The sequence below is a fragment of the Physella acuta genome, unplaced genomic scaffold (genome assembly GCF_028476545.2).
Source record: "Physella acuta isolate Inbredline_101_S28 unplaced genomic scaffold, ASM2847654v3 ptg000972l, whole genome shotgun sequence".
In the NCBI taxonomy this organism is placed as follows: domain Eukaryota; kingdom Metazoa; phylum Mollusca; class Gastropoda; family Physidae; genus Physella; species Physella acuta.
Window position 1 is genome coordinate 55,698 of NW_026732489.1, and position 144,179 is coordinate 199,876.

The window sequence follows — 144,179 nt, forward strand, 5'->3', positions numbered from 1 at the left end:
TTTTAAAAAAATCTTTGTTGGAGGCAGTAGCGTAGGCAGGGTTGTTAGTGGGGGTGGGGGAGTCATAACCCCCCCCCCCCCCCCCCCGCTAGACTCCTCGGTATATATATAAAGTTAAAAATCGAAAAGTTTGAGAGGGGGGGGGGGGTGCAAATCGAAAGTTTGAGGGGGGTGCAAATCGAAAGTGTGAGGAGGGGGGGTGCAAATCGAAAGTTTGTCCACGGGTTATATACTGCTGGAAAATAATTTGAACCCCCCCCCCCCCCCCCCCACGAGACGATCCTGGCTACGCTACTGGTTAGAGGGGTTATCTGTTTTGCGGGACGTATCTTGACAAGATCCACAAACTCCATTGTTGTTATTTTAGTTTTAGAGTTAGCAAGGATACGACTAATTATTTTTTAAAAAGTTTTTATAAGCATATTCACAACATTATTCACAACATCAACTAAACACGTCACCAATCATACGTAGGGCTAACGATATCATAGAAAAATTGTGCGAGTTTACGACCACTAAGTTATTTAAGTAGGCCACCAACTAGATCTAGTCTAGTAGTTGAACCTCTGATAGCGGCGCGCGCTGGTCACAATGAGGCTCGTGACGCGGAACTGCTGTGTAGGACGCCGCCATCTTGCCTTTCACCTTGCACACGAGTCTAGCCGTTGCACACGACACGACAGCGGTTTTCATCAAATCAACGTTCGTCCGTTAATTAGCGCTCAATAATATTTTTTTTTAAAACAACCGAAAGCTTTATTCGTAAACAATAAAATAATTGAACGTGATAAAATGTTTAAAAACAATTTAATTTTGGATTTAATGATTTTTGGATTATTGAATGTAGGCCATTCAAGTGATACGGTCTTAAAATTTAAAAATTACCGTTTGAATGTTTTTGATGCTGTTTTGGAAAATGAAGATTCAACAAATAGGACGCATCTTTCAGTGAAAGGGTTTGAAAAGTTTTTTTCGTCTTTGGTGAAACGACTTGTGTGCAAAGATAACGTGTCAGCCATTGTAACTTGCAATGGGCCTTTGGTAAGTTTTTTAAAATAATTTTTTAAAATAATACTTTTTAAGCTGCAGACTTAAAAAAAATTGCAACTATCCATTTTTGGTCTAAACATGTTTTAGTAAGAGAGGCGGAGTTATAAAACCGCAACAGCTAAGACATAACTAATTATTAAGCCCCTAAAATATTATAAGACTTTGTAGTGTAGTGACTTGACGCTTCTACTACGTGACAGTTTGTGTCAGAAATGGCATGCGCAGAAGGTCTGCTGACGCCAGCCATGGCAGTGGACGGGGTACAACTGGGCATATCTGATATGGGGGTGGGGGTGGGCCTCTCTGTTAATGGCTGAAGGGGTGGTACCATAAAGAAACATATATATATATATATATATATATATATATATATATATATATATATATATATATATATATATATATATATATATATATATATATATATATACCGTTTTAGGAAAGTGGTATACACTTTGAGATTTAGCAACAGGTGTTATAAAGAAAAACACCGCCATTTAAAATTCGCGTTTTAAAATTATCAATCTTACTTAACTTTCTTAATCAAATGGGAGCACTTTGATGGTTTCTGTTTAGTTTTATTTACCTGTAAATTGTTTACCAACGCCCCCCCCCCCCCCCTTACTCCACTGACCCAGAGCTCTATGTACTACAAGAAAAGTGTGAATATTTTTACCTTTGTTAGCACCACTAACTGTCACGTGATCATAATGTCACGTGATCACCTGCAGACAGTTCACGGTTGGTATGTTAGTAGCACATCATAACCCGAAATTTAGCGAGAACAAAAACCAAATCTCACATTTAGAGAATGTGAAAGTCAGCAACTTCTTTAGGTATCAATTTGACAAAGTGGGCGGGTGGTTAGAGAGGGTTGGGGGGGGGGGGTTAAGTATGGCTACTTTGAACACACAAATAAACATATTTTCAAGACTTTTTGGTGATAACTTAACATATTGCAAAATTACAGACCGTGAGGTCAAGGTCACATCTAACTGAAGGTCGTCCTGGGTTAAATCTCCGCCATCAGTTGACATGTCAAAAATCTGGCTCTAGTGAAAGCCTACCTGCATTTTTAAATTGTTTGTGTTTTCAAATATTGACGCGCTTCACGGTCTGGCTGTGACAGTTGGACACGCCACAGCCAGCGATAACATCAGTTGACTGTTATCTGTGGAACATATACCTGCATTATACCTGCCAGTTACCTGTGGCATATCTGTAGCACATATACCTGAATTATACCTGCCAGTTACCTGTGGCATATCTCTAGCACATAATTATACCTGCCAGTAACCTGTGGCATATCTGTAGCACATATACCTGAATTATACCTGCCAGTTACCTATGGCATATCTGTAGCACATAATTATACCTGCCAGTTACCTGTGGCATATCTGTAGCACATATACCTGCATTATACCTGCCAGTTACCTGTGGCATTTCTGTAGCACATATACCTGCATTATACCCGCCAGTTACCTGTGGCATATCTGTAGCACATATACCTGCATTATACCTGCCAGTTACCTGTGGCATATCTCTAGCACATAATTATACCTGCCAGTTACCTGTGGCATAAATGTAGCACATATACCTGAATTATACCCGCCAGTTACCTGTGGCATATCTGTAGCACATATACCTGCATTATACCCGCCAGTTACCTGTGGCATATCTGTAGCACATAATTATACCTGCCAGTTACCTGTAGCATATCTGTAGCACATATACCTGCCAGTTACCTGTGGCATATCTGTAGCACATAATTATACCTGCCAGTTACCTGTGGCATATCTGTAGCACATATACCTGCATTATACCTGCGTCTACTGTGTCACTCAAGTGTCCAGTCTACTTGTTGTTTAAAATGTCCAGTCACCATTCATGCCCCTCTGTGGAACTTATCACTCAAAAGTTTACCCCGCCCCCCCCCCCTTCCACACACATACAACGCGGTATGTCACACCACCTACTGATTTGTATTTTTTATATTTTAACTCGCCACAGGTGTGTTGTTTAACATCTCTACTCCACAAAAAGTTGTATGATCATTGTTGAGACTTTTACTCGATAAAATTTTTTGTAACGTGACAACTCAGAGCAGAGGCGTAGCGACCTATTACTGGGGGGGGGGGGGGGGGGGGGGTTCGTTGACGAATTGTCTATCGAGCGTACGCTACTTCTGGAGCAGAAAGGAATTAAAAAAAATAGAAAATCAGAAGTTTATAAGATAGTTTCCAGAAGTATCACATTAATTTGGTCCATTTTCGTTACGTCTTTTGAACAATCTCAAAAATAGACTATTACAATTTCTGATGATCTATAGCAGACGAAGATCAAAACAGTAGAAGTGTTGTAACGCCTTAGGGGTCGTCCATAAATGACGTCACACTCGTAGGGGGGAGGGGAGGTCCGTAATTTTGTTTAGCCGTAATTTTTCGTTTTAGAAAACGGTTTTAATAAATTGTAATAGGAATTGATCAAAATACTCTATGTTGACAGAGTTCTGACAAGCTTTTGGGAAAATATCTATGTTTTAAGAAAAATTCAACTGCAATTTTGAGGGGGGGGGGGGGGGGGTTGAAGGCTGAGGTGTGACGTCATTTTAAGGGGGGGGGGGGTCTGGCTTTTTGTGACGTGTGACGGAAGGGAGGGGGAGGTAAAAATCGTCAAAAAAGCGTGACGTCATTTATGGATGACCCCTTAAGTGTACCTTAAGTGAATGAGAATGATATGAGTTAAATGGTGATATAAACAATCAAACCTATTCAGTACAATTTACTTTTTATAGTACAAAAACATTTCTATCGATAATTTCAGATAAAGAAATTCTGGTCAAAATGTTCGTACATTTTTACAATTTCGACCCAACTGTATCATCGTTCACCCATCCAAACCTACGCCATTTGATTGGTCAGGTTGCCACATATGATTATGTGGCATTTATTTTCCTTATATTTATCCAGGCAAGATGTATTGCAATCAAGTAAAAGTCTCTGATCTCTCTTGTTGAAGTTGACAGAAACGTCAAATGTAACTAGAAAGGCTAGTCGCGTAAGAGGCGTAGCGACGGGGGGGGGGGGGTACATATGTCCCCGGGCGCCGACCCCAGGGGCTCATTTTAGTAGTATATTAGGTCCCTTTTGGAGCGAATGGGTGAGGGGGATGCGGATGCGGATGCGGATGCGGAACAAAGGCTATATAGGAAAATACTCCCCCAGCCTGGTACAATGACATATAGCAAAATACTCACCCACCTGGGTAAGTGGGTGAGCAGCCTGGTACAACGAGATATAGTAAAATACTCCCTGGGGGAGGTGGAGGTACATCCTCATATAGTAAAATACTCACCCAACTGGGTGAGGGTGGGTGAGGGTGGGTGAGCAGCCTGGTACAATGAGATATAGTAAAATACTCACCCACCTGGGTGAGGGTGGGTGAGGGTGGGTGAACAGCCTGGTACAACGAGATATAGTAAAATACTCACCCACCCTAGGGTGGGGGATGCGGAGTAGGTCAGTAGGTCACCACCGGTGACCTTGTGACGTAATCAGTGACCTTGTGACGTAATCATTGACCTAGTTACGTAATCAGTGACCTAGTTACGTAATTTTAAAATGTTTATTGAGTAGTTACGTGATTGGATTTTAATTTTTTAAATTTTTAAATTTTTTTAAAATTTTTAAATTTTGTAATTTTAATTATTTTAATTAGTTTAATTATTATTAACTTATTTTAATTAGTTTAATTATTATTAACGAGTTACGTAATTGGAGTTTAATTTTTTTTTTTTTTAATTTTTAAATTTTTTAAATTATTATTTTTTAATTTTAAATTTTATATTTGTTTATTTGTTTACTTGTTGTTTAATTTAATTACTTTGTTTATTTTGTTTTGTAATTTTTATTGACGAGTTACGTAATTGGATTATTTGTTTGATTTTTAATTAATTTGATTTTAATTACTTTGTTTGTGTTTTGTCTGTTTATTTTTAATAAGTTTAATTAATTTGATTTTTATTTAAATTTTTAATTTTTTAAAATTTTATTTTATAATTAGTAATTATTTTAATTTGATTATTAGTTTGAAATTCATTTTATTTCTTTGATTTCAATTACTTTGTTTAATTTATTTATTTGATATATTTCTTTTCTTTGTTGTTTAATTTGTTGGTTTGTTTATTTTGTTGTATGTATGTTTTAAATTCTCCCCTACAACGACCGTGTACAAAAAACAGGTTAAATTCTCCACCACAACGAACGTTACAAACATAGAACATTCATTAAAGATAACGATTAACAACACCTGTTACTCGCTAATGGCACCCGGCACGTATCGATTCACCAGCGATCCTTTGTTCTTATCAAGCACCGTACAAGGGTCAAGTTCATATCGATCGCACCCACTGACCATCAGACCTAATTAATTTGGTCACGCCTCGTGGGTTTATGTGTTGTTCACTAAAGCGAACACAGCAGGGGGTATGGTAATTAACGCGAAGCCAGCGTTAAGTGTGGGAACACCTGTTACCACGTTAATGGGTTTTACCACTCGGGTTGACGGCTCATAATGATTAACGACGTACATTAAGTGGCTTTCCGCGAAGTACGTAGGTCATTATGCAACAGCTGTTGTGCGACAGCTGTTGCTGTAATTAGGCTGAGCAAACGTATAAATGACTGCGAAAATTGTGTTCTAAACACTTCAACTTCGGACTTCAAACCAATCATCACCGCGACTTATCCTGCCTGCGACCTCCGTTGACTCCAGAGACTAACCCACGCCAGCTTAGGACTCAACCAATACGTCCACCTAACCCTCCACGGGCCACATCTTTTGTGCGTGTTTATTCGATTAAAGGTAAGCTTAATAGTACGTATTGTTTTATGGGAGCTAACCATATTAAAATACCCTTTAATTATTTTCTAAATAAGTAGTCACATGTATTAACTTTAATTTTGTATCGTACACCTGGGTAAGTTTAATATTACGTTGTTTTAAGGGAACTAACCCCATTAAAATATCCTTTAAATAAATATGTATCTAAATAAGTCGTCAACTGTATTCCTTTTTAGTGTACAACCGACCCTACGAGACAGACTAGCCATCCATTGACCCTATTGAGCTACCTACCCATCCCCGAGGCATCCACTGAACCAAACGTTCCATCCACATCCAACTACACCACTTCGGATCCGGCTTAGACGTTCAAACCCATAGGTAAGTTTCATTTTCAATCTAGTTTTAAGTATGTTTTTTATTTTATGTATTTTATTTCATGTAATTACTTTAATTTTTATTTATTTTATTCTACAGCCACCAACCTATCCAGTCATCCAACTACTAGACACTTCGTCAATAATGGAAGCCGCCCAACCTACCAGCCACCCAGCCATGACTCGCTTCACATGCGAGATCTGCGACCGAGTATTCAGCCGTAATCAACTTTTCATACGACATCAAGAGACGGCACATGGTCGAGGAAGACATCCCTGCACAACATGCGGGAAAGTATTTACAAGAAAATATAATTTAACGAACCACTATAAGACAGCACACAACAACCAAACATCACCGACCGACACCCCATCAGCAACCAACAGACAAACACACCAACCCACATTAGTGACCGACACACATACTGTCCAACTCCCATCAGCGAGTCAAACAGACCACACTGCGACCAACACTAGCCCCTTAAAACGACATACGACGTATGACGACATAGCAAACAACAAACGCGTAAAGACTAACAATGACAGTAACATTAATTCACACACCACTATTTATCCTGTAGACGACCTTAGGGGAGATGCAGTAGACTTACACCCGACCACAGACAAAGCTTCACCCACATGCCTTTTTACAGACATTCCTGACTTTATTAAACATAATCACGCCATTAATATGTTACTACAGGATTCACAGTCAAAACCCTACACAGACAATTTCTCCTTTTTTAGATGTTTAGCCAGACATTTAGGGTCACCCACAAGAGATCTTAGAATTCCAACATTACATCTCGCGAAACAGTGGCAAGCACACCAAGGTCTCGGGACCTTGGCTAATTTTAGTGGGGTTAGGTTGGTCGAAATTCCCCTCTTAGAGTCCTGTTTTAGTGTAAATATTGAGATTTTTGAATTTGACGAAAACCAGATCCTTTTTCCGAAACTTAGAAGTAATGATAGGTTTAGGGAGACCATGTATCTTTTAGTTTTTCAAAATCAGTTTATGTACATTAATAATATAGGTGGGGCGGGTCACTCTTTCGCGTGTTCTGTGTGTAACAAATTATGGCCCACCGTTAAACAATTAAACAGACACGTGAAAGGGTGTAATGGGGGGAAACCCGTTGATAGGTATAAGGGAGGGGTTTATCAGACACACCAAACAATCTGGGAGTTTTTAGCGTCCTATGGGGTAGTTGTAAATAGTAACTTTGTTTATCCCTTCCGAGCAACTTACGATTTCGAATGCTATTTCGACCATACCGAGTTACCCCCGTTAGGTAGAGTTACAAAAAGCGTAGCCAAACACGTGCCTTTGTCTTGCTCTGTCGCCTCAAACGTAGATGGGTTCGTCGAACCCATCTGTTTTATTTCGACTGGTGACCCTCAAGAATTAGTGACTAGAGTTATTGACAGACTCCACATAATCGCCGAGGCAGCTTATGGCATTTTGAAAAAACAGTTCGAGCCTGTTTTTAAGCAAATCAGGAAGTTATTTCCACCTAAAGCTAGGGGTAGTGATAATAAGTCGAACGACAAAGGGTTTGATAGCTTTCTTAGCGGTAGATTAGACGAGTATTTGCGACAAATGCCGGTTATAGGGTTTAATTCAGGAAAATATGATATAAATCTCGTTAAGCCGTATTTTATTCAGTACTTTTTAGCTTATTCAAACACAGAAGAGGGGTTAGAGGAGGAACCTAGAGCTAGTTGTAACGATGACGAAGACGACGTAGAAGATAAACAAACACCTTTTAAAATATGTAGTTAAAAGAAATAATAATTTTATGTGTATATCAACAAATAAATTAAAGTTCTTAGATATAGTTAATTATCTAGCACCAGGGTTTAGCTATAGTAAATACCTCGCCGCATATAATGTTAAAGAGACCAAGGGATTTTTTCCGTACGAATATGTCAAAAATTTAGCCGTCTTAGATGAAACGTCTTTACCTCCGCATTCGGCCTTTTTTTTCATCATTAAAAAATTGTAACATTTCAGACGAGGAGTACGCGACGTGTAGCCAAATTTGGGTAGAGAAGGGGATGCAAACGTTTAAAGATTATCTTATTTGGTATAACAATATCGATGTAAAACCGTTTATCGAAGCGCTCGAGCAGCAAACTAATTTTTACAAAAATTTAGGGGTTGATATTTTTAAAGACGCGATTTCTGTCCCGGGGGTAACCTTAAAATACTTATTCAAAACACTTCCCGAAAACGTTTCTTTTTCTTTGTGTTCCGAGCGCGAATCAGAGTTACATAAAACAATCCGAAATAATATCGTAGGGGGCCCCTCCATTATTTTTCATAGACATCACGAAAAGGGTGAAACGTTCATTAGGGGGAATAGTAAAAAGGTGGTACAGGCAATTAAGGGGTACGATGCGAACGCGCTTTATTTATGGTCTTTAATGCAAAAAATGCCGACGGGATTTCCGATTATTAGAAATAGTGAGGAGGGGTTTAGACCGCGTAAAACGAATCATTACGGGGAACAGGCTTTTCAGTGGTTATCGTGGGTTTCAAAAACAAAGGGGGTAACTTTAAAAACCGCGTTTAACGGGGGCGAAGTTAGCTTAGGATCTCGCCATATAAGAGTAGACGGGTGGGACGCGAACACTCGAACCGTTTATCAGTTCCATGGCTGCCTCTTTCATGGACACCCTGACTGCCCTTTAACTAAAGACAGAACAGTAAACCCCATTAGTAACAGACCCTTGACTGAGTTATTTAAAAAGACAAACGAAATTACGAAGTACCTTACCGAGACTGTTGACGTTAAAGTCGTAGAAATGTGGGAATGTGAGTGGGGGAACCAGAAAAAAATGAACCCAACTATTAAAGACTATTTAAACTCTATTGACAAATCACAAAAGACACCGACACCGACCTATGGTAAGAAATGGCCCCTGACTGAAAAACAGATCATCGATTCTGTTTTAGACGACTCGTGTTTTGGACTGATAGAATGCGACATTAAAGTACCGGATAGTTTAAGAGCACATTTTAGTGAGATGACACCTATTTTTAAAAATACGGACGTTACGCGCGATGACATCGGACCTTTTATGAGACAATACGCGATCGATAACAACTTATTAACTAGCGGTAGACGGACTTTAATCGGTAGCTTTACAGGGGAGAAAATTTTATTAGCGACCCCCCTTTTAAAGTGGTATTTAAATCATGGGTTGGTAGTCAGTAAAATTTATCAAGTTGTTGAATATAATCCAATTGCATGTTTTAAGACATTTGGGGATACAGTTTCAGACGCGCGAAGAAAGGGGGACATAGACGACAAATACGCGATAACTAGTGAAACAATGAAATTGTTAGGAAACGCGGCATACGGTAAAACTTTGACGGATAAAACACGAGATGCGGACATGACCTACTGTAGGGCTAGGGATATAGAGGATTGTATTAATAATCCGCGATTTAAAAAAATGACAAAACTTACCGACGATGTTTACGAAGTAGAAACGTTAAAAAAGAAGATAGTTTGGGATCTCCCTCTTCAGATAGGCTTTTTCGTTTATCAGTACGCGAAACTTAGGATGTTAGAATTTTATTATGACTTTATAGACAAATATATAGATAGAACCGACTTTCAGCTATGTGAGATGGACACTGACAGTTTATACTTAGCCTTAAGTACCGATGACTTGTTAAAAGCCGTAAGACCGGGACTAGAACACGAGTTTTTTGACATTTACGACAAATGGTTCCCCTCAGAAGTATGCGACTCACATAGACCACAATTTATAAGCGGCAAAGGCACGGTAGATAGTCATTGTCTAGAGTGTAGGGCTAGGAAAATTTATGAAAAGAGAACACCGGGGTTGTTTAAATTAGAATATGAAGGGGATGGGATGGTATCTTTATGTAGCAAGACGTACCACTGTTTTGGCGAGTATAATAAAACATCAACCAAGGGATTATCTAAAAATCACAACACACTAGGCAAAGAATCTTTCATGCAGGTCCTCACAACAAAGGAACCAAGTGGTGGGACAAACACAGGGTTCAGAGCATACAACACGGGGATATATACTTACACCCAACACAGAAACTCACTTTCTTACTTTTACATTAAAAGACGAGTAGACGCAGACAATGTGACAACATCTCCCCTAGACATATAACTCCTTTTAGTTTACCAACCGTGACTTTAACGAGACTTTACTGTAAATATGTAAATAAGACAGAACCATGACGGTATGCTGATGGGGTTGTATTTATTCAATAAAAACTTATGATATAAACGGTCTTTTTTTAATTTTTGATGTGAATTATTGTTTTGTTACTTGTCCCTGAAAGTTAGGTAACTCGGTATCCTGTATAAGATGTATGACTGGAATCAAAATGAACCATTTAAAATACTGGATCCGAGTTGGAAATATCCCTTTACCGCTCTGATCGGTGCCCCAACCATTATCACAATTCGCCCTTCCCCTTCCCTTTGTCAGCAACCCCTTCCCCCTTCTCCCATCCCTAAGCTCAATACCAACCGATAGATAAACAGATCGTACCACTACCCACACTATTCCTTGGACAGACAAAGGATGTAGGACAATCTTACAGACAAGTGTTTATTCAATTAATGTCACAACCCCCTAGAAACCACTCCAACAGACTGGGATACATAACTTGTAGACACCACTCCCCAATGAATATCCCCTTCCTAAACACATTGACATTTACTCTCAAAAGTGACAATGTTCCCATCCAAATTTTTAAATCTTTCCATATACAAATAAAAACATCCACATCCAACTTTGAAATCTACCTCGGTGAAAACTTCACCGACCCTAGTATGAACACGGCCCCTTAATCAATAAAAAAAAAAAAAATTATTGATTTGTACTTTAGAATGATTAGATTGAATGATATGTATGCTAACGTTATATCATATTTAGTTTATACATCATTATTTTGGTGAAATTTAAATGTAGACATTTTAAACGGTGTGTCATTTGACACGACGTACTATAACGTTGTTGATTTTTAAAACTTGAAGTTTATAATCTTAAGCAAATTTACCACCACCTTACCACCACCTTACCACTACTACCTTACCACCACCTTACCACCACCACCACCACCACCACCACCACCACCACCACCACCACCACCTTACCACCACCTTACACACACACGTACACACACACACACACACACACACTCAAACACACACACACACACAAAGCGAACTTGTAAAGACAAATAATATTGCATCGTTGAAAACTTCACCGACTCTAGTATAAAAACCATCCACCAACCCCTTCCAAAACATACATGTAACAACTTTGAAACCTACCTAGATGAAAACCTCACCGACCCTAATATAAACTCGGCTGCCAACAATTCCAAGAACATGTATGTACCAACATGTCTCGGTGTTATCAAAACTCCCCCGACCCTAGTATGAACTCTGCCCCCTAACAATTCCTAAACATACATGTAGCAACTTTGAAACACGCCTCGGTGAAAACTTCACCGACCGTAGTATAGACTCTACACCAACCCCTTCCAAAACATCCGTGTACCAACATCACTCGGTGAAAACAAAATCCTTCCCACTCTAGTATGGATTCGGCCCCTAACACTTCCAAAACATGCCTGTATCAACTTTGTAACCTGCCTCGGTGAAAACTTCACCGACGCTAGTTTGAAACCTACCAACTCCAAAGCATACATGTAACAACTTTGAACCAATCCATGGTGAAACCAAAACCACACCACCCTAGTATAAACTCTACACCTAGCAATTCCTAAACATGCATGGTTCGAGTTCAAAACCAACCTCGGTGAAAACTTCACCGACCCTCGTATAAACTCTACACCAACCAACAACAAAACATTGCCTAGGTGAAAACAAAAAAACCTATGATACTGTCCGTATAACTGTTAGTGAAAAGCACGGGACCCAACCGGGGGAAAAATCGATTAACGTGGTAACAGGTGTTCCCACACTTAACGCTGGCTTCGCGTTAATTACCATACCCCCTGCTGTGTTCGCTTTAGTGAACAACACATAAACCCACGAGGCGTGACCAAATTAATTAGGTCTGATGGTCAGTGGGTGCGATCGATATGAACTTGACCCTTGTACGGTGCTTGATAAGAACAAAGGATCGCTGGTGAATCGATACGTGCCGGGTGCCATTAGCGAGTAACAGGTGTTGTTAATCGTTATCTTTAATGAATGTTCTATGTTTGTAACGTTCGTTGTGGTGGAGAATTTAACCTGTTTTTTGTACACGGTCGTTGTAGGGGAGAATTTAAAACATACATACAACAAAATAAACAAACCAACAAATTAAACAACAAAGAAAAGAAATATATCAAATAAATAAATTAAACAAAGTAATTGAAATCAAAGAAATAAAATGAATTTCAAACTAATAATCAAATTAAAATAATTACTAATTATAAAATAAAATTTTAAAAAATTAAAAATTTAAATAAAAATCAAATTAATTAAACTTATTAAAAATAAACAGACAAAACACAAACAAAGTAATTAAAATCAAATTAATTAAAAATCAAACAAATAATCCAATAACGTAACTCGTCAATAAAAATTACAAAACAAAATAAACAAAGTAATTAAATTAAACAACAAGTAAACAAATAAACAAATATAAAATTTAAAATTAAAAAATAATAATTTAAAAAATTTAAAAATTTAAAAAAAAAAAAATTAAACTCCAATTACGTAACTCGTTAATAATAATTAAACTAATTAAAATAAGTTAATAATAATTAAACTAATTAAAATAATTAAAATTACAAAATTTAAAAATTTTAAAAAAATTTAAAAATTTAAAAAATTAAAATCCAATCACGTAACTACTCAATAAACATTTTAAAATTACACAATATAAACAAAGTAATTAAAATCAAATTAATTAAAAAACACATTAAAATTACGTAACTAGGTCAAAAATTAATTAAAATTTAAAAATTAAATTCAAACTAATTAAAAAAACTCATTAAAATTACGTAACTAGGTCACTGATTACGTAACTAGGTCAATGATTACGTCACAAGGTCACTGATTACGTCACAAGGTCACCGGTGGTGACCTACTGACCTACTCCGCATCCGCATCCCCCACCCTAGGGTGGGTGAGTATTTTACTATATCTCGTTGTACCAGGCTGTTCACCCACCCTCACCCACCCTCACCCAGGTGGGTGAGTATTTTACTATATCTCATTGTACCAGGCTGCTCACCCACCCTCACCCACCCTCACCCAGTTGGGTGAGTATTTTACTATATGAGGATGTACCTCCACCTCCCCCAGGGAGTATTTTACTATATCTCGTTGTACCAGGCTGCTCACCCACTTACCCAGGTGGGTGAGTATTTTGCTATATGTCATTGTACCAGGCTGGGGGAGTATTTTCCTATATAGCCTTTGTTCCGCATCCGCATCCGCATCCGCATCCCCCTCACCCATTCGCTCCAAAAGGGACCTAATATACTACTCATTTTAGCTGCAGTTTTGAATTATAAATTAAAAAAAATTATGGGGGGGGGGGGGGGGGGGCGCCAAATTGAAAGTTTGTTCCCGGGCGCCGGGCGGGGCCGCTACGCCTCTGAGTCGCGTACAATATTAGCTATAGAAATCGAATATTATTTGTTAATACGCTTGGTTTCTTTTCTAAGTGTTAAGTGATTTATCTACTCACCAATCTGGTGTAATTCTAAATGAGCGAAATAGCCCCCCACCCCCACCCATCCTCCACACCCAACCCAGGTGGTTAGCAGTTTTACCGATCATTGACCTTTATTGACCTTTAAGGGTTTTTGTTTTACTTTACACAATCAAGGAAGAAAACCGTAAAATCAGTGTGCAAAAGGTAGAAAACTGTAAAATCAGTGTGCAAAACCTTGTAGCCGTTTCTTTTCTGAACTTTGACTGTAGTATTCAATACTGCAGTTTAAAACGAACTTAGCATTTTTAGCGCAATTTCCATACGGACAATTGCGATTATTAACTCGTCATTTCTGGATGTATGAATAAATGGATGGATGTGTGTCCGCAGCTTTAAGTCGTATCTCCTCCTCAACGAAGCAATATCGAGGACTAGTTCCAAAAGCAAATATGTTAAGCAAGTTCCGAGGATGATTGTGGGCCAAAAAAATTCCCGGAATTCCTTCCTGGATTTTCCGGAAAAGCCAAAAAACCTCGAAAAAATGCAGTTTTTGGCCCATATGTCGGCAACCAGACCACTTAGCGACTTGAAACATTTACCAATCGATTCCTGCCATAATTTAGACCAATACTGCCGAAGAAAGTTTTCAAAAATATCCTTTCGTCGGTCACAAAAAAATAATTAAGAATTTTTAAACTGAGCATCGTGTAGACCTATAGGATGATATTTTTAATTTAAACTGAGCATCGTGTAGGTTTTTAGCGCAAAAAAAATCCTTTCGTTCGGTCACAAAAAAATTAAAAATTGTTATGGATAACATAAGGAAATTGCGCTTAAATTGTCATTAGACTTTTTATTTACTTGTTTTTCTACCCATTAGGTTGGCGCCCTAGGTTGGGGTGGGTGGAGGGTATGAACTTTAGGGTTGGAGGGTATGAACTTTAGGGGTGGGGGGTATGAACTTTAGGGGTGGAGGATATGAACTTTAGGGGTGGGGGTATGAACTTTAGGGGTGGGGGTATGAACTTTAGGGGTGGGGGTATGAACTTTAGGGGTGGAGGGTGTGAACTTTAGGGGTGGGGGTATGAACTTTAGGGGTGGGGGTATGAACTTTAGGGGTGGGGGTATGAACTTTAGGGGTGGGGGTATGAACTTTAGGGGTGGAGGGTATGAACTTTAGGGGTGGGGGTATGAACTTTAGGGGTGGGGGATATGAACTTTAAGAATCGAAGAATGTGTCCATTGGGTGGAGAGTAAGGGCGCTAACTCTAAAGTTAATTTGACTTGCTGTGTATGTAGGACACTGGTGTGTCACGTGCCGAGAGTATTAACTTAATCCTCCGACAGCTGATGGAAAGGGTAAGCGCTTTGGGAGGTAAATCCGCTGTTTCTCGTCAAATAGCCGCTAATACGCCGGCCTTTTGCCGGTCCAATTTTGCCGGCTGATCTGTTGGCGCAGACGGACAAATCCGTTTGCTGACGTCGTCTGCAGTTTGTCTCCGCTGGCCGCAGGTGAGACCTGGGTTGTGGCCCTTGTCAGCGGCCTCGGTCAACAGCTCGCTACAGACAGACGTGCTACAGACCAGCGGGGGAACAGCCCGGCGCCCTGTGCAAGTTTCAATTTTTAACCCTTCATATATATGTATATATATATATATATATATATATATATATATATATATATATATATATATATATATATATATATATATATATATATATATATATATATATATATATATATATATATAATGGGGGCCCGAAAAAAATTTGCGGGGGGAGGGGGGGGGGGGAAAGGGACGACGTATTAATAAGTCTATGGCGCTAAATAACCTGGCTTGAGCACTGCCCCTAGGGTCGGCGGCCACCCTACCCGCCCTCAACTAGCTACGCCTCTGGCAGTGACTGGGTCGTTGGGGAGCCAAAAGTGGCTGCTATTTATAGGGTGAACGGAAAAAAAGTCACAGGAAAAAAAAACACAGAAAAAAGTCACAGTTTTTGCTAGGAAAAAAAGTCACAGAAAAAAAGTCACAGTGGAAAAATTTTATCGAAAAAAGTCACAGAAAAAAAGTCACAAAAATCTTTTTAGAAATATTTTTATTAATTTGTTAAGAATTGTAAAATTTTGTAAGTTTATTGTTGTGGGTTGTATTTTTTTTATAGCATAAATTATTTATAGACGTTAAAAGCGTTATGATTTATAACAATTGTAAGTAAAAAATACTCTAAGATAATTTACACAGCAATCTCAACTTTTGTTACGTATTTAGTTAAATACGCGGTAGAAAAGTTAATTATAAAAGAAATTTAGGCAAATTTTGCCGTAGGCTATTCTCTTGTCGGCCTCTCCTCAGTAGGCATTGTCCGAACATATTTTGTGTTGTTGACGCTATGCGTCAATGACAGCCTTTGAACCTTGTCGGCTTTCTGTTTTGATCGTAAGTTTTGTTATGTAATGAGCGTGATAAATGTGGGCAGTAAAGGTGGTTGAACTAAACATAACTATTGTTGCCATGAGTTGAGGGCAGCAAGTCAGATGAACTTACCATTTCACGGTAATTTAATATTGGTATTTTTAAAAAAAAAAACACGATGAAAACCGTGGACTTTGCAGCATTCTATTAAATGCTTCTAATCTTAAGTTTAACATAATTACAATCTACATACTTAAATAATAAATATTTTTAGATGAATTATAAAAATTCCTATGCGTATACAGCCTACACACATCACATTACATTTAATTAATCCTAAGTTAATTTGCACTCTCTAAATATTTAATACATACAAGTATTAACAAATATCATGCAAATGTATATTTGTGACTTTTTTTCCTGTGACTTATTTTCCTGTGACTTTTTTTCCTGCGACTTTTTTCTGTGTTTTTTTTCCTGTGTTTTTTTTTCCTGTGACTTTTTTTCCTACAATCATTTATGGCTGGGTATAACAGCCTATACCTCGGTTAACGGACGTCCCGGCAAACGAACGATCCATTGAAAGAACTTTTGTTTGTGTCTCTACTTAGATGAAAATCTGTATAATTTTGTTTTGTCCGACACCCCTGTATTGCACTTATTTTTATCCTTGAAAAAAAAAAACATTTGAATGCACCTTCAATGAACTGTTACGTGTGGATCTATTTGAAGCACGGCCCGCGGCATGGTTTGAAAAGTTGTTGAGTTGTGTGCAACATTAACAGACACAGAACGGTGCTTGTATAGGGAAGAAAACATCGGATAGAGATTTAAACAACGATTACAAGTGATTTCAGATTTAGGCTGCTAACTCGAAAGTCTCACCTTCGAATTTGGGTTCCAGTTAGTACAACGTCCCTGAGTCTACTCAGCCTAGATGGGTACCTGACTCGTGTTAGGGTAAAGTAAAGTCGGCGGGGGATAGGCTAACAAGTTCGAATAGGGAACTACATTCAACACTGTATAATTCTTGCTAAAATTCCCCTTTGTTTACAATGTATGATTCTTGATAAAAAATTAACATGTTTGTTTACAATGTATGAATCTTGCTAACAAATGCACGTTTGTATACAATGTATGATTGTTGCTAAAGATTGTATGATTGTTACTAAAGATAACACATGTAGTTAAACTCCTTGTATTGTTTGCTGTTCCCAGTGTATGAACACAACTCAGCTCACTGATTTCTACAATGACACGCTGGAGAATGGTCTCGATAGGGAGCAGTTCTACACTACGTCATCACTCCTGCTGTACTACGTCACTCAACTTGAACACACCTGCCCCGCCCACATCGAGCTGTCTCGCGAGAAGCTAAAAACAGCACGTGCCTTCCTGCAGCCAATGAGGAACAACACTGAATCTTTATTCGCTTTACTTGAGGTTAGGGCTATTTTTAGCACTTTTGTTTGTCACGACATTGTGATACAACAGATTTAAAACTTTGAGATCATATCTAGATGTATTGTCACCCCCCCCCCCATTTTTTGGATCATATCTAGATATATTGTCCACCCCCCCCCCCCACCCCCCAATTTTTTAATCATATCTAGTTATGCTGTCACACACCCCACCCCTCCTAAATGTTTGTCCTAGATCTATTGAAAAATTAAATTTGAGGGTAAAAACACATTTTATTTTTTGAAGATCGACAACCGCATTCCCATCACAATCATTTCACAACACAATCATGTCACATCACAATCACTTCCCACCACAATCACTTCACACCACAATCACTTCACACCACAATCACTCGCCTACCATAGATATTGCAGGATTGTATTTTATCGTCTGATGTATGGCATACTTGCCATACATCGTCCTTTTATCGTCCCACCCCCACCCCCCCACCCTGTCAGACTTATGCCGTACCCCCATTCTCACCCCGTCAAACTTATACCATACCCCCACCACTATCCACACACCAGCAACATGACAGCAACAACATACTCCCCCTTAGCTAATGTAGGCCTGCTGTCACCTGTATCCCGCCCCAGCTTTTAAGCTTGGTCTAACCCCGCCACCATTCTCTTACCCAGACTTCCCTAGATTAAGCCTAACCCTCGCGTTAACCCTAACATAAAGCAAATGGTGAAACATGATAACCGACTCTAATCCTCTCCACGAGAACACAAGCCGTCTGTTCATGACGTCATCATGTGTTTCAGCCGAGTATTGCAAGCCAAGATCAGCCAGCCAATCAGATCATAGATGACCATTCCGCCCTGCCCAGCCTAGTCGTCAAACCAAAGGTATGCTCGCTGTAAATGTCAAGGTACCTGAGTTACAGTATAGGTACACTAACTACACTATAGGGTAACCTGCCCAATGGTTTAGACCAGAGTTAGTATTATGATATCCATATAGTGCAACTGGTAAAACACTGTCTCATAAAGTTTCCATATATAATGTTTGTACCTTAGTGAATGTTTGTACCTCAGTGTATGTTTGTACCTAAGTGAATGTACCTCAGTGAATGTACCTCAGTGAATGTTTGTACCTCAGTGAATGTTTGTACCTCAGTGAATGTTTGTACCTCAGTGAATGTTTGTACCTCAGTGAATGTTTGTACCTCAGTGAATGTACCTCAGTCAATGTTTGTACCTCAGTGTGTGTTTGTACCTCAGTGTATGTTTGTACCTCAGTGAATGTACCTCAGTGAATGTTTGTACCTCAGTGAATGTACCTCAGTGTATGTTTGTACCTCAGTGAATGTTTGTACCTCAGTGAATGTTTGTACCTCAGTGAATGTTTGTACCTCAGTGAATGTTTGTACCTCAGTGAATGTTTGTACCTCAGTGCATGTTTGTACCTCAGTAAATGTTTGTACCTCAGTGTATGTTTGTACCTCAGTGAATGTTTGTACCTCAGTGAATGTTTGTACCTCAGTGTATGTTTGTACCTCAGTGTATGAGCCCGGACGCTCTGGCCTACTACATGAGAGATGATGAGGATGCTGACCACTTGACCAGCGAGGATGTCGACCAACTATCCGCCATGATGCTCTACTTTATTTACGCAGGTAACCTAGCAACCGAGTCACGTACACACAATCAGAGCTAGATGAGACTATATTCTTGTCCCTCTGTCTTTGATGTCGCTCCCACAAGTTCTCCCTTGGGTGTCTTCGCGCCCACGCTGACCTACCCTGACCACATTGACCTATTCTGCCACGCATTGACATGTCCCGACCACACCCTGACCCACCCTACCTAGCCTCCCCACACCCTGACCTACCCTGTCTACACCCCGACTTACCCTGACCCCACCCTGACCTATCCTGTAACTGACCCTGACTTGTGATATATTCCCACAGTACAGAAACCCTCATCCTCGGTCATCCAGCGGCCAGTGAGTCCCGATTGATTTGATCCGTTCGATCTAGGGGCCGCACGCATACATCAATAGCCGTAACTTGTTAAACTCGGACCTCGGTTTGACGTTTATTTTTCTCACGTGGGTTGGATGGGTTCATGTTTAGACAGCTAGCGTTGTTCGAACCTGTGGGGGGGGGGGGGGGGCGTCTTGCTGCACCACCTGGGCCCCAGGATCTGCTAATTAAAGCACTAATTAAGCGACCACGAGCAGTGTGTTGTCCGGGGTGAATCCTTGATTAAGTCACCCTGTCATCTGATTTCTGTTTTCATGGCGTCCTAATCTGTCGACAGTGTGTTAGGATTACCTACAGAGATTAAAAGATAATATGCTATCCCCACCTACATCAAAGGGGAATATGCATCCTCCTCCCCCCCCCCCCCCCCCTCCACACTCACACTTCGACTCCTATTTTTGATTTATTGTACCATTTTTGTTGACGAAATGAAAAAAAAATTGTGATGAGTGGAGCTTTAATGAACCTTAGCCTTATGGTTTTGAAAAAATGGACAAAAAATTCAATAAAAACGTGAAGAAAACTGATCGTGTTTCCACGACCAGGATATTTTGAAATAATCAAATTTTTAGCTTCTTATTGGGATGTGCCCAAAATGTTTTAAAAGAAAGCTTTTGTTAAAGTTAGAAAAGGCGAGCATCTTCCCGTAGAAAATGGTCACCAGCAGTGGCGTCACAAGGCGAAAGCCGGTGTGGGGGGGGGGGGGGGGGGGTGGGGGGGGGGGGGTGCTGCCCAAACCGGATGACACCCGACCTTGTGACGCCACTGGTCAAGAGCTATGCTGAACCAGCGAGTGCTATTGTTTAACCAAATGTATATAATCAGTGAAGCTAGTCACGTTTATAGAAGTGTTATATATCCTCCCCTTCATGTATCTCACTGATGTTAATGGTGTACAATCGTCCACTTTATTTAATAAAATATTTCAAAATTATAAACCACCCCTACTCTATATAACACAACATAATTTTTAAAACCCCATAAAACTTCAATGCCGTCAAATTTATGTGTACACGATTATTTGTACAAGTTTCCTTTTAGAAAATCTCTCCTTGCTGTACCTGTCATTTTGTTTTCATGTTTAAATTAGGGTTTAAAAGAAAAATGTCGAATTCAATGTTTCCTTAAATTAGGTTTTAAAAAAGAAGAGAAATGTCGACTTCTACCGACCAAGTCGGCTTTTGTCAAGCACATAATGCAGCACTTCGGAGACGGGGAGAAGATAACAGATCTCGGTAAGTAGCCATTGTTTACATTGTCCAGATTCGCACTTGGTGCTTCTCGTTTGAGAGTTGAACTGGCCAGATTTTTCACGAATAAGTGGGTTATCTTCATATTAGCATCATGCTAAATCTACCTTCACGAAAAGCCTCTGTGTCTACAAACTTAAAAAATAAGGCTTGGAACTATCACGATTTCACCCCTCCCCCCTCCCATTATGCTAATGTTTAATTTTTAGTTTAACTTTTTTTTTTTACTTTGGCCGGAGATAAGAGCGTGATCGTCATCCAAAGAATTCAAATTGTTCTTGTGTCATCTACACCGCTGACATGCATAATATTTGAGATTTGTTTCCGATAGTGGAAAAATGGGACAAAGCTAGTATAACCCCTTTATTAAATGGATCAGTAGCACATGTAAGCAAGAGAGCAACAGCCTGCATTATTTTCTTTACGTAAGAAGTAACACAAGTAACATCTGAAATGGGGGGGGGGGGGGGGTCCATAGATAAAGTTTTTTCCCCCACGATTTTTAAACCCGCTACCCCAATAACAGTTATTCATTTTTTTTTCACCAAGAAATGTAATTCCCATGTGCTAATGACATTAAAAAATTATAAATTTAAAAAATTTTAGAATGCTATATAGTTGCAAAAATTCGTTTAAAAATTTTTCTGTGCTAATGCATGTATGAGACATTACATTTTTTAGCCATTCGTTCCTCTGGTCAAACACCCAAAAGTGCATCCCCTCCCTCCCCCTCCCCCAGGTATTGCTTTAAGTCACCCACATCACGTCGATTTCTTACTTTTTTTTGTAACAATTCAGGCAAATATTTGTGATGGTTGATATTTGTGGAGGTTGATATTTGTGGAGGTTGATATTTGTGGAGGTTGATATTTGTGGAGGTTGATATTTGTGTAGGTTGATATTTGTGGAGGTTGATATTTGAGGAGGTTGATATTTGTGGAGGTTGATATTTGTGGAGGTTAACATTTTGGAGGTTGATATTTGTGGAGGTTGATATTTGTGGAGGTTGATATTTGTGGAGGTTGATATTTGTGGAGGTTGATATTTGAGGAGGTTGATATTTGTGGAGGTTGATATTTGTGGAGGTTAACATTTTGGAGGTTGATATTTGTGGAGGTTGATATTTGTGGAGGTTGATATTTGTGGAGGTTGATATTTGTGGAGGTTGATATTTGTGGAGGTTGATATTTGTGGAGGTTAATGTTTGTGGAGGTTGATATTTGTGGAGGTTGATGTTTGTGGAGGTTGATGTTTGTGGAGGTTGATATTTGTGGAGGTTGATATTTGTGGAGGTTGATGTTTGTGGAGGTTGATGTTTGTGGAGGTTGATATTTGTGGAGGTTGACATTTGTGGAGGTTAATATTTGTGGAGGTTGCCGTTTATACTTTGAGCCGGAAATGACACGTATCCTTTAACCCCCAGGGCTCCAGTCTATGATGGAGCTACTCACCATCCTACCAGAAGTCACCACTGAGACTGCTCACACCGACCACAGAAGGCGGCGCCATGTGGCAGACGTGAGCCACGACCAAACGTCAGGACACACCAGGAGCAGACGACAAGCCACTGATGTGAGTTTCTAGCAGACGTGAATCATGTTTCATGCGGACACAAGGGCTTAATACTTTCACCAACATCCTAGTCTGCTTGCTACCAACACAATCTTGACAGCAAATGTTGGCTTTGAAGTAGAGACAGCTTTTTTTCAAATTACTGAGTACTTGTTGTGTAATCTTTTAGAGTGAGACTAAAATACCATGAATAATGTCTCTAAATTAGAGTGAAACTAAAATACCATGAATCATGTCTCTAAATTAGAGTGAGACTAAAATACCTTGAATCATGTCTCTAAATTAGAGTGAAACTAAAATACCATGAATCATGTCTCTAAATTAGAGTGAAACTAAAATACCATGAATCATGTCTCTAAATTAGAGTGAAACTAAAATACCATGAATCATGTCTCTAAATTAGAGTGAAACTAAAATACCATGAATCATGTCTCTAAATTAGAGTGAAACTAAAATACCATGAATCATGTCTCTAAATTAGAGTGAAACTAAAATACCATGAATCATGTCTCTAAATTAGAGTGAAACTAAAATACCATGAATCATGTCTCTAAATTAGAGTGAAACTAAAATACCATGAATCATGTCTCTAAATTAGAGTGAAACTAAAATACCATGAATCATGTCTCTAAATTAGAGTGAAGCTAAAATACCATGAATCATGTCTCTAAATTAGAGTGAAGCTAAAATACCATGAATCATGTCTCTAAATTAGAGTGAAACTAAAATACCATGAATCATGTCTCTAAATTAGAGTGAAACTAAAATACCATGAATCATGTCTCTAAATTAGAGTGAAACTAAAATACCATGAATCATGTCTCTAAATTAGAGTGAAACTAAAATACCATGAATCATGTCTCTAAATTAGAGTGAAACTAAAATACCATGAATCATGTCTCTAAATTAGAGTGAAACTAAAATACCATGAATCATGTCTCTAAATTAGAGTGAAACTAAAATACCATGAATCATGTCTCTAAATTAGAGTGAAACTAAAATACCATGAATCATGTCTCTAAATTAGAGTGAAACTAAAATACCATGAATCATGTCTCTAAATTAGAGTGAAACTAAAATACCATGAATCATGTCTCTAAATTAGAGTGAAGCTAAAATACCATGAATCATGTCTCTAAATTAGAGTGAAGCTAAAATACCATGAATCATGTCTCTAAATTAGAGTGAAACTAAAATACCATGAATCATGTCTCTAAATTAGAGTGAAACTAAAATACCATGAATCATGTCTCTAAATTAGAGTGAAACTAAAATACCATGAATCATGTCTCTAAATTAGAGTGAAACTAAAATACCATGAAACATGTCTCTAAATTAGAGTGAAACTAAAATACCATGAATCATGTCTCTAAATTAGAGTGAAACTAAAATACCATGAATCATGTCTCTAAATTAGAGTGAAACTAAAATACCATGAAACATGTCTCTAAATTAGAGTGAAACTAAAATACCATGAATCATGTCTCTAAATTAGAGTGAAACTAAAATACCATGAATCATGTCTCTAAATTAGAGTGAAACTAAAATACCATGAATCATGTCTCTAAATTAGAGTGAAACTAAAATACCATGAATCATGTCTCTAAATTAGAGTGAAACTAAAATACCATGAAACATGTCTCTAAATTAGAGTGAAACTAAAATACCATGAATCATGTCTCTAAATTAGAGTGAAACTAAAATACCATGAATCATGTCTCTAAATTAGAGTGAAACTAAAATACCATGAATCATGTCTCTAAATTAGAGTGAAACTAAAATACCATGAAACATGTCTCTAAATTAGAGTGAAACTAAAATACCATGAATCATGTCTCTAAATTAGAGTGAAACTAAAATACCATGAATCATGTCTCTAAATTAGAGTGAAACTAAAATACCATGAATCATGTCTCTAAATTAGAGTGAAACTAAAATACCATGAAACATGTCTCTAAATTAGAGTGAAACTAAAATACCATGAATCATGTCTCTAAATTAGAGTGAAACTAAAATACCATGAATCATGTCTCTAAATTAGAGTGAAACTAAAATACCATGAATCATGTCTCTAAATTAGAGTGAAACTAAAATACCATGAATCATGTCTCTAAATTAGAGTGAAACTAAAATACCATGAAACATGTCTCTAAATTAGAGTGAAACTAAAATACCATGAATCATGTCTCTAAATTAGAGTGAAACTAAAATACCATGAATCATGTCTCTAAATTAGAGTGAAACTAAAATACCATGAATCATGTCTCTAAATTAGAGTGAAACTAAAATACCATGAAACATGTCTCTAAATTAGAGTGAAACTAAAATACCATGAATCATGTCTCTAAATTAGAGTGAAACTAAAATACCATGAATCATGTCTCTAAATTAGAGTGAAACTAAAATACCATGAATCATGTCTCTAAATTAGAGTGAAACTAAAATACCATGAATCATGTCTCTAAATTAGAGTGAAACTAAAATACCATGAATCATGTCTGTACAATTTGGCAGGAAACGTCCGCCTGCTACTCCCCAGACCAGCTTCTGGCACTGTACGAGGCTGACCAGGGGGCGGACAAGACCAGCTTCCAGCAGCTGTGCCCAGCTCTGGTCAGCCAGAAGCTGTTTGGGTCATGTGCTCATCAAGATTCTTCCAGTCAAGTCACGGACGCTGAAAGTTAGTGCATGTGACCTTCTTGTTGTTGTGTCCTACTTGTTGTGTCTTACTTGTTGTGTCCTACTTGTTGTTGTTGTGTCCTACTTGTTGTTGTGTCCTACTTGTTGTTGTTGTGTCCTAGTTGTTGTTGTGTCCTACTTGTTGTTGTTGTGTCCTGCTGGTTGTTGTGTCTTACTTGTTTTTGTTGTGTCCTCCTTGTTGTGTCCTACTGTTGTGTCCTATCTATTGTTGTTGTGTCCTTCTTGTTGTTGTGTCCTACTTGTTGTTGTTGTGTCCTGCTGGTTGTTGTGTCTTACTTGTTTTTGTTGTGTCCTCCTTGTTGTGTCCTACTGTTGTGTCCTATCTATTGTTGTTGTGTCCTTCTTGTTGTTGTGTCCTAGTAGTTGTTGTATCCTAGTGTTCTCCAGATACTAAAGATGTTTCTTTGTATTTTTGCCACCTAGTTTTACATAGATTTAAAAAAAAGCCTCTACCATTAAAATTCCAGAGTTTGGCTACGGCACCCTGTCCATCACCGTCATCTGCCTGTGCTCCCTCCTGGGGCTGGTGTTTGTCCCCTGCACGTCCACCCGGGTCTACACCGTCGTCATGGCCCTGTTCCTGGGGCTGGCTGTGGGGACGCTGTTCGCAGACGCCATGTTGCATCTCATCCCCATGGTAACCACAAAACACTGCATTCAGTGTTGTATTTTATTGTGGCCATTAAACATATTTTTTGTAGTAATCTTTTCTTTTTGTAATGAACTGTAGTATTAAACGAGAAAAAAATAAAGTACTTTTTAAAAGCCTGATGGTCCGTGGAGCAGGTGAAGTAGAGTTTGTCTGTTAGCGTGAATAGATAGCAGCACTTTGCCTAGCATGAGTCAGGTAGCCACCAGAGCTGGGTGGGTACAGGAACATCCCACGTCAGTATTGACAGGAACATCCCATTGACAGGAACATCCCATTGACAGGAACATCCCACGGACTCAAGTCCACGCCAGTAGTGGCAGCTTGTGTCAAGCAAGTGAACTAGGCTTTAAATTTTGTTGTTTTAGGCTATGGGCATCCACGACCATGGGGGTGACGAGCATGAACATGAAGGTGGGGGCATCGTGGTGGAGAGCTATGTCCAGTATGGGCTGGCCATCATGGGAGGTGAGTGCTTGACAGGTGGGGGAGGTTTGGGAGGGGTGTGGTTGGGAGGTGTGAGGTTGACAAGTATGGGAGTATGTTGTAAAACTACAACATTAAGTGTAATGAATGCATTGTAAAACTACAATACTTAAACTTAGATTTGTGTTTCTCAGCTTAAACTGGAGTTTTGTATTTTTCAGGGTTGTATTTTTTCTACATCCTTGAGACAGCCATGACAAGACTTGGTGGTCATTCGGTGAGTTGGTCGATCAGGTGGTGTAGACATGTGGGTCAGTCAGGGTAGCTTGGGCTGGTGGTTTCACCATTAAAACATTGACGTCCTTAAACACTGACGTCCTTAAACACTGACGTCCTAAATTGTTGACGTCCTTAATCATTGGCGTCCTAAAAATTGATTTGATTTCAAAATTTTACAGCATGGACTAGATCATGGACACAGTCATACTCACAGCCATACTCACAGCCATAACCACGACCACAGCCATAACCACGACCACAGCCATAACCACGACCACAGCCATAACCACGACCACAGCCATGATGATCAACAAAAATCTGAAATCTCAACCACATCTCTCTCAACTGTAAGTTTTGTCAGCCTGGTCTATTAGTCAGGGTTTCTTCCAGACTTTTCTCGGGGGGGGGGGGGGGGGGGGACACTGTTGAAAATAAATATTTTCTATATAAATTCCATTTTGTTCTGGGGGGGGGGTAGACTTTCTTCAAGTGGGGTTCGAGCCCCCTGAAGAGATGCCTGGAAGAAACGCAGCTGGTAGCATGGAGATAAAATTAGGCAGTGTTGACTAACATTTTAAATAAGGCTAATAATTGTGTCTAGAATACATATTGGGGGGGGGTGCATTTTGTCTAAAAAAAAATAATTTAAGACCATGCCGGTGATTGCCTTGTTTATTTTCTAACAGCTCGATGACGAAGAGAAAAAGCTGAAAAAACCAAAACCAATTCAGGAGAAAAAAGGTAATCAAAATATCCCTGATAAATGTTCTTGTAAGAATTATCTAATAGGTCAGGGGTCGGCAACCTTTTGAAGTGGAAGAGCCAAAAGTTACAATTTTCAAAATTTCCCTGGTTTTAAAGAGCCACTAACTATTTTTTAATTTCAAATATTTTATTTTTTATTAAGATTATTAGTATTTGTTCAAGGAGCTGGAGAGCCGCATCTTGATATCAAAAGAGCCGCATGCGGCTCGCGAGCCGCAGGTTGCCGACCCCTGTAATAGGTAGTAAATTTTGGGTTTTTCTGAAATTATTCGTGTAAAATTGAATTTGTTTTAAAATGGAACAGGTTGTTCAACAATTGTTGAATGGAACTGATTCAACAGATGTTGAATAGAATTAGATTCCCCACCAATTAGCTGTTTACACACCTTCCCCTCCCCACCCTGAGAGTATGTCACTTCTGTTGATAACTCTTCTAACATGGTTCCCCACTAAATCATTGACACACACAAATGAATGAAACAAATTATTCCAGGTATTTCTCCTGTGGTCATGTTCCCCCACTAAATCATTGACCCACACAAATGAATGAAACAAATTATTCCAGGTATTTCTCCTGTGGTCATGTTTCCCCACTAAATCATTGACACACACAAATGAATGAAACAAATTATTCCAGGTATTTCTCCTGTGGTCATGTCCCCCCACTAAATCATTGACCCACACAAATGAATGAAACGAATTCTTCCAGGTATTTCTCCTGTGGTCATGTTACCCCACTAAATCATTGACACACACAAATGAATGAAACGAATTCTTCCAGGTATTTCTCCTGTGGTCATGTTCCCCCACTAAATCATTGACCCACACACATCAATCAAACAAATTATTCCAGGTATTTCTCCTGTGGTCATGTTTCCCCACTAAATCATTGACCCACACAAATGAATGAAACGAATTATTCCGGGTATTTCTCCTGTGGTCATGTTCCCCCACTAAATCATTGACCCACACACATCAATCAAACATTATTCCAGGTATTTCTCCTGTGGTCATGTTTCCCCACTAAATCATTGACCCACACAAATGAATGAAACGAATTATTCCAGGTATTTCTCCTGTGGTCATGTTCCCCCACTAAATCATTGACCCACACAAATGAACGAAACAAATTATTCCAGGTATTTCTCCTGTGGTCATGTTTCCCCACTAAATCATTGACCCACACAAATGAATGAAACGAATTATTCCAGGTATTTCTCCTGTGGTCATGTTCCCCCACTAAATCATTGACCCACACAAATGAACGAAACAAATTATTCCAGGTATTTCTCCTGTGGTCATGTTTCCCCACTAAATCATTGACCCACACAAATGAATGAAACGAATTATTCCAGGTATTTCTCCTGTGGTCATGTTTCCCCACTAAATCATTGACCCACACAAATGAATGAAACGAATTATTCCAGGTATTTCTCCTGTGGTCATGTTCCCCCACTAAATCATTGACCCACACAAATGAACGAAACAAATTATTCCAGGTATTTCTCCTGTGGTCATGTTTCCCCACTAAATCATTGACCCACACAAATGAATGAAACGAATTATTCCAGGTATTTCTCCTGTGGTCATGTTTCCCCACTAAATCATTGACCCACACAAATGAACGAAACAAATTATTCCAGGTATTTCTCCTGTGGTCATGTTCCCCCACTAAATCATTGACCCACACACATCAATCAAACAAATTATTCCAGGTATTTCTCCTGTGGTCATGTTCCCCCACTAAATCATTGACCCACACACATCAATCAAACAAATTATTCCAGGTATTTCTCCCGTGGCCGTCATGATTGTCCTGGGGGACGGGTTCCACAACTTCGCAGATGGCCTGGCCATTGGCGCCGCCTTTGCCAGTAGCACCTCCATAGGGGTCAGCACATCCATCGCAGTCCTGTGTCACGAGCTCCCACATGAGTTAGGTAGGGGCAGTCGTCTGTAAAGAGTAATTGTCTGTAGGGCAGTCCTTTGTAACAGACTTGCCATTTTCTTTTAACAGAACAGTTATTCATTTTAATTGCCATATGTAGGCCTAACTAAAAAAATCAGTTTCTGTCTATCACTGATCTGAAACAAACGCAACAAAATTTTTAAAATTCAGCTAAATTAAACCAAGTTTGTGACATTTTAAAAAATTCTGAGAGTTTTAAAAATTACATCTTTTAGTTTGAAGTTAAGTAGCAAAAATTAAATCTGCTCAAAACTCTTCACAGGGGACTTTGCAGTGCTCTTAAAGTCTGGCATGTCGTTTAAGAAGGCGCTAATTTTAAACTTCCTGTCTGCCTTCACGGCTTATGTTGGACTGTATGTGGGGATAGTGGCATCAACAAATGAAGTGGCTAAGGCCTGGATATTTTCTGTCACAGCCGGGATGTTTATGTACATATCATTGGTGGACTTGGTGAGGGGATTTTTATTTCACACACACGTCACACACAACATTACATACATGTCGCACAACACTACACACACGCCACACAACATTACACACACGCCACACAACATTACACACACACCACACAACATAACACACCTGCCACACATACACATGCCACACAACATTACATACACATCACACAACATTACATACATGCCACACATTACACACATCCAACAACATTACACACACATCACACATGTCACATAGCATTACACACACGCCACACATTACACACATCCAACAACATTACACACACATCACACAACATCACACACGGCACACAACATTACACACACCACTCACTTTTTGCACAACATCACACAACTTTATCTTTATTTTTCTACATACAACACGCTTTGTTTGATCAAGACAAAAGTAAAAATATTTCTTGAATGTTTTTAAAAAATTTGTTATTGAAAACTTTATCCTGACACCTCTACAGCTGCCTCTCCTGATTAACACCAAGAGCAGACTGGGGATTGTCCTCAACAACTTTGGGATTCTCCTGGGGTTCGCCATCATGCTGCTCATTGCTATTTTTGAAGAGTACATTAAAGTATGAGATTAAAAAATGTTCATACAGCACAAATTTGATGTCACAAAATTGTTGGAAAAATGTCATGCTAGGCTGCATAGAACTAGCGTTATGTTATGAAGAACAAAAGAATTTTTTAATGTTAATTGTTGATTTATACAACCATACAAAGAACTGTATACATCTTTGTGTCAATATTTTTATAATACTTATTAAAGATACCTGTCAATTTTTTTGGTTTGAACATGTAGGCCTAATTCCTCAAAAAAACTTTTTTCACAGCTGAATATTGTTAATATGTTTCCAATTTTTATAAAGTTTTTTAAGCTCAGGAATGTGAAGAAAGTTTAAAAATGATAAATATAACTTGAACAATTCTCTAACAACAACTGTGTCAAGGTGAGCATCATATTAAACTGACATGTCACCATGACCCACATTACTGTCAAAAAATTTATTGATTTCATCACTTATTGTAGCATCATCACAGTTCTCAATTACTGTAAAAAAAAAATTTTAAGCACTCCATATTTACAAGTACACACCTAACTACATGAAGCAATATGTTGGTACCCTCCTATCATTTTGATGCAAAATAAATTGTTTACAACTTTAAAAGTAAACTCTGGTGCATTTATTGAAATAGAGTATCCAGCCTTGACATTTTATTGTGGTCATTTTTGTGTGTGGGTTATCACTCAGCCAATCATAAACTTTTGTAATAAATGTAGTCAAGATTTAAAAAATTTAAAAATAGATCTAAACATAAACTTTTGTAATAAATGTAGTCAAGATTAAAAAATTTTAAAAATAGATCTAAATGAAACCCAATCATTAATTAGCTTACTTGTAAAGTGTGCAACTGTCTTCTTACACTTACAAACATTGTTAAATATTTATACAAAATGTAAATCTAATATTACTATGCTGACTCAAAATATTGCAATAATTTGTTTTTGATTGCATAATTTTTCATACTTTGAATAAAAATTTGAATGTATATATCTTTGATTCCTTTTGTAGTTTAATAATTCTGTAGACAATTTTTATCACAGGTTTCTTTTATCAAATTTGAACCTCCATATTATGGGTCAGTAGATATTTTTATGACAAAAGGACATCAGATAAAGTTCAGATATTTTGTTCAATCACCATTTAACTCAACACACCAACCATTTTAAGATTGAAGTTCTATCTTCTCAAAACAAAACAGAAAGTAATTAAACATCATTAAGATAATTGACTAATTAAGAGCTCAGCCAAAATTCGCTAAATGAGTTTGCTTATGAGGTTAGAGTAAAATGAAAACATCAGAAGTTTGAAACTAAACAGAAAGAGACAGATCAAAATATTATTATTAGGCTATAGGCCAATATAATAGAATGCTTACATTATTATTGTAATGCTGTAGTTTCAACTATTCTTATGTTTTTAGGAAAACGTGGTTAATAGGGTGGATTAATCCTAATTAAAAAAAATTCAGGTCCCAGATCTTTCATCTACACCTAAAATCCTAATCAACCATCCTCTACATATTAATTACTAATAATTCTGTAATAATAATGTAAATGTAATGTCAGGCAAATTCGGGATTAGCGCATATTTGAAATTTCAACTCCTTTTCTTGAGTATCATTTAATGCAGAAGTGCTCACATGTAACGTGCTTGTAAATGCTTGCTTTATCATTAACAACTGTCATTTTTCTTGTGTCCTTGATATTTTTCTCAAATAACAAGACACCATTCACGACATTTTTATTATTTTTTTTTGTTATGGTCAAAGTCATGGGGAGACAACAATGAAAATGTGTCATTTCTCAAGAACATTTTTTTACTTCCCCTAACTATATTTTGTTCTTTTAACGCCAAAATACATATTTTGATTTGCCATAAAGCTAAAACTAGTAAAACGTTTATTGAAAATTTATTTTTAAAATATACATTTCTATAGGAGGATTTTTATGGATATAGCTGTTTAAAAGAGAAGGATGATATGATCTCCCCTTTTTCCTATAACCTAATCCCTGACACCAAACAGGCAATTCAATAATTGCATTAAATAATTAAATAATAATAATTAAATAATTTCAAATTTCTGGTTTGATCAAATGTAAATTAACTACGTCACGCTATTTCATCAACGATTTTTACATCACTCTCTCCGTCATCACACATTGTCGCAAAAAGCTATAACCCCCCCCCCCCCCCCACACACACACCCCCTCTCAATCGACGTACCACCTCAGCTTATCACACCCATCAAAAACGTAAATATTGTTTTTCTAAAGCATTGATATATATATATATATATATATATATATATATATATATATATATATATATATATATAGGCCTTCAATTATAAATGAAAGTTTTTTGTGTTTATGCATTATTACACCTTTCAACCTATCGCTATGGTACTTTGGGGAGTTGATGATAATATTCCCGGGAAGTTTTTGCGAAAAAAACTAATTTAATTTCGGTCCCCAAGGGCTCTCAAGGGCCTCGTAGGACTCCATAATAAAATTTAAACCAGGAGTGATCTCCCCTAAACTTTCTCGAATATTCTAATATAACAATCCGGGGATGGCAACTCGGGACATAGACAATACTTTTAATCCATTTTTAATTACTTAAACTTTTTAATAATAGAGTAGAATCTCGTAAAAAAATAATTGCACACAAAGTGAATGCCAAATAAAATGTGCATAAAAGTGCGGGATATTATTAGTACTTTATAAATTCTCATGCGTTTTTTTTTTTTTTTGTTTTTTTTTTGAGAAATCAGAAATTACTCAAAATTTGATAGAAGGCAGAGGATTAGATTTTTTACTCACGTGTGAAATTTTATTTATCTATCAGAATTAATATAATACTTATATATGAATTTTCATCAACCTTGCTGTAACGGTTATCTTGTTTACACACATACACACACACACAGACATACGGACGAGATTGCAAAATTATGTTTTTCTGACTCAGGGAGCCCTAAAAAGTCGAGATTTGTTAAAATCTCGATTTTTTTTTTTTTTTTTTTTTTTTTTTTTTTTTTTTTTGCACGATTACAAGACTTTCTCTATAGTTCGTATATACGAGAAAGTAAAAAGGGAATTTTTTTTTAATTTTGAGTGATCAGAGGAGCTAATCATGCTTGAACTATTTTGCAAAAAATATTAACAAGGTTGTTTCCCTTTGTCCATAAAAAAATCTTCATCAAATTTAAAGCTATCAGGAAGGTTTCTGCGATTGAAAATCAATTTTGGAATATTTTTTTTTTAATTTTGAGTAATCAGAGGAGCTAATTATACTTGTTCCCCCAGAACACAATGACGCCTACATTCATTTAAAATAGCGCCATTCACAAGATGCACGGCGAGCTAACAAAATCATTAAGTGTAAAGTGTAACTACCGATAGCACCCCGCGTGGCCACTGGCACATAGATGGTCGCCGAGGAGTGTTCTATCTCATAAGGGTGATTAATGCATATCACTGTTTTCATGCAGCACACCCTGTGACGTATGGGCAGTAGAGTGGATATCCCCGCGCCAAAACTACCAGCCCTAAGATCCAAGAAATATAGCACGCCATGGCTTTGACAACATTTAAACAAAATGGTCACACGTCTAAAAATACGCGATTGGTAAAGTGTTGATGAAACCCTTAGGGGTCGTCCGTAAATGACGTCACACTCGAAGGAGGAGGGGGATCCGTACTTTTGTGACGGTGTGTAATGAGGAGGAGGCGGGGGGGGGGGGGGGGGTTAGATGGTGTGACGTCACACTTTTGCATTATAAAAAACAATGTTAGAAAATGAGTTTTAGCCTTTACTTCGCGTTTTAGAAAACGGTTGTAACAGGAATTGATCAAATACTCTATGTTGACAGAGTTCTGACAAGATTTTGGAAAAATAGCGATGTTTTATGAAAAATTCAACAGCAATTTTGAGGGGGGGGGGGTTGTAGGCTGAGATGTGACCTCATTTTAGGGGGGGGGTCTAACTTTTTGTGACGATGTGTAACGAAGGGGAGGGGGGGGGGAGGTAAAAATCGTCAAAAAAGCGTGACGTCATTTTTGCCACTCACGACGGGTACGTCGCTAGTCCTAACATAAACATTCTAAATCTATAAAACAGTTGACCTGGGTGTCGTTTGGCTTGTCATCTTAGTAGAAAACAAATAATCTTTATAAACGATATTAGATATTACATTTCCATTATAGATCTAGATCTACTCTACTAAGTAAGCGCATTAAAAATTTAAACCCAAGCATTTTTTTTATAGTTTTTTTTTTTTTTCAAATAGGGCCTAGATTCTCTAGATCTAGTCTAGATCTCTGGATCTGAAGTTTTGTTAGGTTTCGATATTTGGATTAACGTTGTTGGTAGGACTATTCAAGATGGCTGCCCACGAGCCTGGTGCTAAACAGATAGATGTTACAACGTTGCCGATTCCACATTTGAATCATTTATCTCAACAATTGGAACAGGTAATTCCCTTGTGGTTAATCCAGTACTTTTTATTTAGTTGAACCATTTTAAGTTAATGTTTTCAATATTGTTATTTTATATTCTTCCCAATCGCTGATCTACTAATCTACTCAGTCTGAGTCAGAGCTCAAAGTTTTTTACTTTTTTACTAGAATCTAGAATTCTAGATCTAATCTAGATTCTTAGAGTCTAGAGAGGAGTCCTTGAATACAGTGAATAGTCAGTACTCTCAGCACTGTAGTACAGTACTGTACTCAGTTGTTTGTATCCAATCACTAGAGCTACTTCTTCGCAAATTGACAACATTTTTTAAATCTAGATCTTAGGTTGAATTATGGATTTTTTAAAATAAAATATTCTGTTATTTCAAATACACCATTAAGTTCCTTACCCCTTAAGAGAACATTTGACACCACATTTAAATATCTAGCTTATTCGGTTGACGAGAAAAAAGAGAATTTGAAAATTTAGCTAGAATGGAAAATGAACGACAAAACAAGAATCTTGCTCCTGGACCGGCATAACATGACGCCGTGAACTTGTGTGCACGAGCTTTTAATTCCCGCCATGGTAATTGCGTCAGCTTAGGTCATTTACTCACCGGAAAATAACAAAAAGCAACTGGTTGATAATAAAACTTAGATCTAGTTATTTTATTATTTATTAAATTCTACTCTACATTTTATTCATACCATTTTAAGAAATAATGAACACCTACATAAATCAAACGACCATAATAAATATTTTTATTTCAAATTCTAATTTTAAATAATAAATATGCATAAAATAATATGATAGTAATAGTTAAGATAGTTTATAAATGCAAATACATTTTACACTCAATCACATTATATTGAGTCAACAGTGTGGCAGCTGAGGTTCATACATGGTATTAGTGTCTTTTTTTTTTTACATTACATTTTTTTCATCTTGAAAACATGACGTATGTGATTTTTTTTTTTCAAACATCGTCACTCGCGTGATTGCTTGCTTATGTTTACTATCCTGTGGATGAAAAATCCCACCACGGTCGCGGGGTCACCGTGACTTCAGCAGGCCTACAGTACACGTCATAGAATGAACACGCGTACACGAGATGGTCGGTGTCTTCACTTCTCTCCCCCCCCCCCCCCCCCTCCTCTTCTTCAAGCAAATTGAAAAAGAGACCTACTTCCCTACTTCTGGTCATTTTTTTTAGTTCGGTAATTTTTTTTTTTAAGTTCGGATATCAGGCATGCTAGACAGCCAGCTGTATAAAAAAAATATTTTTTAAACTAGATCTACGTCTAGCTTAAATAAAAAAAATAAATAAACGCTTAAAATGCCCGTAAACAGATTATTTAGCGCCAAAAAAAAGGCAGCTGAACGAGCATTTTTTACAATACGCAGCAATGAAAAAGGCTAACGGCCAATCAATTAAGTCTAAAAATCGCCCGTAATTAGGCCTAGCTCTGAAAAAGGCCACTGAACGAGCAACACTGATTATATAAACGAATAGGCCACGCGGCGTTGACGAGGTCAACCACCGGTCACGAATGCAGCAACGGTCGGCCCACAGTGAAGAAAAAATCAATATACTAATAAAATTACTAATACAATAATAATGTCTATAATTTTACTTTTTCCACACATGCTACAATTGATTTATAATTAAAATACTAGACTTAACAGTTCATTCCGTAAAAAACAAAAACTAGTTGTTTCAGTCTGGCAGCTAGCGTAACAATGACGTCATGATACTTAAAATAGCGGATAGAAATATCAGCGTGGGTACCTCATCCTCGAGGAAGATTTTAGAAAAAGTAATCAAAAATACTGTAAATATACATGATAAATATATCAATTATATATTAATGTACAGTTAGTCGAGCCGTTTTCCCCGTTAGTCGGTCGTTTTTGGCGGCGGTTCAGTTTTTACGGAGAGTGCTCCACTAGAAATCCTCTCATTATTTACAAACACGAATCTTGCGATTTTTTCTGGCATTCTAAGGCATATTATCCATTTTATTAGCAATTTGCATTAAAATAATGATGAGAATTTGCGATATAAACAGTTTTTTCATTTGTCGTGGATGGGACCCCTAAAATAAACGGAAAAACCGTCAGAAAACGATGCGTGACGTTTCAGGGTCAGAGGTCAATCCTGCCATCTAAGCAATGCGCCAGACTACTAGATCTCGATATCAATCTTAATTTAAATCCATCGAACGCTTAATAATTTGATGTTACAAGCTTTATTGGAGCTAAATTATTTTAATAATTTCATTAGGCCCTACTGTTGTTAGGAGAGACTAATCTATTTACTGTTGTTGATGGAATGTATGTTGACCATTTTTGATGTTATATGTTTAAACTACGGAAAGTATACAACACTAATGGTGTCACCTTCCAATTTTAGAATATGAAGAAATGAACTATTTAATTCAAATTAGATTTAGATCTACTTATCGTGAAGTTCGCTATACAATGTATATAATTTTCTCAGCCAAAACTAATAGTAATACACATTAGTTTAAAAAACAACATATATATTATTATATATGGCAGGAAACAGATTGGTACCGCAAAATGCATATTCGGTCTTCGCCGTTCATAAACTTTCTAACCAGACATCGTTCGGGGATTTTGTTTATACTGATAAATAGAGCAAGGTTTTTACAAGCTTCGTTAGCAACATTTTTGTGGAATTCGTCTTTATGACATTTTGTGCCGCGGCGAAGGATGCGAAGTATGCAAATCTAGACGGAATGGATCTACTTGGAAAGTACGTGTACTGCACTAATAAGGTAAGAAATAATATTTTGTAAAATAACTATTATTTTTTTATGGATTTGTCATTAGAAATGATTGCTGTAAATTATGAAAGTAAAAAAAAGTATATTTGAATGCGTTTTTTTCTTTAATTTGAACAAAATGACTGCCGAAAATTACGACACATCGGCGTCGCTGAAAGCGGGAATTTCAGTTAATTTTTTACAGATATAAAATTGTATTTTTTTACTCCGAAGCATGTATTTAAATAACAGTTAAGTTAAATCTATTTAATTCTGTAAAATATAATTATTATTTTGCCGTAGATACTTTTTAAAAATTTTTAATGATTTTCTGTCGCGGAAAATCGGTATTCGCACCATGCACGCACACGTAGTAAAACTAGACTTATCTTTAAAACACGAGAATCTTGAGTACACTGCGAATAACAAAGTTTTTAAATGTTAGTTTACTTTTGACTTTAAGCCATTTGTTTTAAATCGAAATTAATTGATAATGTAATTATTTCAAAGTAAAAACTTTCCGTCTCAAATTGGCTTCTAACCTTCGCCACTGAACCAGCCTACGCACGACATTCGCGCGAGTCTGTTTCTTCGCAATTAGTCTGTATAGTGTCGAGGGCTAATCCTAAAAAGAACCGAGTCCTCACTAATGTAATGTTTATTAAAATTAGGTACAATTGTTGGAACACATGAGAAAGAACAAATTTAAATGTCTTCAAATCTATAGCCAAAAGAAAGTAGAACTTTATAACTCTGTAAATTATGAATCGAGTGACGGCTGTCGTGAAAACGGGAGCCATTGTACTCTTTTTTTTTTTAGGGTGACCTACTTTTATTATATAAATTTAAAATTCGAAGATTTGATAAGCAGCTGAGTAGCTGAATACGCATGCGATATGGCTGGCACGTTTTGGGATAGGGATCGAGTACACCGTAGAAAATTTTTTTCTTAGAACTACGCGTATTTTTTTTTTAAATCAAAAGATACTTACATATTAGCTGTGGATTTCAATTTCATTACAGAACTAATCACTAACTTTAGTTTTTAAAAGTGATTTTGCTTCTAGATCTAGCGTATTTTCAAAATTACGTAGATTCTAGATCTAGATCGATTTTACTAACTATTTGACAAACGTGTCAGTAAAATGAGGTCACCGCTTCCAGATTCATTTTGTTCTATTATAAGTAGCATTAAAACTACTGCATCTATCATCAACATTGTTTTTATAGGCCAGTTCTAATGATACATTCTGTTCATTACCAATTCTAATGAAATCGTATCAGGCCCTAACTAACACCCTGTTCACTGACACCACACTATTTGAATGAGGCCACAGACAGTCGTAACTTTAAATTAATTTATAAAGTACTAAACAATTATAATTAGCCATGTAAATGCTGCAACTATAATAAAAATTGGCATATAGACATATTTTACTAATAATATTTTTTATATAGACCTTCTATATTTAACTCTGTTATTTTTTTCTTCCCCAGAGTGTTTTTAAAAGCCAGAATTTTGAACATTTTTTAAAGGGGATAGCGGTCGTTTTTTTTTTCAAGAATAATTATAGAAATAAGCTATAAACTGGTATATTTTGTAAAGTTTGACATAATTACAAATAAATTTATGCCTAAGTGACATTTCTGTGTAATTATATTGTTAATTTTGTGAATTTCGTGGATTTTAGACCTTACTACATTTAGATGTAAAAAAAAAATGTCATTTGGGTGAGTGTGGTTAATCTAAATTTTGAACGTGATGTAAATATCTAGTGCTATTAATTTTTATATTTTTGAATTCCTCGATTGTTAAGCAACAAAATTGATATATAATATGTCAATATTTGTTACTTTGAAAATTGGCGAAAATCGACCCTAAAATGTTTGAGAGTTGAATCTGTTTCCTGCCATATACCATTGAATTGCTGGGTTTTTAATGGAATCATTAGTCTCTTAACAGTGTGTGCATTTAATATGGTGTTGTGTTGACTATTAAGGTATATTTCAGTTTGGTTTAAATTTTTCTAATAGGTGTTAATATTATTTTAAATGTTTCAGATTTTTAGTTATTTCTTTGCTTTCTCACTAATATTGTTCAACATGTAGTAGTAAAGCACATATATTCATAAATATATTTTCCAAACAAGTAAAAAAAAATTAAAGTTTCCCTTTCAAACCTGACGGTCTATGGGACAAGGGAAGTAGAGTTCACTTGTTTCTGTGACCTCTGCATATGAAGAGATAATGTGGTCAGCACTATGCCCAGCCGCCTTTACTTTCCCTAATGTGAGTTAGGTACCCATCAGAGTTGGGTGGACTTAGGGATGGTCTACTGACTTGAACCCGGATTCAAACTCAAGACTTACGGTTTAGCAGTCCAGCTCTCTACCGCTAGACCACTCCGTCCCTAAACAAGTATAACATTAAAAAAATACATAAGTCTATAATTCACGTGAAGCGGATACCCATGGTTAATATACTATAAAGTCATTACCCAAAATTGTTTTTGAACCATACTTACATTATTTTTAAAAAATTATTTCTTTTTTAACAGGAAGTTGAGTTTCTGACAAATTCAATAAATCAGTTAAAAGTTGCCCAGGGAAAGTTTAATGAATCAGATGATGCAGTTTCACAACTTGGGGCATCTGGTGCTGACATACTAGTGCCACTTACAGCTTCTGTATCCTTTGAGATCAATGTTTGTTGTGTTACAGTCTTGCTTTAAATATTTGTACACTTGTGTATCAATGTTTGTGGTGTTACAGTCTTGCTTTAAATATTAGTACACTTGTGTATCAATGTTTGTTGTGTTACAGTCTTGCTTTAAATATTTGTACACTTGTGTATCAATGTTTGTTGTGTTACAGTATTGCTTTAAATATTAGTACACTTATGTATGGTCACAATGAGACTCTGATCAATGTTTGTTGTGTTACAATCTTGCTTTAAATATTAATACACTTGTGTATGCTCACATGCGTTTGATTTCTTGACCTAATTTTATAGATGTATGTACCTGGCAAACTTAGTGAAGATAATGATCTATTAATAGACATTGGAACTGGCTATTTTGTTTCTATGGTGGGTACTCATTTGTTTTAAAAAAAATTAATGTCTAAATAACTTTATTATTTATGGCACACTAAAATAAAACCCAATATTCTATTCTTACATTTGTTTTCACAGAGCAAAGTAAAGGCCCAAGATTTCTTCAAAAGGAAAATAGAATACTTAACGAAGAACATAGAGAAGGTCCAGCCCATTTTACAAGATAAATTTAGATCAAAGCAAGGTATGGTTTTATTTTTTGGTCAGTCTGAATACCCTCAGTTGTCCACTAATCATTTCTTAGAACTACTTATTTAATGTTGTATAGCTTTTTTATGAATGTTATTGATTTCAATTTCAGTTATCAATGAAGTTATGCAAGCAAAGATCCAAGCTCAGTTAGCTGCCATTCCTGCTGGAGCTAAAGCATAGAGTTTTCCACTCCAAGTTTTTTACTTGACCAGTATTGTTGGCTGCCATTTGAAACTATTTCTTTAAGGACTAGATTGTTTGAAAATATTTGCAGGGTTTAATTATTTCAAGCTTTATCATTTGGTCACCAGACAGATTTGTCTCATGATGGGTTGGCAAGCAACCAGTTAGCAAGTTCTGAAATTATCTAGTAAAGCTAATTACTGGTCTCATGATAGGTTGGCAAGCAACTAGTTAGCAAGTTCTAAAATTATCTAGTAAAGCTAATTACTTGTAAATAAACCTGATATATATTCCTAATGTGTGTGTGTGAGAGGTGCTTGGTCTATGTGTAGCTAATGCTGCTGCAAGTGGTTGTTTGACACTTTCCTCTGACTTAACTGACTTAACTTTTGTTTGTTGCAACAGTTTAGAACCTTGCTAACTAAATTAGGTACACTTACTGCCATTTTTCAAAATAAGCTCATTGATTACTGCCAATTTTTAAAATTTTAATTAAAAAAGTAACCAAAAGTTTTAATTAGAGGGAACAGAAATTTTAAAACCTGGTCAAGCAATGCATTGCTGGTTGTTTTCATGGGATGTTTTATATTTTAGAAGTTTTTCAAGATCAAATTTTTTTTCTTCCTTCCAATGCTTGCTGTCAGGACCTGTGACACAGTTTTCTACTTACACATATTGTGTATCTCTGACACGGTAAATAAAGAGGTGTATTAGGAGGAATTTGACTTTGTTTTCTTAATATGTCTGTGTCTTCTAATGTTGTAATCTAATATGTGCAGATAGTGCTAAACGGGGCGTCCATAAACAACTGACTTGCCTTGGGGTGGGGGTGTTCACTTGAGTGTGACATGGAGTGTCTAAACGGCAGCCAAATTAGAATGTTAGAAGTAGATTCTGGATTAGCCAACTCTCTGAGCTCAGCTGTTTGATGAGGCAACTTAATGAGATGATGAAACCAGTTTGATGTCAGTGCCAAATAGGTGAAGTAGAGTTCATGTTTCCAAAAACTCCAATACAACCAACACATTAAACTGCTATAGTAATAAGGTCTGGGTCTAACCTTTGTATGCTATATCAAAACAAACATGTCCTCTTTGCTGTGTAATCGATCCTGTTTTTGTACAGATGCTAATGGTATAGGACAGAGGATCTTTGGTTAGAGCTCCAGAAGGATAAAGGGCCCTTGAGATCTTTAATTAGTGGCAGCTGTTAAACCGCTCTATCATTCAACCCTGCGGTCCTAGGCAGCTTAATTCTTGTGGGCAGATTTTAACGCCGGTCAAATATTTGCATCTGTCTGAGGTTAGCAAACGATGTCAGCAAGATGACAGGACAATCTCACCTTGGCGTCACCACTGACGCAGTTCAGCACGCGCCCCACTGTGTCTGGGTTTAAACCCAGCTAACATTGTGTTTGAGCTTTGTCTAGATTTTCTTTTTTAAATTAAATTAAAACAAAAACCTTAACTCTAAGAGCCATAACACAAACAATTAAAAAATTAATTACATTTTTGTCAAGATTGAGTTTATTAATGAAACCATAATTGTAAGTAATGTAACACAATTTGTTTAACAACAAATATGAGGTCCGAATATGATCACGCCACTAACATGACGTCATTCTACAGCTTACATAGCCCACCCTTAATTGCATATATTGTTCTATTTTGGTAGGATACACTTATGGAAAAGTGTTTAAATTTGCAAAAAAATTTTAATTCCAAATTTTGTTTCGTGTTAAAAGTGTGACTTCACACTTTTGACCCTTATCACAGTATATTATGGCATAAAGTTTAAAATAAAAGTAGTACCAGAGGACCATTGCTGGTTACCAAACATATTAACGCTATAGAATGACCTTAAGTACAGGCCTACAAAAATGTAACAATTATATACAGATAGCAATGTATAAGAAATTATATTAAAAATGGAAATTAGTTATACATTTTAAAAAATGTCAATATATTTAAAGCAACCACTGTTGTTTGACTAAAAAAAAATCAATGTCATCGTCCTACTTGTATAAAAAGTCAATGATTGATGACAAATAAAATTACATCAAACAAAATGAATCAAATAAGCTTGTTTCTTACAAATAAATATTTATAAATCTAACCATTTGTTTAGATGGCACTTTTTTTACTTTATGTGACACATCATTTAACGTTCATACTCCCCCCCCCCCCCCCACATTTTTGTGTGTTAAAAAACAAGACTATCACCCCTACTTCTGTTAAAAAGTGACATTATATCACATGCGAACATCATGCAGACATTTATCCTCTGGCTTGTATTTTAGTTAAGAATTTATCTCACAACTTGTTTGTAATAAATATCAGATTTTGAATAAATCTCAGACAGTTTTTTTGACCTTGTTGTGGATGTCATATCCAACAAGGGAGAGAATTGGCCACACAGTAGCAGACAACATGAACAAAATACTGAGCACTGTCACAACAGAACTCTCTAGAACTATTGGTCCTGTCAGGCTACAGCAGACGTAGAGAGACAGGATGCAGCGCAGGAACTCCATTAGAGTGCTGAACTTTCTGGGGAGGAAAATAGAACAGCTATTTACCAAGTCAAACATTGGGGAGGAAAATAGAACAGCTACCTAGTTCAACAGTTTTTTTATGGGTAGAGAGGAGAGGAAAAGAAGGTACAAACAATAAATTTTTTAAATGATTTTAAAACTTCAACACAAAGGCCTACAAATACAAATGTGTTGTAAGTTACATTATATCTTAAAGTGATGTCTTAAATGATATGATAGAGACAAATAATTGACTTTCTACTGACCTGTGGTCATACATGGCTCCAAACACAGAGACAGAGAAAATAAAATAGGTCACGAATCCAACACTGGTTATGTACCCTAGTTTCTAAAAATAGTGACAAGATTTGGCATTAGTGTAAAAAAAAAATTTGAATCTTTAAAACTAAGATTTTGTTTCTATTGGTAAGAGATGTGAAATTATATTTAACTAACCAAAATATTTCAAATTAATAAGCTGACTTTATTTTTACATGATCAACTGTTAGAATAAGGAAAACAGAACTGACCTTCTTGTAGGAGGCTACAACGCTATAAAATGCTATGACTAGTGTGAAGTGTATCAAAACATATACATTGGCCCAGGTTGGGAGGTTGCTGTTGTATTTTCTAACAGGCTGCTCAACCTAGAAGAAGTAAATGTATAAAATAACATTTCAATAACCAGCTTTTAGGTAACAATGCACTAAAATGGAGAAATTAAATGATTTTCTTAAAATACATAGTAATGAACTACTACCTGAATAACTAAAATAAAAGCATGGGTTGCTTCTTAAATTCTAGTAACGGTATTCAATACATAATATAATATATAACGACCCATGCTTTTAGTTTAGTTATTTAAATAGTAGTTCATTATTATTTATTTACAGAAAATCATTCATATTCTCCTTTTTAGTGCATTGTTACATAAACGCTTGTTACTAAAAGATTTATGTATTTCTTAAAAAATCAACTAACCTGTGGGAGGTCCTCATACAGTCCCCTCCATGGTTTACCTGGCTCCCAGCCTGGTCCTTTAAAAACTGCCGATAGTTTGTTGGCCAGACCTTTGTGACTTCTCACAAGACCAAAGATGTACAAGTAGTGGTAGAACTGTCGACAAAAACTCATAGGTGTCACACTCTCTGGTAGGGGTGGGGGGGGGGGGGGTGTTATGTTATTAAAGAGGGTGAGGAGCGGGGTTAAGAATATATTTTGTGTCTTCACATTTTTGCTGATTTTAAAGTTGTTTTAAACTGAGTTTTGGTCATCATTTAGCATTCTTCAAAGATATATTTTACAGTGGCATAGCTAGGAGAGGGCGATGGGGTGGCTGACCCTAAGGGGGCGCCAGAACATCCTGTAATGTTACATGTTTCTTGGTAACTGTCTGCATCCATATGACAATAATGTTTCTTGACTTATGGGTGAGTGGGTGTAGAAATAAGTAGCAAAGGGACTTAATAGAGACATTTTTTCTTTATGATAGGGCCTACTTGTCCCCATGTGTATTCAAAGTTTAATAAAGTGATTAAAGATACAATAAAACATAAACTACATAAGAATAAAGTGTATTATAATACATTTTGAATGTTTTATGAAAATGTACTGCCATGTGTTGTATTGTATGGATAATTTTTCAATCAACGTTAAGTTGATGGGCGTCTCACCTGTCCGTAGACTGGGCTCCAGAAGGTGTTTGGGTGAACTAATCCGTAAACAACTTTCTCACCTTCAGCCTGGAATGTGTCTGGTGAAACAAAAGTTCACATACAAGAGTCTCACTAAGCTAACTAGGACAACAGTTGTAGGCACAACCCAGCTAACACAGTATGTAATACCAGGGTCGGCCCAACCTTGGCCCAATGTTGTAATCATGGCCAAACATTGGACAAGCTTACGCCAGGGTACAGCCAAGATTTGTACATGCTTGCATCCCTTGATACCTTGATATTTAACCGTTTTTACCTTGGCTGCCAAGATTACACTGATTTATGGATTCACTGCATAAATTTTAGTTAAATATGCTTGTTAAACTTAATATATGTTAACTAAAATTAATTTATCTTTTAATATCATGCTCTAATGTAAACATAGCATCAATAACAGACTACGTTGCATGTGTTAAACATTTTGTTAATCTTTTTAAAATTGTGTGCGCTACTGCCATGGCCCCCTGTCGCCCATTGTCCCTTTGTTCACATTCCTTCCTATTGTTCGCAAGCCAGCATCCCGGTCCTGCGCCATTTTTCTTAACAAAAGACTTTGTATCCAGTCACAGTAAAACAGGTAGGCCCACTGTAGCCATTTTAGTTCAACAGTGAGAAGTAGTATAACTGTATTTATGCAGAATCTGGAAAATTCGTATTTTTTTGTTGGAAACTTTAACTTTATGGGCCTAAGTCATCAAATAAAAGTTATAAAAGGTAGTTTATTTGAGGTAATAAAATGAGCCTAGATCTAGATCTAGTCTAGATCTATATATTAATAATACTAGAGTCTATATTCTGTTTATTTTGGCATTAGGCTATAATTACATTTTACAATAATCTCCTTTATGATAGATATAATAGATCTAGATTCTAATAATACTAAATAACTAAAAATCGTAATCAGAGGGCGGTTAATTTTGACAGCACTTTTTTTTGTATTGAAAAGTATGCAAGTACCAGAGGCGTAGCGACCCTTCCCGGCGCCCGGGGACATACTTTCAATTTGGCGCCCCCCTCGGGAGCAAATTTTCATTTGCACCCCCCCCCCTCGAACTTTTCATTTGCACCCCCCCCTCAAACTTTCGATTTGCACACCCCCTCGAACTTTTCATTTGCACCCCCCCCTCAAACTTTCGATTTGCACCCCCCCCCCCCTCGAACTTTTCATTTGCACCCCCCCCTCAAACTTTCAATTTGGCGCCCCCCCTAAGGTCGGCGCCCGGGGACATATGTCCCCCCCCCCGCCCCCCCTCGCTACGCCTCTGGCAAGTACGTTTGGGGTTATATTGATTATTGATAGATCGATGTATTTATTGGTTTTCAACTTTAGGTATAATTATCACGCACAGGGAAAGGGGGGAGGGGGCTTAAATGTTTATAAATTAATAAATAATCATTCACTTTAACTTTTTTAAAAACTTAATTTTATTGTTCTAGGCCTATTTGTGTAAGGATTTGAAACTGTCTTTATTAATTAATTCAGAGAGAGAGAGAGAGAGAGAGAGAGAGAGAGAGAGGAACAGTAGACACAATTATAGAACAAATTTCTACATGTTAAACAGTGTATTTTGATAGGTATTAATTTTGAAAAAAATTAGTCAACTAGAATTCTAAATTGATTCAAGATTGTCATTCAAATTTCTATTACTGTTACAGGTCCCTATGGGAGAATAAGATGTCATCATCATCACTCCTTTGTGGCCCCTGGGGAGCAAAGGGCTGCAACCACACATCTCCAGCGGACTTGGTTTTGGGCTGCTCCTCTAATCTGTGCCCATGAGAGCCCAGCTGTTTTCGCCTCCTCCTCAACCGTTCTCTTCCATGTTTTCCTTGGCCGGCCCACCCTCCTTTTTCCCTGGGGATTCCAGTCTAATGCATGTTTTGATGAATAAGATGTAAGTTGTGTAAATAGTAGTGTGGAGACCTCAGAGCAACACTTAATTTCATGACCAACAGCGATAAGATGGTACTATTAGTAAGCCATACTTAATGATCAACACTACTCATATTATCATATAGAGGACAGAGTAGGCAAATGGTTGAGGACACTATTGCTAAACATAAAGCCAAGTTAGTAGTACATTCATCAGTTCACCTAAGTCTGATATATACCCAATTTAAGACTATGAAATAAAAAAGGTGGCTAGATAATACTAGATATAGTGTTGACTACACAATCCTTTATATACAGAGATCAAATAAACAGAGATACTTAAAAATTAGTATCTAATCTGGCTATCATTTATTGTATCACTCACTCATTTTATTATTATATTTAATAACTAAGAATGCCATTTATTTTCAGGCCTTTCAGGTGTTGTGTATATCAATCAGCCCACTGGAGATATATCAATCTTTAATAAATTATAAGGTCCCCACTGCTTGATACTTCACCAAATACTGGCTACACCAGAAAATGACTAAATGTTCTTAACACTTAACAACTGTAAGTTTACATTGTTTCAAAGTGAATAATAATTTTCATTTAGTAATTTTTGCTTGCATGTATTGATCAGCATGTGTAGTTAATGCCTTTACTGATATTAGTAAAATAATTTCAGACCACAAGCATTACTTCTGGGTCACTCTGAAGGGTCTAATCGTTCAATTACTGAATTGATAAAGTTGATGAAATTGCTCAAAAATTGTCTGGCACCTTCTTAGCTCAGAGACATAGGGTAAGGGGTTTATAATATTTATATACATACTATTATTTTTTTTATTACCAGGTTTTTTTTTTCACTTTTGTTTATAAATATATATATATATATATATATATATATATATATATATATATATATATATATATATATATATATATATATATATATATATATAGATATATATATATATATATATGCAGTATAAGTGTTACCTGGGTAGCATGAACACCCCAGACCACCAGTCTTTATACCTATATAATATATCGTTACAAGGTAGCAAACATGATGTTAGGGGCTTCTTGTTGTATGTTCAGTGCAGTGCAAAATAAAATAAACATTATAAATTTAGTGCAAAATGAGCAGTGTATGGTTGTAATTATTTCATAAATGACTTTTAGTGTGTAACTTTTCTTTTTTAGAATGTGGATGGATTATGACATACCTTGCATAAATCAACAACCAGGGTTTTATTGGATTTGAATCCCAAAGGAAAGAGAAAGTTTGTTATCCAAAACAAACATGGAAAATATCAGAAACCAACAAAACACAAGCAGGCAGAGTGTTATGGACACAACTTTGGGGAATCTCCTAAAACCAAGTATAAAAATAGAGAGGTGTGGTTGTGTCTCTCAGCTCCACAAGGGTCCACAAGAATGAGGACAACATTGATTTTTGTAATAATTTTAGATCAGATTTAAAAAAAAAAATTTGATCAGATGGATCAGGTTAACAGTTTAATACATATTGCATTTAAGTGCTTAACGAAAAGAAAAGATGCTCTTACCAAAATAGTCTAAGAACAATGCTGATTTTAAATTAATAAATTGTTTCCTTTTGTAATAATATAATAATTTAAGTTGGCATTGTATGTATGTTTAGTGTAGATTTAATGCCCTAAATGAAATATACAATTGACATTTTTTTCTTTAAAGAATTAGTTGCAAATTCCTTTCATTATTTAGTTTCACTGTACAATCTGAAAAAAGCTTGCAACATTTGTATTGACAATACTTCTGCTGGTGATATTTATTTCTAATTAATGAAGTAAATTAATATATATTCAGTTTACTATAATTAAATACCTCATACTCGAGACAAAAAAACATTTATTAAATATCGCAGTGATATTCCTGTTCTACACAATGCGTATAAACCCTCGAACCATCTGTCTTTTGAAAGATTGCACATTTTGTATACACAATGGCATTCATTTCAACACTATTTAACCACAATTATAATCTAGAGATCCTGAACATATTTTCGTTCTGTTATTTATGGACAAGGCAGACTGGTCCAGCATTAAAATGTAAACCTTAATTAGAATACTTAAACGAGCTATGCAATTAAATGTTGTTAGACAAATATTTTATACTTTTTATTTTTAATGTTATGTTTACGTATCATAGTACAAGACAGCTTCTGTATTCTTGTACAGTAAATTAAGTTTTTACATTAGTTTAATTTAAACTGTAGGCCTGCTTAACATCTGTTACATTATATGAAAATGTTTTGTATATTTGTTTTAATTTGTTTGTATAAAAGTCAAAATGAAAGTTACTACACTATAATTTACTTATTCTTTTTCAATCAATACTTTATAGTATAGTTATAATTTTCTTACAATTGAATGGATGGTATAATACGGATTTTAATAGATGAGCAGTTCTTGTGTATGTATTGCTGCTTTACTACATTTTGATTAAAATTTCTTTCACATTTTGAAATTACCTTTGTAAATATTATGACTGATATGAGAATGGATCTTTTTGTATGCTAAAAATAAAAATTTGAGCCAAGATGTAGCCAGGATATAATACAGGCTGAGCCAAGGTATAGCCGAGATATAGCCATTATTGGGCCAAGATGTAGCCAGGATATAATACAGGATGAGCCAAGGTATAGCCAATATTGGGCCAAGATATAGCCATTATTGAGCCAAGATGTAGCCAATATTGGGCCAAGATGTAACCATGATATAGACAATATTGGGCCAAGATATAGCCAATATTGAGCCAAGATGTAGCCAATATTGGGCCAATATGTAGCCAGGATATAGCCAATGTTGGGCCAATATGTAGCCGGGATATAGCCAATATTTGGCCAAGATCTAGCCAATGTTGGGCCAATATGTAGCCGGGATATAGCCAATATTGTGCCAACATTGCGCCAACATCATGCCGAGTTTCACTACCAATGTTTCGCCAAGGTTAAGCCAATGTTGCACCAAGATGTAGCCAATATTGGTAACCAATGTTTAGCCAATATTGGGCCAATATATGTGTGCTGACTGGGAAGTTAGAAGATGATAGACCTACACCATATAGTGGAGGAACAACATATAGGCCTCCACCATATTTATAGTGGAGGAACAACATATACGCCTCCACCATATTTATAGTGGAGGAACAACATAAAGGCTTACACCATACAATAGAGGAACCACATAGATGATAAATGCAAATGTGTAGTCTACATATATAAGCCTAGTACCCTACAACATTTAAACACGAATATGTTAAAAATTATATGCAAGTTCTAGAATATATTCCAAATAAATTACAAAAGTCCAATAAAAAAATTTTTGGACTTGGAACGTCCAATACAAATTTTACAATACACATTTCACAGGTTTTATTTTTAAGTCTAAAACTTACTAAACATTCTATCCCATATGATAAGAGTTCCTGCATAATTTTTGTCAATGCAATAAGGATTTCTGCCATGGTGCACTCTGTGATGACTGGGAGTGTTTAGTATGTACTCCAGTGGTCCCAGGGTACTGACTACCTAAGGAAAGGACACAGTAACTTAGTATGTACTCCAGTGGTCCTAGGGTACTGACTACCTAAGGAAAGGACACAGTAACTTAGTATGTACTCCAGTGGACCTAGGGTACTGACTACCTAAGGAAAGGACACAGTAACTTAGTATGTACTCCAGTGGTCCCAGGGTACTGACTACCTAAGGAAAGGACACAGTAACTTAGTATGTACTCCAGTGGTCCTAGGGTGCTGACTACCTAAGGAAAGGACACAGTAACTTAGTATGTACTCCAGTGGTCCTAGGGTACTGACTACCTAAGGAAAGGACACAGTAACTTAGTATGTACTCCAGTGGTCCCAGGGTACTGACTACCTAAGGAAAGGACACAGTAACTTAGTATGTACTCCAGTGGTCCTAGGGTACTGACTACCTATGGAAAGGACACAGTAACTTAGTATGTACTCCAGTGGTCCTAGGGTACTGACTACCTAAGGAAAGGACACAGTAACTTAGTATGTACTCCAGTGGTCCTAGGGTGCTGACTACCTAAGGAAAGGACACAGTAACTTAGTATGTACTCCAATGGTCCTAGGGTACTGACTACCTAAGGAAAGGAAAAAGTAACTGAGAAGATTCATAACTTCGGAGACAAGGGGGGTAAGTATTGAAGTAACTAACAGAGTTGTCTGTAAAAATAGCTAAAGAAAATTAAGGACCATCACACACAAAATAATAAGGCCTAATTTTGTAAAATAAATAATTTTTAAAAATTGGAATAAAAAGCTTGTTAAAAATAAATGGAGGTTATTTTATTTTAAAATGTTTTGCAGAGAAGAAATTACCTACCTCTGTGTGTATCCAAAATTGATACAACAAATTAAATTGTTGGTGAACATAGAAGATGGATGGAGGGACGCAAAGCGCCATAGGTAGGTATAAAAACTGAGGATAATAACAATATTTTTAAGTTATTGAGGAAAGGTTCTTTATAGTAATGTTTTATATATATAACAAATGATGGGTGTATATAAATACATTATAAACCCACCATACTGTAGTATTTATCAACATCATCAAATTATCAACCCACTACAGTTCAATACAATGTAGTAAATGTAGTATTTATCAACTTGATCACATTATCAACCCACCATACTGTAGTATTAATCAACATCATCACATTAACAACCCACTACAATGTAGTATTTATCAACTTGATCACATTATCAACCCACCATACTGTAGTATTAATCAACATCATCACATTAACAACCCACTACAATGTAGTATTTATCAACATGATCACATTATCAACCCACTACAATGTAGTATTTATCAACATGATCACATTATCAACCCACTACAATGTAGTATTTATCAACATGATCACATTATCAACCCACTACACTGTAGTATTTATCAACATGATCACATTATCAACCCACTACAATGTAGTATTTATCAACATGATCACATTATCAACCCACTACACTGTAGTATTTATCAACATGATCACATTATCAACCCACTACAATGTAGTATTTATCAACATGATCACATTATCAACCCACTACACTGTAGTATTTATCAACATGATCACATTATCAACCCACTACAATGTAGTATTTATCAACATGATCACATTATCAACCCACTACAATGTAGTATTTATCAACATGATCACATTATCAACCCACTACACTGTAGTATTTATCAACATGATCACATTATCAACCCACTACAATGTAGTATTTATCAACATGATCACATTATCAACCCACTACAATGTAGTATTTATCAACATGATCACATTATCAACCCACTACACTGTAGTATTTATCAACATGATCACATTATCAACCCACTACAATGTAGTATTTATCAACATGATCACATTATCAACCCACTACAATGTAGTATTTATCAACATGATCACATTATCAACCCACTACAATGTAGTATTTATCAACATGATCACATTATCAACCTACCATACTGTAGTATTTCTGCATGAGAGATTGCCGTAATGCTGTTGTCAAATTATACTCTTCTGAGCTGTGGTGAACTTGGTGTGAAGCCCATACGATGTTACTCTCTGAAACATTCAAACAGTGAGTCATATATATGATGTTACTCTCTGAAATACTCAAACGGTGAGTCATATATATGATGTTACTCTCTGAAATACTCAAACGGTGAGTCATATATATGATGTTACTCTCTGAAATACTCAAATGGTGAGTCATACATACAATGTTACTCTCTGAAATACTCAAACGGTCAGTCATACATACAATGTTACTCTCTGAAATACTCAAACGGTGAGTCATATATATGATGTTACTCTCTGAAATACTCAAATGGTGAGTCATACATACAATGTTACTCTCTGAAATATTCAAACGGTCAGTCATACATACAATGTTACTCTCTGAAATATTCAAACGGTGAGTCATATATACAATGTTACTCTCTGAAATACTCAAACGGTCAGTCATACATACAATGTTACTCTCTGAAATACTCAAACGGTCAGTCATACATACAATGTTACTCTCTGAAATACTCAAATGGTCAGTCATACATACAATGTTACTCTCTGAAATACTCAAACGGTCATTCATATATATGATGTTACTCTCTGAAATATTCAAACGGTGAGTCATATATACAATGTTACTCTCTGAAATACTCAAACAGTCAGTCATACATACAATGTTACTCTCTGAAATACTCAAACAGTCAGTCATACATACAATGTTACTCTCTGAAATATTCAAACAGTCAGTCATACATACAATGTTACTCTCTGAAATACTCGAACGGTCAGTCATACATACAATGTTACTCTCTGAAATACTCAAACGGTCAGTCATACATACAATGTTACTCTCTGAAATATTCAAATGGTCAGTCATACATACAATGTTACTCTCTGAAATACTCAAATGGTCAGTCATACATACAATGTTACTCTCTGAAATACTCAAAAGGTCAGTCATACATACAATGTTACTCTCTGAAATACTCAAATGGTCAGTCATACATACAATGTTACTCTCTGAAATACTCAAATGGTCAGTCATACATACAATGTTACTCTCTGAAATATTCAAACAGTCAGTCATACATACAATGTTACTCTCTGAAATACTCAAACGGTCAGTCATACATACAATGTTACTCTCTGAAATACTCAAACGGTCAGTCATACATACAATGTTACTCTCTGAAATACTCAAATGGTCAGTCATACATACGATGTTACTCTCTGAAATATTCAAACGGTCAGTCATACATACAATGTTACTCTCTGAAATACTCAAATGGTCAGTCATACATACAATGTTACTCTCTGAAATACTCAAATGGTCAGTCATACATACAATGTTACTCTCTGAAATATTCAAACAGTCAGTCATACATACAATGTTACTCTCTGAAATACTCAAACAGTCAGTCATACATACAATGTTACTCTCTGAAATACTCAAACGGTCAGTCATACATACAATGTTACTCTCTGAAATACTCAAATGGTCAGTCATACATACAATGTTACTCTCTGAAATACTCAAATGGTCAGTCATACATACAATGTTACTCTCTGAAATATTCAAACAGTCAGTCATACATACAATGTTACTCTCTGAAATACTCAAACAGTCAGTCATACATACAATGTTACTCTCTGAAATACTCAAACGGTCAGTCATACATACAATGTTACTCTCTGAAATACTCAAACGGTCAGTCATACATACAATGTTACTCTCTGAAATACTCAAATGGTCAGTCATACATACGATGTTACTCTCTGAAATATTCAAACGGTCAGTCATACATACAATGTTACTCTCTGAAATACTCAAATGGTCAGTCATATATACGATGTTACTATATAAAACATTCAAACAGTCAGTCATACATACAATGTTACTCTCTGAAATATTCAAACAGTCAGTCATACATATAATGTTACTCTCTGAAATACTCAAACAGTCAGTCATACATACAATGTTACTCTCTGAAATATTCAAACAGTCAGTCATACATACAATGTTACTCTCTGAAATATTCAAACAGTCAGTCATACATACAATGTTACTCTCTGAAATACTCAAACAGTCAGTCATACATACGATGTTACTCTCTGAAATATTCAAACAGTCAGTCATACATACAATGTTACTCTCTGAAATACTCAAACAGTCAGTCATACATACAATGTTACTCTCTGAAATATTCAAACAGTCAGTCATACATACAATGTTACTCTCTGAAATACTCAAACAGTCAGTCATACATACAATGTTACTCTCTGAAATACTCAAAAGGTCAGTCATACATACAATGTTACTCTCTGAAATACTCAAACAGTCAGTCATACATACAATGTTACTCTCTGAAATACTCAAAAGGTCAGTCATACATACAATGTTACTCTCTGAAATACTCAAACAGTCAGTCATACATACAATGTTACTCTCTGAAATATTCAAACGGTCAGTCATACATACAATGTTACTCTCTGAAATACTCAAATGGTCAGTCATACATACAATGTTACTCTCTGAAATACTCAAAAGGTCAGTCATACATACAATGTTACTCTCTGAAATACTCAAACAGTCAGTCATACATACAATGTTACTCTCTGAAATATTCAAACAGTCAGTCATACATACAATGTTACTCTCTGAAATATTCAAACAGTCAGTTATATATACGATGTTACTCTCTGAAATATTCAAACAGTCAGTCATATATACGATGTTACTCTCTGAAATATTCAAACAGTCAGTCATATATACGATGTTACTCTCTGAAATATTCAAACAGTCAGTCATACATACAATGTTACTCTCTGAAATACTCAAATGGTCAGTCATACATACAATGTTACTCTCTGAAATACTCAAAAGGTCAGTCATACATACAATGTTACTCTCTGAAATACTCAAACAGTCAGTCATACATACAATGTTACTCTCTGAAATATTCAAACAGTCAGTCATACATACAATGTTACTCTCTGAAATACTCAAATGGTCAGTCATATATACGATGTTACTCTATAAAACATTCAAACAGTCAGTCATACATACAATGTTACTCTCTGAAATATTCAAACGGTCAGTCATATATACAATGTTACTCTCTGAAATACTCAAATGGTCAGTCATACATACAATGTTACTCTCTGAAATACTCAAATGGTCAGTCATACATACAATGTTACTCTCTGAAATATTCAAACAGTCAGTCATACATACAATGTTACTCTCTGAAATACTCAAACAGTCAGTCATACATACAATGTTACTCTCTGAAATACTCAAACGGTCAGTCATACATACAATGTTACTCTCTGAAATACTCAAACGGTCAGTCATACATACAATGTTACTCTCTGAAATACTCAAATGGTCAGTCATACATACGATGTTACTCTCTGAAATATTCAAACGGTCAGTCATACATACAATGTTACTCTCTGAAATACTCAAATGGTCAGTCATATATACGATGTTACTATATAAAACATTCAAACAGTCAGTCATACATACAATGTTACTCTCTGAAATATTCAAACAGTCAGTCATACATATAATGTTACTCTCTGAAATACTCAAACAGTCAGTCATACATACAATGTTACTCTCTGAAATATTCAAACAGTCAGTCATACATACAATGTTACTCTCTGAAATATTCAAACAGTCAGTCATACATACAATGTTACTCTCTGAAATACTCAAACAGTCAGTCATACATACGATGTTACTCTCTGAAATATTCAAACAGTCAGTCATACATACAATGTTACTCTCTGAAATACTCAAACAGTCAGTCATACATACAATGTTACTCTCTGAAATATTCAAACAGTCAGTCATACATACAATGTTACTCTCTGAAATACTCAAACAGTCAGTCATACATACAATGTTACTCTCTGAAATACTCAAAAGGTCAGTCATACATACAATGTTACTCTCTGAAATACTCAAACAGTCAGTCATACATACAATGTTACTCTCTGAAATACTCAAAAGGTCAGTCATACATACAATGTTACTCTCTGAAATACTCAAACAGTCAGTCATACATACAATGTTACTCTCTGAAATATTCAAACGGTCAGTCATACATACAATGTTACTCTCTGAAATACTCAAATGGTCAGTCATACATACAATGTTACTCTCTGAAATACTCAAAAGGTCAGTCATACATACAATGTTACTCTCTGAAATACTCAAACAGTCAGTCATACATACAATGTTACTCTCTGAAATATTCAAACAGTCAGTCATACATACAATGTTACTCTCTGAAATATTCAAACAGTCAGTTATATATACGATGTTACTCTCTGAAATATTCAAACAGTCAGTCATATATACGATGTTACTCTCTGAAATATTCAAACAGTCAGTCATATATACGATGTTACTCTCTGAAATATTCAAACAGTCAGTCATACATACAATGTTACTCTCTGAAATACTCAAATGGTCAGTCATACATACAATGTTACTCTCTGAAATACTCAAAAGGTCAGTCATACATACAATGTTACTCTCTGAAATACTCAAACAGTCAGTCATACATACAATGTTACTCTCTGAAATATTCAAACAGTCAGTCATACATACAATGTTACTCTCTGAAATACTCAAATGGTCAGTCATATATACGATGTTACTCTATAAAACATTCAAACAGTCAGTCATACATACAATGTTACTCTCTGAAATATTCAAACGGTCAGTCATATATACAATGTTACTCTCTGAAATACTCAAACGGTCAGTCATACATACAATGTTACTCTCTGAAATATTCAAACAGTCAGTCATATAACGATGTTACTCTCTGAAATATTCAAACAGTCAGTCATACATATGATGTTACTCTCTGAAATATTCAAACAGTCAGTCATACATACGATGTTACTCTCTGAAATATTCAAACGGTCAGTCATACATACAATGTTACTCTCTGAAATACTCAAATGGTCAGTCATACATACAATGTTACTCTCTGAAATACTCAAATGGTCAGTCATACATACAATGTTACTCTCTGAAATATTCAAACAGTCAGTCATACATACAATGTTACTCTCTGAAATATTCAAACGGTCAGTCATATATACAATGTTACTCTCTGAAATACTCAAACGGTCAGTCATACATACAATGTTACTCTCTGAAATATTCAAACAGTCAGTCATATAACGATGTTACTCTCTGAAATATTCAAACAGTCAGTCATACATATGATGTTACTCTCTGAAATATTCAAACAGTCAGTCATACATACGATGTTACTCTCTGAAATATTCAAACGGTCAGTCATACATACAATGTTACTCTCTGAAATACTCAAATGGTCAGTCATACATACAATGTTACTCTCTGAAATACTCAAATGGTCAGTCATACATACAATGTTACTCTCTGAAATATTCAAACAGTCAGTCATATATACAATGTTACTCTCTGAAATATTCAAACAGTCAGTCATACATACAATGTTACTCTCTGAAATACTCAAATGGTCAGTCATACATACAATGTTACTCTCTGAAATATTCAAACAGTCAGTCATATATACAATGTTACTCTCTGAAATATTCAAACAGTCAGTCAACTGATATTTTAGCACCAACAAAAAGCACAATGGGTTACATGACTTAGCTAGAGACATCAGTTTAGTCAACTTTCTCAAATTGTGTAGTTTAACAGCTACAAGAATGTGATATAATGTGTTTTGGATAGTTTACTTCAGCTTAAAACAAGAAAATTAGCTGTTGAGTCCACAGCAGGGACAATAGCTGTTCCAGGTAACTCAATCATGAACTGATAACTCAAGCATGAACTGAGGGGAGAGAAGTTTTTTCTCACCGTAACTCAAGCATCAACTGAAGGGAGAGAAGTTTTTTCTCACCGTGACTGAAGCGATGGAACCAGTAGTATAAGCAATCTGTAGCTAACATCCCCACGACCCATGTAAATGGACTGTTCCACGGGAGGTTGATAAAATGGAAGTTTTCGTAGATATAGATGTAGGTCACTAGTTCAATTGATCGGGAGATCAACCTATACGTCATCAAAATAAAACTGAGTTAAAGCGGGATTTGAATAATATTTGACATGCATTTGAAATATGTACGGATGTATCATAAGGTTTTCAGGACATATCTCAAGGTCGTCATGACATGTTAGTTATCAGGACTTTCTCAAGGTCGTCAGCATATTATCAAGGTCATCATGACAAGTCACAACATCATGACATGTCTCAATATCATTATGACATGTCTCAATATCATTATGACATGTCTCAAGAACATCATGTAACATCGTAAGGTCATTATGACATTTCTCAATAAAAATAGTTTGGTTTGGACGAGTTGATTAGTTTTTTCAAATCTAGCTACAAAATTAATTTAATCAGCATAATTTAGTAGTCAACCTAATTTAGCCCAGATTTAGCTTAGGTTTAGCCACCATGGCATTTAGTCCATATTTATCCTAGGTTTAGCCACAATTTTGCCAATATTTTGCCTAGGTTTAGCCACCATTTAGCCCATATTTTGCCTAGGTTTAGCCACAATCTAACCCATATTTTGCCTAGGTTTAGCCACCATTTGGCATAGGTTTAGCCACCATTTAGCCTAGAGTGATAAGTCGCTCACGCATGCATGGTAGAGAGCAGTCCATGCGTCATGCTGTTGACACCGTCGTTGATGCGCGGCAGATCCTTGCCTTGTACTTTCAGAATGACACACTCGAGTATGATCAGGATCGTGAAGTACGGCACAGCCTGGGGAAACAAAGACAATTTTTACAATCACGCGCTGCATCATGGGAAAAAATAGATAAACTGCTCCACAATGGTACTCCATTTTCCCACGTTTTCTTTAACTTGCCTTCGCGTCTGGTTTTCCAATCAAATATTGCGATCGAAATTTTGGGCCCTTCCCAGTTAGCTAGCGCGCTGAAATTTTCAGGGAAGCTTTGTTTCCGATGACAATGCAATATTCAATTGTTATTATTACTAAATTGATCCATGGAAACATTTTATTTATCATTTTAGACCCCTATATATTTGTACAAAAAAGGGACATAACCTAGTAATTGTAATTTGATATAAAACAAGGTTCGGTAATTTCCCTCTTGTGGCTTACTGAAGGAGAGCACGCAATTGGTTGAGTAGTGGTCACGCGGTGTTTGTGTACAAGCAACCAGAACGTAACAACTGGTGGCCAGTATGGGGGAGACGATATGGTCGAGTGGTTGGGCACACGATTGCTAACCCACTCGACACGGGTTCAAATCTATGTGTTCTAGTCAGTAACGTATTAACACAACAAAGCCATAACCCGCCCCTTATAAAAACAACGCTTCGTGTCTAACTTCCAACTTTTATTCCGTCTTAATTCTTTACACACAACAGACCAGCCCTCGTCCTAACCGCTATCAACTAACCCCTGACAATCATTCACTCCACCTTTTATACCGCATTCGACCTTGGGATAACAATACACAAACACACCGGGGTTACAACAGTACTTTCCCTCTTCTGGCTTACTGAAGGAGCAAGCACGCGATTGGCTGAGTAGTGGTCACGCGCAGAGTTTCTTCCAGGCATCTCTCCCCCCCGAAATTTTTTTACCGCCCCCCCCCCCCCCCGAACGAAATGAAATTTATATAATTTATATAGAAAATATATACTTTTAACAGTGTCCGCCCCCCCCCCCCCCGAAGAAAGTTTACCCCCCCCCCCCCCCGGATCGCTTGCATTATTGTGATGTATAGCATTTATTTTCTACTTTTTAGTTCAATCAGAAAACGTGGAGTTTTTTTTAACTTTTTTAATGATAATTATTTCATTTTCCTCCCGCAGTCATTTGGTTGTCAGGGCTGACATAAGATTTAGCAACAAAACGAGAACAAACCAGATTTATTGTGACGTACCTCACACAGATACTGACGTCATCAACAATGGTCTAACACTCATCTTAAAGAGAGGACGTAGGTTAATTGAAGGACGTACCTCGTGAATAATGGTCTCTAGTTGTGAGTTACAAATGGCCCTACCTCATCAAGTAGACCTTCCTCCTGATAGGGAGACCTACCTCATCAACGAGACCTACCTCATCAGAGAGACTTACCTTATCAACGAGACCTACCTCATCTACCTTATCAACGAGACCTACCTCATCTACCTCATCAACGAGACCTACCTCATCAACAAGACCTACCTCATCAACGAGACCTACTCCATCAACGAGACCTACTCCATCAACGGGACCTACCTCATCAACGTTACCTACCTCATCAACGGGACCTACTCCATCAACAAGACCTACCTCATCAACAAGACCTACCTCATCAAAGAGACCTACCTCATCAACGAGACCTACCCAATCAACGGGACCTACCTCATCAACGAGACCTACCTCATCAACGAGACCTACCTCACCAACGAGACCTACCTCATCAACGAGACCTACCTCATCTACCTCACCAACGAGACCTACCTCATCAACGAGACCTACCTCAACTACCTCATCAACGAGACCTACCTCATCTACCTCATCAACGAGACCTACCTCATCAACGAGACCTACGTCATCAACGAGACCTACCTCACCAACGAGACCTACCTCACCAACGAGACCTACCTCATCAACGAGACCTACCTCATCTACCTCATCAACGAGACCTACCTCATCAACGAGACCTACGTCATCAACGAGACCTACCTCACCAACGAGACCTACCTCATCAACGAGACCTACCTCATCTACCTCACCAACGAGACCTACCTCATCAACGAGACCTACCTCATCCACATAGTTCGGGACGTCATCAATGTCCTCAAATGACGTCTCGTTGGGCGTGACCAGGTAGAACATGGCCCTCAGGTTCTGGAGGTGTGGCCGTACGAACCGTGACGTCATGGTCACAGGTGTGCTACCCCAGCCAACCACTGAAAATACAGGCAACACGTGTGTCAGTCTTGTCCCTTTGCTCGTGCTAACACAAATCTTTGAACACCAGCCTAAGTTTGGGACTGAGCTCCCCTCTATAATTCACATCGGCACCGTGCTACAAAATACCGTGTAAAATATTGAGTGAAAAAAAACAACAACATCGATTTTGTTAGCCGTTAGTTAAACAACTAAAAACAAGATATTTCACGAAAACGTTTTTTTTAAATCCATAAATGTATCACACCTTGATTTTTTATGTGACAGATAATTTCACCAATAATTAGCGGCGGGCCCAAATGGACTTAAGTAATGTTTATCTGTCTGTATAAGCTATTTTGTTCTCAATTATTTTTTTTCTCATGAATCGATCGGATATTTTATCTATGTAATCGATCCTTTGTCCTGTTATCTGTCATATGCGATACTTTTCCTGATATTTGAAACTGTAACGTTACACATGTTATTGTGTGCACGTGCATCGTGTGCACGGCAACAGCTGTCAGCTGGTGGGTGTTTACATGCACGGCTACAGCTGGTGGGTGTTTACATGCACGGCTACAGCTGGTGGGTGTTTACATGCACGGCTACAGCTGGTGGGTGTCTACATGCACGGCTACAGCTGGTGGGTGTTTACATGCACGGCTACAGCTGGTGGGTGTCTACATGCACGGCTACAGCTGTTGGATGTCTCACAGCTACAGCTGGTGGGTGTCTACATGCACGGCTACAGCTGTTGGATGTCTCACAGCTACAGCTGGTGGGTGTCTACATGCACGGCTACAGCTGTTGAATGTCTCACAGCTACAGCTGGTGGGTGTCTACATGCACGGCTACAGCTGTTGAATGTCTCACAGCTACAGCTGGTGGGTGTCTACATGCACGGCTACAGCTGTTGGATGTCTCACAGCTACAGCTGGTGGGTGTCTACATGCACGGCTACTGCTGTTGAATGTCTCACAGCTACAGCTGGTGGGTGTCTCGCAGCTACAGCTGGTGGGTGTCCAATATTATCCGGAGAGAAAAACGATTTAGTCACCGAAGCAGTCTGGAATTTCATACTTTTTTTTTCTGGTTGGATGTTTCTTTTCAAATCGGAATACCATTCTAAGTTTAAAAATTACGCCCGTATGCCCCCTCACCCCCTTAAGGTGTGGTGTCATTCAGATAGCCACTATATGCATTGTCCCCCCCCCCCCCCGTCCTGGTTTCTTAATGAGATAAATGGTGGTAGATGCTGACAGTGACTATAATTGTTGACGTAGCGTTTAATTAAAATGACACAAATTATTGGTCAGCTACGCCGCCCTGAGTCTGACCAAGTTCAGGGGATGTGAATTTGATCGACAATCACTGCAGTGTGTTGTAACTGTCTAGCGCTAGGTGACACGCTCACGTGACCTTACACACTCGCGACACAGTGATTGTGAACACACCAGACTGTTAATAAAATGACGGTTGTGTACAATATCATTATGTAGGCCATGTGTTTGTGCGCATACAATGGATATGCATACGGATAGGTCTTTAGACTACACACACACATAATATATAAATATATATATATAGGCTATTGATTTTATTTGGCCTATATATATATATGTGTGTGTGTATATATATATATATATATATATATATATATATATATATATATATATATGCCTATATTGTAGGCTATACGTATGCAATAATTTTACCTTTATTTATTGATGAATGGAATCCAATCGAATTCTCCTGAACGTCGGCCGAATGTTTACCCTCCAAAGACAAGCCACATGTCACAAACTGGGCTACAGATCCACGCGGGATCAAGGTTCACCAAACAACCTATCGGCACCTGTTTTATGGACCAGGAACTACTTCACTGACCTTCCTAATGACAACACTGTCATCAGCTATTGCCACATTCTTTCCAGTGTCTTGCTGGATTTTATACCCATCCTAAGATTCTTTTCATACAAAAAAAAAAAAAGAATATTCCAGAACTTAACGTTTGAAATCTTCACGCAGCTTTATTAAGTGCGCTTTATTCATTGCGACACCTTTTATTGCTTTTAATAGGGAGTGGGGGTTAGCGTAATAGGGGTCGTCCACAAATGACGTCACACTCGTAGGGGGGAGGGGGTCCGTAATTTTGTGACAATTTGTGATGGGGGGGGGGGGGGGGGTTGGGGTTCAGATGATGTGATGTCACTTTTTTGCATTATATAAATGCAATGTTAGAAAACGAGTTTTAGCCGTTATTTCGCGTTTTAGAAAACGGTTTAAATAAATTGTAGGAATTGATCAAAATACTCTGTTAACAGAGTTCTGACAAATATCGATGTTTTAAGAAACATTCAAAAGCAATTTTGAGGGGGGGGGGGGTGTAGGCTGAGGTGTGACGTTTTAGGGGGGGGGGGTCTGGCTTTTTGTGACGTGTGACAATGGGGAGGTAAAAATCGCCAAAGAAAGCGTGACGTCATTTTTGGTTGAGCCCATAAAACTTTCACAACCAATTGTTTTTAATTAGAGTTTATTTATATTTGATTAAATCTTTTACTCTTGAAGTTTTTGTTAAATATAGGCTGGATAAAGACAATACATTTCCAATGAATACTTGATTTTTACTTTTGATTATTTTTATCTCACTATGGGCGACTTGATCACAAAATAGTTAGATCTGTGTGTTTTAAAGTGCTAGACTCGCGATATAGATCTAGGCTAGTTATTGGTCAAAGTCACAGACGAAATAATCAAATTATAGCCTGATAAGCGCTGTGATGGGTTCATCAACGTGTTATCTGATTGGCTCTGATCGGGGTTATCTGGGCCTACATCTTAAAACGTTTTAGCAAACAAATATTACGTGCTCAGATTGTCGGAAGCGGACACTTACACACAAAGACTAGACCTAAACCGCATCAACACAAGTAGGCCCTATAGCCCTATAGTACACAACATCAACACAAAATTTGAAAATGGGCCTACATACATCATCAACGCAATTGAATATAGATAGGCCTACACAACATCAATTCATGCTTTCACGACATCATCACAGGCAATCACAACATACATATTACTACATAGCCTAACATAACACAACAGACAAGCACACCATTCATATGTGTAACTGTAATTCATAAGTAACACGACTAACTAACAGTAACAGCAGATCAGAGACCTGAGGAGCGGTCTACTCTAGAGATTTAAATTTTTTAGCGCAATTTCCATTCTGGAGAATTGCGTTTATTAACGCGTCATTTCTGGATGGATGGATGGATGAATGTATGGATGAATGTGTGTCCGGGCTTTAAGTCGTATCTCCTCCTCAACGAAGCAATATCGATGACTAGTTCCAAAAGCAATTATGTTAAGCAAGTTACAAGAATGAGCATAGGCCATAAAAATTCCGGGTTTCTTTCATGTATTTCCCGGAAAAGCCAAAAAACCTCGAAAAAAAGCAGTTTTTGGCCCATATCTCGTCAACCAGACCACTTAGCGACTTGAAACATGTACCAATCGATTCCTGCCATAATTTAGAGCAATATTGCCGAAGAAAGTTTTCAAAAATATCCTCTCGTTTGGTCACAAATTTTAAAATTACAAAAACACCTACAAACCGATTGTTCTTCTAGCTTGAACGCATCCCAGCATTATACGTCAGAGCTATTTTTAGATAACATAAGGAAATTGCGCATAAATGTCACTAGACTTTTTTAATTAACTTGTTTTATTAAAAACCAAAGAAACATAATAATACTAGATCTAGTACTAGATTTAGCTTTAATTAGAAATGGAATGTAAATAAGTTATTTTTTTTTAATTCGCTAGGGCCTATAGGCCTACACTGTTCACATTGTGTGCTGCACAGCACTAGGTCTAACACGATCACTCGACAACACACTAGGCCTAGGCTACACACTCGTTTACTGTTTGGCTAAAACAGTTGTCTAGCCTAACGTATCCTCACAAGTTGAAGAGTTGGTAAGCTAAAAAAAAATATTAAACTTAAACATCTGATAATGAAAATCGACGCGTCTGCTGTGCCAATATTTCTTGGTTAAATGACGTAGATTCTATAAAAATATTACAAACATTAAATACAGAAATAATTAAGGTAAATTTATGTTAGATCTATTTTGATACGGTTCTGGGACAGAGGGCTGCCCTCAATGTCGACAATGTTCTTAACAGAGTTCAGTAGAGTAAAAACTAAAAAATAATACTAGATTCTAATAGACGTACCTGTTATCGATAGGCATATTTTAGCACTAACTAAAAAAAACCCGTCGTAACTAGAATCTAGTACTAGCTAGGAGTCTAGACTCCAGCTAGACTAATAGGCCTATAGATTTAGTATATTACTATTATGTAATGTACTTTTAACTTTATTGTAGTATAAATGTAGGACTGTCAAAACTACAAAAGTGACCAAAGTTTAGGGTAAAGGAGGGCGTTAAGAGCTGTGTGGTATTAAGCCCCAATCAACACCCCACCCCCACAAAACCCCCAATAACTCTGCTAATCTTCTTCTGAGGTAACAACAACTGCTGTTCTTTGATAACAGAGAAGCAGAGGATTCATTTTATGTAATTTATGACCCACTTGGTCCAATAGGGAGAGGATGAGACAGGATTTAATCCCACTGCTCTTTCCCTAAAATTTCTCATCTCCATAAAACCATTTTGTGAACTTTTTTTCCAAATAGACATAACTTGGGAAACTTCACTTTGTAATAAACCAAATGAGTTTTTCAAGCCCATTCTTTGTTCCTGTATTAGAGCATTGGTTGTTGTACATTTTAACACTATTTTTATAGCTATGGCTAGAATAGTTTTATTTTGGTGAATTTTTTTTGCACAGTGATTATTGGTGCCAAAACAAAATGGTCGACATTTGTCCCATTTTACCATGCTATAAAGTTTTTATCATTATCAGAGTAAAACTTGACTGATCATTACCATAATGGTTTTATTTGTTAGATAATAACTAAATCTACATGAGTACATTAATTTTGTCCACTAGCTTGCCTGTTCAGAAAAGTTATAACAGATACTGTTATGTGGCTCTTGAAACCCTATGTGCAAGTTTCTCATTTATTAGACCACTGAATATGACACTGGTATAGGAATAGTTAACACAAAATGTATAAATTGTTAAACAGACTTGTGTCTAAATGATAGAAATACAATTCTAACCTGATAAAAAGTAAAAATTCAGCCATCTTATGTTAGCCAGGTAATTTTTTAAATGGTACACATACTTATTACCCCTAAGGGGCAATACAGCCGACTCAGCCCCTACCTGTTTCTAACCAACCATAAAACTTCTAAACTCTTTGTAGGTAACAGGAATAAATGTTCTTAGGTCTCAGCCAATCTGGGGTGGTATGTTATGTAATTTATGACCCTCATGGTCCAGCAGGGAAGTAAACAGACCACTGCTTCCCCCCCCCCCCCCCCGTGTACAATTTCTTACCCCCATGATACCCAGCCCCCACCAGTTTCTGGCCCACCATAAAACTTCATCTCTTTGTAGGTAACATGGATTACAGTTACAGATCTCAGACAATCTGGGGTGGCATGATGTTATGTAATATATGACCTTCATGGTCTAGCAGGGTGGAGACCAAAGAGGAATCAGTACCACTGCTCTCCCCTCACAATTTCTCACCTCCATGATAGCCAGACCCCATCTGTATCTAACCCACCATAAAACTTCATCTTTTTGTAGGTAACATGGACTAAGTTCTTAGATCTCAGCCAATCAGAGATAGCATCTCCTTATGTAATTTATGGCCCTCAGGGTCCAGCAAGGAGAAAAAAGGGGAAACCAGTACCACTGCTCTCCCCTCACAATTTCTCACCCCCATGATACCCAGCCCCCACCTGTATCTAACCCACCATAAAACTTCATCTCTTTGTAGGTAGCATGGACTTAGTTCTTAGATCTCAGCCAACCAGAGATAGCATCTCCTTATGTAATTTATGGCCCTCAGGGTCCAGCAAGGAGAACAAAGGGGAAACCAGTACAACTGCTCTCCCCTCAACATTTCTCACCTCCATGTCATGTTATGTAATGTATAGCACACATGGCTTATCAGGGGAAAGCATTAAGGCAGATTAGTTAGTACCACCCCTTTTTACATACAAGAATGTTAAATCTGGACAGCTACACACTAGTATACTAGCTACACACTAGGCATACTAATGTGCCTACTGTAAACTACTAGACTGTAGGCCCTATGTAGTATGTACACCTGCAATTGTATCAATTGTAGACTGGGCCCATTGGGGCCTAGTGATAGCTAGTATCAGTTAAAGTGTGTGTACACAGCATTAACTATTTTGGGGTTAGAAATTAATTATTTTTAATGCGGAGTTAGTCTAAACTAGGAGATAATACTTATTGCCCCATTGCCCGGCTCCTTTCGCCCCAAATGCTGATTTTGGGGGTATGACAATAAATGTTCAATTAAACCCATTTAAAGTATATTTAATAGACTTTGTTATTATTTTTATATTATGTAAGATATGTTAGAATAATTTTGCCATATTTTCAATACTAAAAAATTCTTAGATTAGTAGAAATCTTTAAAAATGTACAGGTGCTAAAAAGTGTGGCTCTTAACGCCCTCCTTTACCCTAACAGTTTAACTAAGAGGCCTAAGCCTAACTAAACTAGTATGGTCATTAGTTACTATAGTTAGGCCCCTCCTAGTCATCATTAATAAGCCATTTTATTTTCACAATCATTCAAATTAAGCCCTAGCCAATTCTTTTCACTTTACACTGGATCTATCTACTATCTATCTATTAGGCCTATAATCTAAATTCTAAATCTTTCCATAGGCTCTCCCCCTACTGACCTACTAAATCTACTATTATTTAAGTATTATTTATAAGGCCTAGGCCTAACTAGATCTAATTATTTGACCTAGGCCTAATTATTTAAAGTAAAAATGTAGACCTATGTCCATTTACTTAAGATTACCTACTATAAATATTATATAGTATATAGGCATTTATTTAACTATATTCTTACTAATCTTGTTTAATAAAATGATGTGCTAATGTAGGTCTCACGGCCTGTGATTTGAAAAGCAATGAACCGTTCTGTGAAAACTCAAGGCATCAAAACAACCAAACTGCAAAGTCTTGCCAAGGAGGAGACATTTTGTAAGTACGCTCACAGAAGATGCATGCAGAATTGTGTGGATGGCTACGACTATTGTATTCGCCACATCCTGGAGGACAAGGCTGCACCATTTAAGCAGTGTACCTACATGACCAAATCAGGGAAGAGGTGTGGTACTGCTGCCCCCAAACATGAAAGAAAAGACGGGTAAGTTGGTTCATTCAGCTCTGTAGAGTAGAAAACAATTTTTCATTTATGTAGTCATGATAATTAATAATAGAAAACTCTTCTTGACTATCAATTAGGCTTTATAGGCCAGGATTTTATTTTATATTCCGAAAATTAACTCAAAATTTTCAAAATTAGCTACAAGTATAACTGGGGGAAGGGTGTGGTAGACAATAGAGCTTACGTCTGCTAAACTGAAAGTCTGTTAGGGAAGTGAAGGCGGCTGGGCATAGTGCTGACCACACTATCCCTAGAATGCCAAGTAAAAATCTAGAATTGTATTTAACTTGCTGTAAATTATTGTTTTAACTATAGTGATTTTTATTGTTGTATGACCTGTTAAAATATTAAAACATTATTTTATAGTTATTGCACAGAGCATGCTAAAAAGGCTTTTATTACACGACAACGGCTGTCTCGAAAGCGCAGACCAAAAGAAAGTACAGAGACATTACTGGACGAGCTGACTACAGTGAATTCAGGGACCACGGATGTGCACACTAATGAGAACAGAAGAAGCAAGGCACACAGTGACAGCATAGCCAGTAAAGCACTGGGTCAGTCCTGGGTTTTAAGACAGGCTGGAATTGTCTAAATGTTGAGATAAATTTAAAAATCTTTATTACAATAAGAGTACCATTATTGTGTAGCTATCATTTTAAAGAATTCTGTAGATTTGAATAAAACTGTAATACAACCCACATCTAACAGAGTATGCCAGCTCTAGTGACTCTGAAGCGGAGGCTCTGTTGGTTGAAAAAACCTGGCGAGATCCCGGAGACAGTGACGCTGAGAGTATTGACAGCGACCAGGAAGACATGCTCAAGTCAGTTGTTTGAGATTTTGGGGGTTCATTTCATAAGTCAGTTGTTTGAGATACTCAGTCATTTCATAAGTCAGTTGTTTGAGATACTCAGGTTTTGGGGGTTCATTTCATAAGTCAGTTGTTTGAGATACTCAGGCTATGGGGGTTCATTTCATAAGTCAGTTGTTTGAGATACTCAGGCTTTGGGGGTTCATTTCATAAGTCAGTTGTTTGAGATACTCAGGCTTTGGGGGTTCATTTCATAAGTCAGTTGTTTGAGATACTCAGGCTATGGGGGTTCATTTCATAAGTCAGTTGTTTGAGATACTCAGGCTTTGGGGGTTCATTTCATAAGTCAGTTGTTTGAGATACTCAGGCTATGGGGGTTCATTTCATAAGTCAGTTGTTTGAGATACTCAGGCTTTGGGGGTTTATTTCATAAGTCAGTTGTTTGAGATACTCAGGCTATGGGGGTTCATTTCATAAGTCAGTTGTTTGAGATACTCAGGCTATGGGGGTTCATTTCATAAGTCAGTTGTTTGAGATACTCAGGCTTTGGGGGTTTATTTCATAAGTCAGTTGTTTGAGTAATTTTTTTGGGTTCATTTCATAAGTCAGTTGTTTGAGTAATTTTTTTGGGTTCATTTCATAAGTCAGTTGTTTGAGATATTTAGACTGGTCATTGTGGGGGTATATTTTAAAAGGTGGGGGAACATTTCATGAACTGTTTAAATTGATATGAACTAAGATGTAACCTGATTCCTCAGATATGAGCTAAGATGTAAACTGATTCCTCAGATATGCAGGTATCTACACCACAGAGGAAGTGGCTCAAATACTGAGAGACAAACTGATACGCCTACAGACATTGTATATTGATCAGTTTAAACGACTGAAACATGTTCTGCTCAGTAAAAGGAGACAATATTTGCAAGCCTATAAAGTTGAGAAGGAAACATTAGGTACAAGATTTTTTAAATTTAAAAATTTGTTTGTGAAAAGATTAGATAGGTCTATAAAATTTAGAAAAATGTGTTTTCTTTCACCACCTGCTTTTTTTTTGTAAAAACTGAGTTATTTCTCCTATGGTATTCTCTTAGTTGTATACCTAGAGTATGTGTATCATTTAAACATCAGAATATGTTACATTTGCTTCCATTTTTATTTTGGATAACTTTCCAATAGGAAAGAGAAAAAATGTCATCAGCTTGTAGAAATGCATTAACCTTCATAAATCTTGGCAGTTCAATAACTGGAACATTGAGCATGCCAATATTTCAGACCACCCTGTTCTATTTGGATTTTTCAGAAGAAATTTCAAAAGGTTTTTCTATAGCTGATGCATTAGTTAAGTGTGAGGGGATGCTGATCACAGTAGTCGATCATCACATCAAGACAAAGGCTAACTCCTTTAATACATTTTGAAATGAGAAGAGAGGTTTAAAGGTCATGCTTTGTAAACAAGATAACATGAAGCCTAAAAAAAAATTCATAAAAAACGTTTTAATAACAAGCTTTTGTGTAATAATGCACTAAAAAGTAGAAAATAAATTATACACTATTATTTAAATTACTATAAAGAAAAGCGTGGGTCTCTTCTCAAATATTAGTAAAGGTATCCAATCGGTACTAAAGTGACCCACGCTTTTCTTTATAGTAATTTAAATAATAGTGTATAATTTATTTTCTACTTTTTAGTGCATTATTACATAAAAGCTTGTTATTAAAACGTTTTTTATGAATTTTTTCTCAGTACTTTACATGTTTTATTTACAATAGAGTTACATGACTAAAAACCATTGCGCGCCTACTGAACGTGATGGCGCAGCTATTGAACGTACCGTGATGGCGCAGCTATTGAACGTGATGACGCGTGTGGTGTGGTTGGCTAGACATGCCTAATAATTCGGTCCAAATTTTAATTAATAAAAAATAAATTAGGCATCCAATTAAGTCAAATTTAGTTTCAGATTGCATTGTCTTCATGTCTTGACCCACGTGCCAACTGTGAATCGTATCGGTCAAGTAGAACTGTCCGAATTTTCACTCCTGCGTTTCTATCTAGACTGACGACAGACAGAATGACGAGGAAGTGAGTTAAATAAAAGCTTGTAAAAAAATAGCAAACTTTAGCAGACAGTGATGTATGTGACACCCACCTAGTTTCACAGTTGTCACTGACACCACATAGTGTGACAGTTGTCACTGACACCACCTATTTTCACAGTTGTCACTGACACCACCTAACTACCATGTCTACCTACCATGTCTACAGGGAGCATCAAGTTGTATAAGAACGATCTCTTTATATTTCCTGTCTACAGGGAGCATCAAGTTGTATAAGAATGATCTCTTTATATTTCCTGTCTACAGGGAGCATCAAGTTGTATAAGAATGATCCCTTTACATTTCCTGTCTACAGGGAGCATTAAGTTGTATAAGAATGATCCCTTTATATTTCCTGTCTACAGGGAGCATCAAGTTGTATAAGAATGATCCCTTCCAGAAAGACAAGTATGACAAGTTGTGTGCTTTGAAACGCTATCACAAAAAATTTGGAAAAGTAAGTGCCTTTAGGTGTTTACATGCAAATGCTTTATGTATTAGGGTGTAAGTAGTACAAGATTCAATGCTGCATGTTTAAAATAAATAAAGTATCTGGATTCAGTACTAACAGAACTTTGGCTTTAAATTGCATTTAAATAATTAATCTGACGGATGCATTTTAAAAGTGTTTCCCCGTGACTTTTAAAATCTCATCGCTGTTACAAATTTACAGTGATCTGATGTTATCGTCATCTCACTGTTACAGTAATCTGATCATCATCTCTCCAGATATCATCTCACTGTTACAGTGATTTGATATTATCTCACCATTACAGTGATCTGATATCATTTCACTGTTCCAGTGATCTGATATGATCATCTCACTGTCCCAGTGATTTGATGTGATCATCTCACTATAAAAGTGATCTTATGTGATCATCATCTCACTGTTACAGTGATCTGATATGATTATCTCACTGTTCCAGTGATTTGATGCTACCATCCCACTTACATTGATCTGATGCTGTCAACTTGGTTAAAAAGTTTTCATCTAACCCACAGGAAGCCTTGTTACAAAAGCAGTCCACTGAGCGACGCATGCAGTCTACTGATGAGGCAAACTACACACCGCCACATTTTGTCAAATGTGTTTTTGTGGACGAAGGTTGGAGGTGTGGCAGTAGAGTTGTCCCTCTTAGTAAATTCTGTCAGAAGCGTATCCTTTGCAATACGGATTTTTTAGTTTATTTTAGCCCTTGTTATTTGACATAAGGCCAGTAAATTTAATTATTTTAAAGAAGTACAAAGCAGCTTGAAAGTTGTGAATTATGTTTGAAATTTATTCTATTGAGTAAAAGACTTAGGATATGATATTTTATTTATTCTTTAAAATACAATTAATTTTTTTTTTAATTGGAACTATATTACTTGCCTTAATGAGATTTAATAAGAGAAAATGTTTTGAGTGAGTGAGGTTTTTTATTCTCATGATTGAGCCAAAGATGATATTGATTTGTCACTTGTCCTGAACTATATCAAGATATACTTCACGACTCAGCCCAGGTGTTGTATCGTCCCTGTCCATTTGCTGACAGCCAGTGTGGGCGCCCGGTTCCCACCATCTTTAACACAGAATACTGCTCACTGCACCAGCCTGTCCCTCCCCTACAGGTAACCTTTGTTGATCAAGATGTCAGATTCAACATAAAAATAAATGTATCAAAATGAAGTTAAATATTTGTTTGATAACATTTTAGATAGTAGAATGATTGTCACCTGCTCTTGATGTGAGAAAAAAAATGTGAGGCATCAAATGACTACCTTTTGAAAAAATTAAGGCCTGTTAAGTGAGTTTAATTATTGAAATGTACATTTTATTAATAAGATAATGACTTGTGACATTTGTACTCAGGAGGTGGACCACCTTTCTGTTGAGGACAGCTCCTTGCAGACAGAAGATAAAAAAGATATTGACACCAGTAAATTGATGTCTGAAGAATGCAAGGAATCATTTCTTCACACTAGTGACAGTTCAAATAAATTAAGTACAGCCAATATAAAAACTGAGGTGGATCCAGACATTAAGACAGAAGTTCCTGAAGCGTCATCAAAGGTACCTGCAACAGACACAGGTGAGGAGGATCACAGGCCACGTGGAATTCTTTTCACTCTAGGTGAGGAGGTAGAAGAGGAAGATGATCAAGCTAGGTAGTGGGGTCTGTCTGGGTAGTGGGGTCTAGTCTAGGTAGTGGGGTCTAGTCTAGGTAGTGGGGTCTGTCTGGGGTCTAGGTAGTGGGGTCTGTCTGGGTAGTGGGGTCTAGTCTGGGTAGTGGGGTCTAGTCTGGGTAGTGGGGTCTAGTCTAGGTAGTGGGGTCTGTCTGGGTAGTGGGGTCTAGTCTGGGTAGTGGGGTCTAGTCTGGGTAGTGGGGTCTAGTCTAGGTAGTGGGGTCTGTCTGGGTAGTGGGGTCTAGTCTAGTTAGTGGGGTCTGTCTGGGTAGTGGGGTCTGTCTAGGTAGTGGGGTCTAGTCTGGGTAGTGGGGTCTGTCTGGGGTCTAGTCTAGGTAATGGGGTCTAGTCTAGGTAGTGGGGTCTAGTCTGGGTAGTGGGGTCTAGTCTAGGTAGTGGGGTCTAGTCTAGGTAGTGAGGTCAAGTCTAGGTAGTGAGGGTCAAGCAACTAGTGATGTAGGAGGAACTTCAAAAAAATAAAAAGTGCCTTGACATTTGTGATTGGCCTCTGTTTTCTTTGTAAAATGTCATTTTAATATGTCAGTCTTGAGCATAAATTAAAAGTATAAACCTTGTTATAGCACCAAGCTTTTAAATGCACTGAAAATAAAATTAAATTGTCTTTCATTAAAGCTTTGGTCGCTCATGAGATGTTTAACATATTTTAGTGGCAAAAGCTTTTATGAAAGAACAATTTAGTTTTATTTTCAGTGAATTTATAAGCTTGTTGCCATAAAAAGGGTTTTTTTACACTTGTTTTATTTTCCACTTTTTTAGTCTTCTTCTTCTTCTTCTTAATTTTTGAATATGGTGGAGGATTCAGACAACAAGTCCAACTTTGTGGACAAACCGGACTGTGGTTTCCAGTTTGTCAGGTGTCCCATATAATTTTTCCCAGAGTGGGGTGGGCTGGGGCCAGTGTCTGCCTCTTGCCTGGCTATACAGAGTACATTCTTGGAGTACGTGCTCTGTGTTTTCCGGGGCCTTGCCACAAGGGCACATTTCGCTACACCCAACCTTCAGTTTTTTGTGCATGTGTTGATTTAGTCTGTTGTGGCCTGTTCTGAGTCGAAAGATTATGTATTGTTGTTTTCGTGTTAAATTGTAATAGCCGTCGTCTTTAATGTAGTGAGGGTGTGTGACAGACCACATTTGCGTTTGTTTGTTTTTAATTATTCTTTTTATTTCTTTTGGGTGTAGCGAAATTTCCGGTTGTGGTTTCTTTCCCCCAATTTTTGCCAGCTGGTCTGCGATCTCGTTACCCTGGATCTGGCAGTGGCCCGGGATCCACTGCAGCACAATTCTGCTGCAGGTATTTTTTAGCCTCTCTAGTGCTGTCATAAGTGTTTGAATATAGGACTCCGGATTTTGTAGGGATTGCAGGACTGATTTGGCATCTGTAAGAAATACAATCTGACTATTCGGTGATTCAGGGTGTTCTGACAGGAGGTTTGCTGCATGCTCTATAGCATCTTTTTCTGCCCTAAAATTGTCGGATAGGCTGCCTGTGGCTATTGCCTTTTCCAGGCTTTCTCCGCTTGGCCATTCAATAAGGATGCCAGCCCCGCCGTTTTTTGTGGCATCTTCAGCTGAGCCATCTGTGAAAACTCTAATCCAGGTGTTGCTGGGGTACTGATCCTTAATGTGTTTATTTGTTATTTTCTTAAGTTCTTCTAGATCATAGTCAGATTTTTTTCCTATGGTGTCTATTGAGTCAATAATGGTTAAGTGACAGTGGGAGATCCAAGGCGGGGAGAGGTTTTGAGTTTTTATTGCTTCAGGAATGATATTTTCGATTTCATATTTCTTTTTCAGATTCTTTGCTTCTTTGATGAAACTTGTTCTTTGTAGTCTGGTTGATGGACTGGGTTTCTGGAGTTATTGTTTTAGGTTATGGTTTTCCAGTGCCTCTAGTTTTGTGTATTGAGTGAGGATTTTTGATTCTCTTCTTTCTTCTATTGAGCTAAGAGCGGCTATTTCCTCCATAGCTTTTATGGGTGTTGTTTTCATGGCTCCTGTCATTATTTTATGGACTTTATTCTACTAAAAATATTTTCTTTAAAACATCAGCTCACCATATCTGAAAGATGATTACCTGCCCCGTAAATGCAGTCTTCCTTGACCACAATTAACAGACATAGCAAGTTGATAAAGCTGTTACCTCCCCTTAGTGGTTGAAATAGTTTAAAAACTGCCCCCAATAGCCTTAATAATAGCCTTACTTAGATTTAACTGGCTCTATGATTTTAAATATCCTTGTGAACCACAGCTCACCAGACAGTTAAGGTGATTGAGTCTTGCCAGTGGTCTTCCCTTATTGAATATAGTAATCTATCGATTATAATTTTTATATAATTGTGTTAAACAGGTACAAAACTAAGGGGGAGATAACTAATCAAACATTAATTTTAATTAAAGTAAAAAATATAGACTTTGTATTGTCAAAGTGAAATGTATCTTAAAAGTTTTGAACGAACCCTGCATTAGAAGTGAATCAAAATTGAGTAATAAAATTTGCCACAAACAGACGTTGCGAACTAAATGAAAACCTTGTAAAAAAACCACAAGCATATAATACACAATAAAAATAATCCAGGATAAGGCATGAAGAGCTTTTCACATCCTTGTCACTCAGTAATCAGTCAAATAAAAACAAAAAACATCAACCAATTAAATACATCTATTTTTACATTCCAACCGATTAGATTACATGCGAAAAATCAAAGATAAATAAGGTACAAGTACAGATGCAAGTAAAAAATTTCATAATGACTTGAAAGATAAATATGGAATAGATTTAAAAAAAAATAATTTGACTATTTTGGCAACTAATGTAATATATTGAAACCTTTACCCGTCTAAACAAATAAAGCAGTATTCTATACACATGGCAACAGTTTACACAAAAAAAACACAGTTCAAAATGGCACACATAATAGAAATAGGTGGCTAATGCAAAGTAAATGCTTCACCTATAGCTTGTATAACAACATACTAAAATGCACCTTAATGTAACCCAAAAATGTTTGATCATAATGTGTGATGGTCAACCTGTAACAAAAAAACAGCCGCAACAGATAATGGAACAGTATTGCTATGCATGGTTGGACCAGCTGTCCACAAGAGCAAAAATCACATTTAATGGACTGGACAGTCACAGGAAGAAAGCCAGTCAAACATCACATTTCATGGACAGTCACAGGAAGAAAGCCAGTCAAACATCACATTTCATGGACAGTCACAGGAAGAAAGCCAGTCAAACATCACATTTAATGGACTGGACAGTCACAGGAAGAAAGCCAGTCAAACATCACATTTAATGGACTGGACAGTCACAGGAAGAAAGCCAGTCAAACATCACATTTCATGGACAGTCACAGGAAGAAAGCCAATCAAACATCACATTTCATGGACAGTCACAGGAAGAAAGCCAGTCAAACATCACATTTAATGGACTGGACAGTCACAGGAAGAAAGCCAGTCAAACATCACATTTAATGGACTGGACAGTCACAGGAAGAAAGCCAGTCAAACATCACATTTCATGGACAGTCACAGGAAGAAAGCCAGTCAAACATCACATTTAATGGACTGGACAGTCACAGGAAGAAAGCCAGTCAAACATCACATTTAATGGACTGGACAGTCACAGGAAGAAAGCCAGTCAAACATCACATTTAATGGAATGGACAGTCACAGGAAGAAAGCCAGTCAAACATCACATTTAATGGACTTGACAGTCACAGGAAGAAAGCCAGTCAAACATCACATTTAATGGACTTGACAGTCACAGGAAGAAAGCCAGTCACACATCACATTTAATGGACGACAGTCACAGGAAGAAAGCCAGTCAAACATCACATTTAATGGACTTGACAGTCACAGGAAGAAAGCCAGTCAAACATCACATTTAATGGACTTGACAGTCACAGGAAGAAAGCCAGTCAAACATCACATTTAATGGACTTGACAGTCACAGGAAGAAAGCCAGTCAAACATCACATTTATTGGACTTGACAGTCACAGGTAGAAAGCCAGTCAAACATCACATTTAATGGACTGGACAGTCACAGGAAGAAAGCCAGTCTCTAATCTGAGTTTTGTTCAGTGCACATTCTACTATAGTAATGGCATGATACAAAGTGAAATATTACAGCTTTCTTTCAGAGTTTCATCTCCTCAGTACAGCATAACATGACCAGAGGCAAAAAGTATTCCAGAACTACTACATGTGTAGCACCAGCGCGATACAAAGATTACAAAGCAATGATTGTCATAAAAAAAAAAGTTGCTCACTTGATTACTTTTATATGGTTTATAATAACACAAAACTCATCTAATCAAACACCTACAGTATATGTGGGCACATCATGTAACACTTGGTGTGGCAACCAATCACAAATTCTAGAGTTCAAAGGTTAATCTGATATGTAACTGGTGTGTATACAACACCATAACAAACCCTGCAGCTTTTGATGGAAAAAAATACTTCATGTTCTCATGGCAATATTTGATTGGTATCATTTGTAAAAATTAATAATCTCAGAAATATGAGTTATAATTTAATGATTGACAAAAAAAAATCTATGGAATAAAAACAATTATTTAGCGCTGGTCAGTAAAAAAATAATCTCCTAAGTAAGAAAATATCCATAAAATATCACAGGTGGTATCAATCTGGCAGGTAGAGGTGAGTACCATTTCAGGTGAGCTCTCTATACAAATAGTTTTAATTATATATTCATCAAAATAATAATATAAATATATATATTTCAGATTAAATTCTTCTATAACAATTCTCGAGTAAAATATAACATTTTTAGATCTTCTATAATTGGTGCAGGTTATATAATTCAAGCAGTTCAAATAACACTTAGCTACTTGATATAAGTAAGATTAGATAATACATTTGGTAGCATAAAAATGCAAGCCAAGATTCTGAACACAGCACAACGTTACATAGGGTAACAGCACCTTTAGTTGACTTCTTCACAGACATCTAGTACAGTTCTAACATGGTGTCTACTTTGGCAGAATCTTGTCCTAATCAACTGTACTAATTAATTCCCAGCCTTTTCTTTATGAATGCAATAACGAGCCTCTGTGTCCGACACTGCCACTCCTCCATGATGTTGTGGGGGGTGTTGATCTGGTCCCCTTTTAGTCTGTCCAACAGTGTGCAGCAGATCACAGCTCCTGAAACAACATAGAACTGTTGGTCACGACTGACAGTGCAGTAGGTCACAGCTGACAGAACATTAGGTCAGAGTTGACAGAACATTAGGTCAGAGTTGACAGAACATTAGGTCAGAGTTGACAGAACATTAGGTCAGAGTTGACAGAAGAGTAGGTCAGAGTTGACAGAAGAGTAGGTCACGGTTGTAACAGCTGATAAACAGGTGACATGTGATAGAAGAACAGGTGACATCTGCTGGGAGGAAACAGATTACCCCTGAGACCAGCCCTGTAGCAGTAGGCAGCAAAACACAGCGACTCCATCTCGATGTTGCGAACACCTCTGTTGTAAACACGCTTGAGGAAGGCAACTTTGTCCTCCTCATTGTATTCACAGAATGCTCCGTCTAGACGAGCTTGTCCTAGAGGAAAATACTTTCATTTTGGTGGGTTCATTTTACAAGGGACTAAAAAAAGTCACATCGTTCATTATAAGATTTTTATTTTTTTATTGTAATCAGAGACAAATCAAATAAATATATAGGCTTATACGTACAACATATATATATATATATATATATATATATATATATACATATATATATATATATATATATATATATATATATATATATATATATATATCAGTATTAACACATTTCCTTAAGGTATTTAAAGAGACAAAGATATAGATAAAGACTTCAGACAGTTGAGTGTAGATTGTCAGGAGATTGATAACAAAAACAAACTTGTTAAGAGACTGACCTTCATAGAAATCCAGCGTACACATTGTTTTTCCTATTGTTGTCATGTACCCGTCCCCCTCTGGATTAGACAAGGTCATCAACTCATCGGCTATGTCCTTGTCCAGCTTAGATGGGTGTTGAATGACCATGCCAAGGGTCGACTGTGTGAACAAATAATTTCTAAGATATTTTAAGTGCACATCATCTCCAGCATCAGCCACAGTAAGCAACTGATAAAATATGTGTTGGTAGTACATGTACCCCTCCAATATGGTGGTACCTTGACATACCAGTGGCCTAACATATGGTACCTATACACATGAGTGACCTAACCTGTGCTACCTCAACATATAAGTGACCTAACATATGGTACCTTGACATACGAGTGACCTAACATATGGTACCTATACACATGAATGACCTAACCTGTGCTAACTCAACATGAGTGACTTAACATATGGTACCTCGACATATGAGTGACCTAACCTGTGCTACCTCAACATATGAGTGACCTAACTTGTGGTACCTAGATATATGAGTGACCTAACATATGGTACCTCGACATATGAGTGACCTAACATACAGTGGTACCTCATTATGAGTACCCCAACATACAAATACAAGATTTTATATAGCAGATGTTAAACTGATCTAGGACAAATGGCTAAACGGACACCTGTTTGCCCAAAAAATGTTATAGATTACCAAGTAGCCATTCTAAATACATTTGAACTAAACATTGTGATAATTTTAAGCATAATTCTCACACTTGTTAGCAGAAAATTCCTGAATGGAATTTTAAAATTCTAAAGGTTATTTAAAACTTCTTTTTATATTTATGTTATTTTCTTTGAATATTTTCATAACTTACCAACTCCATATATGGTCGCAGTAATTCATCAACAGCTTCGTCTGTTATGACGACACTTCCTGGCTCTAAACCTAAACATTATAATTAAAGGGGTTTAAACTATGGCTCTAAACCTAAACATTTTAATTAAAGGGGTTTAAACTATAGCTCTAAACCTAAACATTTTAATTAAAGGGGTTTAAACTAAAGATACTATAATTAAACTTAATTAGTTTAAATTTTACTACACCAACAATTTTTGAATTAACATTTTCATTGAAATTATAATTACCTTATTGATTTTAAAAGTTATTTTAATAAACAAAAGATATTTTTCTTTAGAAAATGCAAAACTAAAATGATTTAAGCAACAGAACCAAAGTACCTAGGCCTCCACTAGTGCCTAGCCTAAAAAAGACAACATCACTGCATCCAGCGTGGTAGATGAGCTTGAGGATTTCATGGAATATTATGGACAGGGATGGGATGCCCATACCATGCTGTGAACATTAAGTTTTGGGTTAGGACTTTGGTTATATGCACAGGTGTAGACCAGAGGAGGGACCCAGTTTTTGGACTTTAAAATGTACAGGTGTTGACCAGAGGAGGGACCCAGTTTTTGGACTTTAAAATGTACAGGTGTTGACCAGAGGAGGGACCCAGTTTTTGGACTTTAAAATGTACAGGTGTTGACCAGAGGAGGGACCCAGTTTTTGGACTTTAAAATGTACAGGTGTTGACCAGAGGAGGGACCCAGTTTTTGGACTTTAAAATGTACAGGTGTTGACCAGAGGAGGGACCCAGTTTTTGGACTTTAAAATGTACAGGTGTAGACCAGAGGAGGGACCCAGTTTTTGGAATTTAAAATGTACAGGTGTAGACCAGAGGAGGGACCCAGTTTTTGGAATTTAAAATGTACAGGTGTAGACCAGAGGAGGGACCCAGTTTTTGGAATTTAAAATGTACAGGTGTAGACCAGAGGAGGGACCCAGTTTTTGGAATTTAAAATGTACAGGTGTAGACCAGAGGAGGGACCCAGTTTTTGGAATTTAAAATGTACAGGTGTAGACCAGAGGAGGGACCCAGTTTTTGGAATTTAAAATGTACAGGTGTAGACCAGAGGAGGGACCCAGTTTTTGGAATTTAAAATGTACAGGTGTAGACCAGAGGAGGGACCCAGTTTTTGGAATTTAAAATGTACAGGTGTAGACCAGAGGAGGGACCCAGTTTTTGGAATTTAAAATGTACAGGTGTTGACCTGAGGAGGGACCCAGTATTTGGACTTTAAAATGGACAGGCTGACTAAAGAAATTATGACCTTGTCGCAGTCAGCATTGGATGTGACACTGCATGCAATATTCTTTACATTCTCTATGTCAAAAGTTGGTCAGACCTTTGTCCTACTGTTGTATGTTGGTAGTCAGACCTCTGTCCTACTGTTGTATGTTGGTAGTCAGACCTTTGTCCTACTGTTGTATGTTGGTAGTCAGACCTTTGTCCTACTGTTGTATGTTGGTAGTCAGACCTTTGTCCTACTGTTGTATGTTGGTAGTCAGACCTTTGTCCTACTGTTGTATGTTGGTAGTCAGACCTTTGTCCTACTGTTGTATGTTGGTAGTCAGACCTTTGTCCTACTGTTGTATGTTGGTAGTCGGAGATGGGGTTTATAAAGGGCATCAAGTCGTTCCCACAAGTTCAATGTCAAATGTCCACAGACCTTTGTCCGTCTCTGGTCAACTTATATTCTGGGCAAGGGGGAAATTGAAGGGAAAGTGGAACATTATAAATAGAAGATCCTTCCTGTCCACTTGCTAATTCCTCTACACCAAAAACCTGGCTACCCCCTGCTAAGATGTTAGTTAAGTAAAACATGGTTTTGTGAGTAGTATATTAGGTCGCTTTTGGAGCGTATTCCTGGCGGAGGTGGGGAGGGTGAGGAACAATGACATATAGTAAAATACTCGGGAGCAGGATGCGCGGGTGGCGCAAAGACATATAGCAAAATACTCCCAGCCTGGCGCATCGGGAGGGTAAGGGTGGGTGAGCAGGATGTGGGGGTGGCGCAAAGACATATAGTAAAATACTACGCCAACTGGGGTTGGCGGAGGTGGTGGGGAAGTAGGTCACCTTTTGGTGACCTTGTGACGTAATCTTTGACCTTGTGACGTAATTAGTGACCTTGTGACGTCATCATTGACCTAGTTACGTAATGTTAATGCGTTTTAATGAGTTTTAATGAGTTTTTTAAATTTTAATTAATTTTTTATTGACTAGTTACGTAATTTGATTATTTGTTTACTTTTTTAATTGTTTAATTTGTTGTTTACTTGTTGTTTAATTTAATTACTTTGTTTATATTGTGTAATTTTTATTAACGAGTTACGTAATTTGATTATTTGTTTACTTTTTAATTAATTTTTTATTGAGTAGTTACGTAATTGGATTTTAATTTTTTTGAATTTTTAAATTTTTAATTTTATTTTATAATTAGTTAAATTATTATTAACTAGTTACGTAATTTGATTTTAATTACTTTGTTTATTTGTTTATTTAATATATTTCTTTTCTTTGTTGTTTAATTTGTTGGTTTGTTTATTTGCTTGTATGTATGTTTAATAGTAAACGGAGAGGGGGGTGGTTGAGGGGAGGGGTGTGCTAGCGTGGACTTTGTATAGGGACCATTCAGCAACACAATGAACGTTACAAAAATAGAACATCCATTTAACCACATCTGTTACTTATTGATCCGCGATCCTTTGTTCTTGTCAACCACTGACCGGAGATTTATGGGCTTTATATTGATCGCACCCACTGGCCATCAGTACGATGTCCCACCTAATTAAATTGATTATGCTTCACCGATTTTATGCGTTGTTCGCCGACCCGATCACAGCAGGGGTTCCGCATTTAATTAAAAGAGATAAGTGTCTCTCCGCGAAGCCCGCGTTAAGTGTGGGAACACTTGTTACCACGTTAATCGATTTTACCGAACGCTTTGTTAGCTCCGCGAAGTACTTAGGTCATTATGCAACAGCTGTTGTGCGACAGCTGGGGGTGTAATTAGACTGACCAACCGGACATTACCTTGTTGGTTTTCTAGTACGCGTATGCTACACGTATATACACACACACACACACACACACACACACACACACACACACACACACTAAATTTATGTGGGTTCGCGAAGCGATCCCACCGGGAGGTATGGTAATTAACGCGAAACCAGCGTTAAGTGTGGGAACATCTGTTACCACGTTAATCGATTTTTCCCCCGGTTGGGTCCCGTGCTTTTCACTAACAGTTATACGGACAGTATCATAGGTTTTTTCATCGAGTAAAGAAATAGTATTGATCGACCCGGGTCGAGCGGTGTGTTGTATGTAGTTGGTATATCCATGTTTTGTTGTTGGTTGGTGTAGAGTTTATACGAGGATCGGTGAAGTTTAAATTTTTAATTTTATTTTATAATTAGTTTAATTATTATTAACGAGTTACGTAATTCGATTTTAATTTTTTAAATTTTTAAATTATTTTTTTTTAAATTATTATTTTTAAATTTTATTTTTAATTGTTGTTTACTTGTTGTTTAATTTAATTACTTTGTATAATTTATTTGTTTGAAATTCATTTTAATTAGTTTGCTTTTAATTTCTTTGTTGTACGCCGTTTAAAATAAAAGACTAACACTAGCGTGTACTAGAAAGTGTCATTGTGTATAACATCCATTTAACCACAGCTGTTACTTATTAGTGACAGCTTGTACTTATCGATCCGCCCGTGATCCTCCCCAGCGCTCCCCGTGGTTGCTTAATAGCGGGCTCACTGAAGCGATCACAACAGGTAATTAATCGAAGCCATTAAGTCCCTCTCCGCGTTAAGTGTGGCGACAGCTGGTGCTGTAATTAGTCACGGCTCTCGACTTTTTTCATTAGACTACAGCTGTACATGAACTATGTTCACATATCGTACGCCCGGTCATTCTTTGATCAAATTAAAAAATTTTGTTTCCACATGTCCTGCGAACCGTCCCTTGCTATGTATGAAAGATTAATGGTTGTAACTATTCGCTTATAGCGAGGGTCAGCGAAAACAAAAATATATTTAAGGGTCGGAATTTTCTTTCAACCACCGTTAAGTCAGGTTTTGAGACGAAACGAAGTCTCGGTAGGTTCGTGTTTTTTAATGGGCGACAGGGCGACTTGGTGCGTTGGTACGTAGGTATGCGTGGGTAGACATGTTTTTTACAAGTCTGGAAAAGTAATTAAGTTTTTTATGACCGTTCCGATTTTCTTTTGATCTGACCACCATTTGACCACACTGAGCCAGATAAATTTAACAATTGTCGCAGCGGGGTTTATTTTAAGTGCACCCCGTGCACGCTTGTTTACATTTTAAAAGACGTGTCGCGTGTCTTCCCCTTACGGCTTCCCTAATAGAGAAACGAGAGGAAAGACAACTGTTCTAAAATTAGAACAGCCTTGTCTACAGACACGAGTATCGTCCCTTGTGAAAAAATTCGCGTCAGAATCCTTAACTAAACAGTCAATTTCTTTAAAAAGTTAAAAAATAATTTAGGAAGACAAGGGTTAACAAAATATATATCTTAGTCTTGCAGCAGATTACCTTCCCATGTTCACTTTAGTATTACAGTTTTCATCAAACTTCTTTTTGACTTGAACTTCTTTAATTTTTAAGAAAGTTTACTTATACATAATACATTACGTCTAAGGACAATTTTTTTATTTTTACCACTCAATGTATTTTCTTTTTCTATATCTTACATTGTCATCTTAATTTTTGATCACCTTAGGTGGTGGTAAGGTGGTAAGGTGGTGGTAAGGTGGTGGTAAGGTGGTGGTAAATTTGCTTAAGATTATAAACTTCAAGTTTTAAAAATCAACAACGTTATAGTACGTCGTGTCAAATGACACACCGTTAAAATGTCTACATTTAAATTTCACCAAAATAAGGATGTATAAACTAAATATGATATGACGTTAGCATACATATAATTCAATCTAATCACTCTAAAGTACAAATCAATAATTTTTATTGATTAAGGGGCTGGGTGAGTTATTTTTATCACTATTCGCCCTGGGAAGGTTTGGAGTTGGTTGGGACAGATTTTATACACGAGTCGGTGACGTTTTCACCGAGGCAGGGTTCGAATCTAGACCATGCATGTTTTGGAATTGTTAGGGAGAGTTAAACTAAGGTCGGTGAAGTTTTCACCGAGGTTGGTTTTGAACTCGGAACATACATGTTTTGGAATCGGTAGGTGTAGAGTCCATACTAGGGTCGGGGAGTTTTGCTAACACTGAGGCAGGTTGCAAAGTTGGCACATGCATGTTTAGGAATTGATGGTAGCCGAGTTCATACTAGTGTCGGTGAAGGTTGGTTTTGAACTCGGAACATGCATGTTTTGAAATTGTTGGTAACCGAGTTCAGACTAGGAACGGGGGTGTTTTCACCGAGGCAGGTTACAAAGTTCGTATATGCATCATTGGAATTGTTAGGTAGAGTTAAACTAAGGTCGGTGACGTTTTCACCGAGGTAGGTTACAAAGTTGGTACATGGATGTTTAGGAATTGATGGCAGTCGAGTTCATACTAGGGTCGGGGAATTTTGTTAGCACTGAGGCAGGTTGGAAAGTTGTTACATGCATGTTTGGGAATTGTTGGTAGCCGAGTTCATACTAGTGTCGGTGAAGGTTGGTTTTGAACTCGGAACATGCATGTTTAGGAATTGTTGGTAGCCGAGTTCATACTAGTGTCGGTGAAGGTTGGTTTTGAACTCGGAACATACATGTTTTGAAATCGGTAGGTGTAGAGTCCATACTAGGGTCGGGGGAGTTTTCACCGAGGTAGGTTACAAAGTTGGTACATGCATGTTTAGGAATTGATGGGGCAGAGTTTAAACTAGTGTCGGTGAAGGTTGGTTTTGAACTCGGAACATGCATGTTTTGAAATTGTTGGTAACCGAGTTCATACTAGGGACGGGGGTGTTTTCACCGAGGCAAGTTACAAAGTTCGTACATGCATCATTGGAATTGTTAGGTAGAGTTAAACTAAGGTCGGTGAAGTTTTCACCGAGGCAGGTTACAAAGTTGGTACAGCGATGTTTAGGAATTGTTGGCAGTCGAGTTAATACTAGGGTCGGGGAATTTTGTTAGCACTGAGGCAGGTTGGAAAGTTGGTACATGTATGTTTATGAATTGTTGGTAGCCGAGTTCATACTAGTGTCGGTGAAGGTTGGTTTTGAACTCGGAACATTCATGTTTTGGAATCGGTAGGTGTAGAGTCCATACTAGTGTCGGTGAAGTTTTCACCGAGGGTGGTTTCAAAAATTGTACAGGTATGTTTTGGAAGTGTTAGGGGCCGAGTCTAGAGTGGGAAGGCTTTTGTTTTCACTAAGGTAGATTTAAAACGTGGACCATCCCTGTTTCGGAGTTGGTCGGGGTAGAGTTTACACTAGAGTGGGACGGTCTTTGTTTTCAACAAGACAGGTTTCGAAATTCGGCCATGGATGTTTTGGAGTTGGATGAGAACGTTGTCACTTGTGACAGTAAACGAAGGGGGATAAATGTTTGTCTGTTACTTTGTCCTTTGTCTGTCCAAGGGAATAGTGTGGGTAGTGGTACGGTGTGTTTATCTATCGGTTGTTTAGGGCCGGGGGCGAGGGCGGCGGACAAAGTTGTCGATGTAGGTAGGGTGCAAGAGATATTCAACGTGGAGTGGTGTCTACAAGTTATGTATCCCAGTCTGTTGGAGTGGTTTCTAGGGGGTTGTGATATTAGTTGAATAAATATTTGTCTTTAGGATTGTCATAAATCCTTTGTCTCTTTAATGGAATAGAATGGGTAGTGGTACGGTTGGTATTGAGGTTAGGGATGGGCGAAGGGGAAAGGGGTTGCGGACAAAGGGAAGGGGAAGGGCGAATAGTGATAAAAATAACTCACCCAGCCCCTTAATCAATAAAAATTATTGATTTGTACTTTAGAGTGATTAGATTGAATTATATGTATGCTAACGTCATATCATATTTAGTTTATACATCCTTATTTTGGTGAAATTTAAATGTAGACATTTTAACGGTGTGTCATTTGACACGACGTACTATAACGTTGTTGATTTTTAAAACTTGAAGTTTATAATCTTAAGCAAATTTACCACCACCTTACCACCACCTTACCACCACCTTACCACCTTACCACCACCTAAGGTGATCAAAAATTAAGATGACAATGTAAGATATAGAAAAAGAAAATACATTGAGTGGTAAAAATAAAAAAATTGTCCTTAGACGTAATGTATTATGTATAAGTAAACTTTCTTAAAAATTAAAGAAGTTCAAGTCAAAAAGAAGTTTGATGAAAACTGTAATACTAAAGTGAACATGGGAAGGTAATCTGCTGCAAGACTAAGATATATATTTTGTTAACCCTTGTCTTCCTAAATTATTTTTTAACTTTTTAAAGAAATTGACTGTTTAGTTAAGGATTCTGACGCGAATTTTTTCACAAGGGACGATACTCGTGTCTGTAGACAAGGCTGTTCTAATTTTAGAACAGTTGTCTTTCCTCTCGTTTCTCTATTAGGGAAGCCGTAAGGGGAAGACACGCGACACGTCTTTTAAAATGTAAACAAGCGTGCACGGGGTGCACTTAAAATAAACCCCGCTGCGACAATTGTTAAATTTATCTGGCTCAGTGTGGTCAAATGGTGGTCAGATCAAAAGAAAATCGGAACGGTCATAAAAAACTTAATTACTTTTCCAGACTTGTAAAAAACATGTCTACCCACGCATACCTACGTACCAACGCACCAAGTCGCCCTGTCGCCCATTAAAAAACACGAACCTACCGAGACTTCGTTTCGTCTCAAAACCTGACTTAACGGTGGTTGAAAGAAAATTCCGACCCTTAAATATATTTTTGTTTTCGCTGACCCTCGCTATAAGCGAATAGTTACAACCATTAATCTTTCATACATAGCAAGGGACGGTTCGCAGGACATGTGGAAACAAAATTTTTTAATTTGATCAAAGAATGACCGGGCGTACGATATGTGAACATAGTTCATGTACAGCTGTAGTCTAATGAAAAAAGTCGAGAGCCGTGACTAATTACAGCACCAGCTGTCGCCACACTTAACGCGGAGAGGGACTTAATGGCTTCGATTAATTACCTGTTGTGATCGCTTCAGTGAGCCCGCTATTAAGCAACCACGGGGAGCGCTGGGGAGGATCACGGGCGGATCGATAAGTACAAGCTGTCACTAATAAGTAACAGCTGTGGTTAAATGGATGTTATACACAATGACACTTTCTAGTACACGCTAGTGTTAGTCTTTTATTTTAAACGGCGTACAACAAAGAAATTAAAAGCAAACTAATTAAAATGAATTTCAAACAAATAAATTATACAAAGTAATTAAATTAAACAACAAGTAAACAACAATTAAAAATAAAATTTAAAAATAATAATTTAAAAAAAAATAATTTAAAAATTTAAAAAATTAAAATCGAATTACGTAACTCGTTAATAATAATTAAACTAATTATAAAATAAAATTAAAAATTTAAACTTCACCGATCCTCGTATAAACTCTACACCAACCAACAACAAAACATGGATATACCAACTACATACAACACACCGCTCGACCCGGGTCGATCAATACTATTTCTTTACTCGATGAAAAAACCTATGATACTGTCCGTATAACTGTTAGTGAAAAGCACGGGACCCAACCGGGGGAAAAATCGATTAACGTGGTAACAGATGTTCCCACACTTAACGCTGGTTTCGCGTTAATTACCATACCTCCCGGTGGGATCGCTTCGCGAACCCACATAAATTTAGTGTGTGTGTGTGTGTGTGTGTGTGTGTGTGTGTGTGTGTGTGTGTATATACGTGTAGCATACGCGTACTAGAAAACCAACAAGGTAATGTCCGGTTGGTCAGTCTAATTACACCCCCAGCTGTCGCACAACAGCTGTTGCATAATGACCTAAGTACTTCGCGGAGCTAACAAAGCGTTCGGTAAAATCGATTAACGTGGTAACAAGTGTTCCCACACTTAACGCGGGCTTCGCGGAGAGACACTTATCTCTTTTAATTAAATGCGGAACCCCTGCTGTGATCGGGTCGGCGAACAACGCATAAAATCGGTGAAGCATAATCAATTTAATTAGGTGGGACATCGTACTGATGGCCAGTGGGTGCGATCAATATAAAGCCCATAAATCTCCGGTCAGTGGTTGACAAGAACAAAGGATCGCGGATCAATAAGTAACAGATGTGGTTAAATGGATGTTCTATTTTTGTAACGTTCATTGTGTTGCTGAATGGTCCCTATACAAAGTCCACGCTAGCACACCCCTCCCCTCAACCACCCCCCTCTCCGTTTACTATTAAACATACATACAAGCAAATAAACAAACCAACAAATTAAACAACAAAGAAAAGAAATATATTAAATAAACAAATAAACAAAGTAATTAAAATCAAATTACGTAACTAGTTAATAATAATTTAACTAATTATAAAATAAAATTAAAAATTTAAAAATTCAAAAAAATTAAAATCCAATTACGTAACTACTCAATAAAAAATTAATTAAAAAGTAAACAAATAATCAAATTACGTAACTCGTTAATAAAAATTACACAATATAAACAAAGTAATTAAATTAAACAACAAGTAAACAACAAATTAAACAATTAAAAAAGTAAACAAATAATCAAATTACGTAACTAGTCAATAAAAAATTAATTAAAATTTAAAAAACTCATTAAAACTCATTAAAACGCATTAACATTACGTAACTAGGTCAATGATGACGTCACAAGGTCACTAATTACGTCACAAGGTCAAAGATTACGTCACAAGGTCACCAAAAGGTGACCTACTTCCCCACCACCTCCGCCAACCCCAGTTGGCGTAGTATTTTACTATATGTCTTTGCGCCACCCCCACATCCTGCTCACCCACCCTTACCCTCCCGATGCGCCAGGCTGGGAGTATTTTGCTATATGTCTTTGCGCCACCCGCGCATCCTGCTCCCGAGTATTTTACTATATGTCATTGTTCCTCACCCTCCCCACCTCCGCCAGGAATACGCTCCAAAAGCGACCTAATATACTACTTTTGTGAGAGGTTACCAAGCATTAAAAGTTGCCATGAATTATTAATAAAACCAAAGTAAAAACCAAAGTTAATTATGATTAATCATACAAGATAAACTGTTAGCACTCCAATGGAAATAATTTAACACTATAATTCCAGACCATTATACAGAAAACATTCCAATTTAGTTAGTTACTTCCTTGACAACAAAAAATACCACATCCCTTCTCCCAGCCCCAGAAAATATTTAAACACATGTGACTTACACTGACTGAAATGACTGGGCCAACTTTGTACAGCACATATCTGTCTGACCCATGGGCTATGTTGGTCAACGTCTGACCCGCTGGGATTTTGATCTTCAGCTCAGACACCAGCAGCTCAGCAAAGTTCTGCATCCTGGTTGGTGACCCACCAAAACAGACAAACTGAAAGTAGAGTCACAGGTTGGTGACCCACCAAAACAGACAAACTGAAAGTAGAGTCACAGGCTAGACAGACAAACTGAAAGTAGAGTCACAGGCTAGACCAGACAGATAAACAAACAGAAAGCAGAATGGCAACAATCTAGACTTAATACAATAAATGTTAAAAGGTTTATTTAATAAAAAAGTAATGTTTGGTACATGGTAGACAAAAATCCAAAATACCAGAATTTGTTGGTAGGTCTCACTCATAGCCCTAGCCTGGCTTAAAAGTGGACCTAAGTGTCAATACCCCATGGTTTAATGAGAGTAGCATTGGGTCTAGGTTGTTCAGCCTAAAGGTTACAAGGTCTCAAAACTGACCTTGACATCATGAAACATCTCTTTAAGGTCATGCTTTTTATTGCTGAGTGCTAAGTGGTACAACACATCTTCTTCCATCTCAGCTATGTGTGGGTTTCTTAGCTTTATCTGGCCATCTCTGAAACATTGGTGCATTTGGTAAGATATGGTTACTGTAGCAGTTATGCAACAAGAATAAATAATAACCTTTCTGATTATGGCTAATAATTTCAATAATTTCTTTATCATGTATTTCACCCAAAAAAGTAAATCTGATTTTATTTTCTCAATCTTTGATTGATTTACACCTTATTTTAGTAGCTTTACATCTGATTTCAGTAGCTTTACAGAACAGACTGGTAGAGTGCTAGACCGCAGAACCAACCCAAAAAAAGATTAAAGCTGTTCATCCCTAATCTGAAGGATGTACTTAGCCTCTACCTTGGGAGTTAAATTTTACCTGCCATAATGACCACCATGACCCAAACTAAACTTCACTACCATAATGCCCACATATGCATTCCACTTCTGTTTAGTGCATCCATTGTCTCACTGTGCAAAATGCAGCTATATTTATATATATTTATGTAACGAGTCCCCGAGTCTATCCTGCCGACAACGCCAAATGTAACGAGTCTCTGGCTACCCTGCCGACAACGCCAAATGTGACCTTCCCGAGTCTAACCACTCATTCCACACAACATTGACCACAGCATAGATACTCGAAGATGCAGGTTCATTATTGATCCTTTTATTACATGAATCAAAGAATGCTTCACAATAATATAATGAATCAAGAGAGATGTTTCACAATAATAGTCTGAATCAACGGACCCCCAACAGTCCTCACTAGGCTTCATCTAACTGAATACACATGTCTATCGTCCTTCTTAACACAATACGGCTAACCCGTTCAATAACCAACTTGATACTCTCCCACACTGACTCACTGATCGAAAGCGGGCGAGAGAGAGAGACTGCGAGCTCAGCCGTCGCCTTCCTTATTTATCCCCTTCATATCCGTAATCATATTCGGTCCTATCATACTCGTAATCGTAATCGTTGCATTACGCCGCTTCTGTTGTACAGTCCGATTTAATAAGCCATCTGCATCCTGTCACATCAAAGTTGACAGACCGTCTTTCGTATCGCTTCCCGAGATACTACGCCCTGGCTTTCTGATCGTTATCAGCCACCACCTGTGTTATTACATCAGTCGTGTCAAAGTTGACAGCGCTGTACCGCTTTCTTATGTCTGGTAACTTCCCCTAGTTACATCCACCCCTGCCTTTTTTTGTGTGTTATCAACCACAAACAACGCCCGGCAGGTGCAGTCCTTCAAAGTCCATCGCACCACCGTAAAAAAAAATCCATTGTTCCACTCACTGTCAATGTCGTCACATTCGTATAAGATTGACCGTTATCCCTATTTCACATATCAAATGTGTCTACATCATCTTCCTCAGACACAAAACAGTTCTAGAATTCACATCCACCTTTTTTCGTCTGGTGCCTTCACCAGTTCACTTTTATGACTTTTTGAACAGTCTGTTCTCATACCAGCGCGACCATGAAAGAATTGATGGTTGCTGACAAAAAATTTCGTATTCTTTCTGTTTCTCAAACTTCTCCGCGGACCACTTAACTGATGGTCTACTGTCTCTCTGCTTTTGGAGGGACCGGGATCCTCCTTGTTGCCGGTATCCTCCCCTTGTGTATCGCTGTTGCGCTGTTGATGGTGACATGGTTCCGGGATGGGTATGTGAATTTCCGTTATAGTTTCCGGTTCCCTAATTGTCTTGGATTTCCTTGTGTGTAACTGCTCTTCTTGACTATGACAATATTTCTTTAATTGAGCAATATTCGCCCACCGATCCGGTTTGGTGTGATCGATGGGTCTTATCTTAAAGGGGCCACCTGCTACTTTAGGCATCTCCACGACTTGCCATATCTCCTGTCCCCAGAGGTCGTGGATTTTGTTTCTGCCTAACGGGTGGCTACGCAGTAATACCCTGTCGTTCAGTTTGAGTGGCGGGTCCTTTGTCTGTACCGGCGGTTCCCTTCGCCGTGCTTCATGTTCTAGTCTTTCCTGTACTACCCTGTACATTTCTCTAATTCGTCTCATATGTTCATTCACATATTCCAGTGCAGTGTATGAGCCAGTCATACTCTCCTTTTTTCCTAGGAACAAGTCAAGGGGCAATCGAGCCTCCCGTCCGAACAGCAACATGTATGGCGAAAAGCCGGTTGTGGCATGGGGTGTGCAGTTGTATAGATATACCAACTCTGGGAGAAAATCAGGCCAACGTTTTTTCTGTTCAGGTTCTAGAGTACGCAGCAAATCATGCATGCTGCGGTTGAACCGCTCGCACTGTCCGTTTCCTTTCGGATTAAATGTGGTTGTTCTAGATTTGTTGATCCCGTAGTGGCTGCACAGTTGGTTAATTACTTCTGACTCGAAGGCCCTTCCTTGGTCAGAGTGTAATTGTCTTGGTATGCCATATTTGATGAACCAATGTTCTATTAAGACCTTTGCCACTGTTTTGGCAGTCTGATCTCGTGTGGGCACCGCCACAGTCCATTTGGTGAATACATCAGTCACTACCAACACATGTTCCGTCCCATCCGATGATTGCTCCAACGACGTAAAGTCCATAGCCACAATCTCTAGTGGTTTTGTCGCTAATAGGTGTCCCGATGGCTGTCTCATTTTGACAACTGGCATTTTTGCATGCTGACACCTCACACAAGCCTCACAATGGCGTTTGACCTCCATTTCCATATTGGGCCAGTAACACCTCCGTCGTAATATTTTGTGCGTCCTGTCCTGACCCTGGTGTCCTGCCCTGTCATGTGCCAACCTTAGCACTTCTTCTCGTAATTGTCCAGGCACCACCACCTGGTGTATTGTCCCATCAATTTGGTCATGAATTCTCCGTATGAGAACACCATCCTGTATACTGAGACGGTCCCACTGACTCAGTATTTTCTTTGTTTCTCGACCAAATTGTTCTCTTTCCCTTCTTCCTGGGAATTTTTGTTCCTGGACGTGTTTCAACAGCGGCTGTAAGCCACTATCCGTTCTCTGGGCATTTCTTATCTCTTTGTGATTAAGGCAACTAAAATCACCAATGTCCCTATGTCCGGGCTCTGTGGAAATGTGCTCCACCCCGGTCTGTCCGTTCTGCCTCACTTGCACCCCGTGAGGGATATCTGTTGACGCTCTGACCTCACCTATTCCTGTCAGCGTTTCTTCCTCATCGCCCGGTCTCTCGTAAGGATTCCTTGATAAGGCGTCCGCATCGCCATTGGACCGCCCCGGGCGATATTTTATCTCTAGGTCAAAGAGTGCCAATTCTGCTGCCCATCGCTGTTCGATGGATCCCAACTTTGCTGTCTTTAGGTGACTCAAGGGGTTATTGTCAGTGTATACCACACATTTAGCACCTAATAAATAGTCCCTGAATTTTTCCGTCACAGCCCATTTTAATGTCAAAAGTTCTAGTTTCATGGCGCTGTAATTTGTCATGTTCTTCTCTGATTCCTTCAGAGCTCGACTGGCATAAGCAATAACCCTGAAACCTTGCTTTTGTTGTTGTGATAGCACAGCTCCCAGACCTTTAGAGCTGGCGTCAATTTCTAGCCGAAATGGTTTGTCAAAGTCTGCGTATCCTAATATCGGCGCCTCTGTCAAAGCCTTTTTCAATAGCTTAAACGAGTTCAGGCATTCATCAGTCCATAATTCACCTATCAGTTGTGTTTTACCTTTCTTTTTCTCCTTACTGTGTTTCTTTGTCATTTTGTTTACCAAGTCATGCAATGGTGCGGCAATTTTTGCAAAACCAGGCACAAATTTTCTATAATAGGAAGCAAAGCCCAAGAATGATCTGACCTCTACTGTAGTTGTTGGCTGTTTCCATTCTTTAACAGCTGCAATTTTATCTGGGTCAGTGGCGATGCCATCCGACGAAATCACGTAACCCAAAAAATGTACCGATTTCAGACCGAAGCAGCATTTGTCTGGGTTCAGCTTTACTCCTATCTCCCTAAGACGGAGAAACACTTGTTCTAATCTTTCTAGATGGTCCTCCCAAGTTTTTGAATAAACTAGTATATCATCCAAGTACACCAACATTATTTGAAATAGAAAGTCACTCATAGCACTCTGCATTACTCGCTGGAATGTAGCAGGTGCATTAGTTAGACCAAACGGCATACGGGTCCACTCGTACAGTCCCAGTGGAGAAATAAATGCAGTCTTATGTTGATCGTTGGGGTGCATGGCCACTTGGTGGTAGCCACTAGCCAAATCCAAGGTAGAAAAAAATCTTGCTCCCCCCAACGCATCAAGACATTCATCAATACGAGGCAAGGGGAATGCATCCCTTCTTGTGATATTGTTCAATTTCCGGTAATCACAACACAGTCTTATCTCCCCTGACTTCTTTTTTACCACTACTATCGGTGCCGCATACGGGCTCGTGCTGGTTGTAATAATTCCCTTTTTTAGTAGATCGTTCAGGTGTGCCTTCACCGCAGAGTAGTGACTTGGTGGTAATCTTCGATAAGGTTGCGCCACCGGCTTGTCTTGTAGTAAGGGTATCTGGTGTTTTATTACTTCCGTGTAACCCAAATCACCCTCGTACGAGGCAAATATATCCCTGTACTTATTCAACAATTCATTTAGTTTTGGGTCCTCAGTTTCCGGGAATGTATATGATCGGCCATCCTCTTTCTTCACCTCGGCCGTCACATTGACCGACCTAATTGTTACTTCATTACTGCTGGTATTGCTCAGTTCGATGCACTGTGCCGACCTTTGTACCTCGACGTTCTGTGGTACTCCTACCAGAGTATTAGGCGGTATAAAAATTTCCTCATCCAAAACATTTGCCACTAATCCTTGAACTAGTCCATTTTCCGCTGATGTGTATGTCCGCAGTAACACGACGCCTGCCCTCAGTGCGGCGCCACATGGTTCTATCATCACATCACCATTCACGCTTCTATCCCCAATTTGTAATGTGATTGCCTTGACCGTGTTTGCCGGGACTGATATCCTTCCTCTGGTCTTGGCAAACCTGGCCAACTTGGATCCCCGACCTGGTGTGGTCGATCCGACAATATTTGTAAGAAATTCTGGCAACTGGCCAAGAATATTCATGCCCAACAGGCAAGGTATATTTGACACATTTGTCTCTAGGTTGTGTTTCGTAACGAACACCCCAACCTGCTTCAACCTCTGTCCCGCCACCACGACATCCGCCAGAAAATAACCACAGTATGGAATGGTTAGTCCATTAGCTGCCGTCAGGCGCATGCATGTGTCAGACCTCAACCTATGGTCTTTTCCTTTCATCCATTTGGTGTAAAAATTTTCCGTAATTGTCGTCACCTGGGAGCCTGTATCCACAATTGCCTTCACCGCGATGTCCCCAATCGTAATCACCATTTCGGGACAGACTCCCATCATTTTGCTTCTTGGGCCATAACCTCGCCCCTCTGTAGCCTGGCCCTGCCTTACAGAGGACGACCGTTTCCCTGGCAGTACCGTGCCATATGTCCGGGTTGTGAACAGGACAAGCAAATTGGTCGACCGTCAGCCGTCCACCGGAGTGATGGACCGGCGGGTCGCGGCCGTCCAACCTGTCTCTGTTTTGTCCCGTTCTTTTCCTGATTCTCAGCTGTTGACCTGCTTTCCAACCTCTCCAATCTTTGGTTAACCTTATCCAGGTGGGCCAACAGTTGAGCCATCATGGTTTCCACCGTGCCGGTCCCCGTGGGTGGGGATTGTTTCTGTTCCGGCACAGAGACTTTGTCCACCGAACAGTTCGATTGGTCCTCATCCTCGGACCTGCGGATCGCTGAGTTCCTAACCTGAAGGAAGGTCAACTGCGGGTCTTTGTGGACCTCCTCTTTCAACTCTCTCCTTAAGATCGGGGTTGCTAGCCCCTCGATGAACTGGTCCCTCAGTAGGCGTACATCAATGTCAGGTGTTTTGCCCTTTACCGAATCAAAGGCCCTGTTTATTCGGTGTGAATACTCCATCACACTCTCCGCCATTCTCTGCTTTAAGCCTACGAACCCCGATAGCAGTTGCGATCCCGACCGTCTCTCCCCAAAGGTCTCCATAATTAGATCCAACACCTTATCTGGATCTGATTGGACGGTTTTATCGTGGCATTTGACCTCTGCCCTAACCGTCTCTCCTATACTGCCCATCAGCAGTCTTAATCTTTCCTCTGGTGACATGTTTCTCGAGGCCCAGGCCGCTTTGACCTCTTCACTGAACCTGTTGGTTAAAGTTGGATCACCGTCCCCGTAAAATTTGTTAATGTGGGACTCTCTGGGCAGGACCACAATATGGGTCTGCTTCTCGTCCAGAGTAGACATTTTATTCCTTTAGTAAAAAAAAAGAGTTCTTTCTTACCGTGTGTGTATGAAAAAATTTTTCCTCGTTCCTCAATTTTCACTGTTCCTGAATATCCGAATTCACACACACACTAAACACAGTTATGAACTAGGTTGACTATGGGTGCCTAAAGCGGCAAGTCTCGTTGAATTCATCCTGATCGCAGCGCCAAATGTAACGAGTCCCCGAGTCTATCCTGCCGACAACGCCAAATGTAACGAGTCTCTGGCTACCCTGCCGACAACGCCAAATGTGACCTTCCCGAGTCTAACCACTCATTCCACACAACATTGACCACAGCATAGATACTCGAAGATGCAGGTTCATTATTGATCCTTTTATTACATGAATCAAAGAATGCTTCACAATAATATAATGAATCAAGAGAGATGTTTCACAATAATAGTCTGAATCAACGGACCCCCAACAGTCCTCACTAGGCTTCATCTAACTGAATACACATGTCTAACGTCCTTCTTAACACAATACGGCTAACCCGTTCAATAACCAACTTGATACTCTCCCACACTGACTCACTGATCGAAAGCGGGCGAGAGAGAGAGACTGCGAGCTCAGCCGTCGCCTTCCTTATTTATCCCCTTCATATCCGTAATCATATTCGGTCCTATCATACTCGTAATCGTAATCGTTGCATTACGCCGCTTCTGTTGTACAGTCCGATTTAATAAGCCATCTGCATCCTGTCACATCAAAGTTGACAGACCGTCTTTCGTATCGCTTCCCGAGATACTACGCCCTGGCTTTCTGATCGTTATCAGCCACCACCTGTGTTATTACATAAGTCGTGTCAAAGTTGACAGCGCTGTACCGCTTTCTTATGTCTGGTAACTTCCCCTAGTTACATTTATATATATATATACTTTTCATTTTATATAATGTTAATAGTAATAATAAAGATTACAATTTCAGTAATTATAATCTTTAAACTTTAGACTTGTACAGAATTGTTTTATAATTTAATTTAAACCCTACATGTTTAACACTGCAAACTGTGAACAAAGGTTTACTTACTGCAACCTGTGAACAAAGGTTTACTTACTGCAACCTGTGAACTAAGGTTTACTTACTGCAACCTGTGAACTAAGGTTTACTTACTGCAACCTGTGAACTAAGGTTTACTTACTGCAACCTGTGAACTAAGGTTTACTTACTGCAACCTGTGAACTAAGGTTTACTTACTGCAACCTGTGAACAAAGGTTTACTTACTGCAACCTGTGAACTAAGGTTTACTTACTGCAACCTGTGAACTAAGGTTTACTTACTGCAACCTGTGAACAAAGGTTTACTTACTGCAACCTGTGAACTAAGGTTTACTTACTGCAACCTGTGAACTAAGGTTTACTTACTGCAACCTGTGAACAAAGGTTTACTTACAGCAACCTGTGAACTAAGGTTTACTTACAGCAACCTGTGAACTAAGGTTTACTTACTGTGGAGTGTAGTCTGTAAGTAGCTGCTCATTTGTCTTGATTGGATGAAATTTGCTTTCAGAAGATGTTGACATGATGACGACTAGTGGCTTTGTTGAGAGGCACCTTCTGACTGAAAGTTGAAAGATGGTTTTGTCTAGCTTCAACAGTTAGCTTTATAATACATTGTGTTACAGTTAAGATTTGGGCTCTGGTTAGGTACTGGGATATGGTCATAAGGTCAAGATTAGAATAAGGGTCAGGTAAACAGAAGACAAGTTCAAATTCTTCATATCTGATCAGAACAAGTGGCGTTTATTTATTACCTCTGAATGTGAAGGCATTCTGTGGTCAGCACAAAATGCCCTCAACTTTTACTACTTTCTCCTGGGTCAGATTAAAAGCATTGTGCTACTAGATCTAGTAATTTACATAGGCCCTACCTTGATTTTAATTAAGAAGTTGTTTGAACAATGGAACCAGGGTCATCTTCTGATTTTTTTAGGTAGTTTCAGCAATGCCCATAATAAATTTCTAGTAATTTTTTTTTTACAAGCCTCATAACTATATTGAAAATTTACTTACATAATGCTGAAAAGGACACCACCTTATTTAATATCGATGTTGATTTTTTAATTTGCATAATATATTTCATTTAGAAAAAATTGAATTAGTGAATTATTTTTTTTAATTTACTAGACCAAGTGAACTTAAATTTGTATTCATTCAGCTGAGTCACCACAATAGGACAGCCACAACTAGTCTAGAAAACTAGATAGATTCTAATTTCTAGGAGTGAATTACTTGAAAAAATAGGTAGAATCTAGATCTAGAATCTAGCTAAGTAGAGTTACTAGTAATGGACGCCAGCAAGAAAAGTCTCAAAGGTATTTGAGAGGCCCATAAATTAATTAAAAAATCATGCATGGCGTAGTTACAATTGATATGGTTATAAAATCCTGTCTGGTTTATTTCGGACTTTACTAAAAATTGGATGTATTTGATGTTTTTAATATTTTCGGTAACTAAATACAAATTTAAAAAAAAGCAAAAACAATTTGGTTTTCACGTGTAATGGCGACATAAACAATGGCATCCAGCTATTCGATAGGCTGCCATAAATTTTATTGTACACACTTTAAGCTAAAAGTAGAAAAACTAGGACATGGGGTTTAAATTTGCATTGTTATTTAAAAACTTAATCTTCAAAGTTTTGTAAACAAATAGTTATCGATCACTAAGTTACTGTACAGCTAATCAATATTTGTCTTACGAAAGTGAAACATCCGGTTATAACTTAGGCTTGATGAAAATAAATAGAAATGTAGCCTTAAACTCAACAAATTATTTTTAAGTTCTCTGGATTTGCAACTTTTATAGCATTTATTCTAAAAATATAAAATTTCTAAATTAATTTTAGGCTTAAGTTTTTATTTTTTATTTTTTTTTACGGTCTAAATCTAAAAAGCACATTTTTATTCCATGTCAACAACATTTTGGAAGGAATCTCGTCAACTCGCTGGTGTCCATTAGTATACTGCCTAGATTTTTAGATCTATTGACTATTACTATAGTATAGACTGGTTAAATTACAATGATGGTAATCTTGTCATTCTAATTCTACCCTACTAAAATTTAATTATATCTAGAATCTAGATCTAGATATCTAGATGAAGGATCTAGTGACTAATCTAGTCTGATTCTGTAATAACCTCTTACTTAGCTAATAAAACATTTTAAAATTGTATGAGGAGTTTCTATTAGAAACAAGACTAAGCCTACTTGAGTACTGGAGTAGTTACAAAAAATTGAACTCTAGATCAAGATCTAGCTCAGGGGTCTCCAAACTTTTCAACCCGAGGGCCGCATTAACTATCAAATATCAGTTCGGGGGCCAGTTTCTTCCGGGCATCTCTTTGGGGTGGCGGAGCCCCCCCCCCCTCCCCACTGAAGAACATATAGATCTACCCCCTTTCCCGAGTTTCCCTACCCCCAACGAAATATAAATTATATAGAAATATGTATAAATTTCAGCAACTCATCCAATGCAATTGAAAAATGGCGAAACTTGCATGCATTTTTTACTGTTTGAGTCATACGGCAGGCAATGGTATTTGCACCCAAAGCTACATTTTCAAATCGTTTTGAATTTTCTGGGCAAAGTTCCTCAGCCACCTCCAACAAACATTTTTTCCTTGGACAAAAATATCTCAGCGGGCCGGATGAGAGGACCTTGTGGGCCGTACTTTGGAGACCCCTGGTCTAGCTCATTGACATTAGTAGTAGAGGCTAGTGAGTAGTAGAGAATAAGAGTGTAAAAAAGAAGTAAAAGAATTTGGAATTAGACTAAATTGTCGGAAATGCTGAATGCTGTTTTAAAACTTTACTTACTTGTTCCTTTAATATTTAAGACTAGAGTCTAGACTTGATGATAATATTGATGGCTCTACTCTGCTAAGTAGTAAAGTAAGTAGAAGTCTAGTCTAGATATATTAGAGTCTATAAATTATTGAGTGGGATTTCAGTCACAGTGTTTAACACTTTGTGTTGTGAGATGATTACGGTTTAGTTAGTGAGTTAACCTCACTTTACACGTTGTTAGTTAGTTAGTTACGCTTTCTATCCTGAATTAAATGTAGACTAGATCTAGTTAGCAGAACAAAAGTCTGAACAGATTAACATATAGATCTAGTTATGTCTAGATCGAATCTTTCTATAATCTGCCTTCCATGCAAGTTTCTATCTCGTTTCAAAACAATAATAATGACTCGTCTAAAAATACATGACATTGATAGTAAATCGCCGAACTTAAAAATTTGGTTACGGTACTGTTATTTACTTCCGGTACAATTTTGTATTACGAATTTACGAGAACTGTTTTCCAAGAAAGCGTAGAATTATATATTCTAGATCTAGAAATCTAGATAATAGATAACATTAAAATTTAGTGAATATTCGTTGTAAACTCTAGGTCTAAAAACAGACGAGTGAAACTAGACTAGTTCTTCTAGAATCCCAATCTTAAACTTAAAGTCTTAGTTAATAAAGTAAGTGTAGGTGTAGAATTTCTGTCTATCTACTAGATCTAGTACTAGGTAGATCTAGGCCTACGTATTAGTCTATTAGATCTAGATTCTAGAGTCTAGATTACTCTAGGGTAATCTATCGTTTTAGGTACGTAAAATCGCCCGCGACTAGTAATGTGAAAAACAGGTGACTCCTTAAATTTTAATAATTATTTCACATTTTGAGGAGGATTTATGAAATTTATGTTTTGAAAAATACAGAAATGTTTCCTTGTTTCATTTATGTACCTGTTTTCAAACAATTGAATTAAAACTTTTCAGTAATAAATGAAGACGAGCGATGTTTCCAACAGATGCAACCATGCTCATTTACTAGATCTATAGCAGCCATCTTGTTTAAGTTATTTCTACGTTAACTTATAGTGGGAGATTCAGGGGAAGGCAACTCTATTTTACAAATGGCTGCTGTTTATATAGTATATAGGAAATCCTGCTCACAAACACTGCTGTTAAAAGTTAATTTCTTGCCTATATTGATATAGAAATCTACTTAGCTATTGATTTAGGTTTATTATTCATTTCTATAGGGTAAAGGAGGGCGTTAAGAGCCGTGTGGTATTAAGCCCCAATCAACACCCCACCCCCACAAAACCCCCAATAACATTGCTAATCTACTTCTGAGGTAACAACCACTGCTGTTCTTTGATAACAGAGAAGCAGAGGATTCATTTTATGTAATTTATGACCCACTTGGTCCAATAGGGAGAGGATGAGACAGGATTTAATCCCACTGCTCTTTCCCTAAAATTTCTCATCTCCATAAAACCATTTTGTGAACTTTTTTTCCAAATAGACATAACTTGGGAAACTTCACTTTGTAATAAACCAAATGAGTTTTTCAAGCCCATTCATTGTTCCTGTATTAGAGCATTGGTTGTTGTACATTTTAACACTATTTTTATAGCTATGGCTAGAATAGTTTTATTTTGGTGAATTTTTTTTGCACAGTGATTATTGGTGCCAAAACAAAATGGCTGACATTTGTCCCATTTTACCATGCTGTAAAGTTTTTATCATTATCAGAGTAAAACTTGACTGATCATTACCATAATGGTTTTATTTGTTAGATAATATCTAAATCTACATGAATACATTAATTTTGTCCAATAGCTTGCCTGTTCAGAAAAGTTATAACAGATTCTATAATGTGGCTCTTGAAACCCTATGTGCAAGTTTCTCATTTATTAGACCACTGAATATGACACTGGTATAGGAATAGTTAACACAAAATGTATAAATTGTTAAACAGACTTGTGTCTAAATGATAGAAATACAATTCTAACCTGCTAAAAAGTAAAAATTTAGCCATCTGATGTTAGCCAGGTAATTTTTAAAATGGTACATGTACTTATTACCCCTAAGGGGCAATACAGCCAACTCAGCCCCCGCCTGTTTCTAACCAACCATAAAACTTCTAATCTCTTTGTAGGTAACAGGAATAAATGTTCTTAGGTCTCAGCCAATCTGGGGTGGTATGTTATGTAATTTATGACCCTCATGGTCCAGCAGGGAAGTAAACAGACACATTAATACCACTGCTCCCCCTTACAATTTCTTACCCCCATGATACCCAGCCCCCACCAGTTTCTGGCCCACCATAAAACTTCATCTCTTTGTAGGTAACGGATTACAGTTACAGATCTCAGACAATCTGGGGTGGCATGTTATGTAATATATGACCTTCATGGTCTAGCAGGGTGGAGACCAAAGAGTAATCAGTACCACTGCTCTCCCATCACAATTTCTCACCTCCATGATAGCCAGACCCCACCTGTATCTAACCCACCATAAAACTTCATCTCTTTGTAGGTAACATGGACTAAGTTCTTAGATCTCAGCCAACCAGAGATAGCATCTCCTTATGTAATTTATGGCCCTCAGGGTCCAGCAAGGAGAAAAAAGGGGAAACCAGTACCACTGCTCTCCCCTCACAATTTCTCACCCCCATGATACCCAGCCCCCACCTGTATCTAACCCACCATAAAACTTGTCTCTTTGTAGGTAGCATGGACTTAGTTCTTAGATCTCAGCCAACCTGAGATAGCATCTCCTTATGTAATTTATGGCCCTCAGGGTCCAGCAAGGAGAACAAAGGGAAACCAGTACCACTGCTCTCCCCTCAACATTTCTCACCTCCATGTCATGTTATGTAATGTATAGCACACATGGCTTATCAGGGGAAAGCATTAAGGCAGATTAGTTAGTACCACCCCTTTTTACATACAAGAATGTTAACTCTGGACAGCTACACACTAGTATACTAGCTACACACTAGCCATACTAATGTGCCTACTGTAAACTACTAGACTGTAGGCCCTATGTAGTATATACACCTGCAATTGTATCAATTGTAGACTGGGCCCATTGGAGCCTAGTGATAGCTAGTATCAGTTAAAGTGTGTGTACACAGCATTAACTATTTTGGGGTTAGAAATTAATTATTTTTATTGCGGAGTTAGTCTAAACTAGGAGATAATACTTATTGCCCCATTGCCCGGCTCCTTTCACCCCAAATGCTGATTTCGGGGGTATGACAATAAATGTTCAATTAAACCCATTTAAAGTATATTTAATAGACTTTGTTATTATTTTTATATTGTGTAAGATATGTTAGAATAATTTTGCCATATTTTCAATACTAAAAAATTCTTAGATTAGTAGAGATCTTTAAAAATGTACAAGTGCTAAAAAGTGTGGCTCTTAACGCCCTCCTTTACCCTAATATTTGACACAAATATATGAAAATATACTTTTAAAAGCCTTGACAATGAGGTAACTTTTTCGTACATTACTAGCCGCTGGCCATTTTACGTACCCAAAACGATAGATTACCTACTCTAGATCTACGTAAAATCGCCCGCGACTAGTAATGTGAAAAACAGGTGACTCCTTAAATTTTGATAATTATTTCACATTTTGAGAAGGATTTATGGTTTGAAAAATACAAAAATGTTTCCTTGTTTCATTTATGTAGGCCTACCTGGTTTTAAACAACTGATTTAAAACTTTTCAGTAATAAATATTAAATAAAGACTAGCGATGTTTTCAACAGATGCAACCATGCTCATTTACTATAGCAGTATAGCAGCCATCTTGTTTATTTTTTTTATTGTAAACTTATAGCGAAATATTCAGGGGAAGCCACTCTAACTACTTACAATGGCCGCTTTTTATATAGATAGCAAATCCTGCTCGCAAACACTGCTGTTAATTTCTTGCCTAGATCTATATTGATATATTTAGCCATTGATTTAGGTTTATTATTCATTTATCTATATTTGACACAAATATATTATAATATACTTCTATTAAAACCTTGACAATGAGGTAACTTTTTCGTACATTACTAGCCGAGGGCTATTTTACGTACCTAAAACGATAGATTACCGAATTTCTAGATCTAGACACAGATCTAGATCTAGAATCTAGCTAGATTTAGAATATAATCTAGGCTAGATCTGATCTAGCTCTAGCAGCTAGTCAGCTGCTAATCTAGATCTCGATTCGGATAATATTTAGAGAATCAACCCTTTGAATCCCGGACCGATCGTCCCCCCGGCGTGGCCTCAACCTACCCACGGGCTCGTTGCATTGAGTTAAATATATACTAAAAACAATAATATTAACAATCTCCTTTCAGTCGGTTAGGCCTAAGTAGTAATGTAAAATAAAAGGTTACTCATTATTATTAATTTAAACGAGCCGACCCGCAGCGTATCATACGCCGCTATTTAGTTGTTTTATTTTCTACTTTTCAGTAATTCATAATTTGTAAATTCGACAGTACCAATGCTGCCACTGAAAATATTTGCTTTAAAACACTAACCCCCCCCCTTTCCCCTAACCCCGATACTACACCCCCCCCCCCCCCGTGAAAGCAGCCTCCTCTTAGTTATTTCTTAGTTACCTCCTGTAAGTTTAAAATCGAACTAAATTATCTGCCCCTAATAGAAACCCGGCTGTACGGCTCTTCGATTTGTAAACATTTAGCTTTGTAAAAATTTAGAGTGAACACTGCTCACCAGACAATGTTGGGGTGGGGGTGGTAGTGATAGTGATAGAGAGAAAGAGAGGGGACTGCAAGGAGGCGCTTGCAGCTTGTTTTCTAACTGATCCCAGAAGAGAATTATATATATAGATATTATTATGGCTTTACATAATACAAGTTAACTGTGATATAGATCTAGGCCTATTTTGTGTCAAATATAATAGATAATTGAATAATAAACTGCCAAAAGTGCCAGAAAGCAATGTCTAACGATTTAGACTTTGGTCTAAAGACTAAATATTTCAATATGCTGAATAGGTGCCTATAGGCCAGAAATTAACTTTAAACAGCCGTGTTTGCAAGCAAGATTTTCTAGTATCCTAATAATATATAAACATGGGCAATCTGGTTAAAAGAACTGCTTGATTTGTCACCCTGTTTCAGCCCTGGCTTCAGACCTTTTATGTCTACATGAACTTGAACTGAAGGAGTGTTTATGCTAAGAAAGAAAACACCCTCATCAAAATATCCAGTCTTGTTTGAACTTTAACACTGGACTTACAATTTATTTATATTTGCTTTTTATTAGAGTTGTCTAGGCCAGTGCTCAACAAAATGTATGACCAAGAAGCAGGGGAACAATTCTTCAATGAAGACTCGTTCCAAGAAAAAGCTGTTAGACTTGGTAAGGCCAGATTTTGTAAAATGTAAAAATAAATGTTTATTATCAAAAGATGTTTGCATTCTGTAAATTTGAAATGTTAGTCACTGAATAAATCAGATCGCTATGCAGTCTTTGTGGTGTATACAAAATACCAAAGTTAAGGATATTGATTACAATAACTTTTGTCCAACATTTCAGGATTTATTCGGAAAGTTTATGCCATTCTATCTGTGCAGATTGGCATCACTGCTGCGCTTATAGCTCTCTTTGTCTATGTGTAAGTTCACCCCTTATTGTTATAGATAACAGGTAGACTGTGTAATATATTATCTGTGAGCTTTACATTCAAATTGTTGAGATACTAGAAATAACCATTCAGTCTTTAAACTGACAGTGTAGAGTTTGACCTTAAATCAAATCTCCATACACTATCATTTAAAGTCAGACCCTAGATTACTGCATACATTTGGGTTATGTGCAAAAAGTATTTCCTGTAGTTTTTGTGTTGGTGTCACCATCTAACTGTCACCTTCTGTTGTTCCCCAGAGATCCAGTCAAAGAATACTCAAGAGACAATCCATGGATGTGGATTTTGGCCTTGTGAGTTGTATCCATAATTTTGTCAGTTCAAATCTCAGTTCAGTTGTCATAGATTGTTGGGATAAAATTTTATAAAGATTTCTATGTGACTTAGTCTCCACTTGTAGTAAAATTACCTCTTATGACTTTGATAATTTTCAGTGTCATGACCTTTGTCATCATCATAGTTCTTGCGTGCTGCCCAGACTTCAGGAGGAGATCTCCAATCAATATGATTCTTCTCATGACTTTCGTATGTTTGTTGTTTTTTCATTTGGTTTTTTTTACTGCTAGGGACTGTTTTGTAGTGCTGTTCATTTATTGAAAAAAGTCTGTTAAGTTGTGATAACAATTATAAATTTGTTATGTTGTAGTTATAACAATAACCAACTAAATTTGTGATGTTGTTGAGACAGTAACTAAATTTGTGATGTTGTTGAGACAGTAACTAAATTTGTGATGTTGTAGAAAATAAATGTTAACTTTTTCTGTCCCAGACTGGTTGTGAGGGAATCCTGCTAGGAGCTGTTTCAAGGTAGGTGCAGGTTGGTCATATCAGTAGGGTTGTCCAAACCATGGGCTGGTCAGTAGGGTTGTCCAAACTATGGGCTGGTCAGTAGGGTTGTCTAAACCATGGGTTGGTCAGTAGGGTTGTCTAAACCATGGGCTGGTCAGTAGGGTTGTCCAAACTATGGGCTGGTCAGTAGGGTTGTCCAAACCATGGGCTGGTCAGTAGGGTTGTCCAAACCATGGGCTGGTCAGTAGGGTTGTCTAAACCATGGGCTGGTCAGTAGGGTTGTCTAAACCATGGGCTGGTCAGTAGGGTTGTCTAAACCATGGGCTGGTCAGTAGGGTTGTCCAAACCATGGGCTGGTCAGTAGGGTTGTCTAAACCATGGGCTGGTCAGTAGGGTTGTCCAAACCATGGGCTGGTCAGTAGGGTTGTCCAAACCATGGGCTGGTCAGTAGGGTTGTCCAAACCATGGGCTGGTCAGTAGGGTTGTCCAAACCATGGGCTGGTCAGTAGGTTGTCCAAACCATGGGCTGGTCAGTAGGGTTTTTCATTTAATAGGTTTGTTAGTAGGGTTGTCCATTTAATAGGCTGGTCACTGGGTTGTCCATAACTTAATGCGCTGTATATTGTATCTGTAAGATATTAACACTATGTCGTTTGTGCTTGTCAGATAAATTTAGTTTGATTATTTCAGCCATTATGAAAAAGATGAAGTGTTGATGGCTGTAGGCATCACAGCAGTGAGTCATCATAATGTCCACTCATGTCACCATATGTTGTCTTTGTTTCAATGGTTGCTAGTTAGCAAGTAGGGCGGTTAAGTCTTTAACTGATTGCGAGTTAACATATATGACCATTAGGTCTTTACCTGATTGCTAATTAGCATATATGACAGTTTAGTCCTTACCTGATTGCTGATTAGCACATATGACAGTGTAGTCCTTACCTAATTAATGACTTGTATGTACCACAGGTTGTTAGTATAGCCCTGACAGTGTTTGCATTCCAAACCAAGGTGAGTCTGGTTTTTTAATGACCTTCCTGGAGGGGGGAGGGGTGTCCTTCAATGAAATCATGTTTTTTTTACTTTCTCGTATATACGAAGTATAGAGAAAGTATTGTAATCGTGCAAAAAAAATTGAGATTTTTACAAATCTCAACGTTTTACACCTCACTGATACGGAAAAACATAATTTTGCAATCTTGTCCGTATGTCTGTGTGTCTGTCTGTGTGTCTGTCTGTGTGTAAACACGATAACTTGAGTAACGTTACAGCTAGGTTGATGAAATTTCATATATAAGTATTCTATCAAAATCGTAGATCCTGATCAACTTTTGAGCGACTTCCGATAACCGGAAGTGGTACTTTTTCTATTTTAAATTTTTCAAAAGCCTATAACTTAAGTACTATTTCAGATAGATCAATGAAATTTCACATGTAAGTAAAAGATCTAATTCTCTACCTTCTTTCAAATTTTGAGTAATTTCCGTTGACCGGAAGTACTAATAATTTACGCTATTTCCGATTTCTCAAAAAACGCATGTAAATTTATAAAGTACTAATAATATTGCACACTATTATGCACAATTTGTTTTGGCGTTCGCTTGGTGCGCAATTCTTTTTTCTATGAGATTCTATTCTATTTTTAAAAGTTTAAGTAATTAAAAATCATGTCTATATTCCAAGTTATATAAGAATATTCGAGAAAGTTTAGGGGAGATCACTCCCGGTTTATGTTTCATATTCTTTACACCCCATCCCCATCATTACACAGAGACAAGTCCCACCCCTAAATAGAAGCAATGCTTCAACCTTCTTTCTAAATGACAAGTAATTTTTTAGAGAATAAGAATTTTTTCCTGAAATAAGTTGACCAGGAGCAATATTAGGTGTATACTGATCTATTTTTACAATCAGTGTAGACTATATACAGCGTGTGTAACCGCAGTGACCTTGTGTACATGTGGTCAGCACATTGACCTTCTAGAGTTGCATACATGGACTGTGTGCTTAGCACATTGACATTCCACTATTAAAGTGATATTTGTCCACATGATTGTGTTGTAACCTCGCTGTATCTGTCCACATGATTGTGTTGTAACCTCGCTGTATCTGTCCACATGATTGTGTTGTAACCTTACTGTATCTGTCCACATGATGTAACCTTACTGTATCTGTCCACATGATGTAACCTTGCTGTATCTGTCCACAGTGGGACTTCACAATGATGGGAGGGCTCCTCTTTGTTTTTGTCATTGTTCTCTTTTGTTTTGGACTGCTCTGTGCTATCATCCAAAGCAGGGTAAGTCAACATTTTGTCCACATTTTGTTAGCATTGTAGATCTAATCAATATACAACAATAAGAAAATTAGTTGAAATAATTGTCTCTAGTGAAATGTATTTACTTAGAAATGTATGGCCAAGGCAGATTGTATAATGTGATTTAGTTGAGATGATGCAGATTGTGTGATGTATTTTTGTTGAAATGATGCTGATTGTATGATGTGATTTAGTTGAGATGATGCAGACTGTATAATGTGATTTAGTTGAAATGATGCAGGTTGTATAATGTGATTTAGTTGAGATGATGGCTGATTGTATGATGTGATTTAGTTGAAATGATTGTCATCTTTTTGAATATTTCAGTGGTTGAGCTTGGTTTACTCATCTATTGGTGCTCTGCTCTTCTCCGCAGTAAGTTTACTTTTACCTCTAGATATGGTTGCAAGTTTTAAATTAGCCTATCAGAGGCCATAATGCATAATGCATTTCAAAATTGTTCTGATTTTTAAAAAAAATCTTATAATATTTCTATTTAAAGAAAATATTTGATGTGTCATGATACCACCATTGTTGCCCACTGTGTCATGATACCACCATTGTTGCCCACTGTCTGTATCATGATACCACCATTGTTGCCCACTGATACCACCATTGTTGCCCACTGTATCATGATACCACCATTGTTGCCCACTGTATCATGATACCACCATTGTTGCCCACTGTATCATGATACCACCATTGTTGCCCACTGATACCACCATTGTTGCCCACTGTATCATGATACCACCATTGTTGCCCACTGTCTGTATCATGATACCACCATTGTTGCCCACTGATACCACCATGTTGGCCACTGTGTCATGATACCACCATTGTTGCCCACTGATACCACCATTGTTGCCCACTGTATCATGATACCACTCACCATTGTTGCCCACTGATACCACCATTGTTGCCCACTGATACCACCATTGTTGCCCACTGATACCACCATTGTTGCCCACTGTGTCATGATACCACCATTGTTGCCCACTGATACCACCATTGTTGCCCACTGATACCACCATTGTTGCCCACTGTATCATGATACCACCATTGTTGCCCACTGTGTCATGATACCACCATTGTTGCCCACTGATACCACCATTGTTGCCCACTGATATCACCATGTTGCCCACTGATACCACCATTGTTGCCCACTGATACCACCATTGTTGCCCACTGTGTCATGATACCACCATTGTTGCCCACTGATACCACCATTGTTTCCCACAGTACCTGGTGTTTGACACACAGCTGATGCTGGGAGGAAAACACAAATACTCCCTCTCACCTGAGGAGTACATCTTTGCTGCCCTTAACTTGTACCTGGACATTGTAAACCTCTTCCTCTTCATCCTCTCCATCATTGGCAGTTCCAGAGATTAAAGGTCAAGGTTTATGTGATATACAGCATATATTTAATGTGATTTATTGCAGCCAGGCTTAACAACAGTTAAATGTGATTTGCTTAGGTTGTAAAACATGATTAGGTTGTACCAAGTGATTAGGTGTTTTTGGTGAAATACAATGACTTATCATTTCATTTTACAACATGGCTTATAATCCTGCTCATTTTTTCTTCTTTGTCGTGGGCAAAATATTATAACAGACTTCCTTTGTGGTTTATTAAGTCTTATAATTAGGTGTTTTACATCATCATAATTAAGCTGATTTCGTTGTTTTATATTTGTTTGTTTTTATGATCTGAGTACACATAAGAAAAAAAATCTCATCAAATCTCTCCAATCTGCTTAACAACTCTATTCTCTTCACATTTTTGGTGAAATTTAGAACGGACAATTTTGGTGAAAAGTTGGATGACAAAATTGGTTAAATATTTTATGGTTGTTCTTAAACATTATTAGCATAGCAAGGCAAATATAAAATTTTACCTGGTGATTTAATTTTTTAATCCTGTGATGAAACTGCTTCAAATAGTGATGTGGTTAACCAGTTAATTATAATCAAAATAACCAGCCTGCAGTGTGAACATCTTTAGAGCTGCACAGACTTTGTTGCTCCTTAAAGGGTTAACAGATAATTTATTTTTGTACATGTTGGTATTTGGTGTACATGGTAAGTTCTGTCCAAATTTTGACTTTTGTCAAACTTACCTATTGTACAAAGATTAATTCTTGACAAACTTATGTGAGTAGTATCCAGGATTATTTTTTTAAAACCCTTTACTGTGGATTTGAGTGCTTACTGTACTGTATGTGGTACTGTCTTTTGTGCCAGACTTGTGTTTATGTGTAGAATTGAAGTTCATAAGTAATGAGGTTTTAAACGTATGGACGGAAGCCAGAAACAAGTTTGATTTTGTTTGTATGCTTTTCTCTTTGTTCTATCAAGGGAGCTAATTTTTAAAGTTCATTTTTTTAAATAATGAAAGTTGAGTTAGTGAAATTTAAAGTAATTAAAATCTACCTTTGCTATGTTGAATCAGGCTTCTGTTATTTAATGAAGTGATAGCAAAAAATAAAATACTGGTAGTTCCAGTGACTGCAGAAATTGTTTTTGACATTTAAAATGTTTTTTATCATAAAGCTGTGGATTCTCTTTTGGTTTTTAAAAATTGTTTTCTAGGTGTGATTTTTTTTTATCATATGTTAATTATTACACTATTTAATTTAGACTTTAAGCATTATACAGGGAAAGTTTCATGTGTTTTAGTTTTCAGTCAGTCAGGTATGTGGATATCTAAAGAAAATTTAATTTTAAGTGGCAGGATTAAAAAAAAGTAATTTTACTTTTGGCCATAACGTTTTACACTAGGGCAGTAAAGGGTACATGACATTTTTTTTCTTGTGGGATTTTAACTTGCTTTGGCAGTTTTTCCACCCCCCTGTATTCTTGTCTTTGTTCATTAATTTGAAAAATCCTTTATAATTTAAATAGGATTTTCTGCTTAAACAGCCAATTTTTTCCATTCCAATCGACTGTGCTTGCTTTACATAACTTGAAAGATAAGAATATTCATGAACTTGATGCTCTGTACTTTGGCTCAGTGAGTAGGCCTCCAGCTAGTGGAGCTGTTGACAGATTATTGCTGACTTTTGGTATTTAGTCTGTTTCAGGGATTCCCCTAATGCTAACAATTCCTTCACCTAGGTTAGTTCTATTATAGACCAGATCATTCTTGGATCCTGAGGTGCCACACACTTTAAAAAATATTAAAATTAGAGCTTTAAAAATTAGACATTTAATGTTTTAGGAATCTATATTATAGAAATTTCAAATGTGGAGACCTTGAAATATTTTTGATTTTGATGCTCCATTTTATTTACATTTTCTTGACTGTCATTGCTAGTTGTATTAGTTATCTAGTACAAACTTTGATTGACTATTTTTTAATTACGACAACCATAGTAGTAGTAGTTTCTTTGCTCATTTGTATTTGAAAGTATGTTTTTACTGCATCATTGAAGGTGTTATTCATTTTTTTTTTAAAAGTTAGAAACCAATACTTGCATGCTTTTTGTAATATCCCCTATAATTTATACTAAGATTGTTTTTTTTCCTCAACTTTTTAGTCACCAGAAATATTAAAAACACCAAACAATTTGATGAAAACAACATGTACTTTAGTTTTTATAATCATGTTGTAGTAGCACTGTGCAGGTTTTATAAATGTTTATTTGCCCCTGAAGAGTGGTCTAAGGCCACTGGGTAGAGTTGTGTCCCATCATATCCTTACAGTGGGGTAGCCAGAGTTGTGTCCCATCATATCCTTACAGTGGGGTAGCTTTTTAATTACAGCGCCCTGAAATCCATCCACCAGGAAAGATTTTACAGGCAATCTTTTTTTCCCCTTTGTGTAAATACATTTGCATGTCATAATTTTCAGTACTTATTATATATTCAAGTTTTCCAGTTATTTTTGGAGGGTTACGTTGTCAGCTTTTTTTTGTGCTGACAGTTTCAGTATTTATATCCCAGGTTTTTCTTTTTTATCAATTTAAAAAAAAATTGTGAACTGCCATGTCAGCAAAATCTAGTCAATAGAGATGTTTTAATTTAAAAATAGGCCTATATAAAAAAACAAACCCACTATTGTTTGAATGGCCTGATCAATTTAAGGTTTTAAAAAATAGTCATCTGATTGTTTAAAACAAAAGGGATCATTGATTTTTTTTTAAAAAAAGGTCGTTTGATTTTTAAAAATTGTTACCTGGTCTTTATAGGCTTAATTTTAGAACTGGAAACTTACATTCAGATAATTCAATTCCATTTCGTTTTCTGTTCCTTTTTATAATATGGATTATGTTCTGAAAGGGGTAAATTTTATCTTGTAGAATGTGAAAAGTGTGAAACAAAACACACCTTTCTAACCTCTGTAAATAGAAGATTTTTATTTACCAATCTTTCTTGACTCAGTATTGTAATTTTGTTGTTTCTTGACAAGTTAGGATTCATTAAAATGTTTAAGCTTAAATGGCTTTGTTTTGTTATTATTTAAATGTGCTTTTATTGAACCATTGGGTGCTGACTTCTCATATCCATTTTAAGACTGGATCTGGACAAAAACACACATTTAAGACCTATTTGCTAGTAGCTCCCACCATAATATAGCTTATCACTCAATATTTTACAATTATATTATTACTAATTTTCAAACAGTTTTATTTAAAATATAAAGAAAATAGAAGGGAGAGCATCAAAATTCTTAACCACCAAATTGTAAATAGTATTAAGCTGTATATTAAATGTGAAACCAAAATTTAGAAAACTTACAATTTTTTAAGTGTTTAATTATATATATAACTATTATTATAATTCTATATATAATTATAAGTATAATGATTTAATGTAAAATATTTAAAAACAGAAACCTTTATTTTTTAGTGGTGTGAATAGTTCTGAACCTTTAAAATGCTTCAGAAAAACATGAACCATAATTTACATTGTTTTACACATCAGTCTCCAGTCTATAGAAGTGCCAGACAGGTCACAGATAATTTTGTGGGGGTACTGAACCTCTCACTTGTGTTACCCCCTGTTTAAACCTTTATAAACCTATTTGTTTCCTTGACCTGCATGTCTGTAGTTTTTAGAAACACCACACAAGATACATAAAGTTAAGACTGCAGAGTGTTTAAGTTTTGAGTTATATGACTTAGCTACGATGACGTAGATATTAACTGAACATTGTGTAAGAACATGGCAACCCTTCCCTCCACTTTTGAATGTCCTTGCTTTCATCTTTTTAAATTTGCAGCAGAAGTTGTTGGAAAATTTCTTTCCAGCTTAGGAAGAGACAAAATCTTGAATGTGAAACTTACCTAACCACAATCACAACTAATTGGGGCACCAGTTGTAAACAGCAAAAAAAAAATACGAGCCAAACAAGACAGATTTATTTTTGAAATTTGCTTTTAAACATCTAAATACATCTAAGAGAAGACAAAGTTGATATATATATACAAACATTAGATAAAGCTCCAACAATGATTACATCAGCAAGTAACAATCAAATACAAATTGATCTCGTAGGCCAATTCTGCCTAGTCATCTAGATAGATCTTCTGTACACAAAGGTAAAATAGTGTTGTGTGTCTATGGTGGTCAAAGCATGCAGTACAATTCATGTTTATAAATACCAGCAGTTTTGCCATGGTAGAAATCTTACTGTCAAATTTTAGAGTCGCTATTTAGTTTTTTGAAAACTACAGATATTTTTTCTCAAAGCTAAAATTTGGTTCTCTCTCTGCTCAGTGAACTTTGTCCTTTTCAGTCATTTAACTTAGTCATTACTTTACTCAGTGAATGTAGTAATTTCTTTACACAGTGAACTTAGTCAATTCTTCACTCAGTCAACATAGTCATTTTCAGTCATTTAACTTAATCATTTCTTTACTCAATGAATTCAGTCATTTCTTCACTCAGTGAATTCAGTCATTTCTTCACTCAGTGAACTGTAGAACCTGTGACACCTCCCACAAAATGTCCACAAGATGCTGCAGCAAATGCACAGAAAACATTTGTACAAGCTCCCAACACCAGAATTTTACTTGCACAATTTCAGAATTTTAAATCTTCACATGAACTATATTTTAAAATAATAACAATATATTCTAGTCACCTATTTAACTTTATATTTTAATTTTCAACACTACTTACATCTACCTTCACTGTTAGTTTAAAAGCATCTGTCCCACAAGGTAAACATTCCAGTTAGAACTGTGCAGTGGAGTTAGACTGTTTACCTTTCCTGTGTAGAGCTTACAGTTCAGTGGATTGCTTTTGTTGTCACTATAATTAATGATGGAACAGCCTGGTGTGTTCATGCAAAGAACAGAGCACTCTATTAATGTGTAGGAGTAGCACCCCTTGAATGGTGACTCAACAAAACTGGTGTTTGTCAGAGAGAGCCAAATATTGGTTTCAGCCCCACCTGTGGATTAAGGAGTCAGTTCTACAACACTTCACGAAGTCTACAACCTTGACATTGGAGAAAGTAAAGTGAATGGGGGGGTGGACTAAAATTTCCAGAGGGCGGACACTCTTAAAAGTATATATTTTCTATATAAATTCCATTTCGTTCGGGGGGGGGGGGGGGTAGACTTTCTTCAGGGGGCTGAGTGCCCCCAAAGAGATGCCTAGAAGAAACTCTGCTCTTGTCTACTAATCCACTTAGGTATTATTAGCTAATCCCTGGTAATAAATAATATTTTATGACAATGTAGTAGATGCACTCAAATTTAAGGTAAAAATGTGTAAAACATTAACTTGCATTTATATTAACTTACAACCCTACCTACAATTTACTTTCACCCTTAGATTTTATTCTAAACCATGTACCTTAAGTCCTAGAAATTTTTACCATGTAAACCTCCAACAGTTAGAAAAAAAAAGATATTTTTCATTGGACTTATGGATCATGACATGTTGTAGGGGATTATTAAATGAGGACTGAATACAAGTGTAAAAAATTCAAAGAGCAAATAGTATTAATTGAGCACTAAAATATTCAGAGGGTAGACCATTAAGGTATGCACCTGGAGTCAATGTCTGTCAATTTTTAAATAGCTTTTGTTCAAGTTTATACATTGGAACCCTGTTTGATTAAACTTCATGAGTCTGGGCATGGGGTTGGGCATGGGGCTGGGCATGAAACTTGGCATGAGGGAACAGAAATGGAAAAGTATGCATGTAGGACTTAAAGGTTTCAAAGATCTTTGTCACATGAGGTTGTCCACTCCGAGAACATGAGAAGGTTGATGTCCACTTAACCCATGGAACATAAAGGGGTTAACGTCTACTTACTTAACCTGCGACACACGTCAAGGACTTGGGTCCACAGCAGCGTGACATTGTTGCAGCTCGTTTCCTTTTCTTTCATCAGGTCTGAGAACTCTGTTCCCTCATCACACTTGTACACGGCGTGTGTGCTGTCTGTGGTTTTGATGATGGTCGACTGGGCTATTGGTGGAGGGTTGACGGCACAGAAGAACCCTGAAAAAAAAATCAGTGGTCATCTCAATCAGGGGTCTCCAAACTTTTCAATCCGAGGGCCGCATTAACTATCAAATTTCAGTTCGTGGGCCAGTTTCTTCCAGGCATGTCTTTGGTTTTTCTGGCCAAAGTTCCTCAGCTATCACCAACAAACAATTTTTTCTTGGACAAAATGATCTCCGCGGGCCGGATGAGAGGACTTCGCTGGCCGCATCCGGCCCGCAGGCCGTAGTTTGGAGACCCCTGATCTAAATCATTTACTAAACCATCTTCAGTAGTCAACAGAAAAATAAACCATATATTTACCTCCCCTTAGCGATTTCTATATAAATATAGATTTTCATGGCCATTAGACTTCGACTGATCTGACTAAAATGTTTTGGGTAAAAAAAATCCCGACCTCCAGTTAAAATTCTCCTAATGCTGATGACCACAACATTACATTTTGTGTATGTCAAGTCCATTATTTTCTCCTTGACTGAAATTTGCTATCTGTATAGTCTCCAACATTTTGACCAATTTTATTCTAATTATGTATTGTCTAGTGTTTAATTAATATAGATGTGGCACATGTTTAATTACTTTATTAACCTATTAATTATTTTAAAAGTATTTTGATCCTAACTTTGACACCATTTCTTGTTGTAAGTACGGGCCTACTCTGCTACTGAAAGTGTAACTAATCCTAGCCTTACTTTCACACATAGGTTCCACGTAACTCCAGCTGCCATTAAGATTGCACTGAGTTGACTTGACCGTTGAGTTGTCAGAGGGGAAGAAACATCCTTCCTGGCAAGTAAAAGTTACCACTGTGCTGTACGTGTAAAAACTGGCACTCCCGTTGGACACTGCATTGGTCACCACTGGCGTGTCATAGCACTTTATGGCTGCAGTTGTAAAAAAAGTTGAAATACACATATACATACATTTTAAATTTATAATGATAATTAGTAGTATAATGTAATTAATTTATCCTTCATAAATGTTTAAACAAAAATTGAATCATGCTTAAAGTAAATACATTTTTAAAATTGTTTTTAAATAAAAATTGTAACTAAAAATGTTTTTTTATTGAAGTGTGGTTAAAACAAATGTTAATTATAAAAACTTGATTGTATAGTATAGTAGTGTGACATTTCTGTGGCATATTTTGTTGTTTTTAAAATATTGAAAAAGCCAAAAGTTTTCTTCCTCAGGATCACATGCTAAATGTAAACCAAAAATGGCTTAACTAGGTCATGCTGAGTTTAAAAATTAGAAATTTAAAAAAATTCACAAATGAATATGAAAGTTGGGGTTACAGAACTGAAATCATGACCAATAATATGGCCAAAGTTTGTCTTACTTAAGCAAAATTTCAGAAAAGTAAGACAAAAATATATTTATATTCTCAACATATGCATATTTTATAACGAAATGACTACTCGGAAGAATATTTTTCTCCCCTATGTCTCCACTTAGTCGTCTAAAGATAGCTCTGTGCATGCGCAGTGACATATGGCTAGGGTTAGGGCTAGAATGAGGGTTAGGGGTAGGATTAGGGTTGGTGTTAGGGTTCTGCGGTTGTAAACACACGCATGCGCAGTACCATCGAAAACATCGCAGCGAAGGCAAGTCGTAGTTTCTCTCCATTGCGAATGCATATCGAATGCGTATCTTATTTCGGCTAGCATCGGCCATTTTATAAAAGAGATTCTTAAAATATTGAATTTCTGAATTTTTTTCAGCTTTATTTTTAACTTTTCTTTAATGGTTTCTCAGAAGATGGGAAAAAAACAACACATTTTTAATTAATGTCAAGAATAATTTTTATGTCCCTCTCTAACATGGTTATTGTAATAAATGGATGGCTTGCTAAGATAAAATCTATCCAAAAGATAAAATCTATCCAAAAGATAAAATCTATCCAAAAGATAAAATCTATCCAAAAGATAAAATCTATCCAAAAGATAAAATCTATCCAAAAGATAAAATCTATCCAAAAGATAAAATCTATCCAAAAGATAAAATCTATCCAAAAGATCTATCCAAAAGATAAAAATGTCTTACGCTGACAAGCTGGAGCAGGTGGCTGCCATCGCTTCATCTCATTACATGTCATGTTCCATACCTCCATGGTGCCGTTAAAGTTGTAGGCTATGTTAGTACAGCGGTAGCGCACTGTGTCTCCATACAGAGTTGTGTTGGTCTCTTGGTAGCGCACTGTGTCTCCATACAGAGTTGTGTTGGTCTCTTGGTAGCGCACTGTGTCTCCATACAGAGTTGTGTTGGTCTCATTAGGTATTATCTGAGCATTGGTCACAACAGGGACAGATCCACAGCTGACTTCTACAAGTTTAAAATGTCAAAAGGTAATCATCTGTACAAGTTTAACATGTCAAAAGGTAATCAACTGAACAAGTTTAACATGTCAAAAGGTAATCAACTGTACAAGTTTAACATGTCAAAAGGTAATCAACTGTACAAGTTTAACATGTCAAAAGGTAATCAACTGTACAAGTTTAACATGTCAAAAGGTAACTGTACAAGTTTAACATGTCAAAAGGTAATCAACTGTACAAGTTTAACATGTCAAAAGGTAATTAACTGTACAAGTTTAACATGTCAAAAGGTAATCAACTTTACAAGTTTAACATGTCAAAAGGTAATCAACTGTACAAGTTTAACATGTCAAAAGGTAATCAACTTTACAAGTTTAACATGTCAAAAGGTAATCAACTGTACAAGTCTAACATGTCAAAAGGTAATTAACTTTACAAGTTTAACATGTCAAAAGGTTATCAACTGTACAAGTTTAACATGTCAAAAGGTAATTAACTGTACAAGTTTATCATGTCAAAAGGTAATCAACTGTACAAGTTTAACATGTCAAAAGGTAATTAACTGTAAAGTTTCTCCACAGACTTTTATGTTCCATTATGGCAAGAATTAAAAGGACAAAGAAGGCACACAATGTCCAGATGATGAAAATAAAATAAAAACCAATGTTGTTTGTTATATATTTAAACATTCAGTTTCTGGAAGGTCGTTAGGTTTTAACAGGCCAATAGTTTCCAGTTTGTCCAGTTAAGTTGGTCAAACTTGACTAATTAGGTCCAATTAAGAAGGTCAAAGTTGACTAATTAGGTCCACTTAAGAAGATTAAACTTGACTAATTAGGTCCACTTAAGAAGATTAAACTTGACTAATTAGGTCCAGTTAAGAAGGTCAAAGTTTACTAATTAGGTATAATTAAGAAGGTCAAAATTGACTAATTAGGTCCAGTGAAGGTCAAAGTTGACTAGTTATGTCCAGTTAAGAAAGTCTAACTTACTTGAACAAAGAATCTGGGTGATGTCTGGCAGCCAAAGTTCAAAGTTCATACACCTGCTTGTGACAGCTGTGCTATTGGTGCCATTGAGTTCATGACCTTTGACACAAGTGAAGGTCACATTGGTCATTATAGAGAAGCTGTCATTTTGTGGTAAGGCTACAAAAGGTGCAGAGGCCATCAGTGAGTTATTCATCTTGATCAGTGGGCAGGTAAGGGCTGTAGAACAAAGTGATTGAACAAAATGTTATCTCCCTTTCATTTGATGTGTCTAACACAATTTTATCTCCCTTTAAATTGATTTGTCTAACAACAGAGCCAGATACAATGACTTTTTGCCAGCCTCTCTCTGTGGGCCAGACTCTCAAGTCTCCCAAAGTTTAAATTATAAGAGCATGAATTTAGTCTTGCAGGAAATATTTACTTGTATGTTAATTTAACTACAAAAGAAATATAATATTAAAAATCGTTAATAAAATCTGAATAGTATGTTACTCTAAATTTAATTTTTTTTCAGCAACCAGTTATTTAAAATAAAACTTGAATTGTTTTAAATTAAAACAGTAGCTTAAATTAGATAGTGAAACCAGAATAGTAAGCTAACAACAATTATGGTAAAGGAATATGACATGATTGAATTATCTCCTAAATTAGAAGAAAATCTAAAACCTTTAGTTGAGTACAAGGCGATGTTGTCAGATGAACAAGGAAATCCACCAAAACAAATAGCTGGACACTTCTCATTATCATCAGCCAAAAAATCTCTTGGGGGAACTGTATCCACACACTGACAGACATCTAGGACAAAATATATACATAACTCAATCACCAATGGGATGACATGGTCGAGTGGTAGAGTATAAGACTGCTAACCCAAAAGTCTCAAGTTCCAATCCATCTCCACACAATAGCCCATGTCCCACCAACAACCCATTTCCCCCCCCCCCCCCCCCCCAACAACCACCTTCCAACAACAACCCATCTCCCCACAAGAATGCATTTCCTCATTAAAAATAAAATCTGATAGTAGCAGCAAGTTTTGCCAAAGATTCAAATGTCAAGTGCAGCAAGTTTTGCCAAAGATTCAAATGTCAAGTGCAGCAAGTTTTGTCAAAGATTCAAATGTCAAATGCAGAAAGTTTTGTCAAAGATTCAAATGTCAAGTGCAGCAAGTTTAGTCAAAGATTCAAATGTCAAGTGCAGCAAGTTTTGTCAAAGATTCAAATGTCAAGTGACACAAGTTTTGTCAAAGATTCAAATGTCAAGTGCAGCAAGTTTAGTCAAAGATTCAAATGTCAAGTGCAGCAAGTTTTGTCAAAGATTCAAATGTCAAGTGCAGCAAGTTTTGTCAAAGATTCAAATGTCAAGTGGAGCAAGTTTTGTCAAAGATTCAAATGTCAAGTGCAGCAAGTTTTGTCAAAGATTCAAATGTCAAGTGCCACAAGTTTTGTCAAAGATTCAAATGTCAAGTGGAGCAAGTTTTGTCAAAGATTCAAATGTCAAGTGCAGCAAGTTTAGTCAAAGATTCAAATGTCAAGTGCAGCAAGTTTTGTCAAAGATTCAAATGTCAAGTGGAGCAAGTTTTGTCAAAGATTCAAATGTCAAGTGCAGCAAGTTTTGTCAAAGATTCAAATGTCAAGTGCCACAAGTTTTGTCAAAGATTCAAATGTCAAGTGGAGCAAGTTTTGTCAAAGATTCAAATGTCAAGTGCAGCAAGTTTTGTCAAAGATTCAAATGTCAAGTGCCACAAGTTTTGTCAAAGATTCAAATGTCAAGTGCCACAAGTTTTGTCAAAGATTCAAATGTCAAGTACCTGTTGGTTGCAGGATGATGAAAGGGTATCCACTGTCTCGACAAAATGCCAGACACTCTTCAAAACTACTTACACTAACACCAGGCAATTGGCTGAAAACTGTCAAGTTGCTATGGCAACTAGCATAACTGCTACTAACTGACAGAAGAAAAACCCAGAAACAAGTGAATTACGGTACGGCCAACTCTTTTCAGTAAATTTATCTGAGGTCAACTATTTTGTGTAAAGTATAAATAAATTTATCAGAGGTCAACTATTTTGTGTAAAATATAAGCAAATTTTAATGAACTTCGACTCAGTAGGCCACAACTTACAGTTGTACATTTGATATGGATAGCCCACAAGTTCCGCGCTGGCCATGGGAGAGGTCCCTGACCAAGACAGAAGGGTGATCTTGACAAATCTGGCCACAACAGGAACTGACAGCGCCACCCACAAAGGTTGTGAAGGTTTATTTACCTGTACCTTGAGCCAAGATTAATAGAATTTTAAAGTAGCTAATGTACGCATTTTACAGCCTAAATTAAAATCACTAGTTAAGTCACTCAGAACAATAAAATGCAATTATAAATTTTATACTTAAATGAACCAAATATGGATAGTATTATCAAATTTAAAAAAATCATGACAATTTTTTTTCCATCCGACTTCTTTAATTCATTAAACATAATAACTAGTTCGAGTCTTGTCTTTATATATTTTTCTGACAATTACATTTATCTGACCAAACTAAATGATATTCATCTGAGCAAATTAAATGACAGTGTGACCAGCTAAATGACATTTGTCTGACCAGCTAAATGACATTTGTCTGACCAGCAAAAAGACATTCATCTGACCAGCTAAATGACATTTGACCAGCAAAATGAACAACTTACCACACTGTCAGGGTGTGGTTCATACAACAATCCATCAAGCGAGGTGGACAGCGTCAAGCTGAACAGGTTGCCTGCAGTAACACAAGAAAAAATAACTTTGTCTTACTCTTATGTTTTGGAACACAAATTAGTATTCATGGTTTAAAAGCACTATTTAGCTTCATTTGGATTTCACAACTAAAAGCTGATACATCAGATTATACAAGAATTATAAAGAAGCTTTTTTTCATGATACCATGGTAACCAGTTATGAGGCCATGACAGACACATGGGGTGTAAAATGTAACAGCTGGAATCATACCTTTGTTTACCAAATTTTACAAATGGGGTGTAAAATGTAACAGTTGGAATCATACCTTTGATTACCAAAATTTACAAATGGGGAGTAAAATGTAACAGCTGGAAACATACCTCTGATTACCAAGCCTTCAACAACAAAGTAGTCAAGCAAGGTAAACTGTATAAACACATTACTTGTGTTTGTTCCTAACCAGCCACCATAGGTCAACTTCTTGAGATTCATTCTGTTAACAAATATTGGAAAAAAAATATTCACTTAAAAATAATATCAAATTTGTTTACAGCAAAAATAGTCTAAGACTAATTTTTAAAAATCTACTTGGTTATTAAAAAATTAAAATAACTATAAAAATGTTGACTAACGAACTATGAAGTAACTATAAAAATGTTGACTAATGAACTATGAAGTAACTATAAAAATGTTGACTAATGAACTATGAAGTAACTATAAAAATGTTGACTAATGAACTATGAAGAAACTATAAAAATGTTGACTAATGCACTATGAAATGACTATAAAAATGTTGACTAATGAACAGTGAAATAACTTTAAAAATGTTGACTCATGACCATGAGCTATGAAATGACTATAAAAATGTTGACTTATGAACTGTGAAATAACTATAAAAATGTTGACTAATGAACTATAAAATAACTATAAAAATGTTGACTAATGAACTATGAAATAACTATAAAAATGTTGACTAATGAACTATGAAATAACATACAGGGCAGAAAGTGCTGAGCTCACACCAGCTGATGTGAGAATGTCTGCCGCTGAGGCGCCAGTTAGGATAAGGTCACTTTTCAAACCTGGTAACAAAACACAGATATGATACACCATCTGAGATTAAACTAGTTAGTAGTTAAAGGTCTAAATACAGAGAAAGAGAGTATTTATTTACTTGACAATAATGGTCTCAAAAAATGAGTGGAAGGGGTCCAAAAGAATTATCTTTTAATATGTTGTACATTTACTGGTGATGCTTTGTCTCAATTATTGAATGTCATGGAAAAAAGTTTTAAATAAAGCAACATTTTCTGATAAATCCAGATTCTAGTTAAGGCTCCATAATTTTCATGATAAGTGATGTTATCTGTACCTTATTGTATTATCTGTAACTTACTGTACTTAAAACACGTGACATATTGCGAGTCAGCCACCAGATAAGTCGCAGGCTGCACAACTCCATAGCCCAAGAGGTCATCACAACTGTGCTGGGTGTGTTCAGGTTGATACTGCCCTAAAAAGTTTTGTAAGAGATTTGGTTTTCTATGCAGATTTATTGCCCAATAAATTCATTAAAGCAAACTTTAAAAAAATTAAATAATAGGATTTGTAGATAACGTCACAAATACCCCCCCCCCCCCCAAAAAAAATGGGTCCCCACTCACTGAGATCATACACGGAGTACGTGTTTGATAAGGTCGACCCACACAGCTGCATGAACTGCCCAGAGCAGGGCCTGCTGCACAGAGCCCGGTTGCTTAAAATTTGGACCTGCAGCTTGTCAGCACAAAAACAGTCGCCAACTCTGACCAGCGCGTAGCTTCTGTTTTGGTTCAACCCCAGGCAGTAGGAGACACATTGCTGGACACTCATGCCAGAGGTCAGGTTCAGATAGGACATGCCTGACGTGCTGCTGACTGTCCCACATCCACTCACATCTGGGGTTAACAAAACAAGGATTAGTCTAACTTACACAATAAAATAAAATGTAACCTTTACAGTGTCAAAAAATATGACTGTTAAAAAAATTAATAATGTATAAATACTGTTGTGTTAAAAAACATTTTTCATTTATATGACATACTGAGGTAAAAAAAATGTGTTCTGTTTGAAAATAAACCCACATAATTTTAAAATTACCTTGACTGTATTCACAAATAAATGGCAGGTTTGTGGTAGCATAAACCCACATAATTTTAAAATTACCTTGACTGTATTCACAAATAAATGGCAGGTTTGGGGTAGCAGAAGAACCAACCAAAGTGCCTGAAGTGATGTTCAACATGATGTTCTTGCTGGCTGAAAGTTCAGTACATTTTTTTGTTTAAACATCCATTAAAAAGGCCATTTTAGCAGAAGTAAAATTGTGATTCATTTTTATTTTGGCTAATTTAGTCTAATTTAGTCTTATTGAGTCTAATTTAGTCTAATTTAGTCTTATTGAGTCTAATTTAGTCTAATTTAGTCTTATTGAGTCTAATTTAGTCTGATTTCAAACCTAAATTTAGATTGGCAATGATCGGATCATCCACAGAAATCATTTGTCCCAGGGCAGTTGCAAATTTTCCATTTAGGAAAGTACTAAAATATCCCACCTGTTGAGAAATTTGAAAATGTTTGTCTGAGGTCCATTCTGCTTATTACACATTATGTTGAACATTAAAAACCACTCTCAATAAAAATCAATGAAGTAAATTTTTCAGGTAATCATAAACTTGAAAGTTTAGTTTTTAGTTCAGCAACTAAAGAGTTACACATTGTTTACTTTTAAATTGTATCTATACTGCTCAAAAATGGATATTTATCTTAGTCAGATAGCCATTCTATTTTGTTTGTGACTGACCATCCATAGCTCAGCTGTACGAAATGATGAGAAGGACTGGAGAAGTGACAACAGGTTGTTGAGCTCAGTTTGATTGGCAGGTGAAGCCAGGTAGGAGCCCTGAGCCTGACACACCTGTGTGGCTGTGTTGACATTTTTGTCACTCTGTCTGTAGAAGCGATAACATTTTCTTTCTTTGGCTATAAAGCCAGGAGGACACTTCACTGACAAATCTAAAAAAAAAATTCATTTGGATACATTTTTCTAACATTTTTTTTTAACAAAACAGTTTTCTAGTGTATATTTATTGCCTTATAATTTATTTAAATGCTGGAGTATCAAATAATCATATTTTAGTATGAAAAGTTGCGAAAAAGTAACAAAGTTGATGACATGGATTCTTTAGAAAATGGATTAAATGCTAACCGTCAATCCCACAATGTTCATCAGATCCATTAATCTTGTAGGTGGCAGGTATGGTGACAAAGTTGTCGTATAGCACCTGACAGGTCTCTGCTATGTCTTGCTCTTTTCATGCGGCCAAAATAAAACATACAGTAGTGAGTTGAAGGTAGAACAATTCTATCACAACTTGTAGTTTAATTACTCTAGATTTATTATTATGTCAATAAAGATAATACTAGAAATTTTATTTTTAAACAAACTCACTGCAGATCAACATTCCCTTTGAGGGAAAAAGGTAGTGAGCAACGTGTACTTTGTGTGTTCTAAAAGTCTTAAACAAGGATATACGTAACATTGCTGTAGATATAATAAATGTAGTGAGTACCAAAAGTGTGATGTCTGAAGTATCCGACACCGCCACATTTCTGGAGCTTGTTGCCAGGACAAGGGACATCACACAGGGCATCACTTGAATTTACAAACAGGGACATTACCTGAGGAGCAAGATAGAGGAGACATTTTTCATTGTTTGGATTGAAAAATTGTTTATATTGATGATTGGCATGGCTCTTTTAAAATTCCCAAAGAATGATGCATAAAAATAATTCATTGAAACTGAAATTTACTTTTTTTTTTAAAGTATGCTTGGGCTACACAGGCATGGTCAAGTCAAAGAAAACTTACATCAGGAGAGGATTGTGGGTCATAGCATATGCAGTCAGTGGCGGAGATGAACAAGTGGCTCATTGGTTTTGCCTGACACAGCTGTCTGCACAAGGTCATACTCATGGAGGAGTAGTCCTTCAACGTGTAAACACTGTCAGCTAACAAGGTCAAGGTTTTCAGACAACCCAAGTAAGCTAAGAATTAAAAAAAAAATTTATACCAAAAGTGAATTTTATAAATGGCTTTCTTACACAAGATTTATCTGGCATCAACAAGGCATTGTGAGTGACAGATTTGCAAACTCATAGCATCAACTCAATCAAAATATTGGAAAAATTAAAATGAAATAAAATTATAGACCTTATTATACAAATATAAATTTTATTTTTGTGAAACGGTAAAATTAAAGAAGGGTCTAATTTATATGCAAATGTATTACATTAAAATGTGAGTGGAACATCCTGGTATCACAATAAAATGTTCTTACATGTATCTCTCTGGCAGACTGCATGTTCTAAGATTATTCCATTTTGGCCTTTAAAACTTCCATTGGCAGTGATTTGGACATAGATGGACAAACTGGCAGTGGAGAAGACAGTTGCTGGAACTTCAGTCACATTGACATCTGATAAACTTGAGAAAAATAAAAGTTTTACAGTAAATAACAAACATGTGCCAATGTAGGTAAAAATTTATTTTTTCATTAATATACAATCAATTTATCTAACTAATTAAAAAATAGAGACACTTCACTTGCAAATGTTGAAATACATTAGTACAGAATTTTTTATTTGAATAACTATAAACTGTAAATAGGCCTAAGTGTAAAGAAAATTCATGCATAGACCAATTTTTTAATGACAATTTAACAGTCTTATTATAAAAAATACTTCTTTGGTTTAAAGAGATAAGTCTTGCAAAAAGGTGAAATGTTAATATTATGCAGAACGTTTAAGTTTAACAACTTGTATAAAGGTGAAAGGTTATGTACTGAAACAAAAGGTCAAAGGTCACATACTGAAACAGACTCCCATCTGACCAGGTGTAGAGCCCCATATAAAACTGGTCCATCAGTCCAATATACGCCGGCACACTTACAGGATAGTCCAGGTTCCCTTGTAGGGAAATATTTCACTCATTAACTTAACAATTCATTCTTTGTTTTCTTAACACTCACACGGTAGTCCAGGTTCCCTTGTGGGAAAATATGTCACTCATTAACTTAACCATTCATTCATTGTTTTCTTAACAATATCAGATGGCAGATTTGCAGCTTTTATAAATAAAGCAAATTTTTGTTGGTAAATAATTATTTTTGTAACTTCTTTGTAAAACAGGAGGGGAATTTCTTCCTACATAATAAATTATTTCATGTCAACATGTAATGCACCATATGCCCTGTTGACTCAGACTTCATTCTTTTCTGGACACACTCACACAGCCTCCTCCCACAGCCTCCTCCCCCAGCCTCCTCCCCCAGCCTCCTCCCACAGCCTGCCACAGGCTCCTCCCACAGCCTCCTCCCACAGCCGCCTCCCACCCAAGAACAAACTACAAGACAGCAGTTGTAGATTTTAGAGTTCAGGCATAGATGGCTTGTTGTCGCCACCTAATGAGCCTCATATGCCCAGGAGTCCAAACTCTGGACTTTTGGAGTCGGCAACCACAAGCTCTACCACCTGACCATACTGTCCCCATCTAATTAATTAATTAATTAATTAATATGACAACTTCATAGCACTTACATTTTAAGACATCAGTGATTAACTCCCTTGCACTAGCAGCCCTGAGAGTTGCCACAATACTTGAAGGTTGAAACAGACCTGGTAACAAATGACCAAAAATAATTTTTTCAAACGTTTGATGTACCATGCATAGGGGACAATTAAAATAAATAATCTAAATGCAATGTTCCTACCATTAAACCGCTACCATTACACAAATGTCAAAAATAAAAAATAAGTTTGAGGTCCTACCATTACATCGCTGCCAAAAATAAAAAAATAATTTTGAGGGTCTACCATTAGACTGCTGCCAAAAATAAAAAATAAGTTTGAGGTCCTACCATTACACCGCTGCCATAAAGTGCTGGCCTGTGAATTCTTAACAGTATCAACAGCAAAGACGCTATCCTCTACACCAACTCTGTTCCAAGAGTAATCTGAGAAGTTGATTGCGCTGGGGGCGTTGTTATGCCAGAGTTCAAATTGCTGCCTCAAGTAGAGAGAATCTTAACAACAGACAAATGCAGCGTCATGACATGTTTGCAGAAATTTTAAATGTGCAGCATGAGAAGTGAAAGGTGAAATTAACATGAGAGGGTCATTTTAAAATATTTCATATTACTGATTCTGGTGTAAAAGAGTTAAGCTAAATCATTAGTTTATTCTAAGATTGAATTTTCCATTACAAATAAACTCAGTAAAATATTGTTATTATATTTATTTTTCTAAAATTGAAATTTTCACAAATGACCTGTTAATGATGCATTTGAACAGGTATGATAAAAGAGGTATGTTAACATTTGAACAGGTATTTGACCTTTATAAGAGGTAGTTAATTAAAAGATAGAAGAATAGTTATGGTAATTTAACAAATCTATTAGTAGATTAAACACAAATTATGGACAAGTATATTGGCACTACATGTATTAAGGTGTATTGTTTTTTAGCACGCTTTATATCTGTGCGTGAAGTGTGAAACATTTGAAGAATACAAGACACCATCTCTTGCTTTACAAAATATAAAACCACATTTTCTAAAAGTACAAAATAATTTTCACTTTATTCCCAAATTTATATAAACAAGTTTTTAAAGTTGCGGCAAGTTTCCCTATACATAAATATTGACCTATTTTTTTTTTCCTATTGTCAACGCTGAGGGCAAATCACTCCCAAAAGAAACACAAGAGGTTTTTTAAAGACTCAATAAATAGATCTCAAACCATTTCAATGATGATCAATGAAGCAGAGAGGACTGACACTGGAGACTGAATACAAATATCAATATACTGATTGGTTTGATTAATTTAGAATCAATAAATCTATCAACTGCTGAACCAATACATCATTTTGTTTTTCCAACAAAAGAAGTAAATCAATGTTTGAAGTTGTTGGGATAGAAACACATTCCTACAATCAGATTGTATAAAATAATTCTTTTAATTGTTTATAGGCCATACCATTTTTGTTATTAAAATGTTGATTGCAAAATCAAGCTGCCTTTTTCTGTTAGTTGGTTCTAAGAAAAAAAAACAACTAAGTTTGTCATAAGGTGTAAGGCTGTACTGTACCTTTCATGCCACACCAAGTGCTGAGGCCACTCCCTAAAGTGTAGAGTCCAGAGAGTAGCACCCCTTGATTAAATAGCTCTTCACAAGTGGAAGCATTTCTTTTGTAATCTGAAAACAATTGGGCAATGTAATAATTACTATGGTTTGAACTCAGATACTTGGGACAATGTAATAATTACTATGGTTTGAAGTCAAGTTGCTCTTTTAAATGTTGAATCATTTAATATTGAGACTCCATGTGAGTTCTTTACTCTTGAGTAATGGGATGGTGTGTATGTGCATGATTGTTAACCAAAAAGTTCTGGGTAGACCAACCCCTGGTCCACCCTGCACTGATGGGAACAAACTAGGGTACATAACTAAGTAAATCTGGGTGAGCATAGAACTGACCACACTATCCCTTCATTTGCTGAGGTCGCAGAAACAGGCCAACTCTACTTTATTTGCTTTTGATGTGAGCAGAGCAAACAGTGATTTTAAAAGTTAAATGAACCAGTTTACATTATTTCAATGACCTAGTTTATAATCTATAAATGGACATGTTTGACTGACCTAGTTTATAAACAGACATGTTTGACTGACCTAGTTTATAAACAGACATGTTTGACTGACCTAGTTTATTAACAGACATGTTTGACTGTCCTAGTTTATAAACTGACACGTTTGACTGACCTAGTCTATTAACAGACATGTTTGACTGACCTAGTTTATTAACAGACAGGTTTGACTCAGAGGCGTAGCTAGGGGAGGGCGGGGAGGGCGGCCGCCCTGGGCGCCGACCCTAGGGGGGCGCCAAAAGGGGTAGAAAAAAAAATTAAAAGCTCATTTTAAGCTGCAATTTTGAATCATAAACAGTTAAAGTTAAGAAATTTAACGGCCTTTGCATACTGTAAAACGTATATCTTTAAGAAATAGTGACCGGAAAAACCGCTTTCCAGCTTTACTAGATGAGGGGGGGGGCGCTTTTTCGAAGACTAAAATCTGAAAAATTCACACCGGATTAAGGAATAAACCGATATCGCCCAGAAAACAAACCCATTGTACTAAAGAGTATTTTACGATTGTGTAACATAAAAAAGATTTAGCAGACTGTCGGAGCGGGTGGATGGGAAGCGACACTCTTTGCCAAAATTTTAAGAGAGAAGAAAATTAGTATATTGTACTGATTATTACTTTGTTTAACCTAACTGATAATTCTAAATTGCAATGTTGGCTTACTATTATTGAAATTGTTCTAAAGACACGACCAAAAGTAGACCAAATAAGGCTTGCACCTTCTACAAAATAACTCTAAAGCAGTAACTCTTAACTTTTTGGAGTACCGAACCCAACCAGTTTCATATGCGCAATCACCGAACCCTCCTTAATAGTTGTATCTTCCACAATGACAAAATCCGATCGTGAATCCTATGAGTCGGGTGTGTGTCTTGACCAGTGTTTCTTCCAGACTTTTTTCGGAGGGGGGGGGGGGGACTTGAAATTTTCGGAGGGGGGGGGGGGCGGGGGCGGTTGACTTTCTTCGGGGGGGGGGGGGGGGCGGACACAGTTAAAGGTATATATTTTATATATAAATTATATAAATTTCATTTCATTCGGGGGGGGGGGGGGGGGGGCGGTAGAGTTTTTTCGGGGGCTTCCCCCCCCCCCCCTGAAGAGATGCCTGGAAGAAACTCTGGTCTTGACCTTCGCGGAAGCCCTGAGACTGAATTACCAAACCTCTCAGGTTCGATGGAGCCCACTGTTCTAAGCTTTTTTGATTTTCTACTTTATATTCGTTTCGGCATCTTAAGGGGAATTTAATTGGCGTCCAGTGAAGTTTTAGGGAACGACAATCAGCGTAATTGTTAATTTTTTTCCAGACTGTCGCACACACAAACACACACGCATATATATATATATATATATATATATATATATATATATATATATGTATGGGGGCGCCAAAATGAAAGTTCGCCCCGGGCGCCGGGAGGGGTCGCTACGCCACTGGTTTGACTGACCTAATTTATAAACAGACAGGTTTGACTGACCTAGTTTATAAACAGACATGTTTGACTGACCTAGTTTATAAACAGACATGTTTGACTGACCTAGTTTATAAGCAGACATGTTTGACTGACCTAGTTTATAAACAGACATGTAATCCTTGAGGGCGCCACAGTTCTGATGGAAGCCGCAGGTTCTGTTGCACAAGGAATCAGCCCCCGCCTTTACAATGGTTTCATTACCAATACAGTAACAGGCAGTCATCCCAACTACACCAGCCAAAGTCTTGCCTAATCAGGGGAGAAGTAATTATCTTTCTTCCAATTTCATCATCATTCAATCAATAATTATATTTTAAATATTTGGAACTTACAGTTTTAAAAAAAATAACATCCAATCATCCATAGAAAATGAAAGTTTTGATCTAAAGAAGAGAATTTGAAAGTGTTCTACTTTAGAGAGAATCTATACTGGGTGTTTTTACCTGCCCCTTTGCAGGTCTCAAAACACTGGGTCAGGGTGAGGTCTTGGTAGTTGGCCAGAGTTATCTGAACTTCACTGGTGATGTTGTAACAGCCCTTGTAGCCTAAAGGGAGGTAAAAAATCTTTACATTCTAAAGGGAGGTAAAATTTTATGTTCTGAGTGAGTTGCAAAAAAAGGACTAGCCAAAAGCATCAATAATCAATAATAAATAAGTTAATTAAACAAATTGTTATTCTACCAACGACATCCAACAAATGAAAACAGTTACCAGCATCCCTCTCACAAATGTAGGACGCCTTTCCACACGCGACTCCGCTGATTATTTTAGAATCGTTTTTGGCATGGGCGAAGCAGTTGGTCACATAGTTGTCAAGCTCTAGTCGCAGGCTGTCATTGACGTAGGCTCCGTTGTTGTAGCGAAGTTTGGACGACATGTTCCGGTGTTGAAATAGTCCAAATATCCAACTACCTGGGAGAAAAAGATGTGCAAATAGCAAACTACTTGGGGCAGAACATTTCTAAATAAAATAATTGAATTTAAAGTGAGAAATTAAGTTGGTCATAGCCATATTGAGTTTGTCAAATTAAAATAGTCCTATTAAGTTAGTTGTATTGAATTTGTATTTAACTCAATGTAACAAGCCCGCCGGTTGGTTGAGGCCACGCCGGGGGGACGATCTGTCCGGGATTCAAAGGGTCGAATCTAAATATCCATTTTGTTTCCTATTTTATCCGGGGAAAGGGGGCGGGCACCTGGAAGAGATGCCTGAAAGAAACCCTGTGTATTACCTGTGTATCACCTGTGTATCACCTGTGTATCATCTGTGTATCACCTGTGTATCGACTTACTCACGCCAGCCAACATGGGTGTGTCCTGTATGACCGCCAGCAGGTTTTCAGCCTCGTCTTGGGTCTCGTACACGGCGAGATGTCCACCAATGGACGAGCACATAGCAGCTGGGTCAACTATCGTTTCCTGGAAGAACCTGTAGCACTGACCTTCAACTTCTAGCCAGGATTCGGGGCAAGTTACTGTAAACATTTAAACATTGCCTGCTTTTTAAATGTATTTAAATCCTAGTTGCAGATGTTCTAAAGACTGACGATGAGATAGATTCTAGTCACTGACAATCGCAGTAACAATTGCTAGTTTGTCAAAAAAAATTGATTACTTAAACACCAAAATCTGACGTTTAAAATAGTAGTGATACCAGGCATTCAGTGAAAAAAGTATATCCCCTCCCTTCCACAACCATAATAAACCATAACAACCCACCCCCACCAAAACAAACCCACCCCCACCATAACAAATTCCCTCCACCATATCCCCCCCATACTATACCACTCACCTCCAGCATATTCGATGCAGTCTATCACCTCAGTACCATTGGCTGTTTTCACCGTGACGTTGGTGAGTAGGGCGCCAAGAATCATGGCCCTGCACCCCTCCCTCAGAGGCTGGCCTCGGTCTGCTCGTGGAGAAAAAGGCGGGAAAATGTGTGTGTATGTGTAACACATAGACTTTAACCTTTGACCCTTGAACTACCAGGCCAGTGTTTTGCGCTAAGTATATTTTTCTTGCACCTTAACTGAAACACGTGCAACAGGGGGGGGGATTATCTTTGGCGCCCCCACCCACACCAAGCTACGCCCCTGACAACACCTACCTGCGCCCATGACCACCCCTAGTTAAACTCTGCCCACCAATAGCCACGCCCCTACCCACCAATAGCCACGCCCCTGACAAATAAAACCGAACCTGCTGTGACGAAGACGACATTGGAAGCAACGCCCCCACAGTTCTGGTACTTGTTCCGTGGACACGGCACCGTGCACGATTCCCAGTTGATGCTGGTCAAGTTGGAGGTATCTGAAACAGTCACGTGGTGTTATAGCAACAGGTGGGGGGACAGTACTCACCCTATGCTAAGACAGTACTCACCAGACAGTACTCACCCTATGTCCAGACAGTACTCAACAGACAGTACTCACCCTATGTCCAGACAGTACTCACCCTATGTCCAGAAAGTACTCACCCTATGTATAGACAGTACTCACCCTATGTCCAGACAGTACTCACCCTATGTATAGACAGTACTCACTCTATGTTCAGATGGTACTCACCAGACAGTACTCACCAGACAGTACTCACCAGACAGTACTCACCTTATGTCCAGACAGTACTCACCCTATGTATAGACAGTACTCACTCTATGTTCAGATGGTACTCACCAGACAGTACTCACCAGACAGTACTCACCCTATGTATAGACAGTACTCACCCTATGTATAGACAGTACTCACCCTATGTCCAGACAGTACTCACCCTATGTATAGACAGTACTCACTCTATGTTCAGATGGTACTCACCAGACAGTACTCACCAGACAGTACTCACCCTATGTATAGACAGTACTCACCCTATGTATAGACAGTACTCACTCTATGTTCAGATGGTACTCACCAGACAGTACTCACCAGACAGTACTCACCAGACAGTACTCACCAGACAGTACTCACCAGACAGTACTCACCAGACAGTACTCACCAGACAGTACTCACCAGACAGTACTCACCAGACAGTACTCACCAGACAGTACTCACCAGACAGTACTCACCAGACAGTACTCACCTTATGTCCAGACAGTACTCACCCTATGTATAGACAGTACTCACCAGACAGTACTCACCAGACAGTACTCACCAGACAGTACTCACCAGACAGTACTCACCTTATGTCCAGACAGTACTCACCCTATGTATAGACAGTACTCACCAGACAGTACTCACCCTATGTATAGACAGTACTCACCAGACAGTACTCACCAGACAGTACTCACCAGACAGTACTCACCAGACAGTACTCACCTTATGTCCAGACAGTACTCACCCTATGTATAGACAGTACTCACCAGACAGTACTCACCAGACAGTACTCACCAGACAGTACTCACCAGACAGTACTCACCTTATGTCCAGACAGTACTCACCCTATGTATAGACAGTACTCACCAGACAGTACTCACCCTATGTATAGACAGTACTCACCAGACAGTACTCACCAGACAGTACTCACCAGACAGTACTCACCAGACAGTACTCACCAGACAGTACTCACCCTATGTATAGACAGTACTCACTCTATGTTCAGATGGTACTCACCAGACAGTACTCACCAGACAGTACTCACCCTATGTATAGACAGTACTCACCCTATGTCCAGACAGTACTCACCCTATGTCCAGACAGTACTCACCAGACAGTACTCACCCTATGTCCAGACAGTACTCACCCTATGTCCAGACAGTACTCACCCTATGTCCAGACAGTACTCACCAGACAGTACTCACCCTATGTCCAGACAGTACTCACCCTATGTCCAGACAGTACTCACCTTATGTCCAGACAGTACTCACCCTATGTCCAGACAGTACTCACCTTATGTCCAGACAGTACTCACCCTATGTCCAGACAGTACTCACCCTATGTATAGACAGTACTCACCTTATGTCCAGACAGTACTCACCAGACAGTACTCACCCTATGTATAGACAGTACTCACCCTATGTCCAGACAGTACTCACCAGACAGTACTCACCTTATGTCCAGACAGTACTCACCCTATGTCCAGACAGTACTCACCCTATGTCCAGACAGTACTCACCCTATGTCCAGACAGTACTCACCAGACAGTACTCACCCTATGTCCAGACAGTACTCACCCTATGTCCAGACAGTACTCACCTTATGTCCAGACAGTACTCACCCTATGTCCAGACAGTACTCACCTTATGTCCAGACAGTACTCACCAGACAGTACTCACCCTATGTATAGACAGTACTCACCCTATGTCCAGACAGTACTCACCAGACAGTACTCACCTTATGTCCAGACAGTACTCACCTTATGTCCAGACAGTACTCACCAGACAGTACTCACCTTATGTCCAGACAGTACTCACCCTATGTCCAGACAGTACTCACCCTATGTCCAGACAGTACTCACCCTATGTCCAGACAGTACTCACCAGACAGTACTCACCTTATGTCCAGACAGTACTCACCCTATGTCCAGACAGTACTCACCCTATGTCCAGACAGTACTGACCAGACAGTACTCACCCTATGTCCAGACAGTACTCACCCTATGTCCAGACAGTACTCACCTTATGTCCAGACAGTACTCACCAGACAGTACTCACCTTATGTCCAGACAGTACTCACCTTATGTCCAGACAGTACTCACCAGACAGTACTCACCTTATGTCCAGACAGTACTCACCTTATATCCAGACAGTACTCACCAGACAGTACTCACCTTATGTCCAGACAGTACTCACCTTATGTCCAGACAGTACTCACCAGACAGTACTCACCAGACAGTACTCACCCTATGTCCAGACAGTACTCACCAGACAGTACTCACCAGACAGTACTCACCCTATGTCCAGACAGTACTCACCAGACAGTACTCACCAGACAGTACTCACCCTATGTCCAGACAGTACTCACCAGACAGTACTCACCCTATGTCCAGACAGTACTCACCAGACAGTACTCACCAGACAGTACTCACTCTATGTTCAGATGGTACTCACCAGACAGTACTCACCAGACAGTACTCACCTTATGTCCAGACAGTACTCACCAGACAGTACTCACCTTATGTCCAGACAGTACTCACCAGACAGTACTCACCTTATGTCCAGACAGTACTCACCCTATGTCCAGACAGTACTCACCAGACAGTACTCACCAGACAGTACTCACTCTATGTTCAGATGGTACTCACCAGACAGTACTCACCAGACAGTACTCACCAGACAGTACTCACCAGACAGTACTCACCTTATGTCCAGACAGTACTCACCCTATATCCAGACAGTACTCACCAGACAGTACTCACCTTATGTCCAGACAGTACTCACCCTATGTCCAGACAGTACTCACCCTATGTCCAGACAGTACTCACCTTATGTCCAGACAGTACTCACCCTATGTATAGACAGTACTCACCAGACAGTACTCACCCTATGTTCAGATGGTACTCACCTTATGTCCAGACAGTACACCCTATGTATAGACAGTACCCACCTTATGTCCAGACAGTACACCCTATGTATAGACAGTACCCACCTTATGTCCAGACAGTACTCACCCTATGTATAGACAGTACTCACCCTATGCCCAGACAGTACTCACCAGACAGTACTCACCAGACAGTACTCACCAGACAGTACTCACCAGACAGTACTCACCAGACAGTACTCACCAGACAGTACTCACCAGACAGTACTCACCAGACAGTACTCACCAGACAGTACTCACCCTATGTCCAGACGGTACTCACCATTAAAACAAAAACATGAGGTAGACCGGGTAGCCGAGTACTTGTACTGGTCAGCGCGACAGGTCTCAAAACACAGGGGCGTGGACATCCTACTGGACGTGATCTTGGGGGTCAGACTGGAGGTCAGGATGCCGCACCCCAGCGATGCTGTCAAGATTGACAGTGTCAGTTCATTAGACAAGGTTTACACGAGGTTTGGGCTAGGTTTAGACAAGGTTTAGACAAGGTTTGGGCTAGGTTTAGACTAGGTTTAGACTAGGTTTGCATCAAGTTTAAAAATTATTTTTTTTAAATGAGATGCAATTACTGACCACTGACACATAATTGACCACTGCATATGAAAATTGACATTTGACTGATAATTGACACACTGCTGACCACTGGCACACGACTGACCACTGACATATGACTGACCACTGACATGTGACTGACCACTGACATATGACTGACCACTGACATATGAATGACCATTGACATTTGACTGACCACTGACATTTGACTACACAGACATGTGACTGACCACTGACCACTGACACACGACTGACCACTGACACATGACTGACCACTGACACATGACTGACCACTGACAGATGACTTACACTTGGGACGTTCACACACAACGCCCTTATAACTTGAACACTCCGAGTTGACCATAAAACCACTCTCAAAGTGGACGCAGCGGTTGATGATGTTCTGGGGGTAGTCCGCTAAAAATTTTCTGGAAAATTCGGGGATAGTCTGATAAAAACAGTTTGAGAAATATGTTGGGGTACTCCAGTATAAAATGTCTAAACAAAATTTTGAGTTGATCGTTAGATTTTTTAGAAAATAATGACCTAACTGACCTGTATGTGACCGCTGTCTCGTCTGTCCACATGTAGGAAAAGGTCAGCTGTGTGTCGTACAGCCCGATAAAAAAATTCACATTCTTCATGTACTTCATGTCTGAAACAATGACCCAGAGGTCAAACAGAGGTTAAATGAGGTCAAACAGGGGTCAAACAAAAGTAAATGGGTTGTCAGAGGACTTACAGTTGTAAGCTATCGTCAGGAATATTGTGTCAATGTTCTAGACTCACAGTTGGAGGCTATTGTCAGAAATATTTAGTCAATGTTCTAGACTCACAGTTGGAGGCTATTGTCAGGAATATAGTGTCAATGTTCTAGACTCACAGTTGGAGGCTATCGTCAGGAATATTTTGTCAATGTTCTATACTTACAGTTGGAGGCTATTGTCAGGAATATTGTGTCAATGTTCTAGACTCACAGTTGGAGGCTATTGTCAGGATTATAGTGTCAATGTTCTAGACTTACAGTTGGAGGCTATTGTTTGGAATATTGTGTCAATGTTAGGAATATTTTGTCAATGATCTAGACTCACAGTTGGAGGCTATTGTCAGGAATATTGTGTCAATGTTCTAGACTCACAGTTGGAGGCTATTGTCAGGAATATTGTGTCAATGTTCTAGACTCACAGTTGGAGGCTATCGTCAGGAATATTTTGTCAATGTTCTATACTTACAGTTGGAGGCTATCGTCAGGAATATTGTGTCAATGTTCTAAACTCACAGTTGGAGGCTATCGTCAGGAACGACCACTCGTCCGAGCTGCCCACACTGACCACTATGCTGTTGTTGGAGCGACAGCTGTTGTAGTGGCTCTCCATGTTGTCCATACGGTCAACAAACAGGTAGCAGCTGCCCTTGTAGGCGATCCAGTCTTCCTCACAGTCAGTCGAGTTATCTGGGGGTCACAGGTCACAGAGATCAGGCCGTTATCCCAAGGTTAGACAAAGGTCACATACAAAAGTCGGGCAGTTCATCTGAAGGTTGACAAGTGTCAAAAGGATCAAAAAGTCAGTAATTTGGGGGTAGATACAAAAAAGGCCAGGTTGAGGTCAGTTATTTTGAGAACGGTCAGACAGAGGTCAGACAGAGGTCAGATAGAGGTCAGACATAGGTCAGATAGAGGTCAGATAGAGAGGTCAGAGGTCAGATAGAGAGGTCAGAGGTCAGACAGAGGTCAGACAGAGGTCAGATAGAGGTCAGATAGAGAGGTCAGATAGAGAGGTCAGACAGAGGTCAGATAGAGGTCAAATAGAGGTCAGATAGAAAGGTCAGACAAAGGCCAAACAGAGGTCAGATAGAGAGGTCAGACAGATGTCAGAGAGGTCAAACAGAGGTCAGAGAGGTCAGACAGAGGTCAGAGGTCAGGCAGAGGTCAGATAGAGAGGTCAGACTGAGGTCAGACAGAGGTCAGACAGGGGTCAGACAGAGGATAGACATAGGTCAGACAGAGGTCAGATAGAGGTCAGATAGAGGTCAGACAGAGAGGTCAAAGAATGGAGACAGTAGGAGAGGGCAGAGTGGACAAAGGGGGACAAGTCAATAAAAAATGTGTACATGTTCAGGCTGTACACACTTTGCCTAAACAGCCATTCAACTTTTTTATATGAATACGGACCGTAAAAGCTATAATAATACATCGTGTTGACCTACCGTAAAAGCTGTAATAAATCGTGTTGACCTACCGTAAAAGCTGTAATAAATCGTGGTGACCTACCGTAAAAGCTGTAATAAATCGCGGTGACCTACCGTAAAAGCTGTAATAAATCGTGTTGACCTACCGTAAAAGCTGTAATAAATCGTGTTGACCTACCGTAAAAGCTGTAATAAATCGTGTTGACCTACCGTAAAAATAGCAAAAAACCTTGCTCCCGTTGTTAATGTAGTAGGGGCCGTGGTAGAAGACGCCGTTGATGAAGATGTCCACACAGCTAGTGACGTTAAAGTTTGTCGCCAGTTCTGAAAGTTGACAATTTTTTGTTAAAGTTTGTCGCCAACTATGAAAGTTTTGTGGACTTTTTTCAGCGAAATTTATGAATGTTTTGTTTTGTGGGACGAAAAAAAAAAGCCTAAGAATATTTTCAACGTTTTGGCAACCTGAGCTCCAACATTGAGTAAAGTTTTGTCGTAGGCTACGTGTTATTGTGTGTACGGCACGAAGATGGTTGGCCGAATAAGATAATCGTTTGGCCGAATATGACGATCGTTTGGCCGAATAAGATGATCGTTTGGCCGAATAAGATGATCGTTTGGCCGAATAAGATGATCGTTTGGCCGAATAAGATGATCGGCCGTAATTCAATGACGACTGGCAGATGTAATGTGACGCGCCCGCTGTGCGTAAACAGAATATTCAGATGTCTGCACAGATGTCTGCACAGATGTCTGCACAAATGTCTGCACTTTTGTCACAACCAACCATGACAGTGTTTACACGAAAATATTCCAATCGTCGGTGTGGTTTGGTGCTTTAGAAATATTTATTGATGGTTGGGAAAAACAATTGACGTCAAACAAAAATAATTGTTGTTTTCGGAAAAGTACATCCAGTTGTTTCCAGCTACATGTGACGTCATATGTTTGGCTTTATGACAAAACACTCGAACGACGCAGTGGTGAGGGGTGGGGGAAGTTTGTCGTACAAGTCGGTGTGGGGGTGGGGCAAATCTGTCATACATGTGAGGGTGGGGTGAAGGCATGGTATAAGAATGGGAGCCAGTCACACCAAAGGGAACAGCCTGCAGCCTTTGACTACCGTCTACCACCCTGTGCCCCCCTCTTACACCCAGACACCGCCATCCAGTAGTTGGTCAAGTGCCCCTGGACGTCCGCCGAGTGTTTTTCTACCCCACGTGACCAGCTGAAGAGACGGACAAAAGACTGAAATCGTTGCGCGCGCATTGATCTGTTGTTAGACTGCTAACAACCCACCCCATCAAAGAAAGATTACTACGCCATACTGAGGAACATACGTCATTAGTCCTAGTAGAAATGGAAGGTTTAATCGGGTATGGTTTTTACTTTTATGTACAACATAAATCATTGATTTCCAACGGGAATTTACAAAGCACCAACTTAGTGAATAGACGTGATTACAAGTCGCGAGGAAGTTGGTAACATACAAGGGGCGGTGGACATGAGAGATGTAGTTGCTTCCCTTTACAACGTCAGTACGTGCACGACTTGATTCGCCAGCAAGGCGAACTTGGCGAGTTGAACAATCGTATTTGTACACAGAGATTGGGAGGTCAAGGTATGTCTGATTGGGTGGTCAAGGTCTGTCTGATTGGGTGGTCAAGGTCTGTCTAACTGGGCCATATGGCTCACAATATGTTGATACGAGATATTTAGGTGAAATCCCCCCCCCTTCCATGATTACAGTTAAGAGCGAAGAAGGAGAAAAAAAAGTTTCAGCTAAACATGAATACTTTTTATTTTATCACAGTTGTACATGACAAAATTAGGTTCGCATAGAAACAGTCATAGCTTGTTGCCTGCTATACTCCAGGTGGGATAGGTGAGACACTTACCTGTGGTAGACGAGACAGGTGAGACCCTTACCTGTATGGGCAAGACAAGTGAGACACCTGTATGGAAGAGACAGGTGAGACACTAACCTGTAATAGTCAATTTGCCGATTGTTGTTGCCGCCCATGGATATGCGCAGTATTCCGAGTACGCGTTTGTGTAGGCGGGGATCTGATGGAACATAAAGGTGGGAGGGTGAGATAATGGGAGGGAGTGGGAGGGATTGAGATAAAAAGAGGGATTGGGAGGGACTAAGATAATGGGAGGGATGGGGAGGGGTGAGATAATGTGAGGGATGGGGATGAGATAATGGAAAACTGAGAAAAA

The 144,179-nt window shown here is 37.6% G+C and overlaps 8 protein-coding genes across 11 annotated transcripts; 4 read left to right on the plus strand and 4 right to left on the minus strand.

Moving 5' to 3' along the window:
- Positions 1-641: 641 nt before the first annotated feature.
- Positions 642-31,440, plus strand: LOC131954093 (metal cation symporter ZIP14-like). The gene is made up of 15 exons (XM_059317615.1): positions 642-1,041; positions 17,585-17,809; positions 18,598-18,681; positions 19,337-19,451; positions 20,954-21,055; positions 22,494-22,642; positions 25,157-25,322; positions 25,810-25,979; positions 26,360-26,459; positions 26,639-26,694; positions 26,876-27,043; positions 27,383-27,437; positions 29,249-29,401; positions 29,693-29,880; positions 30,362-31,440. Exons 1-15 carry the CDS (start codon positions 793-795, stop codon positions 30,479-30,481), a joined length of 2,100 nt encoding a protein of 699 aa, XP_059173598.1. The 5' UTR covers positions 642-792; the 3' UTR covers positions 30,482-31,440.
- Positions 31,441-34,809: 3,369 nt separating this feature from the next.
- On the plus strand, positions 34,810-85,103 carry LOC131954092 (prefoldin subunit 5-like). 2 transcript variants are annotated; one of them, XM_059317613.1, is made up of 6 exons: positions 34,810-34,944; positions 40,277-40,405; positions 40,732-40,806; positions 40,912-41,017; positions 41,135-41,209; positions 85,092-85,103. In XM_059317613.1, the coding sequence occupies exons 1-5, from the start codon at positions 34,855-34,857 to the stop codon at positions 41,203-41,205; spliced, it is 471 nt and encodes a 156-aa protein (XP_059173596.1). In that variant the 5' UTR covers positions 34,810-34,854; the 3' UTR covers positions 41,206-41,209; positions 85,092-85,103. The 2 variants fall into 2 exon arrangements, with proteins under 2 accessions (XP_059173596.1, XP_059173595.1); XM_059317612.1 differs by lacking the exon at positions 85,092-85,103 and having other exon boundaries at positions 41,135-41,581.
- LOC131954088 (alkylglycerol monooxygenase-like) lies at positions 43,407-61,992 on the minus strand. The gene is made up of 11 exons (XM_059317608.1): positions 61,744-61,992; positions 59,590-59,717; positions 58,842-58,993; positions 52,874-52,977; positions 51,725-51,824; positions 50,774-50,902; positions 45,415-45,494; positions 44,723-44,857; positions 44,272-44,388; positions 44,008-44,090; positions 43,407-43,757 (listed from the first exon to the last, which is right to left on the minus strand). The coding sequence occupies exons 1-11, from the start codon at positions 61,858-61,860 to the stop codon at positions 43,562-43,564; spliced, it is 1,341 nt and encodes a 446-aa protein (XP_059173591.1). The 5' UTR covers positions 61,861-61,992; the 3' UTR covers positions 43,407-43,561.
- Positions 65,739-74,333, plus strand: LOC131954086 (KAT8 regulatory NSL complex subunit 2-like). Of its 3 annotated transcripts, none has more exons than XM_059317601.1 (9): positions 65,739-65,859; positions 68,954-69,219; positions 69,607-69,797; positions 69,952-70,066; positions 70,844-71,007; positions 72,517-72,608; positions 73,136-73,307; positions 73,632-73,762; positions 74,004-74,333. In XM_059317601.1, the coding sequence occupies exons 2-9, from the start codon at positions 68,981-68,983 to the stop codon at positions 74,301-74,303; spliced, it is 1,404 nt and encodes a 467-aa protein (XP_059173584.1). In that variant the 5' UTR covers positions 65,739-65,859; positions 68,954-68,980; the 3' UTR covers positions 74,304-74,333. The 3 variants fall into 3 exon arrangements, with proteins under 3 accessions (XP_059173584.1, XP_059173586.1, XP_059173585.1); XM_059317603.1 differs by having other exon boundaries at positions 73,154-73,307; positions 74,004-74,332; XM_059317602.1 differs by lacking the exon at positions 65,739-65,859 and adding an exon at positions 65,878-65,992.
- Positions 78,151-102,326, minus strand: LOC131954090 (uridine phosphorylase 1). The gene is made up of 9 exons (XM_059317610.1): positions 102,223-102,326; positions 99,853-99,964; positions 92,010-92,127; positions 91,488-91,649; positions 81,474-81,588; positions 81,110-81,180; positions 80,258-80,399; positions 79,768-79,914; positions 78,151-79,513 (listed from the first exon to the last, which is right to left on the minus strand). The coding sequence occupies exons 2-9, from the start codon at positions 99,924-99,926 to the stop codon at positions 79,374-79,376; spliced, it is 969 nt and encodes a 322-aa protein (XP_059173593.1). The 5' UTR covers positions 99,927-99,964; positions 102,223-102,326; the 3' UTR covers positions 78,151-79,373.
- A 3,453-nt stretch (positions 102,327-105,779) lies between these two features.
- LOC131954091 (protein lifeguard 1-like) lies at positions 105,780-115,423 on the plus strand. The gene is made up of 11 exons (XM_059317611.1): positions 105,780-105,799; positions 107,495-107,590; positions 107,768-107,846; positions 108,116-108,169; positions 108,311-108,401; positions 108,646-108,683; positions 109,356-109,401; positions 109,635-109,676; positions 110,875-110,964; positions 111,310-111,357; positions 112,222-115,423. Exons 2-11 carry the CDS (start codon positions 107,521-107,523, stop codon positions 112,372-112,374), a joined length of 711 nt encoding a protein of 236 aa, XP_059173594.1. The 5' UTR covers positions 105,780-105,799; positions 107,495-107,520; the 3' UTR covers positions 112,375-115,423.
- A 942-nt stretch (positions 115,424-116,365) lies between these two features.
- Positions 116,366-121,969, minus strand: LOC131954089 (sushi, von Willebrand factor type A, EGF and pentraxin domain-containing protein 1-like). The gene is made up of 5 exons (XM_059317609.1): positions 121,757-121,969; positions 120,493-120,771; positions 119,139-119,330; positions 118,255-118,443; positions 116,366-117,382 (listed from the first exon to the last, which is right to left on the minus strand). Exons 1-5 carry the CDS (start codon positions 121,947-121,949, stop codon positions 117,123-117,125), a joined length of 1,113 nt encoding a protein of 370 aa, XP_059173592.1. The 5' UTR covers positions 121,950-121,969; the 3' UTR covers positions 116,366-117,122.
- Positions 121,970-124,546: 2,577 nt separating this feature from the next.
- LOC131954094 (uncharacterized) lies at positions 124,547-135,171 on the minus strand. Its single transcript, XM_059317616.1, has 21 exons — positions 134,979-135,171; positions 134,398-134,598; positions 134,130-134,231; positions 133,780-133,935; positions 131,660-131,767; positions 130,433-130,597; positions 130,113-130,190; positions 129,805-129,918; positions 129,386-129,482; positions 128,855-129,000; positions 128,386-128,561; positions 128,087-128,195; positions 127,723-127,824; positions 127,318-127,529; positions 126,973-127,069; positions 126,615-126,773; positions 126,140-126,412; positions 125,872-125,988; positions 125,473-125,557; positions 124,856-124,968; positions 124,547-124,551 (listed from the first exon to the last, which is right to left on the minus strand). The coding sequence occupies exons 1-21, from the start codon at positions 135,169-135,171 to the stop codon at positions 124,547-124,549; spliced, it is 2,808 nt and encodes a 935-aa protein (XP_059173599.1).
- Between the last annotated feature and the right edge of the window lie 9,008 nt (positions 135,172-144,179).

What these genes read in the sequence shown, in the direction of transcription:
- LOC131954093 (XM_059317615.1), top strand. Translation starts at nt 793, where the DNA reads ATGTTTAAAAACAATTTAATTTTGGATTTAATGATTTTTGGATTATTG. An exon ending in GCAGACGACAAGCCACTGAT is followed by an intron (nt 22,643 to 25,156) that starts GTGAGTTTCTAG and finishes ACAATTTGGCAG; the next exon opens with GAAACGTCCGCCTGCTACTC. An exon ending in CGAGCTCCCACATGAGTTAG is followed by an intron (nt 29,402 to 29,692) that starts GTAGGGGCAGTC and finishes AACTCTTCACAG; the next exon opens with GGGACTTTGCAGTGCTCTTA.
- LOC131954092 (XM_059317613.1), top strand. Translation starts at nt 34,855, where the DNA reads ATGGCTGCCCACGAGCCTGGTGCTAAACAGATAGATGTTACAACGTTG. An exon ending in TATCTCAACAATTGGAACAG is followed by an intron (nt 34,945 to 40,276) that starts GTAATTCCCTTG and finishes CTTTTTTAACAG; the next exon opens with GAAGTTGAGTTTCTGACAAA. An exon ending in TAAATTTAGATCAAAGCAAG is followed by an intron (nt 41,018 to 41,134) that starts GTATGGTTTTAT and finishes TTTCAATTTCAG; the next exon opens with TTATCAATGAAGTTATGCAA.
- LOC131954090 (XM_059317610.1), bottom strand. Translation starts at nt 99,926, where the DNA reads ATGTCAACATCTTCTGAAAGCAAATTTCATCCAATCAAGACAAATGAG. An exon ending in GCCCAGTCATTTCAGTCAGT is followed by an intron (nt 81,589 to 91,487) that starts GTAAGTCACATG and finishes TAATGTTCACAG; the next exon opens with CATGGTATGGGCATCCCATC. An exon ending in AGGCACTAGTGGAGGCCTAG is followed by an intron (nt 81,181 to 81,473) that starts GTACTTTGGTTC and finishes TATAATGTTTAG; the next exon opens with GTTTAGAGCCAGGAAGTGTC.
- LOC131954086 (XM_059317601.1), top strand. Translation starts at nt 68,981, where the DNA reads ATGAACCGTTCTGTGAAAACTCAAGGCATCAAAACAACCAAACTGCAA. An exon ending in AAACATGAAAGAAAAGACGG is followed by an intron (nt 69,220 to 69,606) that starts GTAAGTTGGTTC and finishes ATTATTTTATAG; the next exon opens with TTATTGCACAGAGCATGCTA. An exon ending in ATCACAAAAAATTTGGAAAA is followed by an intron (nt 72,609 to 73,135) that starts GTAAGTGCCTTT and finishes TTGGTTAAAAAG; the next exon opens with TTTTCATCTAACCCACAGGA.
- LOC131954094 (XM_059317616.1), bottom strand. Translation starts at nt 135,171, where the DNA reads ATGTTTACAGTAACTTGCCCCGAATCCTGGCTAGAAGTTGAAGGTCAG. An exon ending in AGTCTGCCAGAGAGATACAT is followed by an intron (nt 128,562 to 128,854) that starts GTAAGAACATTT and finishes TTTAATTCTTAG; the next exon opens with CTTACTTGGGTTGTCTGAAA. An exon ending in ACCCACAATCCTCTCCTGAT is followed by an intron (nt 128,196 to 128,385) that starts GTAAGTTTTCTT and finishes CTTGCTCCTCAG; the next exon opens with GTAATGTCCCTGTTTGTAAA.
- LOC131954089 (XM_059317609.1), bottom strand. Translation starts at nt 121,949, where the DNA reads ATGAATAACTCACTGATGGCCTCTGCACCTTTTGTAGCCTTACCACAA. An exon ending in CACCCAGATTCTTTGTTCAA is followed by an intron (nt 120,772 to 121,756) that starts GTAAGTTAGACT and finishes TTAAACTTGTAG; the next exon opens with AAGTCAGCTGTGGATCTGTC. An exon ending in CGTGGAACCTATGTGTGAAA is followed by an intron (nt 118,444 to 119,138) that starts GTAAGGCTAGGA and finishes TTTTTTTTTCAG; the next exon opens with GGTTCTTCTGTGCCGTCAAC.
- LOC131954091 (XM_059317611.1), top strand. Translation starts at nt 107,521, where the DNA reads ATGTATGACCAAGAAGCAGGGGAACAATTCTTCAATGAAGACTCGTTC. An exon ending in ATAGCTCTCTTTGTCTATGT is followed by an intron (nt 107,847 to 108,115) that starts GTAAGTTCACCC and finishes GTTGTTCCCCAG; the next exon opens with AGATCCAGTCAAAGAATACT. An exon ending in TGGATGTGGATTTTGGCCTT is followed by an intron (nt 108,170 to 108,310) that starts GTGAGTTGTATC and finishes GATAATTTTCAG; the next exon opens with TGTCATGACCTTTGTCATCA.
- LOC131954088 (XM_059317608.1), bottom strand. Translation starts at nt 61,860, where the DNA reads ATGACGTCACGGTTCGTACGGCCACACCTCCAGAACCTGAGGGCCATG. An exon ending in TCCCGAACTATGTGGATGAG is followed by an intron (nt 59,718 to 61,743) that starts GTAGGTCTCGTT and finishes TTGTTTCCCCAG; the next exon opens with GCTGTGCCGTACTTCACGAT. An exon ending in TTGGATACACACAGAGGTAG is followed by an intron (nt 50,903 to 51,724) that starts GTAATTTCTTCT and finishes TTCCTTAGGTAG; the next exon opens with TCAGTACCCTGGGACCACTG.